The 144179-nt window shown below is 44.6% G+C and overlaps 2 protein-coding genes across 2 annotated transcripts; one reads left to right on the top strand and one right to left on the bottom strand.

Moving 5' to 3' along the window:
- Positions 1-11035: 11035 nt before the first annotated feature.
- On the bottom strand, positions 11036-66894 carry LOC309557636 (uncharacterized protein; the record flags this gene model as incomplete). The annotated part of the gene is made up of 10 exons (XM_082260424.1): positions 11036-11166; positions 14479-14688; positions 17237-17501; positions 25486-25511; positions 30259-30489; positions 33848-34302; positions 36136-36155; positions 36336-36568; positions 43553-43785; positions 65168-66894. 10 exons carry the CDS (start codon positions 66892-66894, stop codon positions 11036-11038), a joined length of 3531 nt encoding a protein of 1176 aa, XP_082116550.1.
- A 28217-nt stretch (positions 66895-95111) lies between these two features.
- Positions 95112-116987, top strand: LOC309558967 (very long chain fatty acid elongase 4-like). The gene is made up of 7 exons (XM_082262071.1): positions 95112-95250; positions 96899-97086; positions 98272-98352; positions 98702-98758; positions 108327-108441; positions 113559-113686; positions 116748-116987. Exons 1-7 carry the CDS (start codon positions 95193-95195, stop codon positions 116916-116918), a joined length of 798 nt encoding a protein of 265 aa, XP_082118197.1. The 5' UTR covers positions 95112-95192; the 3' UTR covers positions 116919-116987.
- The last annotated feature ends 27192 nt before the right edge of the window (positions 116988-144179 follow it).

Here is a 144179-nt window from a genome sequence, read left to right on the forward strand (position 1 = left end):
TATATCACTCGAGGTCACCGGTGTCTTCTTTGTATCATTGTTTTTTGTTTCTCCTTTTGGTTTTGTTGGCTTTGATGGTGATTTACTAGGTTTCTTAGAGGCTTTTGGTTTTTTCTCAACAGTTCCTTGTGACTTCCCAGTTCCAAGGTCTGATACACTTTTAACACTCTGTGATGACTTTTTGTCTTCTGTTGGTGGTCCTGGAGTGGCCTTATTATCATTTTTATTTTGAACTCCTTCTTCTTGTTTCTCTGGAGCATTGTCTGAACTCTGAGCGTTGTCCATCGTTTTTAGCTGGCTTGACACATTAGATCCTAAGATTTCTGATGCTTTATCCGATTATGTTCGGCTCCTGCCTGGTTGAGAAGGTAGGTCACAATCCGTTGTGTCTTGCTGAGGTTTTTAGTTGACTGACACACTGCTGGGTCTTACTCTATCCTTCTTTTCCTTCTGATTTTTGTAGGGTTCGTTCATTGGGTGATTACTTAATAAAGTTTTAGAGGAAGCTTAAATCCTGCATCACTTCTAGAAGCCAAATGAGATTTCTCTTTATTTTTGCACCTTTTCTCGTTGACTGTTAAGTTTGCATTACCATTTTGTATTTTACTTGGTAAGTAGTCCTTTAGGTTGGTCACTGTTCCCTAGTCCTGATGAATCCCATGCATTCTTTGCATTCTTTGGTCCAGGCACTGTCTCTGTCTCTGCCCAACGTTATTACATACAGTTTCTGTCCAATGGATGATCTAAAAATGTTGGATTCTGTGAGCTCCTTGTCTCTTCCAGTATCACACTCAATACACGGCTCCTTCTAAATGCTTCTAGAAACAGCCGCATAAACTTTAGAGCCTGGTCAAGGTTTACAAGGAAAGGTGGAGCCTAGATACAAAGGTAACAGTATAATGCAAATTATATCTTTATTGCCCTCATGCAATGTGATTATATCTGACACTTCCTGGATTCCAATGTTTTCTGCAGAAAGTCAACAGATTTTAGTCTTTTGCTTTGAATGACAACGTAACAAAATACTTTGTTGTACACCAGTGGTGTATTTTGGTTTCGTGCTGCCCTAGGCAAGACTAAAATTGGGTGCCCCCCTCCTATGTATATTTGCCCCACTCCTTTTTTAATGGATGTGGCTTCCTCCAAAATTGAAGGACTACAAGAGGGAGGGGGGTGAGGGAGAAAGAGAGGGAGAGAGGGGGGATGAGAGAGAGAGGGGGGAGTGAGAGAGAGAGAGAGAGAGGGGGGTGAGAGAGAGAGAGAGGAGGGGTGAGAGAGAGAGGGGGGGTTGAGAGAGAGAGAGAGGAGGGGTGAGAGAGAGAGGGGAGTGTGAGAGAGAATGGGGGATGAGAGCGAGAGAGAGGGGGGTGAGAGAGAGGGGGGAATGAGAGAGGCGGCTCTAGCAAACATTTGCCAGAGAGAGAGAGGGGGGGTGAGAGAGAGGAGGCTGAAAGAGAGAGAGAGGAGGGGTGAGAGAGAGAGGGGGGGTGTGAGAGAGAGGGGGGGGTGTGAGAGAGAGGGAGGATGAGAGCGAGAGAGAGGGGGTCGAGAGAGAGGGGGGATGAGAGAGGCGGATCCAGTGGCCAATAGAGTCTCAGGTGGAGGGGGTGGCTTTTTTGCTGCCCCCCTGCAAAGTGCCGCCCTAGGCATGGGCCTTGTTTGCCTAGGCCAAAATACAGCACTGTTGTACACAATGTGAGTATCAGCATAAAAGTGAAAACTGTTGATAATAATGTAGATCTAAACCTTGGCTAGATTACATTTAGTTTGCTACAGTGCTGTGTACTGTTTTTTACTGTTGTCACCTGCAGATTTCCCCCATCTTCACTCAGCCACTTCCTGGCTACATGCACCACAACATTGGCTGCCCATCGTTGGTCTGGTTCTGACCATAAATGTGCATTTCATGCAAGTGCAGCTCTTTTTTTTTTTTTTTTTTTTTTCGTTTGGGCATATGCATACATGTATTTCAAATATATCTATATAGTATATCCATATAGATGTATGTAGTGTGAGGCCCTTCCACTGTGAAAATGGTTGGTAAAACACACAGGGTTCACACATGTGCAGAGTGTGGGCAGGACTGGCCCAAGACATTGTGCTGCCTGGGTCCAAGAATAAAATGCTGCCCCCCCAAAAAAAGAAAAAAAATCACCCCAACAAAAGGCCCCCTCATCCATTAAATTATATAAATATACCTTTAGAAAATATTATGTATACTGTTATCCTCTTCCATGAGTCACCACCGGACCGGTCCACCAAACACCTGCTGTCTGTCCTCAGTCCTCCTGTTACTTCTGTGTCTGCCGTGCCCACTGCCCTAGAATATCCAGCCTGCCCTGCATTAGATGGTGTGTGCTGATGTCTGAGGTCTTTGCGCACAAACATGTGGGGGAAGTTCCTCAGTGGAGACACTGCCTCCTCATACTCATCAGTTTGCACTGTGGGCGGTAGTATGAGATGGGGAAATGCCACCCAAAACACACCACAAACTGATGACAAAGTGATGACACACAAAACTGCTATAAAAAAAAAATCTTGGGAGTCAATTTGCTGCCCCTCTCCAAGTGCTGTCTGTGTCCAATGGACCCAGTGGGACCCATGGTAGGGCCGGAGTGTGGGACTTTGGAATATCAATTATGAATGGAGAAAACTGTTTTTACAGCTTTCTCTTGGATTTTGTTATTCCCAGATTGGGCTCCATAGTTTGGAGATTTCAAGGTGTTTTGAGAGAGAAGAAATCTCCAACCCAGGGCCAAAACTAATGGGGTGCCCCAGGTGCCACATTGAGAGGGAGGGCCATTGTTCCCATGCTCCAGGGGGGACCCTGTGTGGCCTCCGTGTCACACCTGGACCGGAGGGGCAGTAAGGGCAGCATTTAGGAAAACGAATTGGCTGTACAGTAAAACCTTGGACTGCGAGAATAATTAGTTCCGGAAACATGCTTGTAATCCAAAGCACTCTTATATCAAAGCAAATTTCCCCATAAGAAATAATAGAAACTCAAATGATTTGTTGCACAACCATTTATTCATAAATCCTTCAATTTATAGTCCATATAAAAAGATTATAGCAATGTGATAGATTGTGTAACCATAAAATGTCCATCCACAAATGGCGCCTCCACAAGGGGATTAGAAGCAAAATTTAACAGGAGCTACAGAGTATAAAAGAGAAGAGAGGCGCCTCTAAGTGTAGCAATATTGTTACATTTAATGAAGGTTTAACATTTAGCAACTCACATGGTTGAGGATTAAAACAGACACATCTAAGTATGCCGGCATCCGGGGTAAAGCTGTTCTCATAGACCATTCTCCATACCGCCATCAGTCTGCAATTGTGTTCGGGAAGACTACCCTGCAGTAGAACGATCTGAAAGCTAGGCTTTAGGCACTTGAGAAGAGCAGTGTGTTAGGGAGGATGTTGATGTTGGTGAGGAGGACGGTCTATGTGGACAGCTTTAGGGCTCTTTCACACGGCGGCTCCGTGTGAAAGCTCCGCTGCGGGACTTTTTTTTTTTTTACGGAGCGGATGACATTTCTGTCATCCGCTCCGTATGCCCGCATATCATCCCATCCGTTTGCGGATGATATGCGGACATAATGTAAGTCTATGGGCATTGCGGATGTCAGCGGATGACACCGCTGACATCCGATTTTCCTTCCTTTGCGTTTTTTGAACGGAGGAAAAATAGGGTTCTGTTCCGTTCGTAAAAACGGAACAGAACTGAAAGGAAGAAAATCGGATGTCAGCGGATGGTATTCCACTGACATCCGCAATGCCATTGACTTACATTATGTCCGCAAATCATCCGCAAAAAAATAGGATGATTTGCGGACATACGGAGCGGCCGTGTGAAAGAGCCCTTACCCCGGGGATGCCTGCATACTTAGATGTGTCTGTTTTAATCATCAACCATGTGAGTTGCTAAATATTGTACCTTCATTAAATGTAACCATATTGCAACACTTAGAGGGACCTCACCTCTCTTTTATACTTAGTTGTGAGGTTACACTACTTGTATATCAAGACATGGATTTATAAAAAATGTTGCTTGTCTTACAAAACGCTCTTATACCAAGTTACTCTCAATCCAAGGTTTTACTGTATTTCCTCCACCAGCAGTTGAAACCCTGCTTCTCCTCCCCTGCCTTCTGCCAACATTCAGCAGCTGTGGTGGAGAATACAGACAATTGGTTCCAGTAAATGCTGCCCTCGCCTGTCCAAGTTCCACGTCTTTCTGCTGCCACTGCTCCAACCCAGTGTCCAGATTGTGTTGAAAACAAGCAGGGTGTGTGTCCAAGTGCATACAGCTCTTATTTTAAAAGCCTGAGGATAGCTCAGGTCAGTTGCTGATTTTCAGGTACCTTTTAGGCGCCTGTATTGCCTTCCAGGTACCTTTCAGGCGCTTTTGCTACCTTTCAGGTACCTTTCAGGCTTTGTGTGAAGATATTGGTATGTTCCAGCCAGGACGGGTGACCTTCTTGGGAGACAAGACCCTTTGTTGGGGGGACTTCTTGCCCACAGGACTGGGACAGTCAGGACAGCTACATGGGAGGCTGAGAAAGCAAAGGTGACTAGCAAGTCCACAAAGAGGACTGGAGGAAGTCTGAGTTCCTGAGAAGTGTGTGAGAATCCCGTGGTACTGGGAGAACCATATCTGGAGGCCAGGAGTGGGTCCATACGGCAAGGTGTTGTGATAAAAGGCTAAGTGAGCCTGAAGAACCTGTGCTCTGGAAGACCAATGCTAAAAGCAATGGAGCAGCTGAAGCATAACCAGGTGTGCTAGCATTTTTAGCTATCTGTTGTATTCATGAAGCTGTAAAATCCCTATGTGGGAGACTTTATGTGAATTGTATGTTGTGTTTGACTTTGCTTTGCCTTGCTCCAAAAAAAAAGTAGCGTGGAGAGGAATAACACCCCTAAGGCCAGTCAATGTCCACAATCCAAAATGGGTGCTGAACCTCGGCTCGCCACCGGGAGAAGCATATATGAAGAAAATGGTTGCACACCACCAAGGGATCCAATGAGGAAGAAATTCCTTTTATTTGCAAGGTTCAGCAGGGTAGGAGGGGTTGTACCTTGTACCACTTATGTGAATAAAAGGAATTTCTTCTTCATTGGATCCCTTGGTGGTGTGCGACCAATTTCTTCATCCAAAAAAAAGTAGCCTTTTAAAAATCAGTTTGGACTGACGAAATCTCCATTACAAACGCATCTACCACAAGTGCCTATTCACCCAACAATATATCTATCTATCTATCTATCTATCTATCTATCTATCTATCTATCTATCTATCTATCTATCTATCTATCTATCTATCTATCTATCTATCTATCTATCTATCTATCTATCTATCTATCTATCTATCTATCTATCTATCTATCTATCTATCCAAACACGCACACACACAAACACAATGAACAGCCATATCATTATGACCACTGTCACAATGGCACCTGAAAATGGGGTATGAAAGGCAGCAAGTAAACATTTGAGAGACTTTGACAAGGGCCAAATTGTAATATCTAGATAACTGGGTCAGAGTAACTCCAAAACTGCAGCTCTTGTGAGATGTTCCTGGTGTGCAGTGGTCAATACTGACCAAAGATGGTCCAAGAAAGGAAACCTGGTGAACTGGTGACAGGGTCATGGGTGGCCAAGACTCATTAATGCACGTGGAAGGCTGGCCTGTGTAGTCTGATCCAATATAAGAGCTACTGTAGCTCAAACTGCTGAAAATGTAACACTGATTACAATGGAAAGATGTCAGAAAACATAGTGCATCACAGTTTTTTTTTTGCTTATGGGGCTGCGTAGCCACAGACAAGACAGGATGTCCATAGTCAAAAGCACCTACAATGGCCACATGAGCATCAGAAGTGGACCCTGGAGCAATGGAAGTAGGTGACCTGATCTGATGAATTCAAGAATGGTTTGAGGAACACAACAAGTTTGAGGTGGGGCCTCTAAATTCCCCAGATCTCAATCCAATACAGCATCTGTGGGATGTGCTGGAAAAACAAGTCTGATCCATAGAGGCCCTACCTTGAAACTTATAGGACTTAAAGGATCTGCTACAAATGGCTTGATGCCAGATATGACAGTACACCTTCAGAGGTCTAGTTGAGTCCATGCCTCGTGGGTGGTCAAAATGTTATGGCTTATTTATTTGTATATATATATATATATATATATATATTTATATACTATTGACCCCAATAACCATTTCTCTGGTCACAGATAAAGCAGCAAATGTCTTAGGAACTGAGTCAGGGTGCTTTTGCACAGAAATGAAGTGAGGTACTCATTGTAAGCATTGGAACACAACCGTCATCCTCATCATCATCACAATTACACAACCATTTGTTTATCTCAATTGTCAACCAGGAGGATTGGCTTACACATGAGTGCCTACAAGAAAGAATCCGTTTTCACTTCCAATCTTTAGTAACCACAAGTCCATGTTGAAGAATTTTAAGACGTAATTTCAACTCAGTGGGAGCAGATGATGCATTGCTGCACTCATGTATGCTACATTCTTCAGTCTAAGTTACTGAAAAATATTACTTTAGAAATGAGGACTCTATTGCAGCTCCACATTTTTGCAGACAGAAACTCTCAAAATTGTGTAATTAAAAAGTATTTTGGGTACACTGAGCATCAAAATAATTTTTGATTTGTTTTTAATAACACGCGTTTGACATTTTTAATATGCAAAAATTTGGAGCAGCAATGGGGGCTAATTCCTGCCTTTCCTAAAAAATCTTTTTATGAGTTGTGGGACATTTTTTTTATAGCTATGAATAACCTACTGAAAATAAAACTCAATCTTTGCATTCACATGTTTAGTACTAGCAGCATGCAGCCTGAAAATAGCTGTAAAGGTTCACATTTTATTAAATAAAATTAACAAATGTTATACTTACCTGCTCTGTACAAGGGTTTTGCACTGAGCAGCCCCGATCCTCCTCTTCAGGGGTGCCCCACTGGCGCTCCTGGCTCCTCCTTTACATTAGGTGCCCCCACAGGGAGCTGCTTTCCATGGGAGCACCCTTGCGAGCTCGCTCCTGAGTCCCGCTGCTACGTCCATTAACATAGACAGCGGGACTCGCCCCTGCCCCTCCTGCTCCCATGTCACTGGATTTGAATGACAGCAGCTCCTGCTGCCATCAATCTATCCAATGAGGACAGAGACAGCGGTTGGAGCCGCTGAGCTCCTACACATCGATTGAATGGATGGGCTCAGGTGAGAAAAAAAGGAGGGGCTCTGGGGGAAGTTGCAGCAAATAAGGTTTTGAACTTAATGCATATAATGCATTAAGGTTAAATACCATGAGACTTTACAATCCCTTTAAAGTGTAACTCCACTTTTGTTGAGAAAAAAACATTCCCCTCTGGGTGATCTCTGTACATTGCAAGGATTATAACAAACTTTGTTGCAGATTCCTACCTTTTGTTATTCTGAAGAAATCATTGTTTGTTCTCCTGTGCTAAGTGGGTCTAATAAGAGTTGTTTTATAATTATCAATCAGCTGTGGAGCTGCAGAGCACTAATGGGGAAATCTGCTGGGCCTACATCCCTTTAGACGTCTTCCTATTGGGAGTATCTCACCAAAAACAACATTTTTGTTGCAGGGGATGCCAGAAATCTGACTTGTATCTTTGTGAGGACTTCTCAGAAAATCAGCGAGCCAATCACACAAGCAGGAAATGATGTTTCTGTGGGTGTGGTCAGTATATATTCTGTGTATAGAACACCTCCAGGTAGCCATATTGCATTGCATTTTCAGAAAATGACAACAGCTGCAGATTAAAAAGGAAAGGTCATTTTTAATAACATTCAATTACAATGTGACTTGTGTCGCAATTGTATACACTATATTATTATTTCTTTTTTGCTATTTTTAACCCCCACAAATGTGGAGTTACCCTTTAACCACCTAAGGACCAGTCACTGTGTATATACTGCGGCAAAGTGGCGCTATTGCGCAAAATTATGTATCTTTACATCGTTCGTTCAATAGCCACTAGATGGGGCAGGCGCGATCATGCCTTAATTGGCTAGCGGGGATGTCAATCAATGGGTCCAGCTGCGCCGATGTCCAGCGCCCACCAGCAATCATCCCCGGGAGAGGCAGAATGGCAATCTGCCTATGTAAACAAGAAAGGGGACAAGTTGGAGATCTTGTGTTCCTGTAAAGCAGCAACCTGGTCTTCCCCCAATCAGTGCAACCCACCCCCCACAGTTAGTAAGCACCCCCTAGGGACACACTTAACCCTTTGCTTGCCCCTGATGTTAACCCCTTCCCTGCCAGTGTCCTTAGTACAGTAACAGTCCTTTTTTTTTTTTTTAGCACTGATCACTATATTAGTGTTACTGGTCCCCAAAAAGTGTCAAAAGAACAGAGTCCTTCAAAAGTCTTTGTTTATGTAGTGTCAGAGCAATACACAGTGCCTTCAATGCAGGGTCATTGGTGTCAGTTATAGGAACCACCGTACAATGTCACCACCACCAGCTCTGGCACTACATAAACAAAGACTTTTGAAGGACTCTGTTCTTGCTTAGTTGGATGTTTTGGATTATTTATGCAATTAATGCTCTTTATTTATTTGCACTTTATGAAAGGAGGGTAACACCATCCCTGCGCTACTGAAATTCTAAGAAAAACAATCATTTTTTTTGGGATGAATTTTAATTTATGTATAGTTGTCACTGAGGCTTTATCAACTGTGCGATGTGAAAATCACCTGCAAGACACACACTGCTATGTGACCCAAAGTTGTCGCTAAATAAAGCAGATGTGTGTGACGCAGAGTGGCAAAGCCTTTTGCAGTGGACTTAACGCTTACAACAAGAACAGCCGTTAAGTTGTCACTGAGGCTTTGGCAACTCTGCGTGGTGAAATTCCCCTGCAAAACGCACACTGCTATGCGACCCAAAGTTGTCGCTGAATACAGCAGATGTGTGTATCGCTGAAATGTATTTTGCACAATAGCTGACTAGCAAGCATGTATACCTGCTGTAGATATATCAGCAGTGCAACGTGCTCACTAGACAGAACCCTGACACTTAAAAGTATCCCTACAAAAACAAGATTATTGAATCTAACTATAGTGGTATATAGTACCCTAACTACACTGTATATCCTTTTCCTCACACTAAAAGAACAGCTCCATATAGCAGAAGATAATTTCTAACTAACAGTGTCCCTTTAATTTTTTTTTTTTTTCTAACCCAAACAGCACAATCGCTGTATTTCTAACTACACTGACAATCTTTCTGTAAGCTGACTGCTCTTCTGCTGATATGGAGCTTTGCAAGCAATCGGCTATGCAGCAAACGTTGTTTAACACAGCAGGAGAAACACAAATGCTTCCAGTCTCTTCCAAAGCCTCTGTATTACAGTGCTAGAGGTTAGGCGGGGCTATGTTATATACTGGGGGGCGTATTCACTCCTGATTGGCCTCTGGACCCCGTAGTCACTCCAATCACGTTCCTAGCAGACTCCTGTCCCCTCATTGGCTTTTACTGACATTTCTGGGCCAATCACGGGCTTTAAAAGCCCACTTCCTGTCCCATTGCATTTTGGGCGGTTCTGGTGACCTGAATTCTGAACTTTTACTGCAAAAAGTTCAGAATTCGGCCCGAACTTCGAACACCCAATGTTCGGGTCGAACTGATGGTCGACCCGAACCGTTCGATCATCTGTACTCTCTAGGGGGTGTTCCACATACAGTATGTGTGAAACAGGGACATTAAGCAGCAAGCTTGCCTACTAGTCACATTTCCTATTCTGGCAAGACACTAGTTTGCTCAGATTTCTTTCCAGGGTTTTCCCCTGATACCAGGACACAATCTTCTCTTATTGTTCCCCCCACCCTTGCCTAAGTATCCGGGCCTATTGCTCTTTGGGTGGACTTTATTTAATATTGACCATTTTACCCCAGGTGGACAACACCTTGATCCCCCCAAAAAAAAATTATTTTAGGGCTGAAAGATAAAGGTTTAAAGGACACACATACAAAGAGATTGTCATTTTTAGAATGTTTACTTTAATGAGGGAAATGTGTGAAATACAACTGTTTCTTAATGGAGATGTTTCAGGCTTTGGCATGGTACATTCCTATTATATCTGTCAGTGTTATCCTCTACTTTGCATCAAGGATTCAAAATTTTGGCCTTCAGTTCACCAAGGGGAGCACCTAACAGCAGATTAATGCTCCCTCAGGCAGAATTGCATTGGATGCTCACAATGGAGGAACTTCACATTTTTGCTTCAGGCAGCCTTAGCAGGATCAGAAGTAGGGGTAACGAGTTGCTCATCTCATGGTAATGAGAGGTCCATGTCACATCAGGTGTCCCTGCCTCCTAAATTCACTCCTTGGATTGGCTGAGGTGAGTCTGCAGTTGGTATCAACCTCTCCTTATGTACCGATACCAGCATTGAGATCACAGGATCTTCCAAGAACCATTGGGTAGACCCTGCCCTTTATAGAAATGTAACCCCCTTTGTTTTGAACCCTACACTTATATTGGGGGGGTTGCAATATAAGTTAATTCCAAATTCACTATAATCAATTTGCTCATCTCCAATCGCAATATTGGAGTTATCTTTTCTGCATTGCTGTATTTCCATGGTCCAGTCGTCTCTCCGGATTCCCATGGGTGAGTTTCTTCCCAGGATAGTCATTTCTAGTCTGTATCTGTACCATTCTGTGCCTGAACATTCTCAAGATTTTCACCACAGTACTGCTTCAGGATTTTCTTCAAACCTTGGTGTTCTTAGATTATTTCTCCTGGTTGATTAATCTCTCCATTGGTCGTTGACCTGGAATTACTTCTGAAGGTCGGTTCCCCAGGATTGGTTTCTTTAGTTGGTATTTCAGTATTTTTTTTGCAGCAAGGATCAAAACTACCAGTCAGTGTATCAGGAATATATCCCCCAAGTGGGGTGTCAGGATCCCAGTCACCACCAGTTGGTGTGTAAGGATAATATTCACTCCCTGGTCGGAGGGTTAGGATACGTTCTGTCAGTCAGTAAATCCTCCAACTTCTGTGTCCGGTGTCTTAGGAACATTTCTATTGCTCAGTGCTTCAGGATCATTTTTATTGGTCAGTGTTTCTGGTTTATTCATGGTTGGATCATCAGTCTCCCAAGGACCTGTGTTGTACCAAACAGATAAACTTTTACTCTTTGTCCTATTACATGCAGGTTGTTATTTATGCAACTAGAAGGTGTATACAACGTTCACATTCCAGCACTTTGATCAGCATTTAGGACCTTTTTATTACAGGAAATATCGCTTTCTTTACTCTACAGAAATCAAAGTACATTGAGATCTCACTGCATGCAACTGGAATAAAATGAAGAATGTGGAGTGTAATTAAGATGAAAATCTATTCCCTTTCCAGTATAAATGGTGTGAAATAAATCTCTCATTCACGCATTGAGGTTGAATTACTAAAACTGGAGAGTGCAAAATCTGGTGCAGCTGTGCATGGTAGGTAAAGGAAGAAGTGACCGCAAGTATGACTTGGTAATGAGTAAGCGACATCTTTAGTCGTGAAACGCGTCTACCTATTGTCCTGTGTCTCACAGTTTGAACTTTTGATGTTTATTTGATGTGGAATAAAACACTCCTTTTTTGATTTCTACTTCGGAGTGCGGTCACTTCTTCCTTTACCAATCAGTTACCGGATTACGGATCCGACCAGCACCTGATACTGCCTCACCTGGAGCCGTCACATCCCAGTTTGGACTCCAGACGCAGCTGTGCATGGTAGCCAATCAGGTTCTATAGTTTCTTCAGCTTGTTCAAATAAAGCGATATTAAAGATGAAAAAAAATAAAATAAATAAACACTTTATATTTACCTGCTCTGCGCAGTGTCTCTGCTTTGCCCAGAGCAGCCCCGATCCCAGTGGCGACTGGTGCTCCATGGGCTGGGGGGGGCGGCAGACAGACCACACCATACCCCTCCCCCCCGACCACACCAGCTCCAGCCCAAACACCATACCCCCCCGGTCGCCAGCTCACACAACAGGGTGGGCTCAGGGCGCAGTGCTCTGCCCTCCGAGCCCACCATTTTTTGAAGCCTATTAGAGCCTCTGCTCTGCTCTAATCACGTGCTTATAAAAAAAAAAAACATTGGAATCCATGCGTCTAACACCCTGCATGTAGATTAGGGGGCTGGTTGCATGGATAGGAGGGGCGCCGCCCCTGCGCTCCCAATGGACGGGCCGCCACTGCCCGATCCTCCTCTTATCTGGTGCACTGCCAGTTTTCCTGGCCTCTCCCTCCTGCCAAGTGCCTCCAGAGCAAGCTGCTTGCAGTTGTGGCACCCGAGCAGGCTCTCTCACGAGCTGCAGCTCTGCATGTCAATTCACACACAGAGCCGTGGCTCGGCCCCACCCCCTCTCTCTCTCCTCATTGGCTGTCTGGCTGTGATTGACAGTAGCGGAAGCCAGTGGCCGGGGCGAGGTACAGTTGTATCCGGCAGTCCGTTTGCTCCTGGGATATATGTGTCATCAATCCCAGAAGTCAATAGGCAGCCTCCGCAATACAGTAAAGATAAATGGAACAAGAAGGCGCAGCCACTCTTGTCCCATTTATCTTTACCGTTTGCAAGAGGCTCCAATACCCTCATAAAAGAAGTGCTGCAGCAGTCATTACAAGTGAAACTTTTGATAGGATTTCCCAATGAACTCCCATAGACCCCCCCCCCCCCCCCCCTTTTAGATATAGGCTTTTTATATCGAGGCTTCCCAATATTTTGTTTGGACTAAGAGTTTATTTACTAGCCTCAGCAATACAGGTCCGCCATGCACGAGATTGGGAGATCAGGTATCCCGCAAGGAGCTATGAGTTGGCTTCAGATGTCCCCACTGAAGATGGGAGCTCACTTACTTAGGAGGCGACAGTGAGTAATTTCAACAACTATCTAACAAATAGGCAGGTAGGCAGGTCGCACCATACGAGAGGACACAGGGGGTTATAATTCCCCTGGCATCCATAAGGATATCCAGGACTGTCGCATACAGCGTCTCCAGTATACATAACCTTGATATGACTTGGACACCTGGGTACACTGCACATAGGATTACCTGCCCAAACTATTCTATACCAATATAGAGGAATCTGCATGTCTGTCCCTCTGTGGTGGTGGTGTCTGAACGGCCATATACTAGTGCCCCCCTTTTTGGACCTATATGCTGCAGTAAAGTCAATATAATAAATAAATTACCAACTTTATAGTAATTGCACCAATACGTCCTATACTATCCTTGAGTGGGATATACGGTCCACGTTCAATAGACAATTACTTCTGTGAACCCTGTTTGGACCATGGATCTGCATCAATTTGGACCACTAGTTGGTTCTCTGATCTCTGATTAAGCCCTGAAGAAGCGAGGTCAAGCGAAACGCTTTGGCTGTACAGGGACCACATCCATCCTTGTGACTGAGACTTCACCATCTGGTTACCTACTTTGTGTTCTCCAATTTTAATTATATGTGGTATATGTATATGTGTTTTTTCAGGCATGCTTTTATGCCTTTTCTTTTATCAACCAGTAATCAATAAAATGTGTTTTTACTTCACTATTGTGTGGCGTTGAGTGAATTGACCATCTCATTTGAGCCCTTAAAGCCCCACTTTTGTCTATTTTTTGGTCTTGCACTGTATAGGGGTGTGACTCATATCATGCGGCAATTATTTTGTACATAACTATCTAACAAAAAAGAGTTAATTTACTAAATATTCAGGAATGTATTATGCAAGATGTGACCATCGCGGATGTGTTTCTATTTTTTTTTTTTAAATGGCTGGAACTCCTTTTAAAGTACAGAAGAAGGGATGGGCTGAAGACCCCCCTATCCCAGACAGGGAACCTTTTTGAAGTCTATTGGAGCCGAACAGGAAAAAGCAAAAGTCCCCTTTTGAAGGCATATAAGTAATTGGCCATAAAAGGGTTATGGGGGGTCTGGGTACTGCCCTGGCGGACCTGTATCAATAATTTATTTATTTTTTTTAAAACAATCGTTTTTTCCAGAGCAGGAATTTTAATTAGTCCCTGTTCACACTGGGGCGACCTGTGAGGCGACCTGGTCGCCTCACAGGTCGCCGTAGGTCACCTCCCATAGGGAAGCTGCGGACCCATTCTAATAGGAGTGCCACAAGTCGCTCCGACTTAGAAAAAGGGTCCGGAGCTTCTTTGGGGCGACCAGGAGTGACCGTCATAGACTTCAATGTTATGAAGTCCGTGCCGGCCGCTCCGAGGTCGCGGGGCGAGCAGCGCCCCGCGACCTCGGAGGTCGCCGCGGGAAGTAGCGTCGCTGCTATGTGAACGGGGCCTTATGCGTAAATAATAATAATTAAAAATTAAAAATAGTTCCTGGGGGGTCCCCTTAACGTGCCAGTACCATAATTGACATTACATTGATCATTTCAAGTTTTGCTTGAAAGACAAGTACCTTCTTCATCCACCGCAGGGGACACAATGATCTCTATCAGCTTAGTCAGGAGATTTCCTTCATTTTCACCCTTTTTCTTCTCTTCCTCGGAGACAAGAAGCAGATTACGAGAGTACTTTGGGATGCTGTACTGAAGCTTCAGAATTCGATTCTTTGTCCTCCAGCTGCTGTCCTGGAGATCATCTATTACCACCAAAACCTTGTACCGTCCTGTGCATGGAAGAAGGACAATGTTCTATTAACATTTATTATACATGCCCTCTATACGTGCCCTTGGAGCTTCTAATAAGTTATATCTGTATAAACTATTTAAGCTTTTGCCTAAGGCTAGCCTTAGATTAGTCCCTTTTGTTTTGTCATTCAACCAGTGGGTTAAATCCACAGTGCTATTGTATTTTGATGCTGGGGAGCCTTCCCTGCCATCAGAATACACTGATCAGCATTGCCGGCTATAGCAGACACTGCTGATCAAGCAACAGAAATCCATACATGGATCAAAATTCAGCCGATCCCTGCTGAACCTGCCCAATTTCGATTCATGTATGGTTGGCTTTACAATTACACAATGTAATATTGGAGATAGGGAAATATTGAACAACCCACTCTGCCAGTATTTCAGCAAAGAAATTCCTTTATTGACTTCTCTGGTTGGATATTTCCTCAGTGGTGTGAGTTTACTTTACAATTTATAAGGACCCCTTCCATATTCATTGCACTCAGAGCAACCTCAAGAGGAAACACTCACAGAAAGCACAGGTCCTTCAACCTAGGATAATCTCTAGCGGGATTCAATACAAATCCTATTTTTGGGGCCAGAGGAGGTTATGGAGTGAGAATACTCATACCCAATGTAATATCACTATCCTCAAAAACAAGTATTTATAATACCTTTTTAGGACAGCAGCTAAAAGGAAGTGTACTATTTTCTGACACGGCACATACATTACATGGGGCAAGGATTCTTGGGTGGGGAGTGCACTCTCTTAGAGCATGGCCTTCCTGCCCTGGGAGCAAACTGATAAATGGTGCTTTTTTACAACTTGGGAAGGCTTGGCTAGGAGTGGGCTGGTTGGATTTGCTAGTCTCTAGTAGTCTCTAGACTACATCTGAAGTTAAATCTTTCTTTTTTTTTTTTGATCCATAAAGTCTTTAGGAGGGGTAAGGGGTGAGGGTAGGGGAGAGAGGGGAGGGTAACCCTTGTAGAATGAGCAAATGACTCCTGCGCTTAAGGGGTGGCCTTGCGGCTGGTATCCGGAAAATGCGATTCAGGTCAAATTGTAGTAAATTCAGGCTGTGCTGCCACTCTCAACGGGTCGTGGTAACCCAAAGAAGATACTGGAAAAGAGAAATGGACAGAGGGCGCACCAGCCTAGCGCATTATCTTTAAAACAATTTATTGTAATAGACATGTATGCACATTATACTCACAAAAGGATACCGCTTACGTGTTTCGGGGTGTTTCCCTTCATCAGTAGCTCTGATGAAGGGGGAACACCCCGAAACGCGTAAGAGGTTTTTTGGAGGTCTACATCCTTCCACGGCCTGCGGCAGCTGAGGAGGATGCCCAGTGGAGACCCCTGGTGGTCCCTCATTGCTTATTGCCCGTGTTTCATAATCGTTTTGTGAGTATAATGTGCATACATGTCTATTACAATAAATTGTTTTAAAGATAATGCGCTAGGCTGGTGCGCCCTCTGTCCATTTCTCTTTTCCGGTAACCCTTGTAGGGCCTAGGTAACCAACCTCTTCTCCATCCTCTTTTTTTGGCCACCACCTGTATGGAAGGATGTGGGTTCCCAGGTAACGGTAACTTTATTTTTATTTTTTTTGTTTTGTTTTTAACACGGTTGCTAAGGGTTAGGCTCGGTTTCCACTAGTGCGACTTGCGGTGCGACTTGACACATGTCAAGTCGCACAGCAAGTCAAAACCCATTGTTTTCAATGGGGCCCGTTTCCACTGCCGCGGCTTCAGTTGCGGCGACTTCAAAAGTAGATCGTGCTCTACTTTTGAGCCACCTTCAGTGCGACTTCCCTCTATATATGAGGGACAAGTCTCACTGAAACCGCAGTTTACTTTCGCTACGAAGTCGTGCTAGAAGTAGCACGACTTTGTAGCCGCACTAGTGGAAACCGAGGCTTAGACATACGACAAGTTTTTATTTGTTGTTTTCTGTTTTCTATTGGAGAGCATTCCCTTCACGTTCTGTCCCAGTCGCATAACAGGAAGTGAAATAAAATCTTTCCAAAATGGAGATTAATTCCCCTCTTTGATGATTTCCTCTCCTCTTCCTCTCCTCTTATCCTGGTGAAAACATAAACATTTTAGATTTCCTATCACTTTCTGTACTAGAGACAATGGTCACCCTGGCAAACAAAGGGGGTGAAACAGGGCCTCCAGTGCTTCTACATTCACTATAGAAATTGTTGGCTTTATATGTACTTTATTAATTCGGAAAATAAATCCGTGTTAAAAAATATCTCATGGGTTTATTCCATATACATTGTAAGATACACCAAGGAAAAGGGTGTTTAACACATCTGGGCATCAAAAGAAGGTTCTTACTTGTTCAAAGCTTTCAAAATACAATAATGGCAGGAGAGACCCGTGGGGATCATTTGCTGTATCAAAATGTATTAATCACGTTTGTCCTGTGGATTCTCCCATTTCTTTGAAGTCTTCATTGTTCTCACAACACATTGACGAAAGGTCAAATGCATTAACAAGGTCTATAGTAAGAGATTACATAGGACTATTTACCAAGAGCTGTAGACAAGTCCTCTATTTCCGTGTCATACAGAGATTCGTTGACATTGGTGATATTGACTCTCCCTCTGTTCTTAGTGTGATACAGGATCGCAAAATCGCAGCTTGTGAGCCCTTCGTAAAAGCCTGCATATCCTTTGTTTGATATATAAACTGGTCTGACTTCCTTCACACCAAGGTTTGTGGATTTCAGCAAGGGCTCCAGCCATTCATAATCTATTTGCGAAGATCTGGAGAAGATTCCAACCGTTCCAAGTTTCTGTAACAAATCAAAATATTACGTAGGCAATAGTTTTGTGAAAGATCCTAAATGGAATTATGGGTTGATAAAGCTGAACTTCAGCAATGGTATATGTTGTTTTTTGCAAGCGTTCATTTGGCCAGCTTGGCACAGTGTAAGTATGCATATGCCATACCTGATCAGCTGTAAGTCACCATAGTATATGAGCTACTACAGTGATGGCTGCAGTCTTCCAGATGCTGTGCTGAGTGGCTGCCCTTCTTTATAGTAACTACAGGTGGTCTGTTTCTCGGCATGCCCACCATTCAGAGAACCTCTTTTTCATTTTATTTTCCTCAATGAATATAAAAGCATTCTATGAGTAATTGAGGTGGAGATCATGATGCCACCATCTCCTCTCCCCATCTCATCCAAAGCTCAGGTACTACAGTGATTTACAGCTTCCATAGGGGCTGATCAGGTATGACATATACATACTTACTTTGTGCCATACTGGCCGAACAAAAGTATAAAAATATTTCATCCCTGGAGTTCAGATTTAATGTGGTATACATTTTTTTTTTTTTTTATTGAAGTTTCAAAAGACAAAGACAACAACAACAATATTAAAGTTGCAGAAACGATGCAAAGGTACAAACTGTTAATACAGGAACTGTGCCTAAGATCACAGCATAGGCAGTCAGGAGGAACACGGTGAACAAAGATACAAGCATCCATCAGCGCAAAAAAACCAAGGTAAGCAAAAAAAAGGGGGGTTAAGGGGAAACAAACAGGCTTGGAGCAAGTTCCCACCGCTTCCCGAGAAAGCATGAAGGAAGGGTGGGGAGGAAAGAACATACCCAACCAGGCCGGACCTCCCCCCGCTGGCAGGGCCGGATTAAGAGCATCATGGGCTTGGTGCTGAGGATTTTGAAGGGCCTTAAGGGCCGTGCCTTGGCATGCACCCAGAGGAGGAAGGGTGCAGCCATGCATGCCTAATTCAACATGGGATGCTGTCTCTGAAGCCCATAAACACATCCATGCATCGGCAACTGTCCCTCCTTGTCCGGCCTTCGTGCTGTGTGGGGAGGTTCTGAGGGGGCTGCCTGGGGAAGCGAGCATAGAAGCCAGACTTCTGTGTTTACAAGTGACAGAAGAGCGGTAACAGTGAATATGGCCAACCCGGGGCCTATATAAAGGTAGGGGCCTGGAGCTGCAGCTCCAATAGCCCCTATGTTAATCTGGCCCTGCCCGCTGGCCACCCGCCAGACAGGTCGAGCCCCTAGAAGGTGGCGACACATTCGGCCCCTGAGCAGGAAGCCAGCAGGGGATTCCCCGACAGGTCCATAGAGCAAATACCAGGCACAATAAAGAAGAGGAATAGAAAAAAGAAGGAGGGGAAAGAAGGGACAGAGAAGAAAAAAGAGGGAAAGTTCTAGGGTTGATGTGTAATTACCAACATTAGATAGTAATATGAACATATTTAGCCCAGGGCTCCCAGGTGGTTTCAAATTGGGCCACGCGATCTGAAAGGATGCTGGATAGTTTCTCTTGGGACATTATCCAGGATATTTTCAACTTGGCCTCTCTAACTGAGAAGTGAGGTCTCTTCCACGCCCTAGCTATAGTGAGTTTCGCACCCAGGAGGATAAAATGGAAGAGTTTTTGGAATAATTTAGAAATACCAGCCACACTACCATTAAGCAGGGCCAGCTGAGGAGACTGGTCGATTGGATGATCAAGAACCTTCCAGGCCATACGAAAAATGGACGACCAGAAGGAACGGATCCTCGGACATGACCACCATGTGTGTAGAATGTCCCCCATCATATTGCAACCCCGAAAACATAAGGAGGAGGTATGTGGATACATACAGGCTAAAGTGGTATACATTTTTTAAGCTCAACTCATGTAAGCCCAAAGAATCAAGGATCCCCTACCCAGGACCCACAGAGGAATACTGCAGTAAGGTGTGCCATCTCATTGCTACAGTGCACAAGAGTTACTTCCTCTTGGCACCCATGGCTTTCTGAGATTGTACACCGAGATTTTCATATGCCACTCACAGTACAAAAAACAAATGACATTTCTGTCGCAGAAGAGACAAACTAGTATCTTCTGAGATAAAGCGTACCTGCTTGAAAGTAACAGAATAAGAATGCATTTCAATTCACTTAAAGTTTTTATGGTTTGGGGTCTGGAGGATTGATTGTAAGGGTTGGAGCAAGGGTCGGTTTATGGTTAGGATCAAGTGCAAAGAAAAAAGTAGGGTTCAGATTATACTGAGAGTTAACAGAGAGTGTTAGAGCAAAGGTCAGGTTATGGTAAGTGTGAAGGATAGAGAAAGGGACATGTTTTAGTTAGGGGTAAGTGTGAAAGGTTGAATGAGGGTCAGGTTATGGTTAGGAGTAAGAGTGAGGGCTAGAGTAAGGGCCAGGTTATGCTTAGGGGTAACTATGAAGGGTAGAGTAAGGTTCAGGTTATGGTTAGGGTAGGGGTATGTTTGAAGGGTAGAGTAAGGGTTAAGTTATGGTTAGGAGTAAGAGTGAGGGCTACAGTAAGGGTCAGGTCATGGTTAGGGGTATGTATGAAGGGTAGAGTAAGGGTCAGGGTATGGTTAGGGGTATGTATGAAGGGTAGAGTAAGGGTCAGGTCATGGTTAGGGGTATGTATGAAGGGTAGAGTAAGGGTCAGGTCATGGTTAGGGGTATGTATGAAGGGTAGAGTAAGGGTCAGGTCATGGTTAGGGGTATGTATGAAGGGTAGAGTAAGGGTCAGGTCATGGTTAGGGGTATGTATGAAGGGTAGAGTAAGGGTCAGGTCATGGTTAGGGGTATGTATGAAGGGTAGAGTAAGGGTCAGGTCATGGTTAGGGGTATGTATGAAGGGTAGAGTAAGGGTCAGGTTATGCTTAGGGGTATGTGTGAAGGATAGAGTAAGGGTCAGGTTATGGTTAGAGGTCAGGGGAAATATGCAGAAGCACTTTTTTATTTTCTTTTGGTGCTGAGAGTTACTGAAATTACTGAATAAAGGAGTAAGGGACTTTACAGGTACCAACAAATAATGGTTTTACCAAAATGTCTGGTAAAATGTATTTAATACAATGTGAGGCTTGCACAGTACAGTATGTAGGCAGTGCTATAAGACCTCTGCGCTGTATTTCTGAACATTACTGTGATAGTATGAACATCAACACCAAAAAATGTCTCTAATGTGTCTAAACACTTTAGACACATATATAAAGGAGATATGTCCTCCTCCTCCTCCTCCTCCTCCTCCTCCTCCTCCTCCTCCTCCTCTTTCTGTGGCATAGAGAGAGCGCTGCCTGTAGATAGAGGAGAGGATAGATATCATAGACTTTTGGAGTGTGAGGTGTATTGGATACATAAACCTGCATCCTCCAGGGTATGAATCATAGATCTTGCTATCCACGCTATAGCTGAATGATGGTACATCGCGGTCGCGCATTTCTGGAAGGGCGTCTCTTGACATCCTCTCAGAACCCTGCCCTGCTGCGCGCCCCCGGGGCATGAATCAGGCGTGCTCTGTGATCAGTTGTGTTCAATCACAGTTCATCACACGTAAACAAATACCTGACATCAGCATTTCCTTTCCTCACTGCTGTCACTGTCTGAGGAATAGAAAGTCAATAACCGGATTTCATGTGACAGGGCACATTTATGGTCATAATCAGGGCACTGATCATCAGTGCCGCCCCATCAGTGCCAATCAGTGTCCATGAGTGCAGCATATCAGTGCCCCTCAGTGCAGCATATCTGTGCCTATCAGTGCCACATGTCAGTGCCCATCTGTACCTCCTCATCAGAGCCCATCAGTGCTGCCTTTTATTGCCCATCAGTGCCACATTTCAGTCTCCATCAGCGCTGCCTCATCAGTGCCTTTTCATCAGTGTTTATCAGTGCAGCCTCATCAGTGCTTATCAGTACTGCCTCATCAGTGCCCATCAGTGCCTCTCCATCAGTGCCCATCAGTGCCGTCTCATCAGTGCCCATTAGTGCCGTCTCATCAGTGCCCATAAGTTCAGCCACATCCGTGCTGCCTCATCAGCGACCATCAGGGCTGCCTCATCAGGGCTGACCAGTGCCCATCAGTGCAGCCACATCAGTGCCCATCAGTGCAGCCACATCAGTGCCAATCAGTGCAGCCTATTAGTGCCCATCAGTGAATCTTAATCACTGCAAATTAACTGCCTCATCAGTGCCCATTAGTGCCCCTCCATCAGTTTCCATCAGTGCCGTCTAAAGGGTGCCCATCATTGCCATCTCATCAGTGTCCATCAGTGCAGCCACATCCGTGCTGCCTCATCAGTGCCCATCAGGGCTGCCTCATCAGTGCTGACCAGTGCCCGTCAGTGCAGCCACATCAGTGCCCATCAGTGCAGACACATCAGTGTCAATCAGTGCAGCCTATTAGTGCCCATCAGTGAAGCTTAATCACTGCAAATCAACTGCCTCATCAGTGCCCATCAGTGCCGTCTAAAGGGTGCCCATCAGTGCCATCTCATCAGTGCCCATCAGTGCAGCCACATCCGTGCTGCCTCATCAGTGCCCATCAGTGCAGCCACATCCGTGCTGCCTCATCAGTGCCCATCAGTGCAGCCACATCAGTGCCAATCAGTGCAGCCTATTAGTGCCCATCAGTGAAGCTTAAAAAAATAAAAAAATGCCATATATGTACATGTTTCATGACTGCACAATTGTCATTCAAAGTGCGACAGCACTGAAAACTGAGATTTGGCCTGGGCAGGAAAGGGGGTATAAGTGTCCAGTAGGCAAGTTCCTTTTTATACTGTATATTGTATATGCTGCCTTTTTTATATATCCAATGCATTTATATACAGCTCCACTAGAGGGAGTTCCCAGTCAGCCCGTTATTCTCATTCAATCTCATCTCTTTCCGTGTAACAAACATAACTTTTGAATTGATTTGAAAAAAAAAAAAAACAGTTGGAGATAATCACTACTCTGAGGCTTAATGCACATGCCCATTCTTTTTATCATTTTATTGTTTTTGCCTATTTGATATTATTCCATTTCGGGTTTTGCATTTTAACTCACCTGTGTTTTTGGGTCATGTGACCGCTTGATTCACTATTTAAATGTTTGGATTTTCCTTTTACTTCAGCCATGACTGAGGCCTGATGGCTGAAATACATTGGTTGTTTTACAGCTGTGATACCAGTGCTGTATTTTGGCCTAGGCCAACAAGGCCCAGACATAGGGTGGCACCTTGCTGGGGGGCAGCAAAAAAGCCGCCCCCCCCCTCCACCTGAGACTCTATTGGCCACTGGTTGCTAGAGCCGCCTCTCTCATCCCCTCTCTCTATCTCTCTCTCACTCCCCTCTCTCTCTCATCCCCCTCACTCATCCCTCTCTCACCCCCCCTCTTTTTCATACCCCCACTCTCTCACCCCCTCTCTCTCTCTTCCCCTCTCTCTCATCCCCCCTCACCCCCCCCTCTTTTTCATACCCCCACTCTCTCTTCCCCTTTCTCTCTCTTCCCCTCTCTCTCATCCCCCCTCTCTCTCATCCCCCCTCTCTCACTCATCCTCTCTCCCCCCTCTCTCTCATCCCTCTCTCTCACCCCCCTCTCTCTCTCTCTCATCCCCCTCACTCATCCCTCTCTCACCCCCCCTCTTTTTCATACCCCCACTCTCTCACCCCCTCTCTCTCTCTTCCCCTCTCTCTCATCCCCCCTCTCTCTCATCCCCCCTCTCTCACTCATCCTCTCTCCCCCCTCTCTCTCATCCCTCCTCTCTCACTCATCCTCTCTCTCCCCCCCCCACCCTCTCTTTCATCCCCCCTCTCTCTCTCCGTTGAAAAAGGAGTGGGGCAAATTTACATAGGAGGAGGAGGGAGGGCACCCAATTTTAGTCTTGCCTAGGGCAGCACAAAACCAAATACACCACTGTGTGATACGTGATTGTGCAATAAAGGAGAACCATTGTTGGATGCCATTATGGAGTGCTGACTTCTCCTCTTGGGATTCGTGTATTAAGCTCCAGTCATCACTCAAACCTAGGGTTGCCACCTCATCCCTTTAAACCCGAACACATATTAATTATACGGGTTCTGTGGCTGATTAAGGTGGTAGTTAAACTCACTCGGTGACTTATCTGCAATAAATTATCTTCAGAACCTGTTTAATTCATATGTGTTCAGGTTTAAAGGAATGAGGTGGCAACCCTACTCAAACCCTACATGCCCCTTTTCCCTTATCAATATAGATCCATTCTGGGGTGGAGCTCACTTACCTTGTGTCCCCAGGGCTCCCCCTTCAGGCAATTGGAGTTTTGCACGCACCATTGGCATACATGATTTTAATATTGGCATGGGCTTAATACAAGGCGTCCATCCTTTATACTCTCCCAATGAAATGTACCATTGGTTCATTAACCCTTTCGCTGCCAGGTCCGTAGGTGGTACTGACCTGGTAGAGGGGGATTTCACACACAATCCAATGGCTGCAGCCCCCAGGATTGTGTGTAAATCTGACAGGCAGACTCCTACCTGTTAGGGGAAAGCATTCAGGTGGCTGCGCTGCCACCAGGGCCGGCACAAGGGGTGGGCAGGAGGGGCGGTTGTCCTGGGCACTGTGGTATTATGTGAGGTGTGGGGGCACCACAATGAGATTGAGGGCAGATTTGAGCTGTAAGGGGTAATTTGGGGGGCAGCAGGGGGTAAGTATTGTTCTAGGACAATACATTTGGCAGGGGAGGGGGGGTGCTAAGAGTGGTGATTGAGGAGGATTTTTGTTGGAAGGGGGAAGAAGATTTCTGCTAGGAGAGGGAATTGTGGGGGGGGGGGGGGTTTGTGCTGGGAGATAGGGATTTGGAGTGAGGGGGTGATGTGTACTTGGAGTAGAAATTTACAGGACAGAGGATTTGTGCTAGGAGGGTGGTTGTTTTTTTTTTTTTTTTGGGGGGGGGGGGGGTTTGCTGGGGGGATTTGGGGCATGGGGGAGCAAAGATTTGTGCTAGGAGGGGGAATTCAGAAGGGGACAGATTTACACCGGGAGGAATTTATGCTTAGGGGGTAGGCATAGAGATTAGTGCTCAGTTTTTTTTGGGGGGGGGGGATTTTTGCTGGGGGGATTTGGGGCATGGGGGAGCAAAGATTTGTACTAGCAGGGGGAATTCATAAGGGGACAGATTTACACCGGGAGGAATTTATGCTTAGGGGGTAGGCATGCAGATTCATGCTCAGTTTTTTTTTTTGGGTGGGGGGGATTTTGGCTGACACAAAATGTTTGTTAATTTTAGGGGGTGTTCAGTTTGGGAAGTTCACTCTGAACTCTAGATAACCTTGTCCCGACACTGGCTGCCACCCAATTGCTTCCACTAATCCTGGGTACCAGCACCCCCATGCATGCGTGCCCCCACCATGTATTCCTTGCTCCGCTTGCCCATCTGCGGGCCCGGGACCACCATGGCGGGTGTCGGTGGGTGGAGAGGAGGGAGAAGAGCATCTGCTCTCCTCCCCTTCTTGATGTGACCCGCAAAGTGACGTCTATGACCTCACTTCCAGGTCAGCCTCTCAGTGTCCCCGGCTAGCATAGCCAGGAAGGGATGTATTACAATGAGATCTGCATTGCAATCCATTCAGTGGAGCCCAAAGTAGACATGCAGGGTCTATGTGATAAAAAAAAGTTAAAGCGGAGCTCCACCCAAGAGGGGAAGCTCCATTTGTCTGCCCCCCCTCCTCCGGTGCCACATTTGGCACCTTGTGGGAAGGGAGGTGGGAGGAGGTACCTGGTTTTGATAGGTACCTCCTCCCAAATCTTGCTGAGTTCGCTGTGGCAAACTCACCTGGAATTTTGGCCCTCGCCGCAGCGGGCCCATTGAAAAAGCGTAGCGCGATTCGCGCATGTGCAGTCGAAAACTGTCTGTGAAGATTGCTTGTACAATATATTTATAGATGTACACTTTCCAATAAATAACACGTATGTTCTAATAAGGATTCACAATACTTTATATTCCTTTATAATTATGTACAATATCTTACCGGTCTTGGAGGATCTGGAAGTTTCACTGTAAAATACAAACAGAGAAGGAGCAGAATAAATAAAATTATAATGTATTCTGTATTAATTAATTTTTGGTGCTTCTATCACAGAATAAAGAGAAATAAATCATTTTTTTTAATCATCTGTTAACCTTTATCAAATCTCAGATGAAGAGAATGTAGCAATTAAATTACTCAAATTTTTTTAACAATTACATGTTTTCATTATTTTTCCTATTTAGCTTGAGGGGAAATTGTTGTGTCCTCGAAATATGTAATCATTTGAGTTATACATTAGGATGAAAAAAATAATAAGGGTAGACCCTACATTGATATCAGTGGAAGTGACAATAACCCCCAGCATCGATGTCAGTGGATATAATAATAACTCTCAGCATTGGTGTCAGTGGAACCAACAATAACCCCCAGCATTGATGTCAGTGGATACCATATTAACCCCCAGCATTGATGTCAGTGGATATCATTATAGCCCCCAGCATTGATGTCAGTGGATACCATAATAACCCCCAGCATTGATGTCAGTGGATGCCATAATAACCCCCAGCATTGATGTCAGTGGGTGCCATAATAACCCCCAGCATTGACGTAAGTGGATGCCATAATAACCCCCAGTATTAATGTAAGTGGATACCATAATAAACCCCAGCATTGATGTCAGTGGATGCCATAAGGAAAAACTAGCTCAGTCTATGAAAAAGGGGGATAAGACATTCTTCAGATATATAAATGAAAAAAGGAAATTAAAACAAGGAATAACTAAATTAAAAACAAAGGACGGAAGGTATGTAGAAGAGAATAAAGGGCTAGCTGACTGCCTTAATGAATACTTCTGTTCAGTTTTTACAGAAGAAAAAGAAGGAGAAGGACCTCCACTTGAAAGGATGACTAATGAATCATTTGATGCATGTGTCTTTACAGAGGAAGACGTTCTAAGATTGCTGTCTAAAGTGAAGACAAATAAGTCACAGGGTCCTGATGGGATACACCCAAGACTATTAAAAGAGCTTAGTGGTGAGCTGGCAAAACCATTAACAGATCTATTTAACCAATCATTAGTAACAGGAGTCGTCCCGGAAGATTGGAAATTGGCAAATGTCGTGCCCATTCACAAGAAAGGTAGTAGGGAGGAATCGAGCAACTATAGACCAGTGAGTCTGACATCAATAGTAGGCAAATTAATGGAAACCCTATTAAAGGATAGGATTGTGGAACATCTTAAATCCCATGGATTGCAAGATGAAAAACAACATGGGTTTACTTCAGGGAGATCATGTCAAACAAATCTTATAGATTTTTTTGACTGGGTGACTAAAATAATAGACGGTGGAGGTGCAGTAGACATTGCATATCTAGATTTTAGTAAGGCTTTTGACACTGTCCCACATAGAAGACTTATCAATAAACTGCAGTCATTGAGCATGGACTCCCATATTGTTGAGTGGATTAGGCAGTGGCTGAGTGACAGACAACAGAGGGTTGTAGTCAATGGAGAACATTCAGAACAAGGTCATGTTACCAGTGGGGTACCTCAGGGATCTGTACTGGGACCAATTTTGTTTAATATCTTCATAAGTGATATTGCAAAAGGCCTCGATGGTAAGGTTTGTCTTTTTGCTGATGACACAAAGATATGTAACAGGGTTGATGTTCCTGGAGGGAAACGCCAAATGGAAAAGGATTTAGGAAAACTAGAAGAATGGTCAGAACTCTGGCAACTGAAATTTAATGTGGATAAGTGCAAGATAATGCACCTGGGGTGTAAAAACCCAAGGGCAGAATATAGAATATTTGACACAGTCCTGACCTCAGTATCTGAGGAAAGGGATTTAGGAGTAATTATTTCAGAAGACTTAAAGGTGGGAAGACAATGTAATAGAGCAGCACGAAATGCCAGCAGAATGCTTGGATGTATAGGGAGAGGTATAAGCAGTAGAAAGAGAGAAGTGCTTATGCCGCTGTACAGAACACTGGTGAGACCTCACTTGGAGTATTGTGCGCAGTACTGGAGGCCATATCTCCAGAAGGATATAGATACTCTAGAGAGAGTTCAGAGAAGAGCTACTAAACTAGTACATGGATTGCAGGAAAAAACTTACCAGGAAAGGATAAAGGACCTTAACATGTATAGCTTGGAAGAAAGAAGAGACAGAGGGGATATGATAGAAACATTTAAATACATAAAGGGAATCAACTCGGTAAAGGAGGAGAGCATATTTAAAAGAAGAAAAACTACCACAAGAGGACACAGTTTTAAATTAGAGGGGCAAAGGTTTAAAAGTAATATGAGGAAGTATTACTTTACTGCGAGAGTAGTGGATGCATGGAATAACCTTCCTGCAGAAGTGGTAGCTGCAAATACAGTGAAGGAGTTTAAGCATGCATGGGATAGGCATAAGGCTATCCTTCATATAAGATAGGGCCAGGGACTATTCATAGGATTCAGATATATTGGGCAGACTAGATGGGCCAAATGGTTCTTATCTGCCGACACATTCTATGTTTCTATGTTTCTATAATAACCCCCAGCATTGATGTCAGTGGATGCCACAATAACCCCCAGCATTGATGTCAGTGGATACCATAATAACCCCCAGCATTGATGTCAGTGGATACCATAATAACCTCCAGCATTGATGTCAGTGGATGCCACAATAACCCCCAGCATTGATGTCAGTGGGTGCCATAATAACCCCCAGCATTGATGTCAGTGGATGCCATAATAACCCCCAGCATTGATGTCAGTGGGTGCCATAATAACCCCCAGCATTGACGTAAGTGGATGCCATAATAACCCACAGTATTAATGTAAGTGGATACCATAATAAACCCCAGCATTGATGTCAGTGGATGCCATAATAACCCCCAGCATTGATGTCAGTGGATGCCACAATAACCCCCAGCATTGATGTCAGTGGATACCATAATAACCCCCAGCATTGATGTCAGTGGATACCATAATAACCTCCAGCATTGATGTCAGTGGATGCCACAATAACCCCCAGCATTGATGTCAGTGGGTGCCATAATAAACCCCCAGCATTGATGTCAGTGGGTGCCATAATAACCCCCAGCATTGATGTCAGTGGGTGCCATAATAACCCCCGGCATTGATGTCAGTGGATGCCACAATAACCCCCAGCATTGATGTCAGTGGATGCCACAATAACCCCCAGCATTGATGTCAGTGGGTGCCATAATAACCCCCAGCATTGATGTCAGTGGATGCCACAATAACCCCCAGCATTGATGTCAGTGGATGCCACAATAACCCCCAGCATTGATGTCAGTGGGTGCCATAATAACCCCCGCCCCCAGCATTGATGTAAGTGGATACCATAATAACCCCCAGCATTGATGTCAGTGGGTGCCATAATAACCCCCAGCATTGATGTCAGCGGGTGCCATAATAACCCCCAGCATTGATGTCAGCGGGTGCCATAATAACCCCCGCCCCCAGCATTGATGTCAGTGGATACCATAATAACCCCCAGCATTGATGTCAGTGGATACCATAATAACCCCCGGCATTGATGTCAGTGGATGCCACAATAACCCCCAGCATTGATGTCAGTGGATGCCACAATAACCCCCAGCATTGATGTCAGTGGGTGCCATAATAACCCCCGCCCCCAGCATTGATGTAAGTGGATACCATAATAACCCCCAGCATTGATGTCAGTGGGTGCCATAATAACCCCCAGCATTGATGTCAGCGGGTGCCATAATAACCCCCAGCATTGATGTCAGCGGGTGCCATAATAACCCCCGCCCCCAGCATTGATGTCAGTGGATACCATAATAACCCCCAGCATTGATGTCAGTGGATACCATAATAAACCCCAGCATCAAAGTCAGTAGATTCAAACATAAACCCCTAGCACTGGTGTCAGTGGATGCAATAATATCCCCCAGTATTGGTGTCAGTAATTGCAAAAATAATCCCCATTACTTGTGTTGAAGGATGCAATAATAACCCCAGGACTGGTGATCAATAGCAGTGCAATTTAACACCTCCCCCATTTGCAGTCAGTGCAATGGCAGTGAAATTTACCAACCCCAGCATTGGTGTCAGTGTACGCAATAGCCCCCAGCATCAGTGTTGGTGGACACACAGGATTGGTATCAGTGTAAGCATTAATAACCCCCAACATTGATGAATGATGTAGATGGATACAATTTTAACCCTTTGCATTGATAATCAGTAAAAGTGCAATTTACCCCCCCCCCCCCAACTATTGGTGGTCAATGCCAGTCTATCTTCCCCATTGGTGGTTAGTACATAGTTATTTAACCTCCACCCCCCCCCCCCCCCCCCCTTCCATTGATGCTCAGTGCAGTGGCAGTTAAAGGCTAAATTCATCTTTTTTATTCTAAATTCCAGCTCTGTCAAGGTGAAATCACTCCAATTACTCCATCTGACAGTGCTGTCTATATCCGTGCCTTTAGTCAGACACACAAAGATTGTTTCAGCACCCGACACCCCAATGCCCCATTGCAAAGTGCACACAGATGCCCAAAATGTGGAAGACCTCGCTCACGACATGTTGGGCCACACACAGAGGGTCAGTGGGCCATGTTTTGGGGTCCAGGACCTTCGGCGTACATTTATCCCACAGGGTATTTATCAGTATGTAGAAGTATATTTATATTAATAATAGTACATTTTGTTATGTATGAAAAGATAGTATTCCTGAAACATGATTTATGAGAACTGAAAGACTGATGGATAAATATAGAAACACAATCTCTTACTACTTCTATTGATGGCATCTTGGAAAAGGTTCCGTTTTGCCCCGGCCTCCTCGTTGTCTGGTTCATCCCATGTGAGATGGGTCAGGTAGTCCATCTCTTTCTCCTCCTTGCGGAACAGGAGCAAATCTGAGGACATGGTCTCCATATTACATTTTTTATAGAGTTCTTTAATTGCCAAATCAGAGTTTTTCTCATCCAAGTCATCGACCACCACAATGGTTTTCTTCTTCTCTGCACAGAACACAATTATACTTTTGTTAAAAATTATTTGGATTGAATCTGAAGTTTACTTATATTTTGCTTTCCCTGATCCCCCCTTTCATCCCTCGTCAACATGCTAATAAAAACTTTCCATTCCTATCTTTGCATATTTTATTGTAGAACGTATGATGCCATCATTGGGTCTCTGTGGTTTTTCTATGCAATGCAGGCAGTTCAGGCATTGGGAAGGGCCAGCAGGATGTTGTTCATAGCTTCAAGCAGGGGCGTAACTACAGGGGTTGCAGGGGTCGCAATTGCAACCGGGCCCCATGTTCTAGGGGGCCTATGTGGCTCCCCTGTACACCTGGATAGGAGGGGTGGCGGGGGCAGCATATAAAGAAATTACTGTCCTCCTTTTTCCTCCTGTAGCTGCAAGATGAAAATGGAGGAGATTGGTTCCTCTGTATGCTGCCCCCGCCACTCCTCCTATCCAGTTCACTTGTATTCTGCTGTCTCTAAGCCCCTTTGTGCTCCCCTAGTCCCCCCCCCCACTGTGCTGCTTGCTTCCTCCCTCCCCTCTCCTGCAGGCTGCTGCAGGGGATGTGACACAATAGAGAACCAGGAAGGGGTCGGTAAATATGTTATTTACCAGCTCCTTCCTCTTCTGAATGGACAGAGTCATAGTCAGTGACATTGTAAAAAAGGTAAATAAAATGATAAAAATAATGCAATTAAAATACCAAAAAATAAAAACTACTGACACCAGTGGGTGAACTTCCAGGATCGCAAAGGTCACACTTGCGACTGGGCCCTGGCATCCCACCACTGTGGGAAGGCCCCAAGATGGCAGGAAGGGGGCCCACTGCAGAACTTGTGAAAGGGCCCCGTTGCGAGACTGTAATAAAGGAGCCCTCAATTAGAGTAAAGGGCCCCAGGATCAGTGGGAAGAGCCCCAGGCTTGAGGGGAAGGGCCCCAGTTAGGGGTCCGGGGGGGCCCTTCATGGTTTCTTGCACTGGGGCCCTGAAGGTTCTAGTTACGCCTCTGGCTTCAAGAATACCTGACAGCACCCTGCTTCAGCCCTGACCCAAACAGTAATCTGGTTCATGGGAGAGGTCATGCAAATATCATTAAAAAAAATGTCTTTATCGGCAGGTGTCGTCTATGTGCTGGAGACCACCCTGGACTGAATGAATCTGTCGCTGGTCCTGGGTGGATTGGATTATGTGGGCGGAAGGATTCTTTCCGGTAAGAATGTGGTCATAAACCCTCTTGGGTTTTGGGCAGCTGCTTTTTTGGTACAGCCTTAAAGTCTTTGCTGCATATAGGACTGGGACAAAATGAGAAAAGGAGGGAGCACCCAGTAGCCAAATAAATTTTGAGTTTTGAAGTCGATTCAAAAATTGAAGAAAAGTTTCCCCTGCAAGGACATCTATCACTCTGTCAGCCTGCTTTCAGTAATCCTTGTGAACATACATTTGGCCTGGGATTTACTCTCAGTCATCTAGCATCCAGCAACAGCCCTGAAGAAGGGTAAAACCCTTTCTCCCGAAATGTGTTGGCTTGATGTACTTGATGCTACTCTAAAAAATATTGAATCGCCTTACAAATTAAAAATTCTTTTGGAAACCGAGCATTCCCTTCTTTCTTCATTTCCACCCAGTCCTTGATGGGTTGGTGTTAGATTTGAGAAGTGGGTGTTCCTGAGCAGACTTTGCACTCAATACTTCAATGCACCCTTCTTTCAGGTTCACAGAGCCTCAACAGCTCCTCCTCCAGCCAACCAGTACTGCAACAAATCTTCTTCTCTAACCCCTAGTGCAACACCTTAACTCCCAATCCTTTAGTATTGCCATACCCCTCCTTGGGCCTCAAGACCACCCTCTCAAGCCCTTAATGATGAAACACTCCTTCTCTAGCTCTTGATGTCCCTTAGATTAGCTATTCCCAACCAAACTTCCTCTAGCGATTGCTAGAGGCTTCTTTAACTGTGGCTGATTAACCTCCAATTAAATGGTGCAATCGTTCCAGGGTCAAAGCAACTTGGCAGAGCCAGCTGCAAGACACCGATGATCTTGGTACCTGCCCATGAGTGTGGAATTCTAACCATGGACATAAAGAGGGTATTTTTCACACTGGCCACCAATGTTAGGGGCTTTTAGCCACTGACACCCATTGAATTGATTTTTGCAAGGGTCCCCTGAAACCTCAGAATTATTTTAAGGTTTACTCTAGGGCAGGGGTCTTCAAACTATGGCCCTACAGTTGTTCAGGAACTGCAATTCCCATCATGCCTAGCCTTGTCAGAGAATGTCAGAGTTTTACAATGCCTCATGGGATGTGTATTTCTGGAACAGCTGGAGGGCCGTAGTTTGAGGATCCCTGCTCTAGGGTAAAAAGGTTGAGATAGGATGCCCTAGACCAGCCTTTCTCAACCTTTTCAGCACAGATGAACCCTTAAAATATTGTTCTGGTCTCAGGGAAGCCCTGCTAAAAATTAAAGTAACTACAACTCATGACATATTAGTGTGATGGACAGTGGGAAGAATGCTCCTTACACTTGTGGTCGTTGTGAAGAATTAATCCCTAACAGAAAGCCAAGGAGGAACTTATCTGGGGGCAGAAATTGCCCATTGCTCAAGAAACTCTTAGCAGCCTCTGGAGGAACCCTAGGGATGCCCTAGACCAGCCTTTCTCAACCTTTTCAGCACAGATGAACCCTTAAAATAACGTTCTAGTCTCAGGGAAGCCCTGCTAAAATGAAAGTAACTACAACTCATGACACATTAGTGTGATGGACAGTGGGAAGAATGCTCCTTACACTTGTGGTCGTTGTGAAGAATCACTCCCTAACAGAAAGCCAAGGAGGAACTTATCTAAGGGGCAGAAATTGCTCATTGCTCAAGAAACTCTAATGCCTCGTACACACGCAACGATTATCGGCCGACCGATCGTCCGACTTTTGTCCAGAGTGGTGTTTTGTTGGTTGGAATGTGCCTAGACTGCGCACGATTTTTCTCGCCCAACAAAAATCTACTTCAGAAGTGACGTCATGTGTTGGTTGAGTTTCTTTGTGTTTTTTCTTCTCTGAGCATGCCCAGACTTGCTCATCAGATTTTTGTCTGCCGAAATCTGTACTGACTGACGGAAAACCGGCCGTTGTGTTGACGGCCAACAAAAATTTTATAGCCTGCACACCAGATTTTTTTCGGCCGAAAAGTCGGTTGTCGGAAGCATCATACTAACAAGCCGACGATCGGACGTTGGCCGAAAATTCACGGCCAATAATCGATGCGTGTGTACGAGGCATAAGCAACCTCTGGAGGAACCCTAGGGTTCCATGGGACCCTGGTTGAGAAACTTTGCCATAAACAAACATAGCTCTCTTACCACAATAAACCTGGAGTCTCCCACTGAAATCAGGCTGAGATGAAAAAGTGCAGAAGCTTTCATGTGTAAAGTGCAGAATTAAAGATGGGACATTGAAGATCTTCTCCATGATTTTCTCATGATCGGTTTTGTCTACATCGATGTATATCATTTCCTCCACTGCGTACTGGAAGTATGGAGGTTGTAGGAGTTCCAGAAGCCATTGACTATCATCCTTTGGTGACCAGGAGAGAAAGCCAACGGTCTGTTTTGGTAAAAACAAAAAAGAAAACCTCACGCTTATGGATAAATTAAGGTGCAACAAGTGTATAAACCTCCTAGCTGCTGCTGACAATAAGGTGACTGTGCCTGTTGTTTCAATCTGTTTGGTGTTTGAGGTGTCCCCTTTTATAGGATGTTTTGGTTTCTTTATAGTTAAATTCATTCCCCATTTGAATTGTTGGTTGTGGCATTTGCTGCAATTTGTAAAGAAAAAACCGTTGATGGTGATAATGACTCTGATGCTGAAAGCTTTTATGATAATTTATTAATGTTTTATACTTCTCATGGTACCTAAAGCTAATACCGGCCATACATGGATCAAAATTTAGACAGTTGAGCAGGGACCATATATGAGCAAGCTGGTTGTACACAGCCCATTGGGTTTATCCCCAATGATTAATGCCACCAGCTATAGACGGCAACACTGATCATTGTATTCTGGTGAAGGGGAAGGCTCCCCATTGTCAGAACACAATACCACAGTGGGAGCTGGTTAAACAAAAAAAAAAAATGCATAATGCATGGACTACCTAAGACATAGTTCAAGATCCCTATTTTGGTGGATTTACTAAGGAAAAATAGACTGTGCACTTTGCATCAGAGCTTTTTAAATAAGGGGAAGCTCTGCTGACTTCCATCATCCAATCAAGTATAAATGCTTTTTTTTTTAAATTTTCCTTGCATGTGATTGTGTATTATTTGCAAAGTGAAGCTTCATCCCATTTACTAAGCTCTAGAGCAACTGCACTTGCAAAGTGAACAGTCTATTGAATTTTTCCTTAGTAATTCAACTCCACTTTAAATGAATTGTATTTTTATTATATATATATATATATATATATATATATAAATACACATTTGTATATATACACACTATATATATATATATATATATATATATATATATATATATATATATATATATATATATATATATATATATATATATTTACATATACTCACTATATATATATATATATATATATATATATATATATATATATATATATATATTGTGAGTATATATATAAAAAATGTATGTATATATATATATATATATATATATATATATAATGTGTATATATACAAATGTGTGTGTGTATATATATATATATATATATATATATATATATATATATATATATAATAAAAAATAATTAATTTAAAGTGGAGTTGAATTACTAAGGAAGAATTAAATAGACTGTTCACTTTGCAAGTGCAGTTGCTCTAGAGCTTAGTAAATGGGATGAAGCTTCACTTTGCAAATAATACACAATCACATGCAAGAAAAAAAAAAAAAAAGCATTTATACTTGCATGATTGGATGATGGAAGTCAGCAGAGCTTCCCCTTGTTTAAAAAGCTCTGATGCAAAGTGCACAGTCTATTTTTCTTTAGTAAATCCACCAAAATAGGGATCTTGAACTTAGGTAGCCCATACATTATGCATTTTTTTTGTTTTTTTTTGTTAAGGATTATGGGTTAATTGCATTGATAAATTGGTGTTTATGGTATGGATACCCCTTCAAAGGGTAAAAGAGTTCTGACTTATGGCCTTTGGATATATGTGCGCCATTATTACTTATTATATATGCATTGTTTTCCTTACTATTTTGTACTACTATTATTGAAAACTTTAATAAAGAAATATTGAATTATATATATATAATGCAACACTGATATTAGTCAATTTTGATATAATAAAAAATATTTAAAATTAATTATTGTTCCTGTTTTTCCTGATGGATTTATATATATATATATATATATATATATATATATATATATATATATATATATATATATATATGTTTTTATCTCATTGTAACATACACAAAAAGTGCACGATTAAAACTTTAATTTAAACTAAAAAAATGTCATACATTTCTAACCCTAAAGCATTCTCATTTTACTGACACTAATATTAGTCTACTTTGATTTAGAGCTGCAAAACCACCCACTGGGTCTCTGTAATTTAGCCCAAAAAATATCAAAATTGGGTAGGAAAAAAAAATAATTTGGTCTTACCATTCTCCCAGCTGGAGAACCTGTAAGAGAGAAAGAGGAACTGGGTGTGAGAAGATATGTATGAAATCATGCACGAAATATGAAAAGAAGCCAATAAGAGTTCACCGTGACATCTCATTGTCCCCTCAGTACAATGTGCAGATGGTCTAGAAAATGTTTCTGTTTTATTAGCACCAGTTAGAATACCAGTATTGGCTTACTCTGCCCACACAACACTTTATATACACCAGATTGTCCATACCTGTGTGAGAAATCAGGGATTTTCCAATCTCTTCTATTTTTCTACGCATCTCTTTTCTGTGGATCCAGTCCAGCTCTGCCCGTGATATTTGGAACTTCTGAATTTTGGAAAATTGGTTTTCTTCACACTTAGTTGTCCATTTCTCCTCCAGATTATCAACATCCCCAATCACCGCAATCACCTTTTCTGTTCCTATTAAAAATGAGTCATGTATGACACAAATCTCATTAAAATTCAACCTGGAGAAATCTACAAACTACTGAGGATACATTTGTAGTGTTCAGAACACAACTCTATTTCTATGGTGGGATTCTGGCCTCTGTGTCACATGAGATGTCAATTTTATTCTGCTTCTACAACCTGAGATTGTTCTCCATCTTGTTCTCTTACGTCTGCCATGTACTCAACTGGTAACATAACCTGTCCTTATATCAAAGGTGTAAAACTACGGAAATGACTGTAAATGATGCCTACATCTTAGATATTTGCTGGGCCATTAGGACTATAAAATGTCCACTGTAGACATGTGCGGTTCCTTTCATCCTGAACAACTATTCGGACAATTTCTTTTAGCTATTCAGAGATTCAGATATGTCAGAATATTCAAATTACAGTATAAACAAAGTTTACTGAATGCTCTGAATAACTAAACAAAATTTGTCCAAATTTCCAAAATTATAATTTAAATTCAAATCGAGTTTTACATCGTATTGTAATCAGTGGTCTTTGATCACTCCGTTCTTGGTGTAGAGGCAGCGAGGGACAGATCCAGCATTTTATTTTGTTGTTGTTTCAAAACCCTTACTTCTCTTTTTATTTTGTATATTTTGCCTTCCCTGGTTCCTCCCTACCCCCCACATCAACTTACTAATGACCAGGACATTTTTTCAGCTTGAACTTGGTGAAACTTAGTTCCACCACCATTGGCTCAGGCTCACAACCATCACTTGTAAACACAGAAGTCCGGCTTCTGTGTTTACAAGTGAAAGCATGTCTCCTAATGGCTCCCACAGATCTGATCTCCTGAGTGCAGGATGTGGACAAGGGCAGGTGCCCGGGGCCCAATGCAGATGCTGACACCCCCACTGGATGATCTCAATGCAAGTGGGAGAGGCAGAGCCACCTACAGTGTGCCGCGAGGTACTAGACATGGCTGGGTGCTTCAGCTTAAAGTGGAGTTCCGCTCAAAAGTGGAACTTCCGCTTATCTGTTACCCCCCTCCAGTGCTGCATTTGGCACCTTTTGGGCAAGGGGGGGAGCAGGTACCTGTTTTTGACAGGTACCCTGCCCCCACTTCCATCGGACCTCACTGTAGCGAGGTACATCCGAAGTTTGGCCCCCTCCTCCTCCTTTCTCCTTCTCCCTCTGCTTCCAGGCCAGTTACAGAGCGCAGGGCACTTCGCGCATGCGCAGTAGGGACCCGGCCATGAAGCCGCAAGGCTTTACTGCCGGGTTCCCTTACCGGAAATTGCAGCGGAGAGCGGATGTAAACATCAGCTGGGGTGCCAACATCACTGGATTCCAGGACAGGTCAGTGTCCTAATATTAAAAGTAAGCAGCTACAATATGTGTATTTTTGGAGGAGGGCCGGAACTCTGCTTTAATACAGAAACAAAAGTAGGACATGGGGAAGATGGTAGAGCTTTTATGGAGGAGGGAGAAGATGGGGCAGTGGAGGGGAGTGAAAGTGAGATGTGGATGGGGGATGCACAGGTAAGCAGCTGTGGATGAAGGCTGAACTGTGCACTCTGTGTGCAGCACACCTCTAAACTCTGCACTATGTACGTAGCGCACCCCTAAGCTCTGCACTCTGTGTGCAGCACACCTCTAAACTCTGCACTATGTACGTAGCGCACCCCTAAACTCTGCACTCTGTGTGCAGCACACCTCTAAACTCTGCACTATGTACGTAGCGCACCCCTAAGCTCTGCACTCTGTGTGCAGCACACCTCTAAACTCTGCACTATGTACGTAGCGCACCCCTAAGCTCTGCACTCTGTGTGCAGCACACCTCTAAACTCTGCACTATGTACGTAGCGCACCCCTAAGCTCTGCACTCTGTGTGCAGCACACCTCTAAACTCTGCACTATGTACGTAGCGCACCCCTAAGCTCTGCACTCTGTGTGCAGCACACCTCTAAATTCTGCACTATGTACGTAGCGCACCCCTAAGCTCTGCACTCTGTGTGCAGCACACCTCTAAACTCTGCACTATGTACGTAGCGCACCCCTAAGCTCTGCACTCTGTGTGCAGCACACCTCTAAACTCTGCACTATGTACGTAGCGCACCCCTAAGCTCTGCACTCTGTGTGCAGCACACCTCTAAACTCTGCACTATGTACGTAGCGCACCCCTAAGCTCTGCACTCTGTGTGCAGTACACCTCTAAACTCTGCACTATGTATGTAGCGCACCCCTAAGCTCTGCAGTCTGTATGTAACCCCCCTCTCCCCCAAACTCTGCACTCTGTATGTAATGAACTCTTTGTATTTAATGTATCTGAATGAATCCACGCTAAGGATGTCAAAGGATAGATAAACCGTGTGCACAAAAAAGCTGCTGCCTCCCTTAAACTATAGCCGAGGCTATATAAATAGATAAGTAAAATGGAAGGTGATGGCGCTGCTTCTTATATAAAGTGCAAATAATAATAAAAATGTAGTATTAAAAAATATATAATTGAGGAATAGATGAAGTGGTAAAAGATTAAAATCAATAACCAAGTTATAAGGAATATAAAATAATCTGTAAAATGTATGATAAACAACCACCAGAGGGCGTAATGCAAGCTACAAGCTGTAACAATAAATGTGCTTAGGTTTATACCAAAAATTAAATAAATAAATAAATAAATATGTAACAATACAGAATAAATTGATAAAAACTTCCAAAACGTGCTGATTCTACAAGTGGTAATATAATAAGTGGTATAAATAAATAAATAAATAGTGAAAAATGTGCAAAGAAAAATATATTTAATGAAAGTGCGGGAAACTGATATGCACAGGGTGGGTGTGCAAAAAACTATGGATATAAAGTGCAGCAGAAAGTGATGTGAAATCAATAGATATAATAAGGTGAATCCAAAAAGGATAAGTGAGCAAGAAAATTTGCGGGCAAATGAAAAAGTGCGGGAAACTTCTTTGTGCAAAATGCAATGAGGTGATATTAAATCAGTCCATAAAATGAAAATAAGTCCATAATTAGAGATAGTGTCCAAAAAATATTAAAGTGAACAGATATCTCACGGTGACCCCCAGGTGGGTGACTGGCGAGTGGTGGAGTGGCCCCTAGTAAAAAGACCTACTCACCAGATGTACCCACCCCACACAGGGGTATAGAGCGGGTACTGTAGAGGTGTCCTGTTGGGTCCTGGCTCTGTATGATAATTCCCTTCCTGGGGGAGATGTGGTGTGAGGTCCGAAGTGTCCTAAAATAGGGTCCAGTAGTGGGGTCCTATGTAAATGGTGTGGTATCCAGACTTCGTGGGTTGGTCAGATATGGCCACTCAAGGGTGTATAGATGGAAGGATCATGAAATAAGAAAGCTCGATAGTGTAATACCGTAATGATAGGCGTTTATTCCAGCAGCAAAAAATGGGTACTCACATGTATACAATAGTAATAAAGCGAGGTATCGGCGTGAAGCTGCAGAAGACGTCACATGACGAAACGTGTACAGCGCCGTCACGTCACTTCCGGTTCCGGTCTCGAGTTGGAACGCATTGCGTTCCGGGACGCCGATACCTCGCTTTATTACTATTGTATACATGTGAGTACCCATTTTTTGCTGCTGGAATAAACGCCTATCATTACGGTATTACACTATCGAGCTTTCTTATTTCATGATCCTTCCATCTATACACCCTTGAGTGGCCATATCTGACCAACCCACGAAGTCTGGATACCACACCATTTACATAGGACCCCACTACTGGACCCTATTTTAGGACACTTCGGACCTTACACCACATCTCCCCCAGGAAGGGAATTATCATACAGAGCCAGGACCCAACAGGACACCTCTACAGTACCCGCTCTATACCCCTGTGTGGGGTGGGTACATCTGGTGAGTAGGTCTTTTTACTAGGGGCCACTCCACCACTCGCCAGTCACCCACCTGGGGGTCACCGTGAGATATCTGTTCACTTTAATATTTTTTGGACACTATCTCTAATTATGGACTTATTTTCATCTTTTGGACTGATTTAATATCACCTCATTGCATTTTGCACAAAGAAGTTTCCCGCACTTTTTCATTTGCCCGCAAATTTTCTTGCTCACTTATCCTTTTTGGATTCACCTTATTATATCTATTGATTTCACATCACTTTCTGCCGCACTTTATATCCATAGTTTTTTGCACACCCACCCTGTGCATATCAGTTTCCCGCACTTTCATTAAATATATTTTTCTTTGCACATTTTTCACTATTTATTTATTTATTTATACCACTTATTATATTACCACTTGTAGAATCAGCACGTTTTGGAAGTTTTTATCAATTTATTCTGTATTGTTACATATTTATTTATTTATTTATTTAATTTTTGGTATAAACCTAAGCACATTTATTGTTACAGCTTGTAGCTTGCATTACGCCCTCTGGTGGTTGTTTATCATACATTTTACAGATTATTTTATATTCCTTATAACTTGGTTATTGATTTTAATCTTTTACCACTTCATCTATTCCTCAATTATATATTTTTTAATACTACATTTTTATTATTATTTGCACTTTATATAAGAAGCAGCGCCATCACCTTCCATTTTACTTATCTTTGTATTTAATGCCCCTATAGGACCCTCCCACTGTTAGTTGAAATTTGATCACTTTTTGGTGGGGTTTTGGGGTTGTGTGTGTGGAGAGAGGGATTTTTTTGGGGTCATGATTAAGTTCCTGCATATATTTTCTGAGAAAAAAAATGCCCTGCTAATGACATTTTTAAATAAAATCTTTACATTTTCATCACACCAAATGATTTCATCAATGGGTGTTTGTGCTTCTCTATGCAATGCAGTCAGATCATGTCTGGTGGGAGGGGCCAACAAGGTGCTGTACACAACGTCCTGAAAACATCACAGCCCCCTGCCCCAGTACTCCCCTCAAGAGCCCTCAGTCCTGATGCAAGCAGTCGATGTGCTCTTGGGAGGAGTTATGCAAATAGAAAAATACCTTGGCGGTTGGGTGTCAGTCTGGAGAAGTGGGTGTTCCTAGGCATTTTCATTCAAATTTCCTTGGTAATGCCCACATGCAGATGCTAAGCCTCCATTATTGAAAGAACCAAAATCCAATGAATGAAAGGGGCGGGTCAGAGACAGTCAAGATGGGGAGGAAAGGCTAGATAAGGATGGATGTCCCCCAGCCAGGAAATGGGGCGGGGCTCTATCTGACTTGCTGCAGCTTCTAATGCCCATTGTGAGAAGCTCACAGTGTGCAGTGATATCAGAGGAAGCCATTTCAGTCCAGGGGAGAAGCTGGAACAACTGTGCAAGACTTATTGGAAGTCTGGAGGCCAGATTTAAAATTCAATTTTAGGATATTGATATTTATACTGTTCTTGGTTCAAAGGAAGCAATGCCGGAAGACGTTCCCTTGAGTTGGAGTTCATCTTTAGCTTTGCATAGTAGGGGGCTCCAGAAACAATCTAAAGAAATATACCGGTGTCTCCAAATGTCTGCTTTACAGCCATATGTACAGTTCAACACATTGATATTAATACAACTTTACTTTCAATAAATTGTGGTCCAGAAAACACAGTCTGTGGATACTGGTTAACCACATAACGACTGCCCGCCGCAGTTTTACTGCGGCAGGCAGCCGCTCCTGGGCAAAGCAACGTTATGTTACGTCACTAGCTCAGGAGACTCTAGGGGGCGAGCGAGCGCCGCCGGCGGCGCGCTCCCGCCCCCGCTCGTTAGCTGGGGAGCCAGTGCGTGTGACCGGCGGCTCCGATGGCCGCCGGCTACTTGCGATCTCCCGCAGCTGAGAGAGAAGGACAGACAGCTGATGTAAACACAGCCGTCTGTCATATTCCCTGAAGTGATCACAGAGGCTATGTGATCCTGCTATATAGGATCGCATGTCTCGGTGATTACTTCACAAGCCACACCCCCTGACAGTTAGAATCACGCTCCTAGGGACACATTTAACCCACTGATCACCAGTAATGTTAACCCCTTCCCTGCCAGTGTCATTTTTACAGTAACAGTGCATATTGTTAACACTGATTACTATAGTTATGTCACTGGTCCCCCCAAAAGTGTAAAAAATGTCAGTTAGGGGTCCGATTTGTCCACCGCAATGTCGCAGTCCCGTAAAAAAAAAAAAATTGCAGATCGCCGCCTTTACTAGTTAAAAAAAAACAATAAACGTGACATAAATCTTTCCTGTAGTTAGTAAACATAATAACTTTTGCACAAACCAATCAAAATACGCTTATTGCAATTTTTTCCACTAAAAATATGTAGCAGAAAACAAATTGGCCTAAAATGCTAAAAAATTTTGATAATTACATTTTTTGGGGGGAATTTCATATAAAAAAATGTGAAAATATTGTTATTTTTTCAAAATTGTCGCTCTTTTTTTGCTTATAGCGCAAAAAGAAAAAAATCGCACAGGTGATCAAATACCACCAAAAGAAAGCTCTGTTTGTGGGGAAAAAAGGACGTCAAATTTGTTTAGGTATAGCATCGCACGACCGCGCAATTGTCCATTAAAGTCACGCAGTGCAGAATCTCAAAATAGGCCCTGGTCTTTGAGCAGCCAAATCCTCCGGGGCTTAAGTGGTTAAGATGTTGATAGTTATACTGTTCTTGGTTCAAAGGAAGAAATGCCGGAAGACGTTCCCTTGAGTTGGAGTTCATCTTTAGCTTTGCATAGTAGGGGGCTCCAGAAACAATCTAAGAAAATATACTGGTGTGTCCAAATGTTTGCTTTACAGCCATATATACAGTTCAACACATTGATATTGACACAAGTTTACTTTCAATTGTGGTCCAGAAAACACAGTCTGTGGATACTGTTTCAGTATTGCTATGTATTTATTTTAGGATTTTATATAAATAGTAAAAGAAAAGATTTAACATAATTAAATATAGTATATCTCCAAACCATTAGATGTTGTGTTAAAAGTGAAGAAAGAGAAAGACTATTGAGATGGGGGTTCTCACCTTTTTTCTGAATGCAGTACTCTAGGTAGCGTCCCATCTTGTGTAACGGTTTCTGAGATTTGAGTGTTGAGTAGAAGATGACCATCGATGATTGGTCCACCAGAGATGTCCACTTTGAGTCTTTTTTGAGAGGTGAAAGGGCAACACATGGGCAATCACGGCTTTGATTACCCATCAAATAGGAACTTACTTTAGTGGCCTCATGGCCCGAATCCCAGAACAAAACCAACACCCTGAAATGGAAGGACAAACAGATAAATAAAAATCAAATCAGAACCAAAGGAGTATACAGTATATCTACAGTGTGAGATCACCGAAGACACCACTGCCTCTAAATGAAAGTCTTATCAGATTTTAATTGAGAATTGGTGATGTCACTACCAGGGGCGTACCTACAGAATTTGACAACTGGGGCAGATCCTATATCTGACACCCCCACTGACAAAATCACAGAACAGGAGCTTCTTTTGGGCAACATTGTCGCGCGTTGCGATTTGCCATAATTGCAGCGTGATTTATTGTGCGGCAAATCCGCAACACAATTGGGGTGCTGATAAGAAGGTTAGGGGAGTATAGTGGCAGGTTAGGGTAGTATAGTTGCAGGTTAGGGTAGTATAGTGTCAGGTTAAGGTAGTATAGGACGGTATAGTGGCAGGTTAGATCAGTATAGGGTGTTATAATGGCAGGATAAGGGCAGAATAGAATATTAGTGGCAGGTTAGGATAGTATATGGTACTATAGTGGAAGGTTAGGGCAGTATAGGGTACTATAGTGGCAGGTTAGGGCAGCATTGGCTATTATAGTGGCAGGTTAGGACAGTATAAGGTATTATGGTGGCAGGTTAGGACAGCATAAGGTATTATAGTGGCAGGTTAGGGCAGTATTATAGTGGCAGGTTAGGACAGTATAAGGTATTTGAGTAGCAGGTTAGGGCAGTATTTTTGTTGCAGGTTAGGGCAGTATAGGGTGTTATAGTGGCAGGTAAGGAAAGTATTATAGTGGCAGGTTAGGACAGTATAGGGTATCATAGTGGCAGGTTAGGGCAGTATTGTAGTGGCAGGTTAGGATAGTATAGGGTATTATAGTGGCAGGTTAGGACAGTATAGGGTAGTATAGTGGCAGGTTAGGGTAGTATAGGCTATTTTAGTGGCAGGTTAGGACAGTATAAGGTATTATAGTGACAGGTTAGGGCTGTATGATCGTTGCAGGTTATGGCAGTATAGGGTGTTATAGTGGCAGGTTAGGGCAGTATTATAGTGGCAGGTTAGAACAGTATAAGGTATTAGAGTGGTAGGTTAGGGCAGTATTATAGTGGCAGGTTAGGACAGTATAGGGTAGTATAGTGGCAGGTTAGGGTAGTATTATAGTGGCAGGTTAGGGTAGTATTATCGTTGCAGGTTAGGACAGTATAGGGTATTATAGTGGCAGGTTAGGGCAGTATTGTAGTGGCAGGTTAGGATAGTATAGGGTATTATAGTGGCAGGTTAGGATAGTATAAGGTATTATAGTGGCAGGTTAGGATAGTATAGGGTATTATAGTGGCAGGTTAGGGCAGTATTATCGTTGCAGGTTAGGACAGTATAGGGTATTATAGTGGCAGGTTAGGGCAGCATTGTAGTGGCAGGTTAGGACAGTATAGGGTATTATAGTGGCAGGTTAGGGCAGTATTGTAGTGGCAGGTTAGGACAGTATAGGGTAGTATAGTGGCAGGTTAGGATAGTATGGGGTATTATAGTGGCAGGTTAGAATAGTATAGGGTATTATAGTGGCAGGCTAGGGCTGTATGTAGTGACAGTGTGCTCAGTCATGTACAGCATGCCTGGAGATGAAAATTCCTGGGTCTCCTACGTTCTCTCCTCTTTGGGAGGAGCCGAGGAGGCAGCCACACCCATGGCTCCTCCCACCAACTCCGACTGCCCACCTATTAAGACGGCCCTGACACCCCTAAGTATTATAGTGGCAGGTTAGGACAGTATAGGGTATCATAGTGGCAGGTTAGGGCAGTATTGTAGTGGCAGGTTAGGATAGTATAGGGTAGTATAGTGGCAGGTTAGGACAGTATAGGGTAGTATAGTGGCAGGTTAGGGTAGTATAGGCTATTTTAGTGGCAGGTTAGGACAGTATAAGGTATTATAGTGACAGGTTAGGGCTGTATGATCGTTGCAGGTTATGGCAGTATAGGGTGTTATAGTGGCAGGTTAGGGCAGTATTATAGTGGCAGGTTAGAACAGTATAAGGTATTAGAGTGGTAGGTTAGGGCAGTATTATAGTGGCAGGTTAGGACAGTATAGGGTAGTATAGTGGCAGGTTAGGGTAGTATTATAGTGGCAGGTTAGGGTAGTATTATCGTTGCAGGTTAGGACAGTATAGGGTATTATAGTGGCAGGTTAGGGCAGTATTATCGTTGCAGGTTAGGACAGTATAGGGTATTATAGTGGCAGGTTAGGGCAGTATTGTAGTGGCAGGTTAGGACAGTATAAGGTATTATAGTGGCAGGTTAGGGCAGTATTGTAGTGGCAGGTTAGGACAGTATAGGGTAGTATAGTGGCAGGTTAGGATAGTATGGGGTATTATAGTAGCAGGTTAGGATAGTATGGGGTATTATAGTGGCAGGTTAGGATAGTATAGGGTATTATAGTGGCAGGCTAGGGCTGTATGTAGTGACAGTGTGCTCAGTCATGTACAGCATGCCTGGAGATGAAAATTCCTGGGTCTCCTATGTTCTCTCCTCTTTGGGAGGAGCCGAGGAGGCAGCCACACCCATGGCTCCTCCCACCAACTCCGACTGCCCACCTATTAAGACGGCCCTGACACCCCTAAGCGGCCTGACACCCCCCCCCCCCCCAAAGTGTATCACCTGGGTTGGACTGCCCCCCCCCCCCCCACACCCCCCATTGGTATGCCACTGGTCACTACTGAGCTACTCATTGTTCTCCTTGCTGGAGAGGAAGCTGTACATGACGACCGACAGCACAAGGCTCTCTCTGCATAGGCTTCATTCATTCTGCAGATCTGTGCCTCCCCTATTTCTATCATTACCCCACCAGTCTTCATCTTACAATAATCAGAAGGCAGCAAAGGCCCGCCTTTACCAAAATGGCTGCCTCTGTACAGAGACACAGTGCAGAATAAAATATGGTAAGTCAGTAATAGAAAAAAGATCAGCTGCTATGAGGATTGAGGATCAGGTTAAAAAAAGGAACATTACAGGGTTTTGGTTTAACGTGGTTGTAAAGACTAAAGGTTTTTTTTTTTTCATCTTAATGCATCCCCACCCCAAATATTTACCTGAGCCACAATTGGTCCAGTGCTGTGCACAAGAGCAGGGGTGCTGCTCTCTCCCCCACCTCTCTGGACTTAGTGAGAGCAGGAGGAACCATTGGCTTCTGCTGCTGTCAATCAAATCCAGTACCAAAGGAGAGGAGGGCTGGTGTGTGAATTGATGCACACAGTGCGGCTCGGTATCGAGCCCGCATGAGTTCCCCCTCTAGAAAGTGGCTTGCTGGGGGTAGGGGGTGTGGGGAGGTACTTGAAGGAGGGAGGAGCCAGATCCGCCAGCGGGAGACCCAAGAATAGGTATATCGGGGCTGTGCAAATCCATTTCACAGAGCAGGTAAGTATAACATGAACCTTTAACCACTTTAAGTTAGCTGATTTTTATTTGGCATGCATTAAAGTACATGTAAACTTTAACTGTATGATATTTTGTTTGCAAAAGCACCATGTACCATAAACACTTGCCATGTGGTTTTGTATAAAACATTTGTTTCTGCCTTTTTTTTTAACTTTCACCTCCTGCAGCATCCTTGCAGCCACTTCCAGTCAATATGCAATTCACTAATAGCTGTGTGCCATTTTCCCAGGTGGGTTTGCTATTGGTCACAACATTGCACCATGTTTGCATATTGTGTATTAAAACAGCTTCTCCATTGAAGGCCAATGTGATAGGGTGACAACACAGGATAATAAACCCCGGGACAGAACATTGTCACACTATAACAGGAAGATCCTGAACAAGGACCTCCATGGCAGGATCACCAGGGATTATTTTAACCATTTGCCGACCGCCGCAAGTACATATACTGCAGCGGTCAGCCCCGGCCAGGCAAAGTGACGTACCGGTGCGTCACTAGCCTGTCACTGGCTTGTGAGCCAATAGCGGGCGAGCGTGCGCCCGCCCCGGCTCGTTCCCTAACAAGTCAGTGCGTGTGACCGGCGGACCCGATGTCCGCCGGTCACTCGCGATCGTTCGCCGAGAAGGAAGAAAGGCAGGCGGCTGATGTAAAGAAGCCGCTTGTCATTCTCCCCTGTGTAAAAATGGAGATCAGACGGTTCTACTATGTAGGACCGTTGATCTCTGTTTTTACACTAGTAGCCACAGCCAATCACAGTTAGAAACACGCCCCTAGGACACACTTAACCCCTCCCTCTCCAATACAGTTAACCCCTTCCCTGCCAGTGTCATTTTTGCAGTAACAGTGCATATGTATAGCACTGATTACTGCAGTAATGTCACTGGTAACCCCAAAAGTGTCAAAAATGTCAGTCAAGGGTCCGATCTGTCCGCCGCAATGTCGCAGTACCACAAAAAATATCGCAGATCGCCGCCATTACTCGTTAAAAAATAAAACACCAAAAATGACAAAAATCTTTCCCTTTGTTAATAAACGCGATAACTTTTGCGCAAACCAATCAAAATACGCTTTTTGCGATTTTTTTTTACCAAACATATGTAGCATAAAACAAATTGGCTGAAAATGTTAAAAAATTTTGATTTTTACATTTTTGTTTTGGAATTTCATATAAAAAAAAAGTGAAAAATATTGTTATTTTTGCAACATTGACGCTCTTTTTTGTTTATAGCACATGATCAAAAAATCGCACAGGTGATCAAATACCACCAAAAGAAAGCTCTGTTTCTGGGAAAAAAGGACGTCAAATTTGTTTGGGTACAGCGTCGCACGACCGCGCAATTGTCCGTTAAAATCACGCAGTAAAAAATCGCAAAAAAAAACCCTGGTCAGGAAGGGGGTAAAATCTTCCGGGGCTTAAGTGGTTAATGAAAGCAGTGGAGTTAATCGGATTGAACATGACTTGTAAAATGACATTAACAAGTTAAAGGTTAAATGATAGTTTAGTCATTTGGGTTACATCTACTTTTGTGCACATTTTAGGAGCAATAAAGTGTAATGTGAAAAAGCAAGGATAGAATTTGAGTTCTTTAGAGTAAAGGTCTCCAAACTGTGGCCTGGGGGCTGAATGTGGCCCTTTGCTTGTCTTTAGCTGACCTTGGGGCACTACTCTTCCAACACCAATGATGGGACACCATTCCTTTAACTGACAGCATCAATGGGGAGTTATTCCTCCCACTGATACCAACAAGGGGCACTATTCCTCCCACTGATACCAACAAGGGGCACTATTCCTCCCACTGATACCAACAAGGGGCATTATTCCTCCCACTGATACCAACAAGGGGCACTATTCCTCCCACTGATACCAAAAAGGGGCACTATTCCTCCCACTGATACCAACAAGGGGCACTATTCCTCCCACTGATACCAACAAGGGGCACTATTCCTCCCACTGATACCAACAAGAGGCACTATTCCTCCCACTGATACCAACAAGGGGCACTATTCCTCCCACTGATACCAACAAGGGGCACTATTCCTCCCACTGATACCAACAAGGGGCACTATTCCTCCCACTGATACCAACAAGGGGCACTATTCCTCCCACTGATACCAACAAGAGGCACTATTCCTCCCACTGATACCAACAAGGGGCACTATTCCTCCCACTGATACCAACAAGGGGCACTATTCCTCTCATTAAAACCAATGATGGGGCATTGTTTGCTTCCACTGACCACAGTCCAGGCCTGCCAAAAGACTGAAGGACTTTGGGCAGGCATTGTCACACTATAACAGGAAGATTCTAAACAAGGACCTCCGTGGCGGGATCACCAGGGATTATTTTAATGAAAGCAGAGGAGTTAATCAGATTGAACATGACTTGTGAAATGACATTAACAAGGTAAAGGTTATATGAGAGTTTAGTGATCAGGTATACATCTACTTTTGTGCACATTTTAGCAGCAATAAAATGTAATGTGAAAAAGCAAGGATAGAATTTTAGTTCTTTAGAGTAGAGGTCTCCAAAATTTGGCCTGGAGGCTGAATGTGGCCCTTTGCTTGTCTTTACCCGGGCCTTGGGGCACTACTCTTCCAACACCAATGATGAGACACCATTTCTCTCACTGACAGCATCAAAAGGGGCACTATTCCTCCCACTGATACCAACAAGGGGCACTATTCCTCCCACTGATACCAACAAGGGGCACTATTCCTCTCACTGATACCAACAAGGGGCACTATTCCTCTCACTGATACCAACAAGGGGCACTATTCCTCCCACCTATACCAACAAGGGGCACTATTCCTCCCACTGATACCAAGAAGGGACACTATTCCTCCCACTGATACCAACGAGGGGCACTATTACTCCCACTGATACCAACGAGGGGCACTATTCCTCCCACTGATACCAACGAGGGGCACTATTCCTCCCACTGATACCAACAAGGGGCACTATTCCTCCCACTGATACCAACAAGGAACACTATTCCTCCCTGTAACGCTCCTGCGTTTTTGTTATAGGCTGGATTTACAGCTGCAAAATCTCCACTCAGTAGTCATGTAGAGATGTGTTGAATACCAGATCCAAATCTCCAGGACTCATCACCGTGGGCCTGTCAGCTTCAACATACAGATATATACACACTCAATGAGATGTTCCTGGAGTGATAGGATGTATATGATAGTATGAAGGTGATGTGCTGAAGGGACAGGTGTGAACAGTGACAAGGATGGTAAGCACTTGATAGGTTTGTACAGGAGAGTTCAAGATGGTATTTAGGAATGCAGATAGGTTAGTATCGAGTATGCTAACAGGTGGTGAGGACAGCAGATGACAAATACAGGATAGATTAACCCAGTGCAAGGATAGATAGTAGTAGACAGGAGAGCTAGCAATCTATGCAGCAGTGCAGATGATAGATGATAGTAGTCTCAAGAGCTAGCAATCTATGTAACAGTGCAGATGATAGGATAGTATGGATAGGTAGTAACAGTCCTTAATGCAATAGTAGTAGTGTAAGTTACGGAGGTTTCCCCTGCGGGGTACTTATCACTATAGTATAGCAGTAGAAGGGTCCGGTGATGAGGAAGTGATCCAGTAGCGAGATACAGGCATCAGTAGCGAGGTTCGGGTCTGAGGAAGTGATCCTGGTAGTGAGATACAGGGATCTGTAGCGAGGTTCCACAGCGAGACACGCTTGTAAGCATAGATGCAAGGCAGGTTGAAGAGTGAAGGGTGAAAGCAGCATGCCGGGAGTGATCGGGTGGCGAGACACAGGATCAGATATGGAACAAGTTCAGGTAGCGAGATACAGGAACGAGTAACATCTGGTATGCTGACTTCAGACAGGGACGATCCAACCATGACGGTTGAACGAACATGTGAGTGAGAACGCCGGCGGTTGAAATAGCCGCTCTGCGGCGCTCAGTGATGACAGCATCGGTCTTAAAGGTGTATGCGCACCTACCAGAAGAGAATGGTGGGACACATACACGGAATGGAAAGTGGAATAAGGGTACCAGAGGTACCAGAACATTACACTCCCATTAGAACCAATGATGAGACATTGTTTGCTTCCACTGACCACAGCCTAGACACGCCCAAAGCCTGAAGGAGACACCCAAAGCCTGAAGGACAGTAAACTGGTCTATTTGATTAGAAAGTTTGGAGCTTTCCTGCTCTAGAGGATGACCACATATTGGTATAAATGTTTCTCTTCTTGGAATTTTCTGAAGTTTATGAATGTACAAGTTTACAATGTTACAATTGCCTTTCCTTGACAATGAATCATTACTTAGTGCGGCATTTGTACTTTGCTCCTTGTATAGATCTCCATTTATCCATGTTACTTCCTCTTGCAGAGTCTGGCATGGAAGATCTGCATGACTGCTATGGCATATGAGATGAAAATAAAAAATGGGGTTTACCCATGTGAATTTAAAAAGTATTGTTTTGTCCATGAGGTCCATAACACCCTGAATTTTATTATCTTCATTCCAAAACATGACATGCCATAGAATCTGTTCAGTATTCTAATGGTGGAGCATGCTGGCAAATCCTTATGACTAACGGTACCCGGCAGAATTGGCCAGATGGAGAAAACCAAGGACCAAGGAGATGATTGTAGAGTTGAGTGTAGATGATTGTGACCATTTGTATTTGGGGATTAGAATTATTGAACATAGAAGAAAAAGACCAAGTGGTCCATCAGATCTGCCCCATTTGTTTTTCTATATAAATATTTTGTTTTTATTTTTATTTTTTTTTGCTTTTCTTTTTTTCTTTTTTTTTGGTTTTATGTTTGTCCCAAGCATGATTGAATCCACTTACTGCTGTCAAACATACATCAGAAAATGAAAATGCTGCTAAATCCCCTCTCCACCCCCTCCCTATACCTTTTAAGTTTTTTTTTTTTTTTTTAACAGGGAGTGGGTACCTTTTTTTGACAGGTACCCACTTCCTCCGTTCTCACCTAGGTGAGAATGATGTCTCTCATATCTCCCCCTCCCCACCCACAACTTCCAGGGATACATCACATGCCTGTGCAATCTCATGCATGTCCAGTTGTGATTCCTCAGTAAGTTACAGTTGGCTCCAAAATCCAAGATAGCAGTACTGAGGACCCAAAGTGGTGAGAAGACCTGGCTGTGGAAAGACAATGCTGGACTCCAGGGACTGGTAATTTCTGGTCAACAACTACAGTATTTATAGCTGCTGACTTTTCACTTTTTAAAGGGGTGAAGTGCAGGATGTGGAAACCTTACAAGCGGACCTGAACAAAATAATGGGGTGGGCAACTACATGGCAGATGAGGTTTAATGTTGAGAAATGTAAAGTAATGCACTTGGGGGCCAGAAACCAGAAAGCAAGCTACTCACTAGGGGGGGAACCTCTGGGTGAGTCTAGGATGGAAAAGGACCTGGGGGTACTGGTAGACAACAGGCTTGGCAGTGGCATGCAATGCCAAGCCGCTGCAAGCAAAGCCAACAGAATACTGGGGTGCATAAAAAAGGGGATTCACTCCAGAAATAAAGAGATTATTCTCCCACTCTACAAGACTCTGGTCCGGCCACATCTGGAGTATGCTGTCCAGTTCTGGGCACCGGTCCTCAGGAAGGATGTGCTGGAACTGGAGAAAGTCCAGAGAAGGGCAACAAAAATAATTAGGGGAATGGAGGACATCAGCTATGAGGAAAGACTACAAGCACTGAACTTATTCTCTCTGGAGAAGAGACGATTGCATAAGGAACAAACTATTCAGAGAAAGGGAATACAATAAGACACGTGGCCACTCACTAAAACTAGAGGAAAGGCGGTTTAACCTTAAAGTGCGTAAGGAGTTCTTCACTGTAAGAGCGGTAAGGATGTGGAATTCTCTTCCACAAGCAGTCGTATCAGCAGGAAGATTTGATAGTTTCAAAAAACTATTAGATGGGCACCTTAGAGACCGCAACATACAGGGGTATACAATGTACGGTTAAAAGCAAACACACACACATCATAGGTTGAACTGGATGGACTGATGTCTTTTTTCAACCTCACTAACTATGTAACTATGTAAGTCTAGGGGTGCATACATAAGGAATACTACCTACCCTATTCCTTGCTGCAGCTGGTTCTAACCAGTGGTGTGACCGGTCCAGTAAAGCCTCCTCTCCAACCACTAGCTTCACTCCTCCTTATAGGTTTCAACACAAGATATATTGGTGCCAGGTGCAGTGGAAGCATGAAAGGTTTTTTTTTTTTTATGGGGGGGGTTACAGGAGAGGTGAATATCAGTTGTGGTGGTGGGAGGCTTTACACAAACACTGTCACTTGGCATTGAATGAACTGAGCAGATTCATGTGATCGCTGCCCACTTTTTAGTTGTCCAGTGAGCTCAGGGTCATATCCCCCCAGAAGGCAGGTCCTTGATACCCTGGGCTCACAGAAAGTGGGTTGGATAAAGCTTGCTGTCTCTGAACGCAGAAGACAAATGGGGCTGGTGCTTGGAGTGGTAAGGGTTGGATAAAGCTTGCTGCCTCTGAACGCAGAAAACAAATGGTACTGGTGCTTGGAGTGGTAAGGGTTGGATAAAGCTTGCTGTCTCTGAACGCAGAAGACAAATGGGACTGGTGCTTGGAGTGGCAAGGGTTGGATAAAGCTTGCTGTCTCTGAACGCAGAAGACAAATGGGACTGGTGCTTGGAGTGGTAAGGGTTGGATAAAGCTTGCTGCCTCTGAACGCAGAAGACAAATGGGACTGGTGCTTGGAGTGGTAAGGGTTGGATAAAGCTTGCTGTCTCTGAACGCAGAAGACAAATGGGACTGGTGCTTGGAGTGGTAAGGGTTGGATAAAGCTTGCTGTCTCTGAACGCAGAAGACAAATGGGACTGGTGCTTGGAGTGGTAAGGGTTGGATAAAGCTTGCTGTCTCTGAACGCAGAAGACAAATGGGACTGGTGATTGGAGTGGTAAGGGTTGGATAAAGCTTGCTGTCTCTGAACGCAGAAGACAAATGGGACTGGTGATTGGAGTGGTAAGGGTTGGATAAAGCTTGCTGTCTCTGAACGCAGAAAACAAATGGGACTGGTGCTTGGAGTGGTAAGGGTTGGATAAAGCTTGCTGTCTCTGAACGCAGAAGACAAATGGGACTGGTGCTTGGAGTGGTAAGGGTTGGATAAAGCTTGCTGTCTCTGAACGCAGAAGACAAATGGGACTGGTGCTTGGAGTGGTAAGGGTTGGATAAAGCTTGCTGCCTCTGAACGCAGAAGACAAATGGGACTGGTGCTTGGAGTGGTAAGGGTTGGATAAAGCTTGCTGTCTCTGAACACAGAAAACAAATGGGACTGGCAGGGCCGGACTGACCATAGGGCAGACCGGGCACATGCCCGGTGGGCCGAGGCCTCCGCTCTCAGTCAGTCAGACAGTGTCTGTGTCCCGATGCCGGCGGTTGACGGCCGCTGCTGGCCTCTCCGCGGCCGATTCTGCAGAGACTGAGGGCCGCCCGCCGCTGTCCCCGACTCCCCGCCAGTGGCCGCCACTCACTCCGAGTCCTAGCACTGCCTGGGCTCAGCTGGCAGCCGGCTGATGCTGAGCTGAGCCCAGCGCCGCTCACTGCGGCCGCCGGCTGGTGTCATTTCGGATTGCAGCGGCATGATCGGTATCCAGCGTAGGCACTCAGGAGGGGTACCGGCATCAGGTGACTGAAGGTGAAGGGGTGGAGCTAGAGGCCGGGGACCATCACCCCCTGCTTGATTCAGGGAGAAGCGGAGGGAATGAAGTCGCCGGCGCCGCACCGCACCGCACCGCAGACAGCTTCAACCAGAGTGAGAGGCAGAGAACAGAAGTTGAACACCAGGACGACGAGCCAAGGCCTGGATGCTGCACCAAGGTAAGGAAAGGGCAGCCGCAGGCAGCACAAAAACAGACACAACAGCTGGGATTTGTGGTTCTGGGCTGGCCTCCACCGGCAGAGCATTGTTCTGGAGCTGTCACTGCTAGAAAACATGTGCCATCATGCCAGTTTGCTTGTTACATGTGATGTGACAGCCAGGTGCACATTTTCAACTTGGAAATGTGCACCTGGCTGTCACATCACATGTAACAAGCAAACTGGCATGGCACATGTTTTCTAACAGTGACAGTGTGTAGCTGTTTTCTGTTTTTTATGCCTGCGGCCTGCCTGCTGCTAAGCCAGAAGTGAGCAATGCTCTGCCGGATGCCAGAACCACAAATCCCAGCGGTGTTGTGTTTGTTTTTGTGCCCTTTGCTTACATGGCACATGTTTGCTGGCAGTGACAGTGTGTAGCTGTTTTGAAAACAGCTACACACACACTGTCACTGCTAGAAAACATGTGCCATGCATGCCGGCATGCCAGTTTGTTTGCTACATGTGATGTGACAGCCAGGTGCACATTTTTCAACTTGAAAATCTGCACCTGGCTGGCACATCACATGTAACAAGCAAACTGGCATGCCGCATGGCACATGTTTTCTAGCAGTGACTGATCTGAGGTGTGGCAGTGCAGGAATTGGGGTGATCTGAGGTGAGAAAGTGCAGGAATTAGGGTGATCTGATGTGTGAAGGTGCAGGAATTGGGGTGATCTGAGGTGTGATGGTGCAGGAATTGGGGTGATCTGAGGTGTGAAGGTGCAGGAATTGGGGTGATCTGAGGTGTGATGGTGCAGGAATTGGGGTGATCTGAGGTGTGATAGTGCAGGAATTGGGGTGATCTGAGGTGTGAAGGTGCAGGAATTGGGGTGATCTGAGGTGTGAAGGTGCAAAGCTCACTTGATTTTTTACTATTATTCAAGCGATTTACAGCAGTAACTTTATATGAGTTGACAGTTGTTTTTTATGTATCTGGCACTCCCAATTTCTTTGAAAACATTTTTCGTCACACTGTGAGCAAAAAGGTTGTCTACCCCTTGATTAGAGTAACCCTCATCTTGTGCTGCTTCATAATATTTTTAGGACTCAACCATCAAAACAGGATTTAAAGTAAGAAAAAAAAAAAAAACAGCATCATATGGCAGCTCTGATCTAAACTGGACCCAGTCTGTCAGATTAAACTAAAAAAAGGTATCGCAATCGAATCCAAACATCCTGGAACATTAAATCCTGTCATCAACCGTCCCGACGAACGTCACACCTCGGTCATGCCCCCGTCACGCCCCCCCCCCCCCTCCTGGGCTGCTCAGTCCAAAATGCCCGGGCCTATTTTTTGTCCCAGTCCGGGCCTGGGGACTGGTGCTTGGAGTGGTAAGGGTTGGATAAAGCTTGCTGTCTCTGAACGCAGAAGACAAATGGGACTGGTGCTTGGAGTGGTAAGGGTTGGATAAAGCTTGCTGCCTCTGAACGCAGAAAACAAATGGGACTGGTGCTTGGAGTGGTAAGGGTTGGATAAAGCTTGCTGCCTCTGAACACAGAAGACAAATGGGACTGGTGCTTGGAGTGGTAAGGGTTGGATAAAGCTTGCTGCCTTTGAACGCAGAAGACAAATGGGACTGGTGATTGGAGCGGTAAGGGTTGGATAAAGCTTGCTGTCTCTGAACGCAGAAGACAAATGGGACTGGTGCTTGGAGTGGTAAGGGTTGGATAAAGCTTGCTGCCTCTGAATGCAGAAGACAAATGGGACTGGTGCTTGGAGTGGTAAGGGTTGGATAAAGCTTGCTGTCTCTGAACGCAGAAGACAAATGGGACTGGTGCTTGGAGTGGCAAGGGTTGGATAAAGCTTGCTGTCTCTGAACGCAGAAGACAAATGGGACTGGTGCTTGGAGTGGTAAGGGTTGGATAAAGCTTGCTGCCTTTGAACGCAGAAGACAAATGGGACTGGTGATTGGAGCGGTAAGGGTTGGATAAAGCTTGCTGTCTCTGAACGCAGAAGACAAATGGGACTGGTGCTTGGAGTGGCAAGGGTTGGATAAAGCTTGCTGTCTCTGAACGCAGAAGACAAATGGGACTGGTGCTTGGAGTGGTAAGGGTTGGATAAAGCTTGCTGTCTCTGAACGCAGAAGACAAATGGGACTGGTGCTTGGAGTGGTAAGGGTTGGATAAAGCTTGCTGTCTCTGAACGCAGAAGACAAATGGGACTGGTGCTTGGAGTGGTAGTCTGGATGAGTAGGCATTACTGAGCAGGCTGTGTTTTGCTCTAGGTAATGCTCACATGTGATACTGAGCCTCCGTGGTTAAAAGAACTTAAATCCAGTGAATGAAAGAGGTGGGCCAGGGACAATCAGTCTGGTGAGCAAAGTGCTACATGATCCCAGATGCCTTGCGGTCATCATAAGTTACCCAAAAATGCACCACTAAACCACTCCCCATTTTTAGTTACACCCACAATCACGCCCTCCCTCTCCTTTTAACATGCGCAGATTTTTTGAACAGGGGAAGAGATATAAGGTGATTGTTGGTGTGGCAAAATTGCAACAACAGGATAAGTGGCTTAAAGGGGTATGGTTAAGTGCAAACTGAGCCTACTCTGCTATAAGTAAAGAGTGCATAATGCACAAAGTGCAGGGGTCAGGAGGGTCTAACGCACAGAGTGCAGGGGTCAGGAGTGCTTAACACATGGAATACAGAGGTCTGGAGTGCATAGTGCATGGAGTGCACGGTTTAGGAGTGTGTATCGCACAGAGGGCAGATGTTGGGAGTTTATAACTCATAGAGTGCAGAGGTCAGAACTAATTATCATATTAAGAGCAGAGGTCTGGAGTAAGTGGCGCATGGAGGACAGAGGTCAGGAGTAAGCAATGCACATAGTGCTGAGGTCAAGAGTAAGTAATGCAGAGAATGAAAAGATTGGAAGTAAGTTATACACAGAGAGCAGAGGTCAGGAGTAAGTGATGCACATAGTGCTGAGGTCTGGAGTAAGTGAGACATGGGGAGCAGAGGTCTGGAGTAAGCAATGCACATAGTACAGAGGTCAGGAATAAGTAATGCAGAGAGTAAAGAATTCAGGAGTATATGATACACAGAGAGCAGAGGTACAGAGTACAGAGGTCAGAAGTAAGTAATGCAGAGAGTAAAGAGGTCAGGAATATATGATACACAGAGAGCAGAGGTCAGGAGTAAGCAATGCACATAGTGCAGAGATCAGGAGTAAGTGATACACAGAGAGCAGAGGTCAGGAGTAAATAATGCAGAGAGTGAAGAGGTCAGGGGTAAGTGATACAAAGAGAGCAATGGTCAGGAATAAGTGATACACAGAGAGCAGAGGTCAGGAGTAAGTGATACACAGAGAGCAGAGGTCAGGAGTAAGTGATACACAGAGAGCAGAGGTCAGGAGTAAGTGACACATGGAGAGCAGAGGTCAGGAGTAAGCGATGCATAGTGCAGAGGTCAGGAGTAAGTAATGCAGAGAGTGAAGAGGTCAGGAGTAAGTAATGCAGAGAGGGAAGAGGTCAGGAGTAAGTGATACACAGAGAGCAGAGGTCAGGAGTAAGTGATACACAGAGAGCAGAGGTCAGGAGTAAGTGATACACAGAGAGCAGAGGTCAGGAGTAAGTGACACATGGAGAGCAGAGGTCAGGAGTAAGTGATACACAGAGAGCAGAGGTCAGGAGTAAGTGACACATGGAGAGCAGAGGTCAGGATTAGGCGATGCACATAGTGCTGAGGTCAGGTATAAGTGATGCACATAATGCAGAGGTCAGGAATAAGTGATGCACTTAATGCAGAGGTCAGGAGTAAGTAATGCAGAGAGTGAAAAGGTCAGGTGTAAGTGATACACAGAGAGTCAGGAGTAAGTAACTAGAGAAAAAAGTGCTATTCACCAGATGAATCACCAATGTAGTGGAGTTTTCTCCTTACGTTCCACATTCTCGATATGTCCCTCACTTTGAGGTAGTGCAGTATAAACATTGTACAGACACCCTGGCTACTTCAAAATGGTATTGCTGGACACAGGGCCGTCTTTAACGCGGAGCAAATGGGGCAGTTGCCCAGAGCCCAGTCATTGTTTTAGGGCCCAAAGCAGCTGCCCCTTAAGCCAGCGCTGACCACAAAAATACAGAGCCCCATTGGCGCTGCAAAACGACCACTCCAGTTCACATAGGCAAGAGTCGGCATAAGCATGCTGTGCTGTAAATTTCCCGAACAAGGAGCAGATGGGGCCATGAGCTCCAATGACGCTCTGACTCCATGCTATGCCTGTACATTGGGACCCGACCCAGTAGGCCTCGGGTAGGAGCCAATTTCAGAGTGCCAGTGGCAGCCAGAAGCACGAGTGTGAGCTGCGGATGGTGAGTGAGCGGAGCTCAGCAGACCAGGACCAGGTAGGTCCTTCTTCTCCCCTGGCAGTGGCTCCCCATATTAAGTTCCAAAACTGTGACCTGGCCGTGGCTTCTATTTAGAGAACACGCATCATGGCTCACAAAACCAGTGGTGGCACTGTGCTGACATCTTCCACACAGACAGTACTGCTTGATGAGCTTCTTTTAGGCCTGGTTCACATGTATGTGGGCTTGTGCAGGCATAACAGCCCATTTATTTGAATGGGCTGCCATGTCTGCATTTCCAGCAGAAAAAAAGGTGCATGCAGCATTTTAAAAATGCAGTGGCCCTGAAATCACATCATGCTTTTGCACCATGCAATTTCTCTGCAGTTCCTGCCCCTGCAAACATGCCGCGTTTTTAGATGCATAGGCCACACATCAAAAAACACAGAGCATTTGCGGATGCGGGAACTGCAGGTAAGTCACATGGTGCAAAAGCATGATGCAATTTCAAGGCCACTGCATTTTTAACATGCTGCATGCATCTTTTTTCTGCGGGAAATGCAGGCATGGCAGCCCGTTGAAATAAATGGGCTGTTGTGCTTGAGCACACTCGCATACCTGTGAACCTTTTATCCACTTGCCGACTGTCGCACGACTATATACGGCGGCGGTCAGCCCCTCACAGGCAAAGTGACGTAGGGGTATGTCACTAGCCTGTGAGGCTCTAGGGAGCGAGCGCCACCGCCGGAGGCACGCTCCCGCTCGCTCATGGACCCCACCGCGCGAGTGAGCGGCGGGCCCGATGTCCGCCGCTCACTCGCGATCGTCGGTTACACCGGGAGAAAGGCAGGCGGCTAATGTAAACAAAGCCGCCTGTCATTCTTCCCTGTGTAACAGCAGAGATCATACGATCCTGCTATGTAGGACCGTAGATCTCTGCTGTTACATCACAAGCCACATCCAATCACAGTTAGAATCACGCCCCTAGGGACATACTTAACCCCTCCTTCTCAAATAAAGTTAACCCCTTCCCTGCCAGTGTTATTTTTACAGTAACAGTGCATATGTATAGCACTGATTACTGTAGTAATGTCAGTGGTACCCCCAAAAGTGTAAAAAATGTCAGTCAAGGGTCCGATCTGTCCGCTGCAATGTCGCAGTCCCGCAAAAAAAATCGCAGATCGCCGCCATTACTCGTTAAAAAAAAACAATAAAAATGACAAAAATCTTTCCCTTAGTTAGTAACCGCAATAACTTTTGCGCAAACCATTTAAAATACGCTTTTTGCGATTTTTTTTTACCAAACATATATAGCAGAAAACAAATTGGCCTAAAATGTTAAAAAATTTTGATTTTTACATTTTTTTGGGGGAATTTCATATAAAAAAATTTGAAAAATATTGTTATTTTTGAAAAATTGTCGCTCTTTTTTTGTTTATAGCGCATGATCAAAAAATTGCACAGGTGATCAAATACCACCAAAAGAAAGCTCTGTTTGTGGGAAAAAAAGGACGTCAAATTTGTTTAGGTACAGCGTCGCACGACCGCGCAATTGTCCGTTAAAGTCACGCAGTGCCGAATCGCAAAATAGGCCCTGGTCAGGAAAGGGGTGAAATCTTCCGGGGCTTAAGTGGTTAAAGACGGCCCTGGCTGGACACCATTGCCAGAAGCCAGAGGGGAAGGCTGGCCCACTGCAAGAATACCTGTATTGCCACACATGCTCAATTGGCTACAGAGCTCAACAGCTCCATTTTGGGTAGTCGGGGAGCTCGCAGTGTGCAGTGAAATCAGAGTTCTCAATTTCAGGAGAGGCGCTGGTACAACTGTGCAAGACTGAACGGACGTCTGTAGTTCTCCTTTAACCATTTCCCGCCCGTCATACAACAAAATGACGGCCCCAAAGTGGTTTCTCTATCCTGACTGGCCGTCATATAACGCCCAGCAGGGGGTGCGCAGAGCGGCGATGGGTGGTGCGGTGTGTCACTCTGACACACTGCATCTCCGATCCCAGTAAAGAGCCTATGATGTAGGCAATTTACCATGTGACCAGCTGTGTTCAATCACAGATGGTCACATAGTAAAAAGGAAGTGCCGGTGATCGGCTTTCCTCGGTTCACGCCTGACAGGCACGAGTAGAGGAGAGAGGATCGTGGCTCTCCTGACAGGAGGGGGGGGGGGTCTGTGCTGGTAATCAGAGCATTGGTTACCAGTGCAGACCCTTGGGGGATGCCACTAGAGCCACCAGGGATGCCCACCCATGGCCACCAGGGATGCCCACCCATGCCACCAGGGATGCCAATCAGTTTTTAGTTGAGCCTTATCAGTGCTGCCCATCATTGCCATCTATCAGTGCTGCCCACCAGTGCCCATCATTGTCATCAATCAGTGCTGCCCACCAGTGCCCATCATTGCCCATCAGTGCCGCCTATCAGTGCCCATGAGTACTGCCTATCAGTGCCCATCAATACTGCATATCAGTGCTACTTATCAGAGCCCATCAGTGCTGCATATTAGTGCCTCATCATCAGTGCCATCCCATCAGTGCCTCCTCATCAGTGCCTGTCAGTGTAGCCTCATCAGTGCTAGTCAGTGCAGGGAAAAAAGTATTTATTTACAAAAGCCTTATCAGTGCTGCCCATCATTGCCATCTATCAGTGCTGCCCACCAGTGCCCATCATTGCCATCTATGAGTGCCGCCCATCATTTCCCATCAGTGCTACCTATCAGTGCCCATCAGTGCTGCCTATCAGTGCCCATGAGTCCCACCTAGTAGTTCTCATCAGTGCCGCCTATCAGTGCCCATCAGTGCTGCCTATCAGTGCCCATCAATACTGCATATCAGTGCTACTTATCAGTGCCCATCACTGCTGCATATTAGTGCCTCATCATCAGTGCCACCCCATCAGTGCCTCCTCATCAGTGCCTGTCAGTGCGGCCTCATCAGTGCTCGTCAGTGCAGGAAAAAAAAGTATTTATTAACAAAATTTTATAACATAAAACAAAAAAATTTTTTTTTTTTTGTTTTACCACCAAAAGAAAGCTCTATTTGTGGGAGGAAAATTACATAAATTTGGTGTAGGTACAGTGTTGCATGACCGCGCAATTGTCATTTAAAATGCAACAGCGCTAAAAGCTGAAAATTGGCCTGGGCAGGAAGGGGGTGAAAGTGCCCGGTATTGAAGTGGTTAAAAAAACGAAGGTGCAGGCTGTACAAATAAGTTCATGGTTCACACAAGGAAACAATAAAAATGTATTATGTTCTCTCCTTAAGGTTAATGAAGCAATGAACTTATCTCGCTTAACCTGATTATATTTGCATATTAGCGAGATTAACACTGACAAAGAGGATACAATGGCCATAGACATCCTTCATTAGATGGGTTTTGATATTTTTGCCTGACAGTCACCCCTGTGTCCCTCAAAACAAGCCAATGCACAATGCCACCTACACCACATACCCCAAAAAAAAAAAATCTGATCTGCAGGCTATAAAATTTTTGTTGGCCGTCAACACAACGGCCGATTTTCCGTCAGTCAGTACAGATTTCGGCAGACAAAAATCTGATGAGCAAGACTGGGCATGCTCAGAGAAGAAAAAACACACGGAAAGTAAACCAGCACATGACATCACTTCTGAAGTTGGTTTTTGTTGGCCGCGAAAATTCGTGTGCAGTCTAGAGCACATTTCAACCAACAAAACACAACTTGGACAAAAATCGGACGATCGGTCGGCCTATAATCATTGCGTGTGTACGAGGCTTTATAATATCCTCTGGGCCCTCGATCCTTCCCACTATATTTAAGAGGCTTATTGCCTACCTGGGAATATCTTTTGAGTAATCTCCTGCCTAGTCACCGTGCAGACCCCTTTGCAAGGGCGTAATATATCCTTTTATCAAAGCAGTAGATGGTCCAATTAAAATTAAAAACGAATGGAATATTGGGGCACTATTAATGCCCAGTAATATAGTGTGTGCTGTATATGGTCGCACAGGCACACCAGTGCTCCAAGTTTGACATGAATATATTATATGAGGATACAAAGACATTATTGTACCATCACTGCTGATTCACGCACCTTTGATATTTGCTACACCATCAGCCTGCTGAGGAAAAATCTGTCCGCCCTATGGTCCTGCACTTAGTGGAACACTAGCTGGTTCTCTGGTCTCTTAGCCCTGAAGAAGCAAAACCAAGCGAAACGCGTTGGCTGCACAGGGACCAATTCCATCTTTCTTTGCTGAGACCCACCACTTGGTTATCCTATTTGTGTTTTTATAAATTGTTTTGTTACAAGTTCAATGTATGTACGTCTATAGAGCATGTGGGTACATGCCTTTTTTATATATGAAAACTCATTAAACATTTGTTTTTTAATTAACCACTTGCCGACCGCCGTCCGACTATATACGGCGGCGGTCAGCCCCTCCCAGGCAAAGTGATGTACCGGTACGTCACTAGCCTGGGAGCGAATAGGGGGCGAGCGCGCGCCGCCGGAGGCGCGCTCCCGCCCCCGCTCGTACCCGATGTCCGCCGGTCACTCGCGATCATCGGGTAGAGGGAGAAAGGCAGGCGGCTAAGGAAAACAAAGCCGCCTGTCACTCTCCCCTGTGTAAAAGCACAGATCATGCGGTCCTGCTATGTAGGACCGTTGATCTGTGCTATTACACCACTAGCCACATCCAATCACAGTTAGAAGCACGCCCCTAGGGACACACTTAACCCCTCCCTCTCAAATAAAGTTAACCCCTTCCCTCCCAGTGTCATTTTTAAAGTAACAGTGCATATTTATAGCACTGATTACTGTAGTAATGTCACTGGTACCCCCAAAAGTGTCAAAAATGTCAGTCAAGGGTCCGATCTGTCCGCCGCAATGTCGCAGTCCCGCAAAAAATATCGCAGATCGCCGCCATTACGCGTTAAAAAAAAACAACAAAAATGACAAAAATCTTTCCCTTTGTTAGTAAATGCGATAACTTTTGCGCAAACCAATCAAAATACGCTTTTTGCAATTTTTTTTTTTTTTTACCAAACATATGTAAAACAAATTGGCCGAAAATGTTAAAAAATTTTGATTTTTACATTTTTTTTTTGGGAATTTCATATAAAAAAATGTGAAAAATATTGTTATTTTTGCAAAATTGTCACTCTTTTTTTGTTTATAGCGCATGATCAAAAAATCGCACAGGTGATCACATACCACCAAAAGAAAGCTCTGTTTGTGGGGAAAAAAGGACGTCAAATTCGTTTTGGTACAGCGTCGCACGACCGCGCAATTATCCGTTAAACTCACGCAGTAAAAAATTGCAAAAAACCCCCTGGTCAGGAAGGGGGTAAAATCTTCCGGGGCTTAAGTGGTTAAAATGTTGTACTGCAGTATATTTTGATCACCTCATTAGGGCCCTCAAACCCCAATCATTTTTCTTTCTCCCATTTTTTTGTATGATATATAGGGGGGTGACCCACTCTTTACGGTAACTATTTTCCTTGTAGGTAAGACACTCAATTTAGAACATGGCTTCCTTTGCCTAGGCACCAGTAACAGCCTCACCATGGGATCCTGGGAAAGGTGAAGACCCCAAATCTGCACTGCACTGCTTTTTACCCTAGTGTTTTTTTTCATGGGAGGGCTGCTAATAGCAAGAAGTGTAAAATTTATGTAAAATCCATTTTAACCTTATGTAATACACTAAACGTTAAATACTTAGTAATAATAATGCAAAACTCGAGAAAATGAAAAAATAACTAAAATAAAGAATGCTGGGACATCTTACTGTGATGCATCAAATGAAGAAGGCTGTAGGGTGTGTTTAGGGTGACTCTCTTTGTCTGTTGATGTTGCCCTTATCACTAGGGGTCGTTTTGAAGGTCTTGGTGGTTTTGTCTTTCCTTGGTGTTGGGGACCTTCATTAGGTCTATGTGCAGAGGATTGTAGGGTGTGTTTAGGTGGACCATCCCCTGCCCTGGATGTATCATCTTTGGCCATTGGTATGGTGTTCATAGGTTTGTCTCTTGATGTCCCACTCACAGGTGGGGGTGGGGGTGCAGCCCTTAATGGGGGTGGGGGTGCAGCTCTTGATGGTACCCTAGGTTTTTCCTTCTGGGAGCTTTCATTTGAGTGTGCACCTCCAGTTGTAGATGTATTATTCACATCCCTTAAATGATGTGCCCCTGCCAAAGAATATTTTATGTTTGTACTATTTTCCATTTTATCTGCACAAGGCTGCAGGCTCTGTTTAAGCGCAATGTCCTCCATCCCTTTGGATTTGTCATCTATGACAACCTGTGTGGCATTCATAGAATTTTCTCTTGGTGTCACATTCTCCGATAGGTGCAGTGGTGGGGGTAGTGGTGGGTTTCTCAGTACTTTCCTAGGTTTTGCCATTTCTGGGAGCTGCTGAAAGCTGTCTTTAGGTTCGTGTGAGTGTGGTGCTCCAGTTGCATTATTTGCATCCCTTGACTGGTCAACCATTTCCAAAGGTAATTTTCTGGTTGTACTATTTTTCAATTCCTCTAGAAATGAAGACTGTAGGCTCTGTCTAGGTGTAATGTCCTCTGTCTCTTTGGATGTGTCACCTATGTCCATTATTGGGACGTTTTTAGATTGATCACTTGATGTCACTATGTCTGGTGCAGGGGGTGGCGGTGCTCTCGGTGGTACCTTAGGTTTTTTCTTTTCTGGGAGCTGCTGAGAAGTTTCTTTAGGTTCCTGTGAGTGCGATGCTCCACTTGTAGTTGCATAATTCATATCCCTTGACTCCTGGTGAGCCTCTGCCGAAGAAAATTCTCTGATTATACTAATTTCCTTTTCTTCTAGACAAGAAGACTGTAGGCTGTGTTTAGGTGGACTGTCCTCTGTACCAATGAATGGGTCAACTGTTGCTATTTGTGTGGGATTTATATGTTTGTCTAGTAATGTCATCCTATCTGATGCGGATTGAAGGGGGCGTGGGGGTCTTGGTGGTTTTATCCTTTCTTGGAACTGCTGGGAGATTTCTTTAGATTCATGTGAGTGTGCAGCTGCATTGTTTACATCCCTTGACTTCTGGTATTCCTCCCCCAAAGGAAATTCATTAGTTGTCCCATTTTCATTTTCTTCGGGCGTTATCCTTTGCCTATTCCTCGGCAAAATATCCATGTTACCCATGTTCTCACAACTATCCGGACTTGCCTGTGGGATATTTGCTCTGGGTCCTTGTTCTTTTCTATCTTGTAGTTCAGAGCTCGTATCTGGTTGGTGGGTATTGTTGAGAGACTTGATTGTCCCCACAGGCATTGTATTTACAGTTGGATCTTCACTACCTCCTCTCCTCTTTCCAAATGAATAAGCATGATTATTAGGCATTAACTTTTGAATAAAGTGTGTTTTTTTCCAGATAGATTCTTTCATTTCCCTTGCAGTACTTGGCTTTGTAGTAGACAATCCATAGGCTCCATCACTAGAAGACTTTCCAGTTGTGGTATTTGGTAGCTGCGTCCCTCTGACGTTGCCTTGTGACATGGTTTTAGATTTGGGATCCTTCCTAAATTCCAGAGAATCTTTTATGGTTTTCTAAAGGACCCTCTGCTCCATTCAGTGTCTCTTCAAAGAAACCTTTGTATTTTTGGGGTCTCTGAGCCTCCTGTGAGATCTGTCCTCGCACGGATTGTGCACAGAACTCTGAACGCTGTCATAAAAATCTGAGAACCTGTTTAAGGCTTATCAGGGGGGTGGAGCTCTGATACAAAGGTTGTGTAAACCACACAAACACTCCAGATTCCTTTACTATCTATGGATGGTTTAAAGGTTTCCTGGCTGCTGGACAATTTTGTATGAGGATGTAGAATAATAATAATAGTAAACCTCCTGTGTTCCAAAGAGGGACACTTTAGTACAATACATGTATGCTGAGGACACAAGCACACTATCATTATTATACATTTATATAGCTCTGACATATATCACAGTGCTATACGGAGATCACTGAGCCAATCACATCAGTCTCTCCACCAGGTGGTTCTGTCCTGCAAGGTGCTGCTGGCTCACTCTGCTTTGGTCTTAGCTGGGAGAAACACCTAGCCTAGGGCTTTCCTACAAGCCTCTTGCCAACCTCCATGTAGCGGGTGGGGGAAGATGAAGGTGGAGGCTCTCCGCCCCCATCTCTCTCTCCGACTCCCCCTCTCCCATACCCCCTCTCCCTCTCTCTTACCACCTCTCTCTCTCCCATCCCCTCCCTCTCTCTCTCTCTCTCACTCTCCCTCCCCCACCTCCCCTCTCTCACTCTCACCCCCCCCCACCCCCTCTCTCTCTCTCCCACCCCTATCTCTCACCCCCCTCTCTCTCCCCCCTCTCTCTCTCCCACCCCCTCTCTCTCTCTCTCCCACCCCTATCTCTCACCCCCTCTCTCCCCCCCCCCCTCTCTCTCTCTCTCTCTCTCTCTCTCTCCCACCCGCCTCTCTCTCTCTCCCACCCCTATCTCTCACCCCCTCTCTCTCTCTTCCCCCTCTCTCTCTCTCACCACCTTCTCTCTCTCTCACCAACCACCCTAGCTCTCTCTCTCTACCACCACTCTCTCTCTATCTCTCTCTCCAACCACCCTCTCCAACCCCCTCTCTCTCGCCCACCCCCCTCACCCCCCCTTACCCACCTCTCTCTCTCTCCCACCCCTATCTCTCACCACCTCTCTCTCTCTCTCCCACCACCTTCTCTCTCTCTCTCTATCGCCAACCACCCTCTCTCTCTCTCGACCACCACCCTAGCTCTCTCTCTCTCTCTACCACCACTCTCTCTCTTTCTCTCTCTCCAACCACCCTCTCCAACCCCCTCTCTCTCTCCCACTCCCCCTCTCCCATACCCCCTCTCCCTCTCTCTTACCACCTCTCTCTCTCCCATCCCCTCCCTCTCTCTCTCTCCCTCCCCCACCTCCCCTCTCTCACTCTCTCCCCCCCACCCCCCTCTCTCTCTCTCTCTCTCCCACCCCTATCTCTCACCCCCCTCTCTCTCCCCCCTCTCTCTCCCCCCCCTCTCTCTCCCACCTACCTCTCTCTCTCTCCCACCCCTATCTCTTACCCCCCCTCTGTCTCTCCCCCCTCTCTCTCTCTCTCTCCCACCCCCTCTCTCTCTCTCTCCCACCCCTATATCTCACCCCCCCCTCTCTCTCTCCCCCCTCTCTCTCTCTCTCTCTCTCTCTCTCCCACCACCTTCTCTCTCTCTCACCAACCACCCTCTCTCTCTCTCACCCACCACCCTAGCTCTCTCTCTCTCTCTCTCTCTACCACCACTCTCTCTCTATCTCTCTCTCCAACCACCCCCTCCAACCCCCTCTCTCTCGCCCACCCCCCCCCCTCACCCCCCTTACCCACCTCTCTCTCTCCCACCCCTATCTCTCACCCCCTCTCTCTCTCTCTCCCACCACCTTCTCTCTCTCTCTCTATCGCCAACCACCCTCTCTCTCTCTCGACCACCACCCAAGCTCTCTCTCTCTCTACCACCACTCTCTCTCTTTCTCTCTCTCCAACCACCCTCTCCAACCCCCTCTCTCTCTCCCACTCCCCCTCTCCCATACCCCCTCTCCCTCTCTCTTACCACCTCTCTCTCTCTCTCCCATCCCCTCTCTCTCTCACTCTCCCTCCCCCACCTCCCCTCTTTCACTCTCTCTCCCTCCCCCACCCCCCTCTCTCTCTCCCACCCCTCTCTCCCCCCCCTCTCTCTCTCTCTCTCTCTCTCTCTCTCTCCCACCCCTCTCTCTCACCCCCTCTCTCTCCCCCCTCTCTCTCTCCCACCACCTTCTCTCTCTCTCTCGCCAACCACCCTCTCTCTCTCTCTCTCGCCCACCACCCTAGCTCTCTCTACCACCACTCTCTCTCTTTCTCTCTCTCCAACCACCTTCTCCAACCCCCTCTCTCTCTCACCCACCCCCCCCCCCCACCCCTCCCTTACCCACCTCCCTCTCTCTCCCACCCCCTCTCACCCACTACCCTCTCTCTCTCTCTCCCCCACCCCCTCACCTCCCCTCTCATGAGATCTGCTGGGACTTGCAGTCCTTCAATTTTGGAGGGAGTCACATCCGTTAAACAGGAAGGGGTGGTCAAATTTACATAGGGGGGGGGGCACCCAGGTTTAGTCTTGCCTAGGGCAATACAAAACTAAAAAGCACCACTGCATATGCAGCTACACTGAACGAAGGGTGTGTTTCATAAGCACCATAAGCCATAGGTTAAAATGTAACTTTTATTTATTCCTATAAAACATTGTCTGGACTGTATATATGTACAAAAAGGGAGGGTGAGTTTATTGGTTGGCCAATAATGTACTGATGATTAGTACAGACAGTAATAAATAATCAAGGCAAAAGAGAAAATAATGAGGAAAGAGGAGACAGCTACTCTCTCTCTCTCATGGGGTCTCATATTATGCCTGTCTAAACAAAATATTCTGTAAAAATCTAGGTAGCCACACACTACGGATTTTTTTTTGCTCCTTCTACTCATTAAGCCTACCTAATAAGTAGCACTAGAAGCTATAGGGCTCTATCTCTCTGACTCATGCCTGAAAGAATCCTGAGTATCTTCTCTTATAGCAAAGCTATCCACTGGAGCTAATATCTGTATATTCATTGCTCACAGAGCTTGTTGGCTGTCTGGTTAGAGGTGTAAGTATTTGCCTGCCTGGCCTGGATCTGAAGGCTGAAAAAGCCATTCAAACCTGCCTCATAACAAAGCTCTCCCTAATAAACTCTCTTATAAAGCCTATCTCAGAGAATGCGGTCTGTCAGAATATAGATAGCTACACACCACTCAGCTGGGTGGCTCCTCTTGCTCGTCAGGCCTTCCTAATAAATACTGCTCTCAGAGTAAAATGGTTGTCTAGCAAGTAGACTAACAAATATTCTCCTGCCTAGTCTGATTCTGAAGGCTAGAAACGCTAATCAAGCCTGCCTTATAAAAGAACTAGGTGCTCCCAACTAGCCCAATAAGGCAAACCGGGACTCTCTCCAGGAACCCACTGTACCCTGTCTTACCCCACCTCTCCCTCCCCTGGTTCCAGTGGTGTATTTTGGTTTTGTGCTGCCCTAGGCAAGACTAAATTTGGGCGCCCCCTCCTATGTAAATTTGCCCCACTCCTTTTTTAATGGATGGGACTCCCTCCAAAATTGAAGGACTGCAAGTCCCAGCATGAACCCCTGAGATCTCACGAGAGGTGGGGGGGGTTGTGAGAGGGGGTGGGAGAGAGAGAGGGGGGTGGGTGAGGGAGAGAGAAAGAGAGAGGGGATGGGTGAGGGAGGGAGGGAGAGAGAGAGAGAGAGAGGGGGATGAAAGAGAGAGGGGGTGAGAGAGAGAGAGGGGGAGACCAAAGAGAGAGAGAGGGAGGGATGAGAGAGCGGGGGGTGAGAGAGAGAGAGGGAGGATGAGAGAGAGGGGGGTGAGAGAGAGAGAGGGGGGAGTAAAAGAGAGAGAGAGGGTGAGAGAGAGAGGGGGGATGAGAGAGGGGGGAGAGAGAGGGGGGTGAGAGAGGGGGATGAGATAGAGAGCGAGAGAGAGAGAGAGAGAGAGAGAGAGAGAGAGAGAGAGAGGGGGGTGAGAGAGAGGAGGCGTGAGAAAGAGAGGGGGTGAGAAGGGGATGAGAGAGAGAGGTGGGGTGAGAGAGAGAGAGAGGGTGAGAGAGAGAGAGAGGGGGGTGAGAGAGAAATAGAGAGGTGAGAGAGGGAAATAGAGAGGGGGGGTGGGTGAGAGGCAGTGAGTGAGAGAGAGAGAGAGAGAGGGGGGTGAGAGAGCAACCAGTGGCCAATAGACTCTCAGGTGCCTCCCTAGGCCTGGGCCTTGTTGGCCTAGGCCAAAATACAGCACTGCCTGGTTCCGTTCTTACCCCCCTCACCCCCCTTTTATCTCCCGTCACCTCCTGCAGCTCTGTACCCATTCTGGAGGCTCATTCCTTCGCCTCATGAGCACATTTCCATCCCTCTAAGCTTCCCTCTACCACTCAAATCCAAGGCCAAGGAATGACCTTGACCACATCAACCTATACCTTGTCAACCCATGGGACGGAATGATTTCCTCACACCAACGTGCACCACTCCTATTAGATGATCCCTCACCTTTGTTCCCCTATTGAACATGTTACTACCGCTAAAAAAACACTTCCCGTATGCCTTCTGTGAATGGGCCCCCAACCCACACAAACCTGAGTCTACTACCATACCCCACAATCTCACTTACTCATCCACATCCAAGCTTGTGGTTTTCTTATGTCAATGATGTTCCTGCTTATGACAATCAGTTACCGATTTTTTTGTTACCAGCTTATCTGTTGTTATTTTTATAAGATGTTCATAGCCTATGTAGATCCTTTGACAATATTCAGTTGTAATGCTTTATTTTTTTCTCAAAATAAAAATATTTGAACAAGTAAAAGAAAAAAAAAAAAAAAGAACTAGGTACTAATAGCACTATTACTGCCGTCCAACCCTAAGGAATACCCTCCCCCCAAACCATGCTGTACCCCAAATCATATTAGTGTTCCCAAAAACCTATAACTCAGTCTTCTACAACCATTTTGTTTTAAAGTCTAGAACATTATTTTAGTCTTATATTCCATTTCACGAGGAACTCAGAGGGCACACTGCAAGATCAAATTATTTCTTGATAAAAGGCAAATAGGTGAATCCCTCATTCAAGTCTGATGGCAGATGCAAATTTAACCGTAAAATCCACCTTGCCTCTGTTTAAAATAAATATTTATCCAGGTTTCCCTTTCTCGTACCCAGTTTTGGTTGTTCAATGACCCAGGACTCGGTCATTGGTCACAGTTGGTATGGTTCCTTACTACCTCCTTACTATGCACCTGTCGCATATGTCTAGCCAAAGTTCTTTCTCTATTTAATGTTATATCCTCAATGTGCTCCAAAACCCGTCACTGAAACTTGCGAATGGTCTTGCCCACATATGGCTTGGGGCACGGACACACGGACACACACTGGCCGCATAGATCACTCCTTCTGAGCTGCAATTATAGAATGATTTTAATTGGATCATTTTGTAATTTTTTTGGGTTTACGAATTCCTTCCATATGAGCGAACAGTTGACTAGATTGATTCTCATATTCAAAGCATTTTTATTGGGCTTAAAAGGCTTTGCACTTTGCATTTGTTGACATGTGAGCTTAGTACATGCGAGATAGTTGCTCTCAGTGTATGGGATTACCAACAGTGGGAGAATTCAAGTAAGTGTCTTCTGCCTCTAAGTAAGTGTCTTCTGCCTCTTGGTAAGCCCCTACTAAGTCTCCCTTATTTCATCCAATCCTCTCCTCATCTATCTTCCCGACGAGAGGATTGGATGAAATAGTTGATCTAAGGCAGGGGTCTTCAAACTATGGCCCTCCAGTTGTTCAGGAACTACAATTCCCATCATGCCTAGTCTGTGAATGTCAGAGTTTTACAATGCCTCATGGGACATGTAGTTCCCCAACAGCTGAAGGGCCGTAGTTTGAGGATCCCTGATCTAAGGGCTCCCCTCAAATAAGCTTTGAAGGTATCCCAAAATAACAAGTCTCTGGCATCACTGTGCGCCTCCAGAAAGACGCTTAACTGACCTGGGACTCTATCATTGGATCCGATCAAGGACAGCCAGAAAGGTTGCACCCCCAATGTTCTACATATACAAGCCCACCCAATATTTATAGTGACCAGAAGTGGGGAGTGGTCCGAAACCCCCCTTGGGAGGTATTGATTACTACTTAACTTAGTTATGATTTTGTCATTCCCCAGGGCCAGATCAATACGTAATAAAGTTCCCCTACTGTGGATTGACTATGAAAAAGCTCTGGTGCTAGGATTAGGATTCCGCCAGAGATCACTCCATCCGAATTCCGTAATAAGTAATTTGAAGGCTTAGGGGCCCAGCAGAGGATATCTCAATAGGTCGCCTTGTCTGTCTAAGATCAGGTCTAAAAGAAGGTTAATTTCCCCCACACAGAGAACACATGCCTCAGGGTACAATGCAGCAAATACCATGGCATCTTTAACCACCTGTAAATTACCTGGAGGCAGGGCCACTGATAGGGGGGGACCACTGGCCCTCTTGTAGGGGGCCCGAGCACACAGGGGGGCCCACACAGGGAGGAGGATTAGTGATGGACCACAATTGCAGAACTCTTCCTCCAGCAGCTGGTCTCATCTTCATTTTTATTAACTCAGTTTTGTCTATTAGATTTAGCAGGAATTCTGTGAGTTATGTTGTATTTGTGTCTGCTAATAATGATTTTATTGTATTAATAATGAAATATAGCTTTAATATTTTCTTGGGGGGGTCCCTGTCAGGTAGTCTTTAGGGGGCCCCGCAATTTCTATCAGCAGCCCTGCCTGGGGGGGGTTGTATATGCCCATAATGACAAACGGTAAGGCGTGGAATTGGGCCCTGACAACACATATCTCCCTTGTGTGTCAGCTTCAACTTCCGGTATCAGATGTGTCTCCTGGAGACAACTAAGGTGAGCATTGGTAAACACCTGGGATCGTTTGTGAGGCGCACCCAGAACCCGCACATTGCAAAAGAGTATATTGCTAACGCTCGCTATTACACAGATAAAAAATTAGATACAATGACCCCCTGGAACACCTCCAGTGCCATAAATACCCAGGGATATTTATAATGTTTCATGTCTTGTATGTACCAATTAACCAACTGGCCGATAGCCCAGTTTTCCGGCACTATCTCCGAACTATTTACAACTTTAACCAATATTATAGGCAAGATCAAGGACAAATCAATACCTTTCACTGGGGCATTGCCCAGACATTGCAGCCGCATAGGAGTGGGCAATACGTGAGCATAACCGCCCCCCTAGGGCTCCCTTAACCACTTCCCGACCACCCGACCGTTTTACTGCGGCAGAGTGGCTCTCTTGGTGAAAACCAATGTAGACCTGTGTCAGTCGCACGCAAGAAGCTAGGGGGCGAGCAGCAGGGAAGCCGATGCATGGGTCAGGTGGCTCCGATTGCCGTCTGACACCTGAAATCACACCCCACTGAGAGAGAAGAACGGTCGGCTGTTGTGAACACAGCTGACCGTTCTTCTCCCTGGAATGATCACAGAGCGCCTGTGATCCTTCTATATAGGATCACATGTCTCTATGGTCATTTCACAAGCCACGCCCCCCCCACAGTTAGAATCACTCCCCTAGGCTCACATTTAACCCACCCATTTAACCCATTGATCACCCCACCCATAGGGTTAACCCCTTCCCTGCCAGTGTCATTATTACAGTAACAGTTTATATTTTTAGCACTGATTACTGTAGTAATGTCACTGGTCCCCCCAATAAGTATCAAAAATGTCAGTTAGGGGTCCGATCTGTCCGCCGCAATGTCGCAGTCCCACAAAAAATCTGAGATTTTTACATTACTAGTAATTAAAAAAAACAATAAAAATTACATAAATCTTTCCCGTAGTTAGTAGACTTTTGCGGAAAACCAATCAAAATACGCCTATTGCAATTTTTTTTTTTTTTTTAACAAAAATATGTAGCAGAAAACAAATTGGCCTAAAATGTTAAAACATTTTGATTTTTAATTTTTTTTTGAGAATGTTATATAGCAGGATGTGAAAAATATTGTTTTTCAGAATTGTCGCTCTTTTTTTGTTTATAGCGTAAAAAATTTAAATTAACACAGGTGATCAAATACCACCAAAAGAAAGCTCTATTTGTGGGAAAAAAAGGACGTCAATTTTTTTTTAGGTACAGCGTCACATGACCGCGCAATTGTCCGTTAACCACTTGCCGACCGCCGCACGACTATCTACGGCGGCGGTCAGCCCCTCACAGGCAAAGTGACGTAGGTCTACGTCGCTCGCCTGTGAGGGTTTAGGGAGCGAGCGCGCGCCGCCGGAGGCGCGCTCCCGCTCCCGCGTGGTCACGGACCCCCCCGCGCGTGTGACCGGCGGACCCGATCGCCGCCGGCCACTCTGCGATCGGCGGGGGAGAGGGAGAAAGTCAGGCAGCTTGTGTAAACAAGCTGCCTGTCATTCTCCTCTCTGTATGAGAGCTGATCACATGGATCTACTATGTAGATCCATTGATCACTCTGCATACAGTTGAAGCCACAGCCAATCACAGTTAGAATCACGCCCCTAGGGACACACACAGCCCCTCCCTCTCAAATAAAGTTAACCCCTTCACTACCAGTGTATTTTTACAGTAACAGTGCATATGTATAGCACTGATTACTGTAGAAATGTCACTGGTAACCCCAAAAGTGTCACAAATGTCAGTCAAGGGTCCGATCTGTCCGCCGCAATGTCGCAGTACCGCAAAATAAATCGCAGATCGCCGCCATTACGCGTTAAAAAAAAAAACAACAAAAATGACAAAAATCTTTCCCTTTGTTAGTAAACGCAATAACTTTTGCGCAAACCAATCAAAATACGCTTTTTGCGATTTTTTTTACCAAACATAGGTAGCATAAAACAAATTGGCCGAAAATATTAAAAAATTTTGATTTTTACATTTTTTTTGGGGGGAATTTCATATAAAAAAAAGGGAAAAATATTGCTATTTTTGCAAAATTTACGCTCTTTTTTTGTTTATAGCGCGTGATCAAAAAATCGCACAGGTGATCAAATACCGCCAAAAGAAAGCTCTGTTTGTGGGAAAAAAAGGACGCCAAATTCGTTTAGGTACAGCGTCGCACGACCGCGCAATTGTCCGTTAAAGTCACGCAGTGCCGAATCGCAAAATACCCTCTGGTCGTTTAGCAGCCAAATCCTCCGGGGCTTAAGTGGTTAAAGTACCGAATCGCAAAATAGGGCCTGGTCATTAAGGGGGGAAATCCTTCCGGTCTTAAAGTGGTTAAGAAAACATTACTATCAGTGCAAAAGGTCAGATATAAGCTGTTTATTAAGTTATCTAACAAGAGAAAAAAAATAAATAAAAATAGCAGTATTTTCGGTGAACAGGATGCATTTGCCTTGTACAAACAGAAAAAAACCTGGAGAAGTATCACATGAGGTGTGTCACAGTGACATTCCCAGTAGATGGCAGTGTTGAGACATGTGTCGGAACAGTCAATTGTATTTTTATGTCCAGAATAAATGTATTGGTGGTCTTAGAGGTGCTTTATCTTTTTGGTGTTGTTTGTTCTGACTTACATTTTTTGGATGCACATCCCTAAATTGGCTTTGACACTCCCAGGATTCCTTTTTTTTTTTTTTTTATAAAAGGCAAAATCATGACCCCAGCCTGCATGTTAACCACTTCAGCTCCGGAAGGTTTTAACCACTTTAATGACCAGGCCATTTTTTGCAATTCAGCACTGCGTTACCTTAACTAACAATTGCGCAGTTGTGCGACGCTGTACCCAAATACAATTAATGTCCTTTTTTCCCACAAATAGAGCTTTCTTTCGGTGGTATTTGATCACCTCTGCGGTTTTTAGATTTAGCGCTATAAACAAAAAACAGAGCGAAAATTTTGAAAATGTTTTACTTTCTGCTATAAAACATTCCCAATAAAAAAATTTACAAAATCGAATTTTTTTATCAGTTTAGGCAAATTTGTATTCTGCTACATATTTTTGGTTAAAAAAAATCCCAAAATGCAAATTTTAATTGGTTTGAGCAAAAGTTATCGTGTCTACAAACTACGGGATAGAGTTTTGGACTTTTTATTTATTTATTTTTTTTACTAGTAATGGCGGCTATCAGCGATTTTTAGCGGGACTGCGACATTGCGGCGGACAGATTGCACCCCTAACTGACATTTTTGACACTTTTCGGGGACCAGTGACATTACTACAGTAATTAGTGCTAAATAATATGCACTGTTACTGTATAAATGACTCTGGCAGGGAAGGGGTTAATACTGGGGGTGATCAAAGGGTTAAATGTATTCTTAATTGTGCTTACTAACTGTGAGGAGGAAGGGCTCTGTGACAGGCACAGAGATATCAGTGTTTCAGCTTAACAATCTCTGTGTGCCTGTGTGACAGGAGAGCCGCCTGCTTTGTTTACATAGGCAGGCGGATCTCCTGCCAATTTCTGTGAAGATCACTGGAGGCCGGCGGCGATCGTGCCGCTCCTCCCACTGTGTCTAATCACAGCGGGAGCGTGGCTCTGGAGCCACGCGCGTGCCGCCAAGACCGCGTGCACATAATAATAGATATATACGTGATTATGCACAGCCGAGCCGCCCTGCCACAGCAAATCTGCGTGGAGCGGTCGGCAAGTGGTTAATATCTCCCAAGCCAATCTCTGGTCAATGTGGCATATGACCAGCAGGGGGCTGAGGGGGGCATGAATAGGCTGGAACACAGTGCAGAGGTCTCTTGTTCCTGGGAGAGTAAGACCTAGCCTGAAGGCTTTGGAATCCCTAGTAAATCTGCCTGGAACCAGAAGCACTTTTTGTGGGGTCCCAGCTAGTGTTTGGCTGGGGGACCTCTGTTCTATCCTCCTGGGGCATTTACAGAAAGCCTCCCAAGGATCCAGGACACAGGAAACTGAAGTACAAAGTTGACTGACATTGCATGTGGCTGCATAGAGATCAGGAAACAGTGAGTGCCAGCCTTCTGGACCAAGAGACTTTCTTTGACCTTTCTGGGAGATCAGCAGCTGCTATTTCATACTTGCCAACTGTCCCGTTTTTGCCGGGACAGTCCCAGCAAATAGGAGCCTGTCCCGGGTAATTTACATTGTCCCGGCAATGTACTTATTTACACTTTGCACTTTATTTATATTTACATTTTTTGTATGGTCACACCTGAGCACATTTGACACTTAAGAATTGCAGAGAATTGTGATGAGAATTTTAAACTTGAGGCAGAAGTAGTGCAGCTGAATGGGAGAATTATTCCAACTCTGCTACTTTGGCCTCAACTTTAAAATTTTAAAAAAGCTCAGGGGGGAAGGAGGAGGTATTCCACCTATCAAGAGGGTGGTTGTGGATAGAATCCTAGCCATGGATTTGGAGGCAGATGATATTTATGCTCTCATCAGTCCGGCAGGTTCCTATGAATATGATTTATTATTTTTGGGAACGGTATGAGCATGTGTATAGGGGCCAGCCGGACTGGAAAGGGCTTGTCCCCAAGGTTATCTTATGACAGCCCTTGATAAAGAATGTGACTATCCTGACTAGGAATGATTCTCTACCCCCGAGGATTTATGGGTCTGGTAAGAAGGTTTGGTGAATTGTTGTGTCCCTTAAAAAAGATAATGGATGATAGGAGAATATAGACGAGTGGGTGGTCGGTGTCAATGAGGTTGAGAGTGTGTGGGAATGTGGTCCAGCATTTGCCCTCCTCTGCCTTTATTGGTAGGGATAGGCTTATCATCTTCTACCCTGGCCAACCTGAGCTCTGTCATAAATATGGTGCCAGGGGACATTTCTCCTCTTCCTGCCCAGAACAAAAGCGCTCTTTGTGCCATGAACTGGGGCATCTTGCGAGATACTGTAAGATCATAAAGTGTAACCTATGTGATAAGGTTGGTCACTCTTAAAGCCAGTGCCCCGAGACTTTTCACAATAAGCCTAGTTAGTGGAGGAATTCTTCTGTCTGGATGTAGAAGAGTCTGGGTTGGCTGAGGTTGTGCCAGGGGACTCTAGTGTCTGTGTCCCCTCAGAATCTGTGTCTGTGAGGTCATCTGAGGTGTCAGTTTCCCCCCAATCGGTGGTTCCCCAGTCAGTGTCACAAAGTGTGGTTGACAAGTCTGTGCCTGCACCTGTTGTTTTTCCTAGAGTAGTGAATGTAGTGGAGGGTGCTGTACAAGCGCGTATGGTTGCGCCAACCCCTCTCCCCCGGTATGGCAGAAGTGCAGCTGGAGGTTAGCAGACACCGAGGATTGGAGTGAGTGATGGATTGAATGATGGTGGGTGGGGGGGGTTGAGAGTGGCTGGTGCAGAATGCAAGGTGAATGATGTGGAAGACAGGGTGAATGATGTGTAACTTGGGGTAAATGATGTGGGGAGAGGGTTTATTGGGCGGGGGGGCTTTTTGCTATGGATATCCTGGGGGGCGGGGGCAGGGGGGAGGGGGTTTTTCCATCAGGATTGTCGAATGGGGATATGGAATGGTTGGAAGCTAAAAGGAAAGTGGGTACGAGGCGGAAGAGGAAGAAGGATGTCAGTGCTCCTGAACCTGGGAGAGTGGAGGTGTCAAATGCATTTAAGGTGTTTTCTGAGGTGGAGGGTGAGAGTTCTTCTGGTGATGAGCTTGTTAGTTCTATGGGAATCACATTTATAAAGGAATCACAAAGAACAATGAAGCATGTAGGGTCTCCAAGTAGGGAAGGGGGTAAGCAAGCTAAGAAACGTGTACCTCAATCAACCTGATGGCCGTTCCTACTCCTTTGAAGGTGTCGAACATGATATCACCAGCATAAAATCAGTAAGTGCTCGTAACATGGCCTTCATTTTGCTCAGCAGGTTTGATGCTGATGATTTCTTTTTGCACGAGACCTGGTTGTCTAGTTTGGCTGATATTCATCTGGAGAAGTAGGCATGGAGGAGCAGCCCCTCCTTCTGGTCTCTTGCGGCCTAGCCTTACCTTGGACTTGCGGTACTTTTTTCAGACATGGTAACCTATCGTCAGATTATTGAGGTAGAAATGGGGAGATGTATGGTCTTAGACGTCTCAATGGGGAGCCAGTCACATCAATCTCTGCACCAGAGTGGCTGTGTGTGCTGCAGCTCTCCCTCTCCAGACACCAGGGGGTCAGGTGAGTTACCTGGCCCCAGTGAGGATGGGAGATTCTGGGGGTGACAGGGGCAATGGTCCCCCTTAGGGATCTGTTCTGCGATCCCAAGCTTCATCTTCACCTGAAGACCTTGGCTATGGCCCTAAAAAAGGGGAGTCGACCCTCGAGTTCAGACAGCGGGTTGCTGATCATCTAAAGAGAATAAAGGAGGAGGAAAATCTGGTGAGCCTGAAAGCCAACTACAGGAAAAAGAAAGCCATGCATGATAAAGCATGAAGCAAGAAGAAACACACGCAAAGAAAGCATGGACATCGGTCCCCCTGAGGGATCTGCTCTGCGAACCCAAGCTTCATCTTCACCTGAAGACCTCGGCTATGGTCCTAAAAAAGGGGAATCGACCCCCGATTTCAGACAGCGGTTTGCTGATCATCTAAAGAGAATAAAGGAGGAGGAAAATCTGGTGAGCCTAAGACCCCGTTCACACTGGGGCGACCTGTCAGGCGACCTGGTCGCCTGACAGGTCGCCGTAGGTCGCCTGCCATAGAGAAGCTGTGGACCCGTTCTAATAGGAGCGACACAAGTCTTTGGGGCGACCTGGAGCGACCTGCATTGACTTCAATGTTATGAAGTCCGTGCCGGCCGCTCCGAAGTCGCGGTGCGAGCTGCGCACCGCAACCTGTGAGGTCGCCCAGGCAAGTCGGATCGCCCCAGTGTGAACGGGGTCTGAAAACTGACTACAGGAAAAAGAAAGCCATGCATGATAAAGCATGAAGCAAGAAGAAACACAGCAAAGAAAGCATGGACAGAGCCATGCAAAGAGGTAAACAGAGATCCAAGTAATATAACTAGTTAAAAGACTTTATTGATTGAGACTTGAAAAAGAGACACACTGTTGCAATAATAAGTCAACCAACTCCACCAAACACCAACATTGATAGTGACAGATAATGATAAATACACTATGTAAAACAAACAGAAGTCTAGACCCTAATAAAGTGCACTGGTAGCAAGGAAATGATCCAGATCTGCTGTGTAGCCAAGCAAGGTAAGGACTACCCCATAGGGGTTAGCACACTCATCACTGTGAATTGAGCTTGCTGCATATGAATAACAGGATCAATAGTTCAAAAGGCTTATCACCAGGGTGTAGTTAAGACTGCCGGCATCCTCATATTTCAAAGGTATGGCGGGGTGAAGGGAGGAATCAATCCATGTATCAGGTCTAGAAGTTCAGTCCCTTGTGAGATATGGCAAGTGAAATCAGATTGTGCTATAGTGACATCCAGGAGGAGAGAACATGAGACATTTGCACAGATGAAAAGCTCTCTGTGTGTGGTGAAATTGCTAACAGCAACTGTGGGCTGAACAGCAGCAAAAGGGTCTGTGAATATCACACAGCGGTGAAGCAATATTAACCAGGGAGGTATTAATTCCTTTCAATGTCCAGGAGAAGGAAATAGTGGGATACTCCATTTAACTATGTTGAGGACTCCTATCTTCTCGTACAGACAGGGTGTTGATTCACCCTGCCACTATGAATGAATTTGAATTGAGTCTCTTCTCCCAAGACAACTCGGTGAATAGACAATTATTTTCAGGACACTCTCCCTAGCATCCTCTTTCTCTTGGCCTGCTGCCCCCCGTCCACTGACTATTCTACATGCAGGGGTGACCCCCATAAGGTCAGGCCCCTTGACACGAGTCCCTGTACTCACGATACTGTAGCCCCAGGGTTTCCAGTGTCTTCCGTCTCAGTCAGCTTTCCTGGACCTCTGGGTTCAGCTCCTCTCGACCACTTCTCTGGCCCTCAGGACGACCTCCTGCGACTGCATGCCACCTTTACAGAGTAGGAGGCAGCCGCCCCTCCCTCCGGGACTCTGCTCCCCAGCGAAAGACCCCGCAGCACATGTGCTCCTGGCTTTTATACAGTATCCCAGAATGCATAAGGCGACCTGCCCTCCGCCAATCACCAGGACTGTATCAAAAGCCTATGCACATCTTCGTCAGGTTTTCTCCCACTGTCCAACATGCCTCCCTTATGGACCAGTGTGAAAAACTCTCTAAACTGAATGAATTACATACTGAGCACAACGAGCAGACCTCACCAACAGATCCTGCTCTCTGGTAGACAGAAAGCAATATAGATTTACCTGCAGTCCCTCTGGTAAGCAGACAGAGCTCAAAACTATACTCTTTCACTAGCACCTACCTAGGAGGGTGCTACAGCATCAACAATGAAGCAAGAAGAGTCAGAGTCTGAAACCAGTGATTAAAGTTTTGAAGGATGCCCTAAAGCGCCAGCAGAATTTGGTCAAAGCATTGAAAGAGAAAAGCGGAGCTTTCAAGGAAAAGTTTCAGAACAAGGAAAGGTTCTGGGGAATGAGGGATGACACCTGTCGTGGAAAAAGCATCGGAGGTGGCAGTACGGGTGGAGAGTAAGGAGGGAGTCCTGGATGCTGCCCCTGAAATCCCATCCATCTCAGGATCTGCTTCACCGGAGTAAATGGTGGCCTCTACCTCCCTCCCTCCCCAGCAAGCTGGAGGAACAGCACAGGAAATAGAGGAAAATGACAGAGGCCTGCTGAACTTTGTTCAGGAAATGGAGTCTCACTTAAGTGGAAGAACCTTTCGCTTTTCTGCAAATGAGAATGATGGAGAGGACTCTGTACCTGGTCCTGTGAAGGTAAAACCAACTGAGAAGCCTTGCTTTGCTAAAAATGACAGTATGGACTCTAGCATGCAGAGCAGCATGGACAGCAGTGTTTTGGAGGGAAAGCCTCCTGCGTCTACACAAGGCTCTGCAGAGAAGATGGCTGCTGTGCCTGCAGGACTGGACTCTGATGCTAAGATGTCTGTGAATCTGAACTCTTCTGCTATGAATTCTTTGTCTCTAGGCAATGACAGTAAGCAAACGTATAACTGTGAACTCTGCTGGGGGGGAAGGGGAAGAGATCTGGCATTTTTGCTACATAATCCCCACTGGTTGCTGCAGGTATAGCAGATAATGATGGGAAAGGAAATGACAGCTTCACTGTGAAAGGTGTTACTGAAATCCCAGGAATAGTGACAAGAAATGGAAGGCTTTTACCTAAATATGTTAGGAGAGGAAGAGGTGAAGACAGCAGCATCTGTTGTGAGTTGGTCTGCTGGGAGCAGTAGTGCCACAGATGGGGAAATTAATGTGAATGATAAAGCTGCTTGTAATGCTGGAAAGAGCAATGTATGAGTGTTGGTGGATGGAGTGCCAGCTGCTGGTGGTGATTTGCAGAGCGGAGATCTGGGGTGTCTAATTTTGCATGTAAAACTTATACTGGGGCTCTGGCTGGGATGAGGGGGTCACATCAGGCAGGCAGCTCAGGGGGGGGGGGGGTGGGGGGGGGTCTGCTGCAGGTCTGCCATCTGCACCCATGTCTTTCACGCAGTGGAATGTAGTGCTGCTCAGGTGGGGGTGTCCCCCTATAAGAAGGTTGGTTGTGGACACGATTTTAGCAATGGGTTTCAAGGCGGATGACATCTTTGCTTTGATCAGTCCGGTAGGCTCCTATGAGTATGATCCCTCCTTTGTTCACCCCGAGTCTCTCAATATGTTTTGGGAGAAGTATGAGCATGTGTATAGGGGTCTGCAAGAGTGGTAGGGACTCGTCCCGAAACTTGTCTCATGCCAACCTCTTGTGAAGAATTTCACCACCCTGGTAAGGAATGAATCCATTCCTTCTGCTGACCTGTCTGTCTGGCTGATGAGATTTGGAGAGCTTCTGACCCCATTAAAGAAGATTGTGAATGAGAGGGGCATATGGACTAGGGGGTAGGGCTGCCACCTCAACAACCAATGCACATATAAGTAACATATATATGGGCACTTCACCAGAATACAGGCGCTGATCCTAGATACAGTCCCTACTTGCTGCGGTGTGCATGTGTTGGATCCATCCTGGTCGCTGCAGCTCCTCCTGTACTCCACTGGGTGGCAGATACAATACGAAAACCAAACTGCAATGTAGGAAAGAGAGCGCACGCCGACCTCGGATAATAACGTTTATTAACAAACAATACAACACATATGGATAGCACTCACATTTTGTTCCTATAAGGACAGACACATCAATGGTAGCCACCTGCTCCTCCTCTCCCTCCGGGGTGGCCACCGGTATGACCTCTAGCAGCTCGTGGCTCGATACACCGCTCTAGCCTGCTCACCAAGCGCTTCCTGCTCCTGCCCCCCCCGCTGGATCCGTACAAGCAGGCCACGGTGCGCCTGCGCACCAGCCCGCCGCAAATCACAGCCGGATAGACTAGCCTGAGCCTCGGCCAAGGCTACGTGCAGTGGCGGGTGGATGGATGGAGGGATATCAGGGGATGCAGCCCCACGATATGGTTGCTATGGACAACACGCTTCAGAGGCGGAGCCTCCTTCTTCAGGTCCCACCCTGCTTCCTTACTACCTCCCTAATATATACCCCTATCCTCTGTCCCCAATCATTAAAGCTTAAAGGGCCAGGCCAGGGACTAATATAACCCATAGTAAGGGGGCGGAATAAGGGGCTATCGGGCTGCCATACAACCCAATTGATACAGTATGATATGCCACAATATTAGCCATATTGATAAAAGCTATAAGTCAAATCTTAAAATAATAATGAAAAAATGTATATATAAAAAAAAAAAAAACACACACACACACAATATATATAACGGCGCTACCTGCACCTAACCTCATATGTGCTAAGTGCTTAGCTAGAATGAGGAAAAACACCAAGTTAAAAGGAAGCACCAGAATGGTAAAAAGGTATTAATTATAAACTACACATACATATATACAGAAATCTAGATACATAATTGTATGATTATATAGTTATATAAACATACCTAATAATATAATAAAATGTCACTATGTTCACTCACACAATAATACTATAAATATACTATAAATATTTGAAAATGTTAAAAGGGTATACAGGTGTATAACCATACACCAAGGTTTAGCTCTATTACGCCAGTAGTATTGGTATGTACTGTATATACACAACCATTATATGGTCAGATGATGGTGTTCAACACCAGTTCCTCATTCAGTCCCCCCTGGGGACATAGACCCGAGCGTGAATATCCAGAAGGTTTCTTGCCTACACAATCTGGAGAACCTTTCCCCCCCCGGAAGAGCCATAGATATGGCTCCCGCCCTCGATCATCAACAGGGAAGCCAATACGTGTGTGAGGCGGCTCCGATTGCTGCCTGACACCCGCGATCGCTCGCCGTAGAGAGAGAAGGACGGTCAGCTGTTGTAAACACATCTGACCATTCTTCTCTCTGCAATGATCACAGAGCTCATGTGATCCTGCTATATAGGCCACGCCCCCCACAGTTAGAATCACTCCCCTAGGCTCACATTTAACCCATTTATCACCCATAGGGTTAACCCCTTCCCTGCCAGTGTCATTAGTACAGTGACTGTGCATATGTATAGCACTGATTACTGTAGTAATGTCACTGGTAACCCCAAAAGTGTAAAAAATGTCAGTTAGGGGTCCGATCTGTCTGCCGCAATCTCGCAGTCCCGCAAAAAATCGCAGGTCGCAGCCATTACTAGTAGAAAAAAAAAAAACAATAAAAATTACATAAATCTTTCCCGTAGTTAATAGACGCGATGACTTTTGCGCAAACCAATCAAAATACGCTTATTGTGATTTTGTTTACCAAAAAATATGTAGCAGAAAACAAATTTAAAATGCTAAGAAATATTGATTTTTAAAAATTTTTTTGAGAATGTTATATAGCATAATGTAAAAAATATTGCTTTTTTTTTTTTTCTAAATTTCCGCTAATTTTTGGTTTATAGCACAAAAAAAAAAAAAAAACAATCACACAGGTGATCAAATACCACCAAAAGAAAGCTCTGTTTGTGGGAAAAAAAGAACGTCAATTCTATTTGGGTACAGCGTCACACGACAGCACAATTGTCCTTTAAAATAACGCAGTGCCGAATCGCAAAATAGGGCCTGGTCATTAAGGGGGTAAAATCTTCCGGTCTTAAAGTGTTAATATGAAAATGTGTCTTGGTTGGTATATTTAGTTTTATTTATGTTTTTTTTTTTTGTTTTGTTTTTATTCTGGCAAAAAAAGCAATTTTTCGTTTTTATGCTTATTTCAGCTATTTTTGTTTATGTATATATTTTTATTTATTTTGTATATATGTAAATATGTTGTAATTATGTTTGTAAGATTTTTAATAAACAAAACATGTATACTCTAATGTCCCCCCACAGTCACACATTATTATTATGATGATTATATATTTATATAGCTCTGACATATACCACAGTGCTGTACAGAGAACACTGAGCCAGTCACATCAGTCTCTGTACCAGAGGAGCTTACACTCTAATGTCACCTCCCCCACAGTCACACACTATTATTATTATTATTATTATTATTATTATTATTATTATTATACATTATATAGCTCTGACATATACCGCAGCGTTGTACAGAGATCACTGAGCCAGTCACATCAGTCTCTGCACCATAGGAGCTTACACTCTAATGTCCCCTCCCCCACAGTCACATCAGTCTCTGCACCAGAGGAGCTTACACTCTAATGTCCCCTCCCCCACAGTCACATCAGTCTCTGCACCAGAGGAGCTTACACTCTAATGTCCCCTCCCACAGTCACATCAGCCTCTGTACCAGAGGAGCTTACACTCTAATGTCTTCCCACAGTCACACACTATTATTATTATACATTTATATAGCTCTGACATATACCGCAGTGCTGTACAGGGAACACTGAGCCAGTCACATCAGTCTCTGCACCAGAGGAGCTTACACTCTAATGTCCCCTCCCCCACAGTCACATCAGTCTCTGCACCAGAGGAGCTTACACTCTAATGTCCCCCCCCCCCCCCACAGTCACATCAGTCTCTGTACTAGAGGAGCTTACACTCTAATGTCCCCTCCCCCAAAGTCACATCAGTCTCTGTACTAGAGGAGCTTACACTCTAATGTCCCCTCCCCCAAAGTCACATCAGTCTCTGTACCAGAGGAGCTTACACTCTAATGTCCCCCCACAGTTACATACTATTATTATTATTATTTATATAGCTCTGACATATACTTCAGCGTTGTACAGAGAACAATGAGCCAGTCATATCAGTCTCTGTATCAGAGGAGCTTTCACTCTAATCTCCCCCTACAGTCACACACTATTATTATTATACATTTATATATCTCTGACATATACCGCAGTGCTGTACAGAGATCACTGAGCCAGTCACATCAGTCTCTGCACCAGAGGAGCTTACACTCTAATGTCCCCCCCACAGTCACACACTATTATTATACATGTATATAGCTCTGACATATACTGCAATGCTGTACAGAGATCACTGAGCCAGTCACATCAGTCTCTGTACCAGAGGAGCTTACACTCTAATCTCCCCCTACAGTCACATACTATTATTATTATACATTTATATAGCTCTGACATATACCGCAGCATTGTACAGAGAACACTGAGCCAGTCACATCAGTCTCTGTACCATAGGAGCTTACACTCTAATGTCCCCTCCCCCCCAGTCACATTAGTCTCTGTATCAGAGGAGCTTACACTCTAATTTTTAAAGTGATAAAACTTTTTTTCACATCTCAAATTATTATAATCCAACCGTTAAAGTCTGTAAAGTAAAATTTGCGCAGCAATATTTTTAATACATATTTTTTTTTTTAGAGCATTTTAGGATTCTGTTATCCTGTAGATCGGGGATGGTGAGGCTCAGTGCTGCTGAAGGGTTAATGGTGGAGGGGAGGGGGGGGGCGGGGAGGAGATGAGAGTCTGACAGCCTCCACCCTCTTCTGTTGTATAACGATTTCTCTATTATAGGACACAACGTGTCACAGAGAGACCCTTAGAGGGACGCCGGCACCCCAGGACAGCGCTGGAGATCTTGGGGTCACCCCCTGTACAGGTGAGGAGGGTTCACCTTGAATGATGTAACACTGACAGTAGCCTGAAGGGATTAGTAACCAGGTAACAGGCGTCCCTCACCGGTCACCGACCGGTCACCATGTACTCCAAATGGGACATTCTGTGTAATATGGAGACCATAACATCCCAACAGGTGTCCTAGAGATTGTCCGGAGAAGTTTTTAATTTGCAGACTTTAAAGCTGGGTTTACATTAGTAGGATTTTGCTAAAAATGTTAAATCTTGAGAACATTCGTTTGATTTTCTAATCATTAGTGGGGTCAATGGACCACAGTAAATGGAACATTTTTTATTGCACAAATGAATTTCTAACCTTTTCGTTACTGTATCCAATCTAAGAAGGTTTTGTCATTATACAGAAATTTATATACAGTACAAAAGTAAGTACACCCCTCCAATTTTTGTAAATATTTTATTCTATCTTTTCATGTGACAACACTGAAGAAATGACACTTTGCTACAATGTAAAGTAGTGAGTGTACAGCTTGTATAACAGTGTAAATTTGCTGTCCCCTCAAAATAACTCAACACACAGCCATTAATAATGTCTAAACCGCTGGCAACAAAAGTGAGTACACCCCTAAGTGAAAATGTCCATATTGGGCCCAAAGTGTCAATATTTTGTGTGGCCACCATTATTTTCCAGCACTGCCCTAACCCTCTTGGGCATGGAGTTCACCAGTGGCGATTTTGGCTCTGAGGAAGAGGGTCCTCCCTCGAAAGCCATACCAGGTTTTGAGGACGCCATCACACTATCCAGCAGTAGAGAAGGGTTCTGGAAGTGAGAGCTGCCCATTTCCTATATGCTTGTTCATACCCTACATTTGTGAATATAGTGTAAGCTACACTTCTTTGATTTTAATAAACTTTTAAGTGGTAATGCACAAGGTTGGTGTGCCCTTCTCTTGACGTTTTCTTGCATTCACCAGAGCTTCACAGGTTGCCACTGGAGTCCTCTTCCACTCCTCCATGACGACATCACGAAGCTGGCAGATGTTAGAGACCTTGCACTCCTCTGCCTTCCGTTTGAGGATGCCCCACAGATACTCATTGAGTTTAGGTCTGGACATGCGTGGCCAGTGCATCATCTTTACCCTCAGCTTCTTTAGCAAGGCAGTGGTCGTCTTGGAGGTGTGTTTGGGGGTCGTTATCATGTTAGAATACAGCCCTGTGGCCCAGTCTCTAAAGGGAGGGGATCATGATCTGCTTCAGTATGTCACAGTACATGTTGGCATTCATGGTTCCCTCAATGAACTGTAGCTCCCCAGTGCCGGCAGCACTCAAGCAGCCCCGGACCATGACACTCCCACCACCATGCTTGACTGTAGGCAAGACACACTTGTCTTTGTACTCCTCACCTGGTTGCTGCCACACACGCTTTGCACCATCTAAACCAAAAAAGGTTTATCTTGGTCTCATCAGACCACAGGAGATGGTTCCAGTAATCCATGTCCTTAGTCTTCTTGTCTTCAGCAAACTGTTTGCGGGCTTTCTTGTGCATCATCTTTAGAAGAGACTTCCTTCTGGGACGACAGCCATGCAGACCAATTTGATGCAGTGTGCGGTGTATGGTCTGAGCACTGACAGACTGACCCCCACCCCTTCAACCTCTGCAGCAATGCTGGCAGCACTCATACGTCTATTTCCCAAAGACAACCTCTGGATATGACGCTGAGCACGTACACTCAACTTCTTTGGTCGACCATGGTGAGGCCTGTTCTGAGTGGAACCTGTCCTGTTGAACCGCTGTATGGTCTTTGCCACCGTGCTGCAGCTCAGTTTCAGGGTCTTGGCAATCTTCTTATAGCCTAGGCCATCTCTATGTAGAGCAACAATTCTTTTTTTCAGATCCCCAGAGAGTTCTTTGCCATGAGGTGCCATGTTGAACTTCCAGTGACCAGTATGAGAGAGTGAGAGCGATAACATCAAATTTAACAAACCTGTTCCCCATTCACACCTGAGACCTTGTAACACTAACGAGTCACATGACACCGGGGAGGGAAAATGGATAATTAGGTCCAATTTGGACATTGTCACTTAGGGGTGTACTCACTTCTGCTGCCAGTGGTTTAGACATTAATGGCTGTGTGTTGAGTTATTTTGAGGGGACAGCAAATTTACACTGTTATACAAGCTGTACACTCACTACTTTACATTGTAGCAAAGTGTCATTTCTTCAGTGTTATCACATGAAAAGATAGAATAAAATATTTACAAAAATGTGAGGGGTGTACTCACTTTTGTGAGATCTTGTACATTGCACAAAATTATATTCATTGTAAATATTTGTGTCATTATACAGTAAAACCTTGGTTTACGAGTAACACAGTTTACAAGCGTTTTGAAAGAAGAGCAAAGTTTTAGTTTTTTTTTTAATGTTGCCCTGATTTGCGAGCAATGTCTTGATATACGAGCAACATATGAGCAGTAGTTTTAATGTTAAAAAAAAGAATTACACTCGCAATGTTAAGGTGCAATTCCAAAGCCGCTTCTGTAAAGTATACAGTTCTATATATGGCCAGAGGTCCGGGGGTGCTGGTGGCTCCCAGCACTTCCTGCAGAACTCGGAGACACTCCCAGCTGCGTGGGCGGACGTAACGTGTTCGGAGCACCCGGAAGTGACGTCAACAGTTCCCGAGTACATATACACCAGTGGCCTTACTATACAGTGCATATACACCAGTGGCTTTACTATACAGTGCATATACACCAGTGGCCTTACTATACAGTGCATATACACCAGTGGCCTTACTATACAGTGCATATACACCAGTGGCCTTACTATACAGTGCATATACACCAGTGGCCTTACTATACAGTGCATATACACCAGTGGCCTTACTATACAGTGCATATACACCAGTGGCCTTACTATACAGTGCATATACACCAGTGGCCTTACTATACAGTGCATATACACCAGTGGCCTTACTATACAGTGCATATACACCAGTGGCCTTACTATACAGTGCATATACACCAGTGGCCTTACTATACAGTGCATATACACCAGTGGCTTTACTATACAGTGCATATACACCAGTGGCCTTACTATACAGTGCATATACACCAGTGGCCTTACTATACAGTGCATATACACCAGTGGCCTTACTATACAGTGCATATACACCAGTGGCCTTACTATACAGTGCATATACACCAGTGGCCTTACTATACAGTACATATACACCAGTGGCCTTACTATACAGTGCATATACACCAGTGGCCTTACTATACAGTGCATATACACCAGTGGCCTTACTATACAGTACATATACACCAGTGGCCTTACTATACAGTGCATATACACCAGTGGCCTTACTATACAGTACATATACACCAGTGGCTTTGGAATTGCACCCGACTCTTTAACATTGTGAGTGTACTGTAATTTTTTTTTTTTTTTTTTTGTGGAACGAATCATTTGAGTTTCCATTTTTTCTTATGGGGAAATTTGCTTTGGATTACAAGCATGTTTCCAGAATTAATTATGCTCCCAATCCAAGGTATTACTGAACACAATATTAGATACATTGTAAATATTTATTTCCTGCAGAAAAGTATCCTTTCCACCCCATGTATTCTTTTTGTTTTCAAAAGATTTTTATTAGAAAGTCATGAAAACGGTACAGATCATATACAACATATTGTCAGAGAAACAAAAAGGAATATTTTAGTGATATACACTGGTTGCATCTCAAAATAAAAATATCACAAAACCGGAACTGCATATCAGAGATAATCAAGAAAAATAGACATAATGACAATGGCACCGAAAGAGATCAAACATTGGAGTCCCATGCAGACCATTTGGCCTGAAAAACTGTTGTCGAGTTATGTACAGAATGTAAAACCTTTTCTGACAGCCTAATACTCTCCATTCGGGACAAGACTTGAGACCATATCAGAGTGTCTGATCTCCAGTTAAGCGCTATCATCCAGTGGATGGAGCACATTAGAGTGTGGATTAGTCTTCCTGTTTGGACAGGAATCTCCGGGATTTTCATGAAAAGTAAACAAACTTTGGGTGTATCTTAACACATTCTTGGTGATACAATATTTAACACAGCATACAGGAAGGTCCATTCACTCTAAAATCATTTGTTAAAGACAAACAACATTCATCAAATCAATAAGTGCACTGATGAGAATTTTTATACCAATATTCATGCAAACGTTCATTCAAAAATCTACTTGTGTATCTGGCTTTATTACCAATTCACAAAGTATCAAAAATCACAAAACTGCCGGATGAATTTCACCTTGTTCAGATTATTCAGTTCACAAAGTTTACTATCATGTTGGGAAGCAAATTATTATTTTTTTTTTTTTTTTATTTTGCGCGAGAAATAAACATTTACAATACATCTAACAACAAAACTCTTTAGAGTGGGAAGGATTGGAACCTCTGGCGGGATGCTACAGGTGTCAACAAAACAGGAATGGAGCGGGAATCAAATCTGGTGACAACTGTCTAATAGGGGACTTCCCCTCACATTGTATTCATATCCTTTTACTTCCTGTTGTGTCACTGGGACAGGAAGTGAAGGGAAAACTCCCTGTAGGGACACTTACAATTCTGAAAGGCTCCCTAACCTTGCCTTCCAACTTTGTCCAAAACCAGAGAAAGGTTTTTCACTTTGATTCCTATAGCATGTACTTTTTGTATTTTATTTTTGCTTTTAAACACATTTTAATTGTTGTTAACCATTTCATCTATCACTCCTGTACACCTCCTATGAACCACATTTTACACTTCTGCTATGGGTCTGTTTACTCAGAAATAATAAAAACAACAGTTAACATAAATTGATATGCTGTATAGTTATTTTGTATTTAACTGCGTGTGTGTGTGTATAAAACATACAGAAAATATATAAAAAGTATGAATAAGAACTAAAATTATATACCGTATACTGTATATATATATATATATTATTATTTTTATACTGTGTGTATATATATATATATATATATATATATATATATATATATATATATATATATATATATATATATATATATATACATTATACAGTATATAATTTTAGTTCTTATTCATAATTTTTATATATTTTCTATATGTTTTATACACACACACAGATATCTATATATATATATACATTTTTTTTAATATAATAATTTGCAAAAGTATACATTTTATTTTATGATTCTGGTGCTAAGTTGTGTACAATTCAGGCTTTTTCTTCCAGTTTTAAGTGTTTAACTCAACACTAAATTACCAAACAAAACAAATCATAATTAAACAATCTGTAACTAACTATAAGGCCCCGTTCACATAGGGGCGACGCTACTTCGGAGGTCGCGGTGCGAGCAGCGCGCCGCGACCTCGGAGCGGCCGCCACGGACTTCATAACATTGAAGTCTATGGCGGTCGCCTCCAGGTCGCCCCAAAGAAGCTCCGGACCCTTTTTCTAAGTCGGAGCGACTTGTGTCGTTCCTATTAGAACGGGTCCGCAGCTTCCCTATGGGAGGCGACCTACGGCGACCTGTGAGGCGACCAGGTCGCCTCACAGGTCGCCTTAGTGTGAACGGGGGCTTAATGGCAGAAATCATTTAAAAAAACAAAACAAAGAAAAACAAAAAAAGCTAAGGAAACAAGGAATGAAAGAGATGATTAGGGTTAACTAAGGGTTATCAAAAGGTTAAAAATCATTTTATTTCTTAAAAAAAAAAAAAAAAAAAGCTTGTAACATTGCTTTAACTGACATAATTTGCAGATCAAAGCGCTCACCAATTGAATCTGCATATACATGAAGCAAAGGGACTATGACAATGTTATATTGTATTTGTCTATTGAGTGCCTGAGCAGGGTTTACAAACACCGTTCATAACCTCCATTGTTGCTGGGTCTGCTGCCACAGCTATGCTGGAGTAGAAGTGTGGAATCCTTTTGATATCTGGAAATTGCATGTAAAAATGTTTGTAAAAAAGGGGTGGTACAGCAGCAAGGGTGGGGGGGGGGGGGGGCAACAGGATTTGCTAGGTATACCCTGTGCACTTCAGGGTGTATGTAGCACATCTAAGGTCCTCAACCTAAAAATGACAAACAAGAACTAAATCAACCCACCTATTCCATTCTTATTATAATATCATAAGTATTATAGGAAATATTTACCTAATACACGAATTAGGATGCCTGTTCTGGTGACAACGGTCTAAGAGCTGATTTGTCCTCACTTTGCAGAGACCTTGGGGGAAATTTACTAAAACTGGTGCATTTGTGCATAGTTACCAATCAGCTTCCATATTTTATTGTCAAAAGTTAACTCAACAAGCCAGAGTATGAAGCTGATTGGTTACCATGCAGAACTGCATCAGATTCTGCGTGCTCCAGTTTTAGTAAATCTCCCCCATTGTCTCACTTCCTGTTGTGCCTTTGGGAAGTGAAGGCAAATTTTTCCCCCAACAACATAAATAAAATAGAGCTCACCGGGATCCTAACCTTTCACCATTTCATCCAAAATATAAATATATTAGCAATTGTGTGTTTATATCACAGACTCATACGGCTCCGTTTCTTGCTCTCCTCCATTGACGCCTCTCATACGCACTCGCTGTTCTCACACACTTAAAGCTGGAGATATTTTTAGAGCAAAGTCCCATCTGATAATCTTTGTAACTTGACTTTGAGATTATATATATATATACTATAAGTCACATAACATACATGGGGCCAGTCCACTACTGTATATAGAGTGATAACTCGATCTTAGCCAAATGGTTACACTGTTTAGACCTCTGCAGGCTGGCCATGTTCTTTTGCTTTTTTTTACATAAATTGTAACATATATAATAGCTAATTAGTAAGAAAAGTGGTAAAGGCCTTGCCGAATGAACTGGAAAGTGAAGATAATTGTTGTTGGCTCCGACTTTTGGATGGTGTGGTGTCGAGTCAGGTCCTTCATCCGGCTTTTTCTGCTCTCCATGGATTCTTTTGAATATATTTCCTCTTACTTCCTGTCACTTGTTTACCAGTAGAGGATATGAATGAGACACAAATGACAATATAATTCAGAAGAAGTCAATAAAACCTGTTGGTCCATCCAAAAATAAAATAAACATTCTGAAGGAGCTTTGGTCCTCCATGAAGAATCACAGTCTCATTGTTTACTATTTGTAGGTCTCGGTATGGCATCTACCTGGGAACGTGTGAAGGAATTCTATGTGTGGGCTCTGGAGAATGGAGGTAAGGTATATATGCCCCTGTGGGGTGACAAAAAGCAAAACTGGCTCTTCCATTGTGGGGTAACCTCAGGGCCAGCTCCCCCTCCTACTGTGGGGTGACACCAGGGACAGCTGTCCTTCCCCTACTGTAGGGTGACACGAGGACAGTGAAGGAATTCTATATGTGGGCTCTGGAGAATGGAGGTAAGGTACATAAGCCCCTGTGGGGTGACACAAAGCAAAACTGGCTCTTCCATTGTGGGGTAACCTCAGGGCCAGCTCCCCCTCCTACTGTGGGGTGACACCGGGGACAGCTGTCCTTCCTCTACTGTAGGGTGACACGAGGACAGTGAAGGAATTCTATATGTGGGCTCTGGAGAATGGAGGTAAGGTACATAAGCCCCTGTGGGGTGACACAAAGCAAAACTGGCTCTTCCATTGTGGGGTAACCTCAGGGTCAGCTCCCCCTCCTACTGTGGGGTGACACCGGGGACAGCTGTCCTTCCCCTACTGTAGGGTGACACGAGGACAGTGAAAGAATTCTATATGTGGGCTCTGGAGAATGGAGGTAAGGTACATATGCCCCTGTCGGGTGACACAAAGTAAAACTGGCTCTTCCATTGTGGGGTAACATCAGGGCCAGCTCCCCATCCTACTGTGGGGTGACACCGGGGACAGCTGTCCTTCCCTACTGTAGGGTGACACAGAGAACAGCTGTCCTCCACCACTGCAGAATGACATCAGGGCCATGGACTAATGTCTAAGGTAAAGTCTACAGGCTTGGAAAGATCAGTTTGAAAATGAAGAGAAAATTGGCTAAAAGACAGAATTCAGAGAGTAGTGGTTAATGATTGTGACTCTGAATGGTCTAAGTTTATCAGTGGTGTACCCCAAGGTTCAGTGTCGGGACCCTTACTTTTTAATGCCCTTATAAATGGCATAGGGTCAGTATGTCTCCAACCTCAATGCACTGTTTCATTGGGCAACTACAGTATCTCACAAAATTGAGTACACCCCTTACATTTTTGTAAATATTTTATTACCATATATCTTTTCATGTGACAAGAAATTACACTTTGCTACAATGTAAAGTAGTGAGTGTACAGCTTGTATAACAGTGTAAATTTGCTGTCCACCATGGACCATGGTGGAATATACTAAATTGTTGCTGGATGAATAAAGTTCTTTTGAACTGAATAGATTTGCATTGTGCGGTTTCACATAGTGGCGGAACTACCAGGGTCACAAAGGTCGCACATGCGACTGGACCCTGGCAAGGCTGCAGAAAGGGGACCTGATGCAGAACATGTGAAAGAGTCCCATAAAAATAGGATAAAAAAAAAAGGCCCCACTACAAGAGTACAGGGCCCTGAGATCAGTGGAAAGGGCCCCAGCCAGGGGTCACAGGGCCCTTCATAGTTTCTTGCACTGGGGCCCTGAAAGTTCTAGTTAAGCCTCTGGTTTCACATATTTTCAGGTTTATGGAAGTGATGAGGTTACAGTTAATGAAGGTTGCGGTGAACAGCACATGGAATCTGTGAGTGGTATTCTGGACTTGAATTTCAACTAAAATTCCTTGTCCAAAACTCTGCTGCTGATTGGTTGTTGGTGGTGATGGCACAATGACTCCCCCAGTTGAGTGATGATAACCCTCTCTTTGCATTTTTCAGACAGTCGGACAGACCCCTGGCTCCTGGTTTACTCGCCTGTCCCCATCATCCTCATATTTGCCGCCTACCTCCTGCTTGTGGCTTTGGGGCCCCGACTGATGGAAGGACGTGAGCCCTTCACCCTGCGCTTGGTTCTGCTAGTCTATAACCTTTGTCTAGTAGGCCTATCAGTCTTTATGTTCTATGAGGTAAGGCCACCCATTACCACCAGACATTCGTTCTCCTAAACCTCCTTTAATTTCCAGTATGCAGGCAAATAGTTGTGTTTGGTATTTTTGGTTGGTTCTTTGTACAGTCCATGTGTACCACAAGTAGGGCCGGTGCTAGACTATTTTGCTCCCTAAGCAAGACCAGCTACTTGCACCCCCCCAACAAACAAAACTGTACCCCCCTTTTAACCCTACACTCCCTTTCCTGTATCCCCTTTAATCCTACACCCCCTTCATGTACACACTGCCCCCTTCCTGCACATACTGCCCTTCTTTAATGCTACACCCGCTTCCTGCACACATTGCCCCCCTTTAACCCCACACCCCCTTCAAATACACACTGCCCCCCTTTAGCCCTACACCCCCTTTATATACACACTGCCCCCCTTTAACCCTACACCCCCCTTCATATACACACTGCCCCCTTTAACCCTACCCCCTTCATATGCACATTGCCCCCTTTACTCTACACCCTCCTTCTTGTACACCCTGCCCCCCCCCCCTTCCTGCACACACTGTCCTTCTTTAATGCTACAACCCCTTCCTACACACACTGCCCCCCTTTAACCCTACACCCCCATTCCTATACACACTGCCCCCCTTTAACCCTACACCCTCCTTCCTATACACATTGCCCCCCTTTAACCCTACACCCTCCTTCCTATACACATTGCCCCCCTTTAACCCTACACTCCCCCTTCATATACACACTTCCCCTCTTTAACTCCACACTCCCCCTTCATATACAAAGTTCCCCCCTCTATAGAGGTGACATCCACCGGGGATGAGGAGGTGACAGGAGAGGATTGTGGCACTGGCCATAACTGCTCCCTAGCTGTGGCAGTGCGCCCTAGGCGGCCGCCTAGTTTGCCTAGTGGTAGCAGCGGCCCTGACCACAAGTGATTATTTATTTAATTTAATTAGGAATCACAAGGATACGCCAATCAGATACAAGTTTACAGAAGTCAGGTTGGTGAAAGATGAATTCTGATTGGTTCATCTGGCACTTTGCAACTTGTTCTTTTCTTAAATAACTGACTGTGTGACAAGTTTGCCTTAAAAGGGTTCCTGGAAGAAAGTCAACTGTGTGCTTGCAAATATCTTCCCCTTAGTATGTATATCTTGCCTATCTTTAGTGGTGTGTACTCTTTGTCTTGTCCTCAGTTTTTGGTGACGTCGGTGTTGGCTGGATACAGCTACTTCTGTCAACCGGTGGACTACAGTAACAGTGAGCTGGGCCTGCGGGTGAGTGAGACATTCTTGGTATTCTGACCTTGGTGTGCATCAGGTGAGAGATGGCGGCTACTAGTATACTTCCATAAACCAAGAGTAGATACATCCCAAACCAAAGAGTTTCCTCATTTTATCTCTATTCAGAAATGTGGTATGAGAGGAAGTATAAAAAAATAACTGTTGGAACTGCTTGTGTCAACTAATAAGAACCTGACTGGTTCCTCCATAACATTCTTTACATTTAAGGACTATATACACAAAAAATGGTGGTGCTATTCTGATAATCGCAAAGGGATCTCCTAAAAAAAGGTTAGGATGACCTCCTGTCCCCTCTTACGTCTTCTCTTTCTTTTCCCTATAGATGGCCAGAGTATGCTGGTGGTTCTTCTTCTCCAAGGTCATCGAGCTCCTAGACACAGTGAGTAAACCGAGAGGACTGTCTATTCTTTAACCACTTAAGCCCCGGAAGATTTTAGCCCCTTCCTGACCAGGGTATATTTTGCAATTCGGCACTGCGTGAATTTAACGGACAATTGCGCGGTCGTGCGACGCTGTACCCAAATGAAATGGACGTCTTTTTTTTCCCCCACAAACAGAGCTTTCTTTTGGTGGTATTTGATCACCTGTGCGATTTTTGATCATGCACTATAAACAAAAAAAGAGCGACAATTTTGCAAAAATCACAATATTTTTCACATTTTTTTATATGAAATTCCCCCCCAAAAAAATGTAAAAATCAAAATTTTTTAACATTTTAGGCCAATTTGTTTTCTGCTACATATGCTTGGTAAAAAAAAAATTGCAAAAAGCGTATTTTGATTGGTTTCGCAAAAGTTATTGCGTTTACTAACTAAGGGAAAGATTTTTGTCTTTTTTTATTTATTTATTTTTTAACGAGTAATGGCGGCGATCTGCGATTTTTTTTTTTTTTGCGGGACTGCGACATTGCGGCGGACAGATCGGACCCTTGACTGACATTTTTGACACTTTTGGGGGGACCAGTGACATTACTACAGTAATCAGTGCTATATATATGCACTGTTACTGTAAAAATGACACTGGCAGGGAAGGGGTTAACTTTATTGGTGATGCAGGGGTTAAGTGTGTCCCTAGGGGCGTGCTTCTAACTGTAAAGGGGTGTGGCTTTTGATGTAACCACAGAGACATACGATCCTACATAGCAGGATCGTATGATCTCTGCAGTTACATCAGGGAGAATGACAGGCGGCTTTGTTTACATTAGCCGCCTGCCTTTCTCCCGGTGTAACCGACGATCGCGAGTTAGCGGCGGACATCGGGTCCGCCACTCACACGCGCGGGGCAGTCTGTGAGCGAGCAGGAGTTTGCCCCTCGGCGGCGCGCGCTCACTCCCTAGAGCCTCACAGGCTAGCGACGTACCCCTACGTCACTTTGCCTGTGAGGGGCTGACTGCCGACGTAAATAGTCATTAGGCAGTCGGCAAGTGGTTAAAGTTTTACATCCAGGTGTGGATGAAATAAAAGATTAATGTTAAAGTGGTTGCAAACCTCAGACATGAAATATGAGCAAATCATATCCCCATATAGTGTGTACTTGTCTCATTCCAGAGCACTAAGTGTTTTTTTCTGCCTGCTGCTTTGTTCCTCTGCTATCAGTATGAGTCACTTCTGACAAGTTTTCCTGACACCAAGAGAAAAATGGTGACAGGGAAAGGAGATCCAGCACACAGCCTGTGATTGACAGCTTCAGCTCTTTTCCTGCATGCTGTGAGAAGTGGGACGTGTCCTTTCCCTTCAATCAGCTCTCAGAGCTCTCCTCAAGAGCTCTGCAGAGTGTAACTAAAGCTCTCCACTCACTTTTTCCTGATCTCTCAGACAAACTTTATAAATTCTGCCCTTTCTATGGATGTAAAAAAGAAAGGACTACAGATAAACAGGTGGAACTTATGTAAGAGGAATTGTTTCTCTGTGTATCACCTAAGAATATTCACTTCACTGGGTACATGTAAGGACTTATAATAACTTTACGGCCGCCAGAATATTTCCACAACCATCAAATGACGACATGTCTCTTATTATAAGAAATTCTGGGTTCTCTACAAGAGGGTGTCAAAGGCTGTTGATTTTTTCCTTGGAAGAACAGATGGCATCCCCTTATGGAAGTTTATTTAGTAACTGGTCTCTCTAAGAGTTTATGGAAGGGATGGGTTGTCTAAGAGAATCTGGTGAGGGTCTTTACAGGAGAATTCTTGGTCTAGGTCTAAGGATGTGACCTGCTAATACTTGTAGTGCCACTCCAAGCAAAAGGGGTTAAATGTGTATAATATAGACATCTATGACTAAGCCCCAGTGGGTAGAGCATAACATCCCCTCCCCATGACTTTACCATTGATATCAATGGCACAAACATTGGTCCATCCACACACACCAGAGTGTTGGGTGTAATCCTAGACTCTGACCCCTCCTTAAGCCCCCACATCCAATCACTGGCTAAATCTTGCAACCTTAAAGAGGTTGTAAACCGAAAATTTTTTTTTTTTTTTTCTTTTCATCCTGAAAGAGAAACACATAATGAGCTAGTATGCATCGCATACTAGCTCATTATGAAATACTTACCTTAGAACGAGCCCCCGCCGCGCCGCTCGCTTACCTCTATGACGGGCGCCCGTCTTCCGGGATCGCCACATCCAGCCATCTGATTGGCCGGAGCCGCGGTGACGTCACTCCTGCGCACGCGCCGACGGTCACGGCACGGGGCTCTGAAGGAACGGCACGAGCGGCCGTTCCTTCAGAGCGCATGCGCCAGTGACGTCACTGGCGGCATGTAAGGTAAATATCTCCTAAACGGTACATGTTTAGGAGATATTTACACTACCTATAGGTAAGCCTTATCATAGGCTTACCTATAGGTACAACTTGCAGAGGAGGGTTTACTTCCTCTTTAACCTCGGCAACATTTTCAGAATTTGTCCCTTCCACAAAAAAAAAAAACGATTAACTCCTTGGTTATTTCCCGCCTTGACTACTGCAACTCCCTCCTCACTGGCCCACCTTAACACAGGCTATCCCCCTTCAATCTATCATGAATGCTGCTGCCAAACTAATACACCTTACTAACCAATCTGTGCCTGCTGCCCCTCTCTGCCAATCTCTTCACTGGCTTCCCCTACCCTACCGTATAAATATCAAAATACTAACCACAACATACAAGGCCATCTACAACACTGCCCCCAGCTACATCACCAACCTCCTCTGCAGATATCACCCAAATCGTCCTCTCCACTCCTCCCAAGACCTCCTGCTCGCTAGTTTCCTCTTTACTTCCTCCGATGCATGCTTCCAGGACTTCTCCAAAGCTTCTCCCATTCCCTGGAACTCCCTGCCCCAGTATGTCTGGTCAGCTCCTACCCTGTCATCCTTTAGGGGATCCCTGAAAACTCGCTTATTCAGGGAAGCTCACCCCACCTCCACCTTAGAACTGTACTTGAGTCCCCTCCATCAGATCATCCCCTGCAGCCTTTACCTTTTGTACCACCTCCCCTCCATTTAGATTGTAAGCTCCATGAGCAGGGCCCTCTTATTCCTTCTGTATTGAACTTTATTGTAATTGTACTGTCCCCCTATTTATTGTAAAGCGCTGCATAAACTGTTGGCGCTATATAAATCCTGTATAATAATAATAATATTAATCGAACAAAAATAGCACAAAAAACCTACAGCGTATGAGAACGCTAAAGTTAACCCCAGAAGAACAATAAAGATCTTTCCCCCCCGCTGAACTTGTGTGCATACTTGGAGACTTCATAAAGCCAAATGCATTAACAACTTGCAAATATGTTTTATTTAGCCACTTCTGGGCCGGAAGGATTTGCCCCCCTTAATGACCAGGCCATTTTTTGGGATTCGGCACTGCGTTACTTTAATAGAAAATTGCGCGGTCGTGTGACACTGTACTGAAATAAAATTGATGTCCTTTTTTTTCCCACAAATAGAGCTTTCTTTTGGTGGTATTTGATCGCCTTTTTTTTTTGCGATATAAACAAAAAAAGAGCGACAATTCTGAAAAAAAAAAAAAAACAATATTTTTCACATTCTGCTATATAACATTCCTTAAAAAAAAAAAAATCAAAATTTTTCATCCTTGTAGGCCAATTTGTTTTCTGCTACATATTTTTGCTAACAAAAAAATCGCAATAAGCGTATTTTGATTTTTTTATGCAAAAGTTATCTCGTCTACAAACTAGGGGAAAGATTTATGTAATTTTTATTTATTTTTCTTTACTAGTAATGGCGACGATCTGCGATTTTTAGCGGGACTGCGACATTGCGGCGGACAGATCGGACACCTAACTGTCATTTTTGATACTTTTGGGGGTACCAGTGACATTCCTACAGTAATCACTGCTAAAAATATGCACTGTTACTGTAATTATGACATTGGCAGGGAAGGGGTTAACCTAGGGGTGATTAAAGGGTTAGGTGTGAGCCTAGGGGGTGTTTACTAACTGTGGGCGGGGGGGGGGGGGCTTGTGAAATGATCATAGAGACCTGTGTTCCTATACAGAAGGATCGCAGGGGCTCTGTGATCATTTCAGAGAGAAGAACGGTCAGATGTGTTTACAACAGCCGACCGTTTTTCTCTCTCAGCGGGGAACGATCGCGGGTGCCCAGTGGCAATCACGGACGCCGGCCCCGTAGATCGACATCCCTGCTGCCTAGGGGGGGCAGGAGTGTGCCAATGGCGGCGCACTTACCCCCCAGCACCACGCGATTGATTAACGTAGGGCTACGTTGGTTCACGCATGAGAGGCAGCCAATCCGCAGTAAATGTGCGGCGGGCGGTCGGGAAGCTGTTAAAGATAATAAAGAGCCTAGAGCAGAAAAGGCACTGCCACAATGACAGACATTTTTTTTTCCTAAAACTGTATTGTATGTTTTCAGAGTACACACTGTGGCCCCTAACACTCTGTATAAGCTGTCAATTGGGATGAGAGATAATCTACCAGAAAGACTGGTTTTTCTTTTTTTTTTCTTTTCTCGGTTGTGCACAAAAAAAAAAAAAAAGTGAACAAAAAAAGTGCATGCAAAACACACAAAAAAGTGCATTTAGGGGTGTGCCTTTTGTTCTCCCCCTGAAGGAGTTGGACCTTACTCTGAACCCCAGAGGCACATAGTCCCTGAAGATCCCAAGGCTCAAACATGGTACACCTAGCCAAAGGCCTGGCACACCCCTCTCCTCGTGGTCAGCAGAAGCCAACCAACGAGTACTAGGTATCAGTGATGTGATGGCCATAGCACAGCAGAAGTTCCAAGGCAAATGCTCAGGCGTGGCCCTGCGGGTGCTTGTCTTGCCGGGCACAGGTGCATGAAGATGCAAATGTGCACACCTATGCGCATGCCCCATTGGCACTGGCGCTAAGTGGCCTATATAAGTGCAGCAGCTGCACTAGTCCATTGCTGTACACTGCTGTCTGATCTGCAGCTGTACCTGTGTTCCTGAATCTGATTCTGCTGACTTCTGTGTTTGACTTGGCTTGCTCCTGACTTCACTTTTAACCAGCCTTGACCTTGGCTTGTCTCTGGACTTTGCTCTGCCTTCTGCCCATCTCCCTGATCTCGTTTTGCCAACTTCTACCTGTATCCTAACTATTCCTTGCAGGGGCGTAACTACAGGGGTTGCAGGGGTTGCGATTGCAACCGGGCCCAATGCTCCAGGGGGCCCAGAATTGGATAGGAGGGGAGGCGGGGGCAGCATGTAGAGAAATCACTGTCCTCCTTTTTCCTCCTGTAGCTGCAGGAGATTGGTTCCTCTGTATGCTGCCCCCGCCACTCCTCCTATCCAGTTCACTTGTGTTCTGCTGTCTCTGGGCCCCTGTGTGCTCCCCTGGTCCCCCCCCCCCCCCACTGTGATCCCTCCCCTTTCCTGCCGGGTGCTGCAGGGGATGTGTAACAATAGAGAACCAGGAAGGGGTCGGTAAATATGTAATTTACCAGCTCCTTGCTTCTCTAAAGGGACAGAGTCATAGTCAGTGACATTGTAAAAAAATAAAATAAAATGATAAAAAATAATACAATTAAAATACCAAAAAATAAAAACTACTGACACCAGTGAGTGAACTTCCAGGATCGCAAAGGTCACACTTGCAACCCGGCCCTGGCATTCCACCACCGTGGGGAGGCCCCAAGATAGCAGGAAGGGGGCCCACTGTAAAACTTGTGAAAGGGACCCGCTGTGGGACCGCAATAAAGGGCCCCGCAAGCGGAGTAAAGGGCCCCAGGATCAGTGGGAGGAGCCCGGGGCTTGAAGGGAAGGGCCCCCGGCCAGGGGTCCGGGGGGGCCCTTCATGGTTTCTTGCACCGGGGCCCTGAAGGTTCTAGTTACGCCTCTGATTCCTTGCCTGCCGTCTATGGCTGTACCTGATCGTCTGTTGCTGATCTGGCTTGCCTGATCATGCATCCAGTTTCTCATCTGCCCCACGTGCACCTTCCTCAGCTGGAGCTTCTTCTACTGTGTACCACCAGTCTTCCTGCACCTGCTTTCAGCTGCTGTCTACTGCTGCCTGCTGCTTACCAGCCCAGAGTCTGCTGTTCCAGCTATCCGACCCACTCTGGTGACGCACCTTCCCTCAGGCTCAACCACCAGTAAATGGGATTATATAGAGCTTGCTGGTAGGATCAGGATCATATAAGAATATAAAATGTGGTTAAAGAGGTTGTAAACCGAGAAAAAAAATTTTTCTCTTCTTTACATCCTGAAAGAGAAACACATAATGAGCTAGTATGCATCGCATACTAGCTCATTATGAAATACTTACCTTAGAACGAGCCCCCGCCGTGCCGTCCGCTTACCTGTATGACGGGCGACATGTATAGTCGCCCGTCTTCCGGGATCGCGGCATCCGGCCATCTGATTGGCCGGAGCCGCGGTGACGTCACTCCCGCGCACGCGCGCGGGAGCCGACGGTCACGGCACGGGGCTCTGAAGGAACGGCACGATCTGCCGTTCCTTCAGAGCGCATGCGCCAGTGACGTCACTGGCTGCATTAAAGGTAAATATCTCCTAAACGGTGCATGTTTAGGAGATATTTACAGTACCTATAGGTAAGCCTTAATATAGGCTTACCTATAGGTACAACTTCCTGAGGAGGGTTTACTTCCTCTTTAAAAGAGCTAATACCATAAATTATGTAAAATATAAACCCATACAATAAACACACAGTGTTAAATATATTAATAAATAACAATAGTGTCATAAAAGTGCATAAATGTGCCAAGTGAAGTCCATAAAAAGTTCATAAGTGACTTAGTGACAAATAATCCACTTGAGTGCAAAGAAAAGGTGCAAGTGCTCAGTGTTGGATCCTCCAATGGTCCGAAAATCCAATCATGACAAGTGGCTTCAGGAAAGGATAAGATGTAAACTCACCAGAAATGGTGGGTCTCAATTACCTTACGGCAGAGAGACCAATAACGCTTTATGACCTTCCAGGTCAAAGGAATGGTAACTGTTGGGCTGTATTCCCCATAGACCGAAATCCCCTTCCTGGGCAGATAAGGTCCTCCAAGTCCGGTTAGGGAAAAAATATAAAGCTCCAGATGGTGCAGTACAGTTTAAAAGATTTTTATTGGAGTTACTGATCAAACAAATGCAAAAATAAAGATAAAACACGGTAAATCCGCGCCCGCTGTTGTGATGTCTGTAGCGAGGAGAGCGGTAGCTACCGGATTGCGTTCCACGTGACTTCCGGGCTGAGGGCGTGCATTCCACCTGACGCGCGTTTCATCAGAGCGTATGAGCGTATGACGTCTTCAGAGGTCTGGTCACGCTACAGACATCACAACAGCGGGCGCGGATTTACCGTGTTGACGCGTTTCACTCCAACAGGCGCTTATACATAAGATGAATAAGCGCCTGCTGTCCTAAGCTTTCCCTTCTCATTAGGAACCTTTCCCTGCCACTAGTTTTCTGTTCCTACCAAGCAGGGTACCTCTCCACACTCCACCAACTCGCAAATGCATGCCAAACCTGGGAGCCAAGGCCTTAAAGCGATTGTAAAGATAATATTTTAAAAAATAACAAAAATGTCTATACATTACACAGAGCGTCCACGAACCTCCCCTTCCAGTGTTATGGTGACTTCTCTCTGTCTAGTGCCCCCATGGGAAGCTACTTTCCCATGGGGACACTAGTGCATGCTCGCTCCTGATCCTCACTGCTGGGTCCATTGACACAGACAGCGGGACTCGGACTCGGCCCCGCCCTCACTCCCTTGTCACTGGCTTTGAATAACAGCACTGGAAAACAATGGCTCCAGGTGCCTCAGCAAAGCTAGTGAGACCCTGAAGTGAGGGGAGAGATGAGCTGCAGACGTGCACAGCGCAGGATCAAATGAGGACTCAGGCGCCTCCTTCCCATGGGGGCACTTGTGCATGCTCGCTCCTGAGCCCCACTGCTGGATCCATTGACACAGACAGAACTGTAAAACAATAGCTCCAGGTGCCCCAGCAAAGCTAGTGAGACTGTGAAGTGAGGGGAGCGATGAACTGCAGACGTGCATATCGCAGGATCAAGTGAGGACTCAGGTAAGTTAAAGAGGAGGGCGAGGGGGATCCTGATGCCTAAACATTTTTTTACCTTTATGCAAGGAATGCATTAAGTTAAAAAATGTTTAGACTTTGGAACTGCTTTAAATAGGTGCTGCCTTGCCAAAGATGGCTGCCAGAATCACATGAAGCTGCTTCCCCAATGACCCATAAAATCATAGAGTAACTATGTTCCTCTTGACTTCCGCTCCGACTGAAGTGCCGCTGCACTCTTTTCTTCTAATCCAAAATATATGGTCAATGACCTCATCCAGATATGGCCATATTAGGCCAATGATGTCACCAGTCTACCAGCTCCTTTGTCATACCTGCCAACTGTCCCGTTTTTCCCGGGACAATCCCGGCAAATAGGAGCCTGTCCCGGGTAATTTACATTGTCCCTGTTAATCAGGTACAATGTAAATCATTAAAAAAAAAGTTTTTTTTTTTTTTTTTATTTTGTTCCACACAGTGTCGCTCTCACCCCAGCTACGTGTTGTAGTTCTGGCAGCAGGTTGTCTCTCTCTCTGGGTGCCCGCTCACTCTTGCCACCTGTCGCAAATTTAACGTGTCACCGGAGGCAGGGTGTCAGCATGGTGCACTTTCCGAAATCTGCCAGCAGGGGGAGGCAGAGCACCTTCCGACAAGCTGACACTTTAGAATTGCAGGGAATTGTGATGAGAATTTTAAACTTTAGGCAGAAGTAGTGCAGCTGAATGGGAGAATTATTCCAACTCTGCTACTTTGGCCTCAAGTTTTCAATTCCCTTTTCAAATTCCTGTAATTCTCTCTTTATGAAGTAGACCCTATAATCTGATAAGTAGGCGGAGATTAATTATGCAGAGTGGGCGGAGCTTCTGGGAAGTGGGTGTGGTAAGTAATTGATAGCTGTGCTGCAAAGTGTCCCTGGAAATTTTTTTCAAATGTTGGCAACTATGCCTTTGTGTGGCTACTGGGCAGGGAATTGAATGGCTGAAGCTAACCGAGTCAGCAGCCTACTTTCATGTAACAATTTCCCAAATGTTTGGATCAACCTCAGCTCATCCTTATTGATAATTGGCTATTTATCAGCTTATCTGTAGCCAGCACGAGGCCTGAGGTCTACAGTGCGTGTTTTTATCTTACATTTCATTGCCTTGCTTACATAAGCCCGAAAACAGCCGACCAGTTGTGTAAGCGTTATATACAGAGTTCAAAAGTACAAGAGTCCGTACAACTTCTCCCGCACACTGTGCCTGATAGGAAGCTTCTATAGCATGCTGGGAGTTCTAGGACAATAGCTGCTGCCTGAACTTTGTGAATGAGCCCTCTGTCTCAGCCATGAAAGACGTCCTTCTGTCTCTTCTGCCTCCTAAATCTGATGGTTTTATTACATTATTATATGATGAACATATTTGATACATTCATATCTTCTTCTCTCTGCAGATCTTTTTCATCATGAGGAAGAAGTTCAATCAGATCTCCTTCCTCCACGTCTATCACCACGCCACCATGATCTTCAACTGGTGGGCCGGGGTCAAATACGTGGCTGGAGGACAGGGTGAGTATTGTCTGATCAGGACCTTCATGCTGGGCTCCTCACTCTTCCAGCTCAGTGAGGGAACAAGGAGATGGTTGTGAGAGTCAGCGGTGAAGAGTTGTTATATCCATGGGTAATGAGGCCCCCGACACAGCGCCGACCGTCTGTTCCGCTTTGTCAGCAGTTTGTACAATTTCTAGAATTGAGGTTTTTTTTTTTTTTTTTTTTTTTTGTTATTCAAATTCTTTTTTTTTTTTTTTTTTTATTTAAATTCTATGTTGTTTTATTCACTTCAGCTCACATTCCTGTCCAGCCTCTTATGAACCAGAACAACTTTTACATTTCTGATATAGGCCCGTCTAGTTTTTTAAGGACAAAGAAGATTTTCTTCTTGTGATATAGTCTTGCAAAAAGATTTGATTTCTTTAGTCAATTAAAAAAAATATATACAGTATATAATAAATAAAAACAACTTTTTGCTTTGGTAAGCGTTAGTTTTTTTTTTAACTACTTGCCTACCGGGCACATTCACCCCCTTCCTGCCCAGACCAATTTTCAGCTTTCAGTGCTCTCACACTTTGAATGACAATTTTGTGGTCATGCAACACTGTACCTATATGAAAATGTTATTTTTTTTTTTCACACAAATAGTGCTTTCTTTTGGTGGTATTTAATCACAGCTGGGTTTTTTTTATTTATTTTTTTTAAAAGGAGAGAAGACAGAAAAACTTTTTTTTTTTTCAAACTTTTCTTAGTTTCTGTCAGTAAATTTTTCTAAATAAGTATTTTTTTTCTTCTTTACTGATGTGTGCTGATGAGGCTGCACTGATAGGCTGCACTCATGGGCACTGATGAGGTGGCACTTATGTGCACTGATGCAATGGCACTGATAAGGAGGCACTAATATGCCATACTGATGGTCACTGATAGGTGGTACTGATGGTCACTGATAGGTGGCACTAATGGGCACTGATTGGCAGCACTAATAGGCACTCACTGGCGGCACTGATGGGCACTGACTGGCAGCACTGATGGGCATCTCTGATGAGCAGGCACTGACCGGCACTGTCTGCCATCACTAATGGACACTGATTGGGGCACTGATTGGCACTGATAAGGGTCACTGATGGGCATTGATTGATATCACTGATGTGCACTGTTTGGTGTCATTGATGATCAGTGACCTGATTACCTGTCCTGGACTCCCCTTCGAGGAGGAGCCACTGATCAACTCTGACAGTGTGAGGTGAGAAGCGCTGACAAACAGCACTTCCGCATTTACATGTGATCAGCTGTGATTGGACACAGCCAATCACATTGGTAAAGAGCCGGCTCATCGGTGATTAGCAGTGCCACCTATCAGTGCCCTTCAGTGCCGTCTCTTCAATGCCCATCAATGCAGCCTATTAGTGCTCATCAGTGCTGCCTATGAGTGCTCATCAGTGCCACCTATCCCTTGCCCATCAGTGCCACCTATTGATGCCCATTAGTGCCACCTATCAGTGCCCAACAGTGCTGCCTATCAGTGTTTACCAGTGCAGCCTCATCAGTGATTAGCAGTGCCCTTCAGTGCCGTTTCATCAGTGCTGCCTATCTGTGCTCATAAGTGCCACCTATCAGTGCTCATCAGTGCAGCCTCATCAGTAATTAGCAGTGCCGCCTATCAGTGCCTATCAGGGCTGTCTATCAGTGCCCATCCGTGCTGCCTATCAGTGCTTATTAGTGATTAGCAGTGCCTCCTATCTGTGCCCTTCAATGCCTTCTCATCAATGCCCATCAGTGCCACATCTTCAGTGCCCATTAGCGCAGCCCAACAGTGAAGGAGGAAAATTACATATTTACAAAATATTCTAACAGAAACTAAGAAAAACTTTTTTTTTCTTTTGAAAATGTCAGCCTTTATTATTATTTATTTTTTTTATTACAGAAAAGAAAAAACCCAGTGGTGATTAAATACCACCAAAATAAAGCTCTATTTGTCTAAAAAAAAAGTACAAATTTAATTTGGGTACAGTGCTGCATTACCGCGCAATTTTCATTCAAAGTGCAACAGCGCTGAAAGTTGAAAATTGGCCTGGGCAGGAAGGGGGTGAAAGTGCCCTGTATGCAAATGGTTAAAGCCTTTTTTTTTCCTTTTTTTTTCTCCAATGTTGTGCTTTTTTAATACAACATTAACCTAATATTAATACAAATTAAATTGAAAAAAAAAAAGTCTAAATATATACTATATATTAATGATTATTAAAAAGGAATAGAAATGAAGCAGAAAAACAAAAACCAGGGGAAAATGATATATTGAGGGCTGTTAAAAAAAAAAAAAGTGAAATAATTAAAATAAATATTTGTGAAAAAAATATTATAGGGTGATGTTATAGGTTGAAGTCAAACTAAAAGCAAAACTTTTTTTATTTTTCATTTTTAGATATAAAATACATTAAACCCTGCCAGCGATTTTCTTTTCTTTTTTTTTTTTTTCCTGCCATCTGTGTCCCTTTGGTGAGATTTCCATTTACTTCCTGCCCCATAGTCAAAGCAAAAAGTGAGAGAAAATCCCTTCAAAAGAATGAGAATCCCAGAATGTCACCAACACTGGTGTCTCCATTGGAAGAAAACTCCCCCATTCCCGTTCTATCGACAAGATAAAATTTGGGATTTTTTTTTTTTTTTTACTTTCATTCTCCATGCTAACAGTGAACAGGACAAATAGAGAGGGTAAATCACCCCATTGGGGGCGCAGACAGCACTGAAAACCTGGCAGAGATTCTAATCCATCGGCACTTCATACAAAACTTAGTAAGAGACAAGTTTTGCCTTTACTTACATTTTAAAAAGGGGTTAAATAGAAAAATAAATAAATTTAAAGAAAAATTCCTTTTTGTCACGTTGCTTTAAATAACTTCCTATACAAGATAGAAGCTCCTCCCTGTGATCAGCAGATGAATGAAACAGAGAAGATACACAAAAAAAAACATTGTTACTTAATGTCTCCCTTCTCCTGTCTGATCAATGTTTATAAACAACGTTACTGCGTATTTCTCTATCTCCTGTCTGATTCATGTTTGTAAACAATGTTACTTTGTATCTCTCTATCTCCCAAATTATCAATGTTTAGAAACAATGATACTTTTATCTCTATCTCTATCTTTTTTCGGATCAATGTTTATAAACAGAGAGAAACAAAGTACCTTGTTTCTAAACATTGATCAGACAGGAGATGAAAGATACAAAGTAACATTGTTTATAAACATTGATCATGCAGGAGATGAAAGATACAAAGTAACATTGTTTATAAACATTGATCAGACAGGAGATGAAAGATACAAAGTAACATTGTTTATAAACATTGATCATGCAGGAGAAGAAAGATACAAAGTAACATTGTTTATAAACATTGATCATGCAGGAGAAGAAAGATACAAAGTAACATTGTTTATAAACATTGATCACACAGGAGATGGAGAGATAAAAGTAACATTGTTTCTAAACATTGATCATTTGGGAGATAGAGAGATACAAAGTAACATTGTTAACAGACATTGATCAGATAGGAGATAGAGAGATACAAAGTAACATTATCTCCTGTCTGATCAATGTTTAGAAACAATGTTACTTTGTATCTTTCTATCTCCCAACCTAACAATGTTTATAAACACAGTGTCAATCTGTTTTTTGACAGCAGCATCTATCACAGCTCCTGTATTTACACCGCAACTCCAACTGTCATGGTAAAAGTTGAAAAATAACTGGGAAGGGGGGAAGTGACAGCGGGTGTGGAAAGTCAGGGAGTACTACTACCCCCATCCTGTATACTGCAATTAAGTGTTTTGAGTGCATGTAGTACACCTATTGTCCATAACTAGCTAACCACTTGCTGACCAGCTACCGTATATTGATATACGGCGGCAGGCCGGCAAGTTCCCACGAATCGCCGTATCTGTTCGGCGGTTCACGTGAGAGATCCTGGGGGCCCCCATTTGCTTTGATCTCATGGGGCTAGAAGCCGAGATTGCCGCTGGGCACCCGCGACCGCTCCCCGTGGAGAGAGAACAACAGTCTGCTGTTGTAAACACAGCAGACCGTTGTTCTCTCAGGAATCAATACAGAGCTCCTGTGTTCCTGCTAGGATCACAGGCCTCTGTGTTGATTTCACAAGCCCATCCCCCTCACAGTTAGAAAGCACCTCCTAGGGACACATTTAACTCTTTGATCACCCACAATGTTATCCCCTTCCCTGCCAGTGTCATTATTACAGCAACAGTGCATATTTTTAGCACTGATTACGGTAGTAATGTCACTGGTACCCCCAAAAGCGTCAAAAATGTCAGTTAGGGGTCCGATCTGTCCGTCACAATGTTGCAGTCCCGCAAAAAAAATCGCAGATCGCCGCCATTACTAGTAAAAAAAAAATAAATGAACAAAAACAACATAAATCTTTCCCGTAGTTTGTAGGTGTGATAACTTTTGCGCAAACCAATCAAAATACGCTTATTGAGATTTTTTGTAACAATAATATGTAGCAGAAAACAAATTGGCCTAAAATGATGAAAAAATTTTAGATTTTTAAATTTTTATTAGGAATGTTATATAGCAGAATGTGAAAAATATTGTTTTTTTTTTTTTTTTTTTTTTTAGAATTGTCGCTGTTTTTTGTTTATAGCGCAAAAAATAAAAATCGCACAGGTGATCAAATACCACCAAAAGAAAGCTCTATTTGTGGGGAAGAAAGGACGTCAATTGTATTTGGGTACAGCGTCGCACGACCACGCAATTTTCCGTTAAAGTAACGCAGCTCTGAATCGCAAAAAATGGCCTGGTCATTAAGGGGGTAAATCCTTCCGGTCCAGAAGTGGTTAAAGGGATTGGTGGGAAGAGGATAAAGGGTGTCCAGACCCCAAACCAATCATGTTAAAGTTTTCCTAGCATCAGACATATTTTTATCTGATCTGCATACAAAATAAGGTGTGGATGTACCCCTTACAGGTATTTATTGTACCCCTTACAGGTATTTTTTACCCCTCACAGAGCTCCCAGGACTCCCCTGTGCTTTTCTCTCCTGAAGGACAGAGCCATCTTTTATTTGGCATCACCTCTTAGGTTGTCTATAATAAACCGGCATTTTCCTACTTTGTGTTTTGCAGCATTTTTCATCGGCATGCTGAACTCCTTTGTGCACATCTTCATGTACCTGTACTATGGTCTGGCGGTCCTGGGCCCTTCTGTGCAGAAGTATTTGTGGTGGAAGAGATATTTGACCATACTGCAGCTGGTGAGTGTCCGGGCTGTTGGAGAATAATGACTCCTCCCACTCTGGTGATGCCCAATGAAAACATTTCTAGAAAGCTGAAGGGCAAGTGAAAGTATTAGGCATGCTACCATTGTCATCCAGCAAATACTGCAGCTGTGCTAAAGTCACAATACATACGGTAGTCTCCTAAGGGCTTGTTTAGGGAAATGTAAAGTGCATAGACGTGGCACAGGGGGTGTTCCAGGTGTGCCTGGGCACACCCTAATCACCCAGTGCAGCGCAGATTCCCCCTATTGTCCAGGGCCCACTGCCCTACTGACACCGTCCATGTTTTTATAAATTATTAAACGTTTGTTCACATTTATTCATAACAGTGTGTGTGTCGGTTTGTGTGTGTATATATATATATATATATATATATATATATATATATATATATATATATATACTGTATACACACAAACACACACATATGTTTGAGCTTTGGGGTGCACACCCTAATGCAACAGGCTGGGCACACCTATGGTAAAGTGCTATAAGCTCCATTCACCACAGGGAAAGCTGATGCACTCGGCCAGCGGCCCAAATTGCCACCGGGCACCGGCGAGCGCTCCCCATGAAGAGTGAGCGGCGGTCTGCTGATGTAAACACAGCAGACCGCTGTTCTTTCAGTAATCAACACAGAGCGCCTGTGTTCCTCCAATTTAGGATCACAGGTCACTGTGTTGATTCCACAAGCCCATCCCACTCACAGTTAGAAAGCACCCCCTAGGCGCACACTTAACCCTTTGATCACCCCTGGTGTTATCCCCTTCCCTGCCAGTGTCATTATTACAGTAACAGTGCATATTTTTAGCACTGATTACTGTACTAATGTCCCTGGTAAGTGTCAAAAATGTCAGTTAGGGGTCCGATCTGTCCATCGCAATGTCGCAGTCCCGCTAAAAATCGCAGATCGCCGCCATTACTAGTAAATATAATAAATAAAAATGACCTAAATCTTTCCCGTAGTTTGTAGACGCGATAACTTTTTGCGCAAACCAATCAAAATACGCTTATTGGGATTTTGTGTGTAATTTGTGTGTACAGCGCTCTGTGTGTAATTATCCTTTCAAGTTCTTCTTCTGAATGGTGCTCATCCACCACCAGGTGAAAAATCTGCTCACCTCAAAAACAATAAAAATAAGCTCATCTGTGTCCTCCACTGGCTATTAATCTCCCAGATAGTATACCTCCAGACAGGGCAGCCATCAGGGGGGGACAGCCCATACACATGTAGGGGGCCCAGGGGTTCCAAGGGGCCCAGCCGCCCAGGCCCCAACCAACAAGACCGAGTTGTTGCTGCTGTAGTAACTAGCAATTGCTAAAGCATGGCAGCGACAGAGTAAGCCGATGCAGCTGAAGGGATGTCTCTTTGCTGGATTGCGCTGTCTCTTTGCTGAATATATGAGGCCGTCTCTTTGCTGGATTGGGATGTCTCTTTGCTTAATATATGAGGCCGTCTCTTTACTGGATTGGGATGTCTCTTTGCTTAATATATGAGGCCGTCTCTTTACTGGATTGGGATGTCTCTTTGCTGAATATATGAGGCTGTCTCTTTGTTGGATTGGGATGTATCTTTGCTTAATATATGAGGCCGTCTCTTTACTGGATTGGGATGTCTCTTTGCTTAATATATGAGGCCGTCTCTTTACTGGATTGGCATGTCTCTTTGCTGAATATATGGGCATGTCTCTTTGATGGATTGGATTCATTTTCATTCATTAAGTTGTAAGAGTGTTAAAACAGAAGTGAAGGACTGAAGGACACTGAAGGAATCGGTGGGATGGCCAGTGGGCAGATTTGGTGGGACGGCCAGAGGGCGGGCCCCACAAAATGTTGGTGGTCAGGCCTGGAGGGGCCCAGGCCTAAAGCTGTGTAAGGGGCCCCAAAATTTCTGATGGCAGATCCCCTCAGACTCTGGATGGCAACTCCTTCTCCTTCCACTTGTCCGACATCCACCATATGTTAAATGGGACAAAAGGGCAACAACAAAGTGCAGCCTATTGAAATTAATTGGCTGCCCAAATGTCACCATTTAAAAAACGTTATTTTATCCCCCACTGGTTTAAAAACCACATCCTCCAGCCAGCTCACAACTATGCAAAAATTGCTGCGGTGGCGTGGCGTCACAGGCTTAGCTCCTCCCTCCTACACGTGTTGTGCTTTCTGATTGGGCTTCCTCAGTAGGCGGGGAGCCAAGTCACTAGAGCCTTTTTAAAGCCTAAAGCTGCATCTCATGGATTACGTCTGTCAAATGTCATCACTTTTCATTGGTGCACCTGCAGTTTCCCATAGGTGGGACTCTAGGCAGCACTTAGCAGGGCTTTTTTTCTCAGAGAATAGGTTCAGGAACTCCCCCTTCTGAGTCACCCCTTGTCTCAGCCTCCTACCCTCCTCCGAACACTGTCCCTTGGTTCCACACCTACCCATCTCCCAGTACCACCCCATTTTAGAGAATACAGAATAAAATATCATAATTTATGCTAAATAATTTGTGTGGAATTTGTTAATAACAAGAAAAGCAGTAAAATACATCCCTTGCAGCCAGCCACAATAGATTCCTCCCAGCAACAATGGACCCCACCCCAGAAACAATAGGTCCCCCCACAGCAACAATGGACTACCCACAACAAAATACCAACTCCAGCAAAAAAAGATCCACCCCAGCAACATTAAACCCCCCAGCAGCAACAAAAGATCCCCCAGCAGCCAGTATCAATAGACTCCACAGCAGCCAGCAACAATAGACCTCCCCCTCAACAGCAAATACCTATCAGCAACATAAGACACCCAGCAACAATAGATTCCACACTAGCAACAATAGACCCTCATACAAAAACAAAATCTCACCAGTGACAATAGATCCCCGGGCAGGCAGCATCAATAGACCCTCCAGGACACCCCACATCCCTTGCCATTACATACATTCAGTGATGGAGGTGCCGGAACTGCGTTCCCCCACGTTCCCGCTGATAAAAAGCCCTGGCACTTAGTATATTATGCTGTAATAATATTTTTTTGTGTGTTCTGATCTCTGTAGACCCAGTTTGCCGCAATTGCTTTCCACTCCGGCTACAACCTCTTCACAGACTGTCCGTTTCCCGATGGGTTCAATGGAGCTGTATTTGCGTATATCATTTCCCTCATCATCTTATTCCTCAACTTCTACTACCAGACCTACATCCGCCAACCCCACAAGAAGAAGTTGTGAGAATTCTCCGCCTCCAAGAAGAAGATGCTCCTCCCATGCGGAGCAGAACACAGAACAGCAGTATCAACCTGAAAGGTGTATGACAAAAGCAGTGGGTGATAGAATAAGTGAAGAAATACTGAAAAAGTAACCATAGACAGGAAGGACACCGCTCAGGACCTACCCAAGGGTCGCATAGTCACATACAGCACCGAGGGACCACTAAACTTTTGGAGGAACATTAAAGCACGGTTCAGGGGGCCACACAGGGTCTGGGTGCTAAAATCATATATATCCCTGAAAACAGAGAGGAAGTTGTCGTTTTAACGGCACTCATATGATCAGAGGCAAGTACTGTAAGTTACTGCCCCTTTAACTGTTATTTGCTGCTTGTTCCTTGGAGAGACGAATCCAGACTTTTCATTAACATTTCACTATCTTTATTTATTAAGAACACTTTTTATTCATTGAATACTGACAGTTGCTGTTCTGTTGATTGTCTTACCTCATACACTATCTCCCAGGTTCTGAGTGTGCATAACAGTATAAGAGGATAACCGAGACCTGTTCACCTACCTCAAAAAATGCAAGATTCACTTATTTACAAAAAGGCCCCCCTGTGCTAAAATTTTGCATTACAATAAAACTGTTAAAGAAGGGTTAAAAAAAAAAAGGGGTGATATATTAATTTTACCTTCGTTTCTGCCTGCAGCCTTTTTTTTAATTATTATTTATTTTTTTTATAAGGCTGAAGGGATAAAAATGAAATTAATACCATAGATCCATTGTATTGAAAACATTTGCAACCATGTTTTCATATTTGACATTCTTGTGTTGTCATAGTTTTCTTTTGGAATGTAGCCACAAGATGGCGCACCAACATCTATTTCAGTATCCTGGAATACAGGGATGCAGCCACAAGAGGGCGCACCAACATCTATTTCAGTATCCTGGAATACAGGGATGCAGCCACAAGAGGGCGCACCAACATCTATTTCAGTATCCTGGAATACAGGGATGCAGCCACAAGAGGGCGCATCAACCTCAATTTCAGTATACTGGAATACAGGGATGCAACCACAAGAGGGCGCACCAACATCTATTTCAGTATTCTGAAATACAGGGATGCAGACACAAGAGGGCGCACCAACATCAATTTCAGTATCCTGGAATACAGGGATGCAGCCACAAGAGGGCGCACCAACCTCTATTTCACTATACTGGAATACAGGGATGCAGCCACAAGAGGGCGCATCAACCTCAATTTCAGTATACTGGAATACAGGGATGCAACCACAAGAGGGCGCACCAACATCTATTTCAGTATTCTGAAATACAGGGATGCAGACACAAGAGGGCGCACCAACATCAATTTCAGTATACTGGAATACAGGGATGCAACCACAAGAGGGCGCACCAACATCTATTTCAGTATTCTGAAATACAGGGATGCAGACACAAGAGGGCGCACCGACATCTATTTCAGCCACAAGAGGGCGCACCAACATCAAATTCAGTATTCTGGAATACAGGGATGCAACCACAAGAGGGCGCACCAACATCTATTTCAGTATCCTGGAATACAGGGATGCAACCACAAGAGGGCGCACCGACATCTATTTCAGTATTCTGAAATACAGGGATGCAGACACAAGAGGGCGCACCAACATCAATTTCAGTATACTGGAATACAGGGATGCAACCACAAGAGGGCGCACCAACATCTATTTCAGTATTCTGAAATACAGGGATGCAGACACAAGAGGGCGCACCGACATCTATTTCAGCCACAAGAGGGCGCACCAACATCAAATTCAGTATTCTGGAATACAGGGATGCAACCACAAGAGGGCGCACCAACATCTATTTCAGTATCCTGGAATACAGGGATGCAACCACAAGAGGGCGCACCGACATCTATTTCAGTATCCTGGAATACAGGGATGCAACCACAAGAGGGCGCACCAACATCTATTTCAGTATTCTGAAATACAGGGATGCAGACACAAGAGGGCGCACCGACATCTATTTCAGCCACAAGAGGGCGCACCAACATCAAATTCAGTATTCTGGAATACAGGGATGCAACCACAAGAGGGCGCACCAACATCTATTTCAGTATCCTGGAATACAGGGATGCAACCACAAGAGGGCGCACCGACATCTATTTCAGTATCCTGGAATACAGGGATGCAGCCACAAGAAGGCGCACCAACATCTATTTCAGTATCCTGGAATACAGGGATAGAGCCACAAGAGGGCGCACCAACATCTATTTCAGTACCTGGAGTACAGGGATAGAGCCACAAGAGGGCGCACCAACATCTATGGTGCACAGGATGTACTCTTACCAGAGAGCATGGGCCTCCTATTACGGAAGGTCAATGTACACATATGGTGTACAGGATGTACTCTTACCAAAGAGCATGGGCCTCCTATTACGGAAGGTCATACCAGTTATAATGTCTCCTCCAGCACCATTCACACATGGAAGGTGGATGGAAGCAGTTCCAGGCCACAGGGGTAACATCAGTCCTCTTAACCTCAAGACGTCTGTATCGATGGCAGTAACCCCAATAAACAGATAAGCGCTGATAGTGTAAAACCTCTTTACAAACTATATTTATTGTATATATTGCACTTACATGGTTCCAGGAACAAATTCGGCATAAAAAAAACTTGTATTTCAATTCGGAAAAAAATGGCGATCGCTAATGTAACACGATGACAGAGACGTATAACTCCACCCAGAGCCAACATGGAAGGTGGGACATGAAAGTGGGGGGTGTCATGGCGCTCTTCTAATATCCCAAGGTGGTACAAGGAATGTGGGTGGATGGGAGGGGGGGGGGGGAACAAATCGCCCCATCGCCTGAGGAAGGAGCACGGATGCTCCGAACGCGTGCAACCCCTATTTTTCTCCTGCCAGGAAGTGATGTCATCAGGGATCAGAAGTCGGCAGCCGGAGCCCTGTTGTGCATGCTCCGCCGCGGCCAGTGACAACTAGCAGCCCCACAGCGGCTCGGCTATACCTCTGGAACCTCACCACCTTCTCCTATGACCACTATCCTGGAAGAGGAAGATGGATGACCCTAACAGTCTTTGTGTACCGGTCTCACCCAACCTCGGACAGTGAGTCACCAATTTTAACAGTGTTAAATAAACTTGTACTATACTAAGCTGGCGCCGCTCTCTCCTTTCTTGGAAGGTGGGACAACCTGTCCCCACAACCCCAAAGACCCAAAAATGACAGGGGCTACTATAGGTGAAGGTCAAACTGTACGAATCAGTGTCCGCAGCTGAACCCTAGGCCGCAGTGCACCATAGACGGCTGCCTAGTTCACCTAATGGTAGCACCAGCCCTGTTGGTAGGGCGCGCTCTACTTCTTTTCCACTGAAAACCAGCGCATATCAGAATAAATCACTGTTTTGAACTGCTTCTGTTATCGTAAATAATTTTTTACAGCCATGTGCTAAAAAAAAGCATCAACGTATCTATTGTGAATGAGCCCTAAATGCTGTATTCAACATCTCTGCGAAATGTCTCACATAATGTCTTTGATAGATGATACATGAATATTATGCTCACCGACCATAATGCATCACCAGGTTCTACCATTTGTCTATCAATGCAGTGGCTTAGAGGTCAGCCTTTATGCCTTGCAGCACTGGGGTCCTTGGGATGATTCCCAGCCAGGACACCATCTGCTTGGAGTTTGTATTGTATCCCAGTGCTTGTGTGGGTTTCCTTCCACACTCCAAAGACGTGCTGGTAGGTTAATAGTCTCTAGTATGTGTGGGTATGTAGGTATGCATGGGACAAAGGAGCCTTAGACTGTAAGCTCCTTAAGGCCAGGGAGTGATCTGAATGTTCAGTATGTGAACTGTCAGTGCTATATACATCCCTGTAATAAATCAGATTATTTCTGACGAGGGTGCGCCTTCTAATGTCTACAGCAGCCTTTTTCCAGCAGGGTGCCTTGAGGTTTCTTCAGGGGTGCCTTGAGGTTTCTTCAGGGGTGCCTTGAGGTTCTTCAGGGGTGCCTTGAGGTTTCTTCAGGGGTGCCTTGAGGTTCTTCAGGGGTGCCTTGAGGTTTCTTCAGGGGTGCCTTGAGGTTTCTTCAGGGGTGCCTTGAGGTTTCTTCAGGGGTGCCTTGAGGTTCTTCAGGGGTGCCTTGAGGTTTCTTCAGGGGTGCCTTGAGGTTCTTCAGGGGTGCCTTGAGGTTTCTTCAGGGGTGCCTTGAGGTTCTTCAGGGGTGCCTTGAGGTTTCTTCAGGGGTGCCTTGAGGTTTCTTCAGGGGTGCCTTGAGGTTCTTCAGGGGTGCCTTGAGGTTTCTTCAGGGGTGCCTTGAGGTTTCTTCAGGGGTGCCTTGGCAAAATGCTTAAAAATTGCCCCAAAATTGTATACAAGCCAGCAAATGGATGATGCCTGCCTTTCAGTTACACAAAGCTTTAGGTTTTCATTGTGCATCATTATAACCTTCTAGCCGCCAACGTCCCAACAACCAATGACTATCACGTACCTGGTGGAGATCGAGCAGTAGAGGGGGCTTCTCTTGCACCTCCTGTCCAACACCCCTGGTAGCGATGACAGGTGCCGTAGGGCACAGAGTGGCACGAGGTCCGGTATAGCACGTGGTGCTTTGACAGGAGACTGGTGGCCGTTGATCACCGGATGAGCACCTGGAACTGGAACTCCGTGATGCTGGATGAGAAGGCAGGATCAAAGCCGGAACACAAGCCAAATAGCAGAGGCGTAACTAGAACCTTCAGGGCCCCGGTGCAAGAAACCATGAAGGGCCCGCCGGACGGGGGGGGGGGGACCAGGGAAGCAGACAGGGGTCCAGAGACAGCAGAACACAAGTAAACTGGATAGGAGGAGTGGCGGGGGCAGCATACAGAGGAAACAATCTCCTCCATTATCCTCCTGCAGCTACTGGAGGAAAAAGGAGGACAGAGAATTTTTTTACATGCTGCCCCCGCCGCCCCTCCTATCCAGGTTTACAGGGGAGCCGCACAGGACCCCTGGAGCATGGGGCCCGGTTGCAACTGCAGCCCCTGCAACCCCTGTAGTTACGCCCCTGCCAAAGAGTCATCAACAGCCGGGCAGCGCGGGTACAGGAACGTGAGACGGGAGCAGTGTCGGGATACAAGCTGAAGTCGGTACACAATCTGGCAGCAAGATACAAAGGCATAAGACATGAGCAAGGTCAATCACAGGCCGGGGTCACAAGTAGGCAGGCAGGAATCCAAATGAGAGTCAAGGGTAAGCGGGGTCAGCCCAGGTAAACCAGAAGGAGGTCAGGGCAATAGGTAAACAGGAACAAGCTGAAAGACCACTCAGCAATGTGCTCCTGTCACTGCTCAGTTTAAATAGGCTGTTTGGCGCCAATGCATGCGCGCAAACGCGCGAACGTGCGTTCACGCATGCGCACGTGCACATTTCTCCCTGTGCACACAGTAATGTGCCTGGGCATGCGCGCCAATGCCTGTTTGGGTCCAGCTGAACGTCTCTTACAATGACCCTCCCCTGCCCCTCTCTGTCAGCACTGGGGTCACATTAGCTGAGTGGGGTGGGATGATTGGCAGCAGGGAAAGGTAGAAAAGTACCTACTTGGATGTGGAACTGCACCCCCTCTGCATGCTTTAGAATGGGTGTACCCCCCTACACCCATTCTCTACCCCTTTGCTTCCCATGGTTGGCATGGACTTTGCACTGCACATGTGTGGCCAATCACTTGCTTTCTACCAGCTAGAATATAGTTGCACACAGTTTGATTTTGTTTCAGCTGTGGTGGTCATGGTCAAATAAGATGGAGAGTGGGCATGTTGGAGCACAGAGTGGCAACAGTAGTGTCAAATATGCCAAACTGCGCCCCCCCCCCTTACCTTAAGGTTAAGGTCAGGACACCCCCATCACTGCAATAACCCATTTTGCCCGGGGCAGCTGTGCCTCCTGCCCGCCCCTTGTCCCGGCCCTGACTGATATTGGCCACAGTGTCTTCTGATCATGAAAGGATTAAATGCTAAAATTCCTGCAGTGCAACTCAATTTCAGCATTGAGCATTAGCAAGAGTTGAGTTTCTCAGTAGCGTATCCGGTAATCTCTTGTGTAGCTTCTCTAATGAAAACAAATACCACAAATGGGTCAAGATTGAGAATGCAAGATATTAATCAAGAAATTAGGTAACACAAATTGCCAGTCTAGCCCTATCCTAAGTAAGCAGGAAGGCAGTACAACTGTGCTGTCACCTGAGGGTGTGGAAAACATGTGCTGCCACCTGGGCTCTGTACAATATATTGTAGGCCAACTGTCAAGGAACTAGAGGAGCCCCCTGCATAGGACATGTAAGATTTTGGCACAGCATCCTAGATGCCACCTAGGGCAGAGGAGTGACTATGTCTTTATAGACCCCGGGGCAATTATTTTGGTTCATATTTATCATACAGAACTGGTTGACCTGCATTCCCCGGCTCACAAGTAATAAATACAATTCACAGCCAGAGATTAGTAGTCACAGCGAGGGAGAGCCACCCATGTACCTGCCGAGAGTTTTCTGGACCTTCTTCCTCATAGGTGAGTGACTCGTGGTCTTCATTCCTCATCACAGTCAGAGGGGGTCACTTGGAGCATGGGGGACTTAAGGAGACTTACGGGAAGGCTGTGCTAGAAGGACAATTGTGATTTGCATCTGACAATGTAACAATTCTAAAATATAATGTATCACTGTCCCCATAGGGCCTGCTGAATAGTGTCTTGATGGGCTCCCCTGATTACCAGCACACGGTTGGTTACCTTGATATATAGTATGTGAATCCCTTCTTGCTCCTGATGGCTCGTCACCCACATAAACAGTCTAGGGGTGTTGGTTTTTTGGTGTTTATTTGGAACTGGGATAGGAGAAGGGAATAGTGGGATACTCCAGTTCAACTATTCACATAAGCTGAGGACTTCTAGGTTAATTGGAAACAGCCTAATCCACACTTCCACAAGTGAAGAAAGGGCTAAGTCTCTTGTTCTATACTTTCTAATAAGACAACTTGATGGAAAATGACTTATCTTCAGGACATTCTCACTAGCAGGGCCGGTACAAGGGTTAGGCAGGAGGGGCGGTTGCCCTGGACACAATGGTTTATTGCAGGCATCGGGGGGGGCGCCTTGACCCTAACCCTAAGGTAAGGGGGGCACAGTTTGGCATCCTTGCCCTGGGCGCTGGATGACCTTGTCCTGGCACTGCTCACTAGCATCCCCTTTCAGCTGACACCCGTCCACTGACAATCCCAGGAGCAGGGGTGGCCCCCCTCAGGTCAGGCCCCTTGACATGAGATTCTGTACTCACTGTACTACAGAGACAGATCCTCCAGTGTCTCCCCTCTCAGCCAGCTTCTCTGGACCTCCAGATTCAGCTTCTCATTGCTACTCTCAAGACCCTCAGGATGACCCCCTGAGGCCGCATGGCACCTCTACAGAGGAGGAGGCAGCCGCCCCCCTCCCTCCGGGACTGCTATCCAGACGAAAGACCTGTGCTCCTGGCTTTTATACAGTATCCCAGCATGCACATAGGCACTTTTCCTCTGCCAATTATCAGGACCATATCAAAAGCGCCTATGCACCCATTCGTCAGGTTTCCTCCCACTGTCCAACATGCATCCCTATTGGACCAGTGTGAAACAATCTCCAGACAGAATGAGTTGCATACTTAGCACAATGAGCAGACCTCACTAACAGATCCTGCTCCCTGCATGGCAGAGAACAATATAGATTTACCTGCAACCCCTCTGATAGGCAGACAGAGCTCAAAACTATACTTTCTATCTAGCACCTACCTAGGAGGGAGCTACAATAACTAAAGACTGTTTTTATGTTTCCGATAGAGTGGGGATGGATTAGAACCTCTGTCAGATTTCCATTGCTGTCTCTGTCCCTGTTAGGAAGATTCACCCTTTCTATTTGTCATATTTATCTATATCATCAAAGGTGAACTGAGAAAAAAATCACAAACTTGGGGTTGTCACCAGAATAGGAATAGAGGGGAAATCTTCCCATGGATTCTCTCACTTTGGAGGGATTTCCTCTTACTTGGTTTTTAAAAATACACTGCTCAACAAAACAATTGAAAGGAACATTTTGAAAACACATCAGATCTCAATGGGGAAAAATCTCATGCTGGATATCTATACTGGTATGCACTGGGTAATGTGTTAGGATCTATACTGGTATGGACTGGGTAATGTGTTAGGATCTATACTGGTATGGACTGGGTAATGTGTTAGGATCTATATTGGTATGGACTGTGTAATGTAGGATCTATACTGGTATGGACTGGGTAATGTGTTAGGATCTATACTGGTATGGACTGGGTAATGTGTTAGGATCTATACTGGTATGGACTGGGTAATGTGTTAGGATCTATACTGGTATGGACTGGGTAATGTGTTAGGATCTATACTGGTATGGACTGGGTAATGTGTTAGGATCTATACTGGTATGGACTGGGTAATGTGTTAGGATCTATACTGGTATGGGCTGGGTAATGTGTTAGGATCTATACTGGTATGGACTGGGTAATGTGTTAGGATCTATACTGGTATGGGCTGGGTAAAGTTTTAGGATCTATACTGGTATGGACTGGGTAATGTGTTAGGATCTATACTGGTATGGACTGGGTAATGTGTTAGGATCTATACTGGTATGTACTGGGTAATGTGTTAGGATCTATACTGGTATGGACTAGGTAATGTGTTAGGATCTATACCGGTATGGGCTGGGTAATGTGTTAGGATCTATACTGGCATGGGCTGGGTAATGGGTTAGGATCTATACTGGTATGGACTGGGTAATGTGTTAGGATCTATACTGGCATGGGCTGGGTAATGGGTTAGGATCTATACTGGCATGGGCTGGGTAATGGGTTAGGATCTATACTGGCATGGACTGGGTAATGTGTTAGGATCTATACTGGTATGGACTGGGTAATGTGTTAGGATCTATACTGGTATGGACTGGGTCATATTATAGGATCTATACTGGTATGGATTGGTTAATGTGTTAGGATCTATACTGGTATGGACTGGGTAATGTGTTAGGATCTATACTGGTATGGACTGGGTAATGTGTTAGGAAGGAAAGGATATCACATCCTTTGATGGAAATGAAAATGATCACCCTACAGAGGGCTGAATTCAAAGCCCCTCCCCCCCCCAATCAAAGTGAAAAAATGATGCAGCAGGCGAGTCCACTTTGCTAAAATTTCATTGCAGCAACTCAGAATGGTACTCAGTAGTTTGTATGGCCCCCATGTGCATGACTGACAATGTCGGGGCATTCTCCTAATGAGACAACAGATGTGTCCTGGGGTATTTCCTCCCAGATCTGGACCAGGGCATCACTGAGCTCCTATACAGACTGAGGTGCAACCTGATGGCATCGGATGGACCAAACATGATGTCCCAGAGGTGTTCTATTAGATTTGGGTCAGGCGAGCCTGGGGGCCATTCATTGGTATCAATTCCTTCATCCTCCAGGAACTGGTGGCATACTCTCCCCACATAAGGCCGGGCATTGTCATGCACCAGGAGGAACCCAGGACCCACGGCACCAGTGTAGGGTTTGACAATGGGTCCAAGGATTTCATCCCGATACCTAATGGCAGTCAGGGTGCCATTGTCTAGCCTGTAGAGGTCTGTGCGTCCCTCCATGGATTTGCCTCCCCAGACCATCACTGACCCACCACCAAACCGATCATGCTGAACAATGTTCTCCACGGCTTCTCCAGACCTTTTCACATCCGTCACATGTACTCAGGGTGAACCTGTTCTCCTCTGTAAAGAGCACAGGGCACCAGTAACTGACTTTCCAGTTCTGGTGTTCAATGGCAAATGCCAATCGAGCTCCACGGTGCCGGCCAGTGAGAGGGCCCACTAGAGGATGTTGGGCCCTCAGGCTAACCTCATGACGTCTATTTCTGATTGTTTGGTCAGAGACATTCCCACCAGTGTCCTGCTGGAGGTCATGTTGTAGGGCTCTGGCAGTGCTCATCCTGTTCCTCCTTATACAAAGGAGCAGATACCGGTCTTTCTGATAAGGACCTTCTAAAGCCCTGTCCAGCTCTCCTAGAGTAACTGCCTGTCTCCTGGAATCTCCTCCATGCTCTTGAGACTGTGCTGGGAGACACAGCAAACCTTCTGGCAATGGCACGTATTGATGTGCCGTCCTGGAAGAGTTGGACTGCCTGTACACCCTCTATAGGGTCCAGGTGTCGCCTCACTCTACCAGTAGTGACACTGACCCTCGCCAAATGCAAAACTAGTAAAAAACAGAAAAGATGAGTAGGGTAAAAAGAATTTCAGTGGCCTCCACCTGTAAAACCATTCCTGTTTTTGGGGTTGTCTCATTGTTGCCCATCTAGTGCCCCTTTTGTTAATTTAATTAACACCAAAGCAGCTAAAAGTGATTAACAACCCCCTCTGCTACTTAACTAACCAGCTCAATATCCCAGGAGTTTAATTGACTTTAATGCTATACTCTGATTAACCACTTGCCTTCTGTGCACTTAAACCCCCTTCCCATCCAGGCCAATTTTCAGCTTTCAGCGCTCTCACACTTTGAATGACAATTGCGCGGTCATGCAACACTGTACCCATATGAAATTTTTATCATTTTTTTCACACAAATAGAGCTTTCTTTTGGTGGTATTTAATCACCTCTGGGGTTTTTATTTTTTACAAAAAAAAAGAATAAAGACAGAAAATTTTGAAAAAAAAAAAAGTTTTTCTTATTTTCTGCGAGTAAATTTTGAAAATAAATTTTTCTCCTTCACTGATGTGCGCTGATGAGGCGGCACTGATGGGCACTGATAGGCTGCACTGATGAGGTGGCACTTATGGGCACTGATGAGGAGGTACTAATATGCCGCACTGATGAGCACTGATAGGTGGCACTGATAGGCAGCACTGATAGGCAGCACTGATAGGCGGCACTGATGAGCACTGATAGGCGGCACTGCTGGGCACTGAGAGGTGGCACTGCTGGGCACTGAGAGGCGGCACTGACGGGCGGCACTGATGGGCACTGATAGGCAGCACTGATGGGCACTGGCAGATGGCACTGATGGACACTGACGGGTGGCACTGATGAGCACTGATGGGTGTCACTGATGGGCAGCACCATCAGTGCCCACACTCAGTGCCCATAGTGCTGCCAGTCAGTGCTCATCAGTGCCTAGATGAGCAGGCACTGATGGGCACTGACTGGCAGCACTATGGGCACTGATTGTGGGCATTGATGGGGGGCACTGATGGCGGGCACTGTGGGCACTGATGGGGGGGCAATTTGTGTATTTTTTTTACCTTTAGTAATCATGGCACTGGTGATCGGTGCCCTGATTACATTGCTGTGTGTCCCCGGCGCTGTGAGGCTCCCCCTCCTTCCTCACACTGCAGGCTCCGTGTGAGGAAGGAGCACCGGCGATGAGAGATGATCTCATATGTTTACATATGAGATCATCTCTCATTGGACAGTCCGATCATGTGGTGAATGGCCGCTGTGATTGGCCATTCACCACGATCTGTGTTGGCTGTGTCCAAGGGACACGGCCGACACAGATTTTCCCCAATGCGCGCTCGCGGGAGCGTGCGGGGAGCGGGTTACTGGGAGGCCGTATAAAGACGGCCTCCCGAAAATGTGAGTCCGCGCTGCAGCCGTATATAGGCTGTAGCACGGATGGGGGGTGGTTAAGGCCCCTTTCACAAAGGCGGACCTGATTGAAAAGTGTGCCTTTAATTTTTTTGAGCAGTATATAATGAGGATCATGTGTTAAAGCTTAAAGCGGTTATAAACCCTATAAAAAAAAAAATAAAAAAAAAAAACCTGCAAGACAAAGGCATAATGAGCTAGTATGCATCGCATACTAGCCCATTATGTGTAACTTACCTTAAAACGAAGCCCCGACACGGACCCCCGGACATCGATGCGGGCGCTGCCATGATCCCTCGTCGTCTCTTCCGGGTTCGGCGGCTCCGGCTCGCTGATTGGCCGGAAGAATCGGCTCCAGCGCACTGATTGGCCGGAGCCGCAATGACGTCACTCCCTCGCATGCGCGCGGGAGTGATTTTTACGGCAAGCTCCCGGCAACTTAATTGAAGGTCCCCCCGGACCTTCAGAGCGCATGCGCTGCTCGCGCGAGCGGCTGCATGCACTGTAAATATCTCCTAAACCATGCCGGTTTAGGAGATATTATTTGTACCTACAGGTAAGCCTTATTATAGGCTTACCTGTAGGTAAAAGTGTCAAAAAGCGGGATACTACCGCTTTAAAACAGCCCAATATCAGGGGGACACCAACCCGAAAATTCAAAAGGAGGGAAGAGGAGAAATATATCAATGGGCGTTAAGTGGTGGACTCCTGGTATCTGAATTGACTATACATCAATACATGTTCAAAAATACAAAAATAATTTATTAATGCATAAAAAACACATTAATCATTAAATGGGGCAAACAAAAGCTCACAATCAGATACAAATCTATACTACATAGAGAGTAGTCCAATATAATGTAGGTGTATCACATGGAGCTTGCCAACATGTTTCGAGGTGCAGACCGCTTCTTCAGGGCTTCTTTTTCAAAACAGTCAAAAAATACATATATGTATCTACATATATTCATACGGTACAAGTAAATAACCATTGCCCTATCTCATGACATGGAGGGGAAGAAGAGAGAAAAAAAACTCCCTTCCTGTTTGGCTATGGGACAGGAAGTGAAGGGAAATCTCCCCAATGGGACACAGATGACAAAAAAAAAAAAAAACTGCCATTTTCTTTAGTTCTAGCTTATTTAAATCATGAATTATTCTACTTTATTGACAGACTTTGGGAATTGCAAACCTGTAAGGCTCCCCAGGATTAGAGTAGAAATCTTCATAGAAACAATGAAGTGTGACAGCAGAAAAAGACCAAATGGTCCATCAAGTCTATCCCTTTTTTTTTTTTTTTTGTGTAAGTATACAGTAGATCTATGTTTGTCCCATGCATGTTTGACAGCTCCACGTATATACACTGCGGCAGGGCGGCACTTCAGCGCAAAATCATATACCTGTACATCTTTTTTTATCTTCGGGTTCAGGGCACGCATGCAAGAACCTAAGAATGACTTAATAAATAAAACAAATATTTGACTCTTTATTAACCACTTGCCGACTGCCTACCACAGGTATACTGCGGCAGGCTGGCTCGGCTGCGTGAACCGACGTATTGGTAGGTCGGTTCGCGGGAGCGCTCCTGGAGGTGCACGCCCACCCCCATTATGAAGCAGGGAAGCTGATCCACGGGACTGGCGGCCGCAATTTCCGCCGGGCACCAGCGGTCGCTCCCCGCTGAGAGAGAACGACGGTCTGCTGTTGTAAACACAGCAGACCGTTGTTCTCTCTGGAATGAACACAGAGTGCCTGTGTTCCTCCTATTTAGGATCACAGGTCTCTGTGTTGATTCCAGAAGTATCTCCCCCACACAGTTAGAAAACACCCCCCTAGGCTCACAAATTAAATGAATAGATGATTGTCTCCAAGTTCTGGTCAGTGTCTGCCGGGTAGCCAAAAACATAAACCCCACCAGCCTCTTCTGATTCATGGTTAGGGAAATAAATGGCTCATGGTGTAGAGCCTGCCAGAGCTTATGGGGCAAGGAAACATTGAGGACAACAGACCTGATCATGGTGTAGCCCCATGTCCAAAACCAGGTCGCCTTCAGACAGGACTACCAGATGTGAAATAAGGTGCCATGTTCTAGGGATCGACTGATTATCTGCAAAGCTGATACATCGAGGGCCGATCTGCACTTTCTCCGATATATCAGAATCGGCCCCTGAGGTTACCGATATTGCCTATATTTCAGGAAAGTGCTTGTACCGGAGTGATGTCTGCAGCTAGAGGCATCACCCCGGTACCGGCGTCCATAGCCGACGGATAGAAGTCTTGTAATGACAACCGATGTGGCTGAGAAGCCGTTTGGCTGTCATTACAAGGAGCGGGAGGGGACGTTCCCCCCCCCCTTCCCACCGCCTTCCACGGCGCATCGGATCTCATTACAAGACAGCCAACCGTCGGCTATGGACGCCGGTACCGGGGTGGTGCCTCTAGCTGCAGGCATCACTCCGGTACAAGCACTTTCCCGAAATATCGGCAATTTCAGTAATCTCAGGGGCCGATTCCGATATATCAGGGAAAGTGCAGATCGGCCCTCGATATATCGGCTTTGCCAATAATCGGTCAAACCCTACATCATAGTGCCTATTATTTTTATTGTCATCCCAACACATTAGGGCAATACAATTCTGACTCGCAACCATGAGATGTGGTGCACCATTTGGGCATTTTCATTTTTTAAATTTTTTTTTGCCTTTTGGTGCATTGGTAGACCGCCCATTTAACTGAGGTTCCTAAATGCAGTCCATGCAAATGTGCAACATAACATGCATTAAGGCTCCGTTCACATGTCAGCGTATGGATCGCGGGCAGAACCGCCGCGGTTCCGCCCGCGATCCGGAGATTATTGCAAATCGCGGGACGCCTGTGCGTTGCCCGTTGATTTGCAATAGACCCCCAAACGCTGAGCGATGTTGCCGCGATTTCCGCCTGCCGAATCGCGGTAACATCGCGCAAAAAAAAATTGCGGGATGCATTACGCTCCAAAGAAGCTCTTGTACTTTTTTGGTCGTAATGCGTCCCGCGATTTTTTTTTTTGCGCGATGTTACCGCGATTCGGCAGGCGGAAATCGCGGCAACATCGCTCAGCGTTTGGGGGTCTATTGCAAATCAACGGGCAACGCACAGGCGTCCCGCGATTTGCAATAATCTCCGGATCGCGAGCGGAACCGCGGCGGTTCTGCCAGCGATCCATACGCTGACATGTGAAGGGAGCCTAAAGCAAGTTGAAGAAACAAGATAGAATTATCGATTCATTTACAAGTCACAATCTTTGTTTGTCTTTTCTTCTCAGGAACATTTAAGACGGTCAAGGTTGCTACAGGTAGGCGTGATATCGGATGTATTTTTGTCGGAGGATTAACCAAAAAAGGGTTGTAAAAAGTTATTTTGTTTTTATTTCTTGAAATCAGTGTATTTTTAAATGTATGTTTTTATTGATGTAATGGAATAGTGGCGTTACAATGTATTTTATTTTTTTGTTGATAGAAATGTAACAATACTGTATGTGTACAAAACACAACTCAAACGTGTAAAAATATATTTTTTTTTTTTTGTAATTTTTCACTAAACGCAGGCATTTTTATTTTTCAGTTTTATTTTTTTGCTGTCAAAAATTGGAATTGTTAAAATTGAATTATTGTTCTTATGAAAAAAAAAAAAAAAAGAAGCATTAGGCCTCTTTCACACGGTCCGCCTCCGTAGGCAGATCCGTGCTGCTCAGCGGGGATCGATCCGCGATCCCCGCTGAGTCGGCGGATGACAGCTCCTCCGCTTGCAGTGCGGAGAGGAAGGTGTCACAGCCCCTGCTGCTCTCTATGGGGGATCGGATGAGAGAGGACCGCTTGTCCGCTCTCATCCGATCCGATCCGATCCGATCCCTGGACGGATGGAAAAATAGGGTTTCCATCCATCCGGATTTCACAGACAGGATCGGATACGGATGGCAGCGGGTGTCAGCCGAGGTGTCTCCGCTGACACCCGCTGCCCCATAGAGCTGCATGGAGGATCCGATCAGATCCATCTAAATAACTGACAGGCGGATCTGATCGGATCGCCCGTGTGAAAGAGCCCTTAAAAAGTATTTTATTATTGATATCACCAAAAAGAGCTATTAAAATGTATTTTATTTCTATGTCACAAAATAGAGTATTAAAATGTATTTTTTATTTGATGTAACAAATGTTACATCAAAATTTTGAAAATTTGTACATTTTTCATATCGCAAAATCAGGGTTGTTCATTTCTTTTTTCCAATTAACAAAAAGTAAATATAATTTCAATAGCGTCAAAAAACAACAGTTTTCTATATTTAAATTTATGGTACTGATGCAAATTTTAATATGGCTCCATTCATTTCCTCATGCTTTTACAAAGATTTGTAATCTAAAATACTTAAATAGGGTAAAATGAATCTGCGCTTAACCACTTAAGCCCCGGAAGATTTTACCCCCATTCCGACCAGGGGGTATTTTGCGATTCGGCACTGCATGACTTTAACGGACAATTGCGCGGTCGTGCGACGCTGTACCTAAACAAATTTGGCGTCCTTTTTCTCCCACAAACAGAGCTTTCTTTTGGTGGTATTTGATCACCTGTGCGATTTTTTGATCACGCGCTATAAACAAAAAAAGAGCGTCAATTTTGCAAAAATAGCAATATTTTTCACATTTTTTTATATGAAATTCCCCCCAAAAAAATGTAAAAATCAAAATTTTTTAACATTTTCGGCCAATTTGTTTTATGCTACCTATGTTTGGTAAAAAAAAAAAATCGCAAAAAGCGTATTTTGATTGGTTTGCGCAAAAGTTATCGCGTTTACTAACAAAGGGAAAGATTTTTGTCATTTTTGTTGTTTTTTTTTTTTAACGCGTAATGGCGGCGATCTGCGATTTTTTTTTGCGGTACTGCGACATTGCAGCGGACAGATCGGACCCTTGACTGACATTTTTGACACTTTTGGGGTTACCAGTGACATTTCTACAGTAATCAGTGCTATATATATGCACTGTTACTGTAAAAATACACTGGTAGTGAAGGGGTTAACTTTATTTGGGAGGGAGGGGCTGTGTGTGTCCCTAGGGGTGTGATTCTAACTGTGATTGGCTGTGGCTTGAGCTGTAAGGACACTGATCAACGGATCTACATAGTAGATCCGTGTGATCAGTGTCTTTACAGCGAGGAGAATGACAGGCGGCTTGTTTACACAAGCTGCCTGACATTCTCCCTCTCCCCCGCCGATCGCCGAGTGGCCGGCGGACATCGGGTCCGCTGGTCACACGCGCGGGGGGGGGTCCGTGACCACGCGGGAGCGGGAGCGCGCCTCCGGGGGCGCGCGCTCGCTCCCTAGACCCTCACAAGCAAGCAACGTAGCCCTACGTTAGTTTGCCTGTGAGGGGCTGACCGCTGACGTAGATAGTCGTGCGGCGGTCGGCAAGTGGTTAATCACCCCCCATATGGAAAATAACAAGAATAAATAATAAATAATAAAAACTTTAAAACCAAGCACAGCAACTGCAAAAATATGATGGTAATATTCAAAATATGGCTCCATTCATTTCCTCATGCTTTTACAAAGATTTATTATCTGAAATACTACTATTTTATTATAGAAAATTGCTGTTTTTTCAAGTTTGTGTCACCATTAAAATCCAATGGCATAATCCACAGTTAAAAAAAAAAAAAAAAAAAAAAAAATAATTGTTTTTTTTTTCTCCCATCCATCCTACATAATAATTACAGGCCTGCATGACTTCATTTATCTTTAGTGTTGGATTCAGGTGCCCGGAGACCTGAGGGGGTGGACAGAAATAGCACTAAACTGTCCGCATTCTTTACCATATAACCTTCCATTTCTGTTTACTCAACCCAGCTAAATAAATCAGTGATTAGTGCCAAACCCCACTCCAACCAATCACAGTGCACACTATATTGTCAAAAGTATTGGGACGCCTGCCTTTACACACACATGAACTTTAATGGCATCCCAGTCTTAGTCCGTAGGGTTCAATATTGAGTTGGCCCACCCTTTGCAGCTATAACAGCTTCAACTCTTCTGGGAAGGCTGTCCACAAGGTTTAGGAGTGTGTCTATGGGAATGTTTGACCATTCTTCCAGAAGTGCTTTTTTGAGGTCAGGCACTGATGTTGAAGAGAAGGCCTGGCTCACAGTCTCTGCTCTAATTCATCCCAAAGGTGTTCTATCGGGTTGAGGTCAGGACTCTGTGCAGGCCAGTCAAGCTCCTTTAACCACTTTAAGACTGGAAGGATTTGCCCCCCTTCCTGACCAGGCTCTATTTTGCGATTCGGCACTGCGTTAGTTTAACGGACAATTGTGCGGTCGTGCGACGCCGTACCTAAATAAAATTGACGTACTTTTTTTTCTCACAAATAGAGCTTTCTATTGGTGGTATTTGATCACCTGTGCGATTTTTATTTTTTGCGCTATAAACAAAAAAAGAGCGTCAATTCTGACAAAAAAAAAAAAAAATATTTTTCACATTCTGCTATATAACATTGTCAAAAGAATAAAAAATTAAAAATCAAACATTTTAGGCCAATTTGTTTTCTGCTACATATTTTTGTTAAAAAAAAAAAAAAACGCAATAAGCGTATTTTGATTGGTTTGCGCAAAAGTTATCGCGTCTACTAACTACGGGAAAGATTTGTCATTTTTATTATTTTTATTTATTTTTTGCTAGTAATGGCGGCGATCTGCGATTTTTAGCGGGACTGCCACATTGCGGCGGACAGATCGGACCCCTAACTGACATTTTTGACACTTTTGGGGTTACCAGTGACATTACTACAGTAATCAGTGCTAAAAATATGCACTGTTACTGTAATAATGACACTGGCAGGGAAGAGGTTAACATTATGGGTGATCAAGGGGTTAAATGTGAGCCTAGGGGAGTGATTATAACTGTCGGGGGCGTGGCTTCCATAGAGACATGTGATCAGATATAGCAGGATATAGGACAGTACAGTAATCAGTGCTAGAAATATGCACTGTCACTGCAATGATGACACTGGCAGGGAAGGGGTTAACATTGTGGGTGATCAAATGGTTACATGTGAGCCTAGGGGAGTGATTCTAACTGTAGGGGGGCATGGCTTGTGAAATGATCATAGAGACCTGTGATCCTATATAGAAGGATCACAGGCGCTCTGTGATCATTCCAGGGAAAAGAACGGTCAGATGTGTTTACAACATCCGACCGTTCTTCTCTATCAGCGGGGAACGATCGCGGGTGTCAGGCAGCAATTGGCGCCGCCTGCCCCGTGCATCGGCCTCCCCGCTGACAAACGGGGGCGGGAGCGTGCCGCCGCCGGCGCGCGCCTGCCCCCTAGCCTCCCAAGAGCGAACGCTGTACATGTACGGCGGTTTGCCTGGGGGTGGCTGTCTGCCACAGTATAACTGCGGCGGACAGGCGGGCGGTCGGGCGCGCGGTCATTAACCGGTTAAGAAAACATCAAGGCGTCAGCATACGAAGACATTTTGGACAATTTCATGCTGCCAACTTTGTGGGAGGAGTTTTGGGATGGCCCCTCCCAGTTCCACCATGACTGCCCACCAGTGCACAAAGCAAGGTCCATATAGACATGGATGGAGTTTAGCTTTGATTTGCTCCTTTATGGATTGCACCGGATAATCTGGTTGTCCAATAACTGTGATTTCTCCTCCCTGCAGAATGTGGAAATCCCCTGATGCAGAGTCGGATTATGGGTGGGCAGAATGCCCAGGAGGGTCAGTGGCCGTGGCAAGTGAGTTTACGCCTCAATGGACAACACTTCTGTGGTGGATCCCTTATCAGTGATTCCTGGGTGGTCTCCGCTGCCCACTGTATTAAGAGGTTGGTGATGGGAAATCTATTGGTGGGGGGGGAAATTATAAATTATTGGGACGCCTGCCTTTACACGCACATGAACTTTAATGGCATCCCAGTCTTAGTCCGTAGGGTTCAATATTGAGTTGGCCCACCCTTTGCAGCTATAACAGCTTCAACTCTTCTGGGAAGGCCGTCCACAAGGTTTAGGAGTGTGTCTATGGGAATGATTGACCATTCTTCCAGAAGCACATTTGTGAGGTCAGGCATTGATGTGGATGAGAAGTCCTGGCTCTCAGTCTCCTCTCTAATTCATTGCAAAGGTGTTCTATTTGGTTGAGGTCAGGACTCTGTGCAGCCCAGTCAAGCAGCCGCATATGGCGACACGTGCAAGCGACATTTGTATGACAACGTGTCCCCAAAATAAAAGTCACAGAGCAATGGGCCTTCCATATTCGATTTTTATTTTTTTTATTTTTAACTCCCTTATGCCCACCCGCCTGCCCGCCCGCCGCAGATGTACTGCGGCAGGCAGCCACTCCTGGGCGCATTGCCGTACATGTACGGCGCTCGCTCTCGGGAGTCTAGGGGGCGCTCCCATCCCCGCTCATCAGCGAGGAAGCCGATGCAGCGGGCAGGAGGCTCTGATTGCCGTCTGCCCCCCCCCCCCCACGATCGCTCCCCGCTGAGAGAAGGACGGTCGGCTGTTGTAAGCACAGCTGACCATTCTTCTCCCCGGAATGATCACAGAGCTCCTGTGATCCTGCTATATAGGATCACAGGTCTCTCTGGTCATTTCACAAGCCACGCCTCCCCACAGTTAGAATCACTCCCCTAGGGTCACATTTAACCCCTTGATCACTATACTGTTAACCCCTCCCCTGCCAGTGTCATTATTACAGTGACAGTGCATATGTATAGCACTGATTACTGTAGTAATGTCACTGGTCCCCCCAAACGTGTCAAAAATGTCATTTAGGGGGCCGCAATGTCGCAGTCCCGCTAAAAATCGCAGATCTCCGCCATTACTAGTAAAAAAAAAAAAACAATAAAATGAAATAAATCTTTCCCGTAGTTTGTAGACGCGATAACCAATCAGAATACGCTTATTGCAATTTTTTTTTTTCTTCCAAACCTCGGGACCATTTTACGTTACACAGCCCCCATACACCTCTGAACTCATTACACAGCCCCCCATAAACACTTTTACATTACACAGCTCTCCTCACACTTCTGAATCCTTTTACATTACACAGCTCCCCCCCCATTGGACCCCTTTATATTACAGAGCCCCCCCATGCGCCCTTTTACATTATCCAGCTCCCATGGACCCCTTTACATTATACAGGTCCCCCAATACTGTCACCAGCGTAGTACAGTGTCAAATTAAATAGTTTTTAATTCAAATTCGAATAGTTTTCAAATTCGAACAGTTTTTAAATATGAATAGTTTGAAAACTATTCAAATTCGAAAACTACTCAAAAAAGTATTCAAAGTATTAAAATTCGAATAGTTTTCAAATTCAAATAGTTCAAATTTGGATAGAATTAAAACAAAAAAAAAAAAAATAATAGAATAGCATAGAACGAATATAACCATTTCCCAAACTTTGAATAGAATAAATTAGAATTTGAATGTAATAAAATAGAATAGATTAGAATAGAATATAATACAAAAAAAGTAGAATAGACTAGAATAGAAAATAATAGAATAGATAAAAAAAACCATTAGCATAGAATAGAAAGAATATAACCATCTTCCAAAATTCAAATTTTCAGATAGAATAAATTCAAATTAGAATAGAATAGAAAAGATAAGAATAGAAAAAAACATGATAGAATAAAAAGGAATAGAGTAGAAAAATTAACAGAAAAGAATAGAAAAAAAATATAAAAACGTAATTTAGTGAATTTAGAAAAGAATAAGTTTGAATTTAGAAAATAATAAATTCAAATTCTAATAGAGTAGAAAATAATAGAAATGAAAAGAAAAGAATAGAACAGAAAATAAAATAATAGAAAAGATTAAAAAAACAAACAGAAAAAAATAGAATAGAATAGCATAGAAAGAATATAACCATTTCCCAAATTTTGAATAGAATAAATTCGACTTTGAATGTAATAAAATAGAATAGATTAGAATATAATAGAAAAAAAAAAGAATAGACTAGAATAGAAAAGAATAGAATCGGAAAAAAAAAAAATTAGCATAGAATAGAAAGAATGTAACCATCTTACAAAATTCAAAATTTCAAATAGAATAAATTCAAATTAGAATAGAATAGAGAAGATAACAATAGAAAAAAATGAGAGAATAAAAAGGAATAGAGTAGAAAAATTAATAGAAAAGAATAGAGAAAATATAACAACATAACTGAATTTGAATTTCGAATAGAATAAATTTGAATTTCAAATAAAATAAATTCAAATTCTAATAGAGTAGAAAATAATAGAAATTAATAGAAAATAAAATAATAGAACAGAAAATAAAATAATAGAATATAATAAAAAAAAACAATAGAATAGAATGTATATATAATAATTTGCTGCGCCTAGCTAAAATAGATCAACCGTCATGTGAAAATGAAAAGCAGCCAACACAAGATCTTGAATGTAGTAAGAGATCGGTCATACAGTAAACATAAGTGTAGCGCTAATCGATAAATAAAATCAGTGTCCACATCCAAGAGAAAAGAAAACAACAGTGTCCTCTTGCTGGAGGAATCCTCTGTGAGTGGTAAAAGGAACATCACCAGCACCCAATCACACAGCCTCTTACCCAATCACATTGACCCTCATTACAAAAGTCAATATAGGCAGAAAATCCTATGTGAAGCGCATATAGCCATAAGATCCTTTCAGCGTTCTCCCTGGTGTTCCTCTGTCTCGCTCTTAGTGGTCTCATCGATAGGGATGATCGAACTTTTGAAAAGTTCGGTTCGATCAGAACACCCGAACTTCCCGAAAGTTCGGCCCGGATTTCAGAACCCCATTGAAATCAATGGGACCCGAACTTCGGTAATCAAAAAACACCATTTTGAAGCCCTAAAACCCAATAAATGCCCCTAAAAAGTGCCTAGGGTTCTGGGTCATGCCCCAGGGACTATTAATCACACAAAAAAAGGTCTTAAAAATTGTCATTTTTGATAGAGAGCCAATTATTGAAAAAATTAATGAAAAAAAAAAAAAAAAGAGATTTCTTTGGATTTAGTATCTGGGGGGTCTAAAAAGTGTACCTGTGAAGTTTCAGCTCTGTAGCATGTCCAGAACCAGAAAAAAAAGATTGTTTGTATTAGAATTGCAGTAGAGCTTCGCTATTTTCATACCCGGCTTTTTGTTGCAGGCGTTTATAGGGCTTTTTTGTGGACGTCTTTGAAGGCAGGCATGACATCTGAACTTCTGTATAGGGGTATATATACACACACCCATGTATTTATATACACACATACACACATATAGGTGTGAAAGTAGCAGAACCCTATGCCTGCGCTAATGAAATAATTAGCAGGCATAGGGCTCCGCTCCTATCACACCTATATGTGTGTATGTGTATAAATATATATAAGTGTGTGTGTATATATACCCCTATACACAAGTTCAGATGTCATGCCTGCCTCCAAAGACGTCCACAAAAAAGCCCAATAAACGCCTACTATAAAAACGGCCGGGTGTGAAAGTAGCGAAGCCACTATCCTGCTCTACTGCAATTCTAATACAAAAGATCTTTTTTCTATGGCGGTCACCCTGACATGGAAGGGTTTGGTCACCCTGCCATAGCAGTCAGAGTCAGTTAACCCTACACTACACTACGGTCACCCTGACACTTAACACTTTCCCTACAGAAACTAGATTATTAAATCTAACTATAGTGGAAAATAGCACCCTAACTACACTAGATATCCCTTTCCTCACACTAATAATTGCTAAATGACACTTTTGAAGCAGAAGTAACAGAACTGCTTCCACTCTCTTCCACAGCCCTGTATTACAGTGCTAGAGATTTGGCAGGGGCTATCTTATATACTGGGGGGTGTATTCACTACTGATTGGCCTCTGAACCCCCTAGTCACTCCAATCACATTTGTAGCATCCTCCTGCCCCCTCAATTGGCTTTTACTGATGGTTCTGGTCCAATCACGGCCTTTTAAAGCCCAGTTCCTGTCCCATTGCATTTTGGTCGGTTCTGGTTGCCGAATTCTGAACTTTTTCAGCAAAAAGTTCAAAATTCGGCCGAATTTCCAACAGTCAATGTTTGGGTCAAACCAATGGTCGACCCGAACCATTCAATCATCCCTACTCATCGAATCATGTACACAAGTAGGACACCTCTCAGTGTAATATTATCAAGCACGTTTATTGTGAAAAAGTACAGTAGTAACTTACAATTAAGTATGAACCAACCCAGCACATCCTTCACTTCAGAACATTCATATTGAATCCACGAGTGATCGTTTCTAACCAACAAGATGGCAGCCGCATCCCCGTCTGTGTATACGTCACACGCCGTTGGCTCCTCCCTACGCGTTTCGTCACTATATGACGTCGTCAGGAATAGAATGGAATAAAAGGAACGTAAACATCTTCCAAAATTAGAATTTTTAATAGAATAAATTTGATTTTGAATTAAATCCAAATGCAATTTGAATGCAATTCGAATTCGAATCGATTTAAAATTTGAATACATGAAACCAATACCGGAAATGAATTAGAAAAATTTTACTAAACACATTTATGTAAATACCGAATCAAAACTAAACAAAACAATTTTTTTTTTATTCTGCACATGTCTAGTCTAATTGTTGGTTACATTGTCTTTCCTTTTTTTTTACTTTTCATTGTTTCTTATTATTACAGTACTGTGACCACCTCCACGCTCACCATCCACCTGGGCTGTTACCAACTTTCCAATCCAAATTCCCAGGAGATTTCTGTTAGGGTGAAAACCATCATAAAAAATCCAAGTTATGAAAATGCAGGCTCGTTGGGGGACATCAGCCTCATACAGTTGGAGACTCCGGTCAACTATACCAAGTACATCTTACCGGTGTGTCTTCCAACTGCCAATGTGGACTTCCCCATGGGGATGTACTGCTGGGTCACCGGCTGGGGCAGCATCAGGTCTGGAGGTAGGTTCTAAATTTCCGTTATTGCATCACAAAGTTTCTTGTAATATACTCCACCAGCTATCTCCAAGGTATTTATAAATGTATTTCCAGATCATAAAATCCATCAGCTAGCTGGTTATTTATAAAAATGTAGTCCAGACCTTCTTAACCACTTAAGCCCCGGAGGATTTGGCTTCTTAAAGACCAGGGTTTTTTTTGCGATTTTTTTACTGTGTGACTTTAACGGACAATTGCGCGGTCGTGCGACACTGTACCTAAACGAATTTGATGTCCTTTTTTTCCCACAAACAGAGCTTTCTTTTGGTGGTATTTGATCACCTGTGCGATTTTTACTTTTTGCGCTATAAACAAAAAAAGAGCGTTTATTTTGCAAAAATAACAATATTTTTAACATTTTTTTATATGAAATTCCCCCCAAAAAAATGTTAAAATCAAAATTTTTTAACATTTTTGGCCAATTTGTTTTCTGCTACCTATGTTTGGTAAAAAAAATCACAATAAGCGTATTTTGTTTGGTTTGCGCAAAAGTTATTGCGTTTACTAACTAAGGGAAAGATTTTTGTCATTTTTGGTGTTTTTTTTTAACGCGTAATGGCGGCGATTTGCGTTTTTTTTTTGCGGTATTGCGACATTGCAGCGGACAGATCGGACCCTTGACTGACATTTTTGACACTTTTGGGGTTACCAGTGACATTACTGCAGTAATCAGTGCCATACATATGCACTGTTACTGTAAAATGACACTGGCAGGGAAGGGGTTAACTTTATTGGGGAGGGAGGGGTTAAGTGTGTCCCTAGGGGCGTGCTTTCTACTGTGATTGGCTGTGGCTACAAGTGTAGGAACAGTGATCAATGGTCCTACATAGTAGAACCATCTGAACATTGTTTCTACACAGGGGAGAATGACAGGCGGCTTGTTTACATTAGCCGCCTGACTTTCTCCCTCTTTACCGACGATCGGCGAGTGACCGGCGGACATCGGGTCCGCCGGTCACACGCGCTAACTTCCCTGTGAACGAGCCTCGGTGGGCGCGCGCCCGCCTGCTATTGGCTCACAAGGAAGTGACAGGCAAGTGACGTACCGATACGTCACTCTGCCTGGCCGGGGCTGACCGCCGCAGTATATAGTCGTGCAGCGGTCAGCAACCGGTTAACCAATAGTACATTAGTGGCCATTTTTGCTTTTTAAAGAGCTGGCCCCCATGTTCACAGCCCAAAAACAATTAGATTATGCATGCCTTTCTGTCTTGGTGATAATGGTATCACACATCTACAAGCCTAAATCCCAGCCGTATGGTAAATCCTCCTCGATGTGTCATTGGGAACAATGGATAGATAAAACCTATACCATGGAACAATGGTACCCGGCCTTGAACTCCACCCGCAAAATATCACGCTGCATATCCCATTGGGAAACCACAAATAAGATTTTCCATAACTGGTATATGACCCATGCCAGACTGGCCCACATATACCCAGATGTCCCCATCTACCTGCTGAAGACAATGTGGACTTTATGGCTCCATGCTTCACATTTGGTGGAGCTGCCCAAAATTAGGAAAATTCTGGTCAGACATCTATTCTATCATCACCTCTCCTCTAGGCCTCTCCTTTCTTCTGACAACCCCAATGGCGCTACTCAGCATGGATTCTAACCTATGGCCCTCAAATCTCAACACTATCATAACACATGTATCACCCTCCTAGGTAGGTGCTAGAGAGAGAGTATAGTTTTGAACTCTGTCTGCTTACCAGAGGGGCTGCAGGTAAATCTATATTGATTTCTTCCTATCAGAGAGCAGGATCTATTAGTGAGGTCTGCTCATTGTGCTCAGTATGTGATTCATTCAGTCTGAAGAGTGTTTCACGCAGGTCAAATAGGGAGGCATGTTGGACAGTGTGAAGAAACCTGACCAATGGATGCATAGGCTTTGGTACAGTCCTGGTGATTGGCAGGGGCAGGTCGTCTTGGTGCATTCTGGGATACTATATAAAAACCAGGAGCACATGTGCTGTGAGGTCTTTGGCTGGAGAGCAGAGTCTCAGAGGGAGGGGGGTAGCTGCCTCCTCCTCTGTAGCAGTCACACATGGTTGTCCTGAAGGCCGGAGGAGTGGATGGGAGGAGCTGAACCCAGAGGTCCAGGAGAGCTGACTGAAGGGGAGACCCTGAAAAAACAGTATCGTGAGTACAGGGACTCGTGTCAAGTGGCCTGACCTGAGGGGGGGGGCACCCCACATGTAGGATAGTCAGAGGACGGGTGTCAGCAGTAAAGAGGGAGAGCAGATGCTGAGGAGAGTGTCCTGAAGACAATGAATAGTTCATCAAGTCGTCTTAGGAAAGAGACTTAAAGAGCAATAAACACTCAACAGGGATTGTAATCCTTTCCCAAAATATCCAAATTGTCTAAACAAACACTATAAACCTCTTGTAGCAAACAAAGTGGGCTTTAACCACTTAAAGAGGAAGTAAAGCCTCCTCTGACACTTTTACCTATAGGTAAGCCTATGATATGTACCGTTTAGGAGATATTTACCTTACATGCAGCCAGTGACGTCACTGGCGCATGCGCTCTGAAGGAACGGCCGCTGGTGCAGTTCCTTCAGAGCCCCGTGCCATCACCGCGGCTCCG

The sequence above is a fragment of the Pelophylax lessonae genome (assembly GCF_965119305.1).
Source record: "Pelophylax lessonae genome assembly, chromosome: 6".
In the NCBI taxonomy this organism is placed as follows: Eukaryota; Metazoa; Chordata; class Amphibia; order Anura; family Ranidae; genus Pelophylax; species Pelophylax lessonae.

What these genes read in the sequence shown, in the direction of transcription:
- LOC309558967 (XM_082262071.1), top strand. Translation starts at nt 95,193, where the DNA reads ATGGCATCTACCTGGGAACGTGTGAAGGAATTCTATGTGTGGGCTCTG. An exon ending in CAGTCTTTATGTTCTATGAG is followed by an intron (nt 97,087 to 98,271) that starts GTAAGGCCACCC and finishes TCTTGTCCTCAG; the next exon opens with TTTTTGGTGACGTCGGTGTT. An exon ending in ATTTGACCATACTGCAGCTG is followed by an intron (nt 113,687 to 116,747) that starts GTGAGTGTCCGG and finishes TGATCTCTGTAG; the next exon opens with ACCCAGTTTGCCGCAATTGC.